The 144,179-nt window shown below is 38.0% G+C and overlaps 4 protein-coding genes across 4 annotated transcripts; 3 read left to right on the forward strand and 1 right to left on the reverse strand.

The window, feature by feature from the left end:
* The first annotated feature begins 7,622 nt into the window (after positions 1-7,622).
* RPL37 (ribosomal protein L37) lies at positions 7,623-10,255 on the forward strand. The gene is made up of 4 exons (XM_021551486.1): positions 7,623-7,717; positions 8,363-8,498; positions 8,805-8,889; positions 10,143-10,255. Exons 1-4 carry the CDS (start codon positions 7,715-7,717, stop codon positions 10,210-10,212), a joined length of 294 nt encoding a protein of 97 aa, XP_021407161.1. The 5' UTR covers positions 7,623-7,714; the 3' UTR covers positions 10,213-10,255.
* Positions 10,256-17,695: 7,440 nt separating this feature from the next.
* PRKAA1 (protein kinase AMP-activated catalytic subunit alpha 1) lies at positions 17,696-39,475 on the forward strand. Its single transcript, XM_021551496.3, has 9 exons — positions 17,696-17,870; positions 23,330-23,471; positions 25,268-25,361; positions 27,012-27,156; positions 28,771-28,858; positions 29,740-29,964; positions 33,260-33,746; positions 34,126-34,252; positions 36,281-39,475. Exons 1-9 carry the CDS (start codon positions 17,738-17,740, stop codon positions 36,523-36,525), a joined length of 1,686 nt encoding a protein of 561 aa, XP_021407171.3. The 5' UTR covers positions 17,696-17,737; the 3' UTR covers positions 36,526-39,475.
* Positions 39,476-40,491: 1,016 nt separating this feature from the next.
* On the forward strand, positions 40,492-84,342 carry TTC33 (tetratricopeptide repeat domain 33). The gene is made up of 5 exons (XM_021551507.3): positions 40,492-40,585; positions 40,763-40,991; positions 64,842-64,923; positions 72,373-72,504; positions 81,014-84,342. Exons 2-5 carry the CDS (start codon positions 40,771-40,773, stop codon positions 81,362-81,364), a joined length of 786 nt encoding a protein of 261 aa, XP_021407182.1. The 5' UTR covers positions 40,492-40,585; positions 40,763-40,770; the 3' UTR covers positions 81,365-84,342.
* Positions 84,343-89,340: 4,998 nt separating this feature from the next.
* PTGER4 (prostaglandin E receptor 4) lies at positions 89,341-98,155 on the reverse strand. Its single transcript, XM_021552105.3, has 2 exons — positions 97,198-98,155; positions 89,341-89,934 (listed from the first exon to the last, which is right to left on the reverse strand). Exons 1-2 carry the CDS (start codon positions 98,026-98,028, stop codon positions 89,341-89,343), a joined length of 1,425 nt encoding a protein of 474 aa, XP_021407780.1. The 5' UTR covers positions 98,029-98,155.
* Positions 98,156-144,179: the final 46,024 nt, after the last annotated feature.

Consider the following 144,179-nt stretch of genomic DNA (forward strand, 5'->3'; position numbering starts at 1 on the left):
TTCCTAACATATATTCAAGCTCTGCTAAAAACTGCACAATTAGTTAACAAGGTCTAATTAAAGGGATAAGCCAAATCTGAAACTGTACATATTGGCATATTCTCCACCATCTGCCAGAGAAGTTGAGCTTGCCTTGCATCATCTGAAAGGTGCCCATGCTAGGTGTGTTAGTCTAATCTAGGTCCTGTGGCCACAGGATTGTAAATTCCATTTTGTGATCAAAAGAAGTTCAAAAAGCTCCATTTCTTTTCTGTGTCCTCTTTACACACACTAATAAGGTTAGCCACTATCTTGTCCTCTATTTTTGGTAAAGTGAATTAGTGTAAAAGGGAAATTGTACATGGGTGTTAGGGGAATTCCCTGATGGAGTCAGTATGCCTCAGTTCCAGTAAATGCAAATCTGAAAATGCCTGGTACAGGGAAAACATTCCAGAATAAACAGAAGATAGCATTTGTAACTGCAAAGTTGAGCTGACCTTTGTTAGCAATTCATTTGTACTTAGGGAAGGTTCTCAGCCAGTGAAAATAATAAAATGCAACAGTGATTTTGAAAAAGGAAAGTGAACTTAGGAATAAGCCTTTATCTTCAGTAAACATAAAACTTAAATTTATCTGTTCCATTGCAAAGCTTTTTATTTTTTACAGCTTGTGTCTCACATCCAAAAATTAAAAGCAACCTTCACAAATTCATACAAGGTAAAGAGTGTTAAGCAAGTGACAGTTATTTTATACTTTTATACTTTTTTTTATACTTTATTTCTAGAGAAGGGACAGGATAACCAGGGAAAGCAATAATTTGTAGTAGTCCTAGAGCAAGAAAAATGTAAATTCTTTAGGACCCCTGAAGTGAGATGTAAGATAAATACATATACAAACAACTAATATGTTAGGCTCATTTTGCTGGTTTTCAAATCAAATATGAGTGCCCCAATTTTCTTCAATGCCCTATTCTTTGACTTTCCACTTAACTGTAGATACTTATCCTTCTTCCTGTGTATTAGATTGAAAGTAAATCTTGAAACTTATAAACAATAAATACCTGTGAGAAAAGGATTTTTCCAAAAGTAAATCATATATCTTACATTTTGTGCACAACTTTGCATTTACTTACATAGCTTGATACTTCTAATTGTAAAAAAATTGAAAATTTACCATATGCTGTACCAGTTCTTTTAACACTAACAGGTGCCAAACCTGAATGAATCCTGTAAAACTGAATTACCTGCTTACCCTGCGAGACAGAAAGCAGAGTAAAAAGGCATGTCTCTGTATTTCTCCATCATTTCCAGGAAGAGAATATCAAGCCATGTTCTAAGGAATGGGTGGTGAGAAGTAAAATCATTCACATTTAGTAAAATCAGATTATTATGAAATATACTCATATATGCATTTATAGCATAGCTGAGAAACACAAGGAGGGAATGTAATACTGGAGACATACCTAGTCAAGCATTTATGTAAGTACCCAAGCATTTAATTCCATTTAAAAAGTGAGAAAATTGAGAGGGTAAAATATTCAGACATTTACTCCCAACACTTCTGCAGGAAAGAGATGTTTTTTTCCCAGCCAGTCAATACTGTATTTTTCCAAAGATTATGCCCATGTATCATTCATACAGAAGATTTGGAAGTATAAAAGAACTGACATTATAAGTAATGTTTAGACATTCCGCTTTCAAGGTAGCAAATTTCAACCATAATGCCAGGTCTTAGGTATAGGCTGTGTCTAGCTATAAGTGAGACAAGTTTTGATAATTTTTAGTACAAAAGAAAGGAAAGAAAACATTTTTAGAAGAGCTAAGTATGTATCATCTGTATATGTGTCTGCACAGAAAGATACACACAAGTATCACAGAATATTCTGAGTTGGAAAGGACCCACAAGGATGATCAAACCCAGCTCTTATCCCATACAGGCCCATACAGGGAACAAAACCACAACCTTGGTATTATTAGCATCATGATCCGACCTACTGAGCTAATCTCAGGATCATGACTAGGTAACATGCGCTTTACAAAAATAAATCTTTTTTCAATAATAAATCTTTTGGGTTAATGTGCTTCAGAATAACTCCAAAAATGCAAGTCAGAGACTTACATAAGATGAGGAAAGGATGGATGTGTAAAATGAAGGCCTGTCAGTGGGCATGTAAGAAAGGGGTCATAATACTTATTTGGCCAGCCACCACAAGAAAAGAGCCACCACTATGAGAAAAGTAGACAAAATTTGAAAGTAGAATTAATGAAGATCTGACCTTTTTTTCCCAAGTATAAAATTGGTCTAATGCATTTTTCTGAGAAAATGACAGCCTTAGAGATTAGAGATACAGTTATGTCTCTACAGTTAGAGGTCTTTTATGAAATCACAGCATGACAAAAGTACAGCTGGAAGAAACCTCAGAAGGTCATCCAACTTATTTGCATTCCCACTATGAGATCCATCAAATCTATGCCATTTCAGACAACCATTTGACCAGCCTTTTCTCAAAAATTCCAGAACCATCAGAAGGAAAATTAAGTCTAGTACTTTGCAGTCTGTACTGATAGAAACATTTTCCTCACAATTTACTAAAATATATTCTGCTGCAATGTAAGACGCATGTGGTTAGAAGCTAGGCATTTCCACCTGGAATGTGATTCATACTGCAATACCAGATGGCGGTAGCTCAAACGCTTTTTGTACCTCTCCAATGAAAATTTTGCCCCAGGCTTACGTATGCATACATTTGTGCATTAATAATGCAACAAAGTTTTAAGACAACAGTGTCAAACAAGACAAGATCAAGAAAGGTTGTTTTTTATCAAAATAATAGTAACAAGAATATTTTGTTATTATAGAACTGAGAAGTAAATAGTTGTTACCTTGTAAAGGAACTTGTGGCTTTCTCTTATGCACCCTGTTTGGTGCTCAGCCTAAACTGCCATGCAACCACCTCTGCAAACAGTGAAACCCCCTCTAAGAATTTGGTGCAACAAAGCCCTACAACTGTACTGTATCTAGGCATAAGCATTAAACAGACAAAAAATTAATCAAAACTAAACAAAAGCAGAACTAAATTAAAAAATAAATAAAAAAGAAAATAGGGTCATTTAAAATTCTGAATTTTCTGAATTCTTTTGCACTGTGTAGCAAGTATGTCCCAGACTTGTCCCTGTCTCTGCTGAGAAGAGATATGGTCTCCCTGTTCCCTTAGGCAGATGGCACAGGAAAGTTTCTACTGTGGCTTCTAGTGGGGAAGAAACCAGGATCTCCCCTGCGACTACTCTAAGATAAAGGTTAAAGGCAGCTGAGGAAATGGGCAGGGAGCTCTTACTGTTTGTGATGATAGTCATGCTTCTGCTATGATCTACAAGTATTACTACTATTCCCAAGGTGATCTGAAGGCTATTATCTAATCTCTCTCTCTCTGTCTGATGCTGAGGAGTGGCAATAGAATAACAGAATCATTTGCGTTGGAAGGGACCTTAAAGATCATCTTGTTCCACCCATCCCTGCCACAGGCAGGGACACGTTCTACTAGATCAACTCCATCCAGCCTGGTATTGAACACTTACATGGATAGGACGCACACAGCTTCTCTGGGTAACCTCTCCCAGTGCATCTCTGCCCTGTTAGTAAATAATTTCTTACTAATACCTAAACTTAACCTGCCCTTCTTCAGCTTAAGGCTATTCCCCTGTGTCCTACCACTGCATGCCCTTGTAAAATGTCTCCCTTTTAATCCAACTTGTAAGCATCCTTTAGGTACTGGAAGGCTGCCATAGAAGTGTAATTAAAAAATATTGAGTTGTTAAAATTTTTTCATCACTTCCACTATATTTTAACAAGCAATTTCAGAAGTTAATGTCAGCTGTTTAATTTTCTTGTATTCATTTTCAACTTAAACAAATAGAAAGACTTTTCTATTATGCTTATTAGCTTCTTAGCAGGATACAACAGGCTGATTCATAAACACTGCTGTTTGCTAAAATTTTCTGTTATTGTCATAAAGATGTAAGAACTGTACCGATAGCATTCATTAATATTTCAATTTATTAACCTAATGTACTGTTACTGTTTGAGAGTTTTTACTGAATTGTTTAGTAGAAAGGTTTCAGTTGAACTCTACTGTCATCTTGTGGTGACCAATGCTTCTGGTTCAATCTCACATACAAAAGTTTTCAAACTGAAGAATCTGGATATTATACAGATGAAGTTATGCTGCTTCTGCTTGCTAGGTAACAAATAACCAGTGTCTCCCCCAATAATTCCAACTGAGATATTTACCTCTGCAAATCAGGAGGATAACAAGACACAAAGGCAACAAAACCAACCCTTATGAAAATGTTTCCCTTGAATTCCTCAGTTTTCCTGTAGCATTCCTGAGATGTTGTTACCGTTGTTAAAGTGTTTGTTATTCAGGAGGATACCGAAAGGCATGCCTTTGATCTATGAGAGCACACTAAGAAATAAAGACTTCAGTTTGTCTGCACCACTGAAGATAATTGAAGATAATATTTAGTACTGACTAGTTTCAAACATCTGTATATAAAGGTTGAATTTTCACTATTCCCATCCCTTTAACTCATCCCTGCTTGAGTAAAGGATGCTACACAAGCACCCAAGGGTGCACAAACAAGTGATGCCATATTATGACATTAGACAGATTTTGCTTGGATAGTAGTTGCTCATTTGTCACACACTAGTCCTTTCAGCAGTTCAAGTTAAGTAAAACCAGTTCCACTTCTCTGTTTCTTGTCACACACAGGGCGTGTCTGGCTGTACTGCACCCCAGTGATGGTGTGATGAGGTAGCATGACATCAAACTTGAGAAAACAAATGCCACTGGGGTTATTTGCTGCACACATACCCTTTCCTCTCTTATGCCTAGGTAGTCCTGATTCTGGTCTCCCTGTCTTTGAACTAGACTTAACTCTAACGCTTATTTCTAAAGGCATATAGATTTTTTTACTGCAGTGTTTTAACTCCAGCCAGATCAGCCAGGCTGTAGAACATGGTGCAGAACATGGTACTCAATAAACCCTAACCTAGAAGATTAATAGGATCACTGCATGCTGGCACAACAAAGGATTTTTTCCATCAGCAAACCTGTCTGGACCAAAATTCCTGTATGGAAGCTGTGATGGGATAACAGCTGCAGTGACAGACTCCTGTTTCCTACATCAAAAGGACAGTTCTGAAATTCATACATGTCACTTTCTAAATTTTGGATTACTTTCTATGCAACAAAGAAGCAGTGTGAATTAGTCAGTGCTGAATTTAGACTGGTGCCATTCAGCAGCAGCCTGGGGGTTCTGAGCAATGGGCAATGAACTCTGTTCTCTGTGTGCTTCACACAGGCTAAGACCTTCTGGAATGGTACTGGGTCAGCCACAGCTCTGCCCATTCTCTACCCTAAAACTATTCCTGAATACTAAATACAAATGCATGATGATAGCAACAACCTTTCTTTCTGAACAAGTCTGAAGACATGTAAATGAAGAAGATTATTTTTATCCCACAAAGGACAGGAATAATTCCTGCATATTCTTGCAGGCAGCCAAACCAACAGACTTCCTTTGGAGGCTGTTGCCATGGCACCTGTCCAATGTCCATGCCATCTTCCAGATTTCTGAGATTTAGTGAGAAAGAAAGAGCAAAGGAGGCACTAGATAAAAGGCACATAGCAAGGTTGCTGGAAGAAATATGACTCCAGTTCAGCCTGTAGGATGTATTCATACCATGTAAGTGGTTTGTTTTGGTGTATTTCATCCATAGAACACTGTGATTTCTCTTTTGATTTCTGTTAAGGAAGACAGAATTGCTATAAAATTGACTCTTCATTGAGTTAATTCAGGGTAAAATTAATTTTAGCTAAATTCAGCTACCTATGTGCCCAGCTTAAGAGGTCTTCCTAGTCTTCTCTAGGCAGAAGAAGGAATGAACCCTTCATGGAAGAAGGTTTCCTCCCAAGGATCACCCTACTTCAGACACCTAATTTAAGATGGGATGATTTACCATTTGGAACAAATCTCTCCTTTTTAACTACTGCAGGACCATGGATGGAGTAAATGTCTAGGTTTTGTGTGAGGTAAAATGAATACAGGAAAAGATTTCTGGTATTTCAGAAAGAGAAATTGCCACCCCAAAATGAGAGAACTGAGTGAATAGCCTAAGTCATATCTTTTTGGGTCAATATGGTTTTTTAACCCATCCCTCAATGTTAGCAAAGGTCAAAGGCTTCTGATTATATAAATTAGCACCAAAAGAATTCAACTAGAGGCTACACTCCAAAAGAAGTGAGGATAAATTAATATTTAGACAATCATAAGAACATGATTTGTCCAAGAGTGAAAATGCAGCAGGTCACACACAGATTCACTAATCTGAAGACTGTGCCATGGGACTACCCCTGATCAATGAGCTCCATGTCATGGGTTCAACTCATTCATAGTGGGAGGGTTGCTCACAGTTTGCTGGCTTCTGGTGGCCCAGAGAGCTGTACTTGGGAAAAGCTGCATTTTTAGTCAGTAAACAAGGATTAAGATCAAGCTTACCAGAAAAATACATGCTTTTTTCAAGTTACATAATTCTACAATCAAAGATAAAGAAACTGGCTATAGCATCAATTTCTGTCTCTGTTTGACAAGATAATGATCTGGTAATAAGGTATACATAAATTACTCCAATTTCCCCTGAAACTAACTCTCTCAAGATAAAATTGTGTAGAGATTGTAAGTCTACTGAAGATGCATAGTAGGCAGGGTTGTGAGAATTTAAATAGTAGATTTTCAGAGAACCACAGAATATCCTGAGTTGGAAGGGACCCCAGAGATCACCAACCAATTCTTGGCCCTGCACAAGACAGCCTCAAGAATCACTTATGTCTAGAGCATTATCCTGATGCCATATGTCTAAATGTTTCTTGTACTCAGGCTCAGTGCTGTGACCACTTTTCTTTTTTGTGCCCATGATGTCCATTGCAATCCTTTTGATCTCAGACAGACTCGTGGAGACTCCAGGCAGACTCCACTTTTGATCTCCTGGAGAGGTCTGGGGGAGGACATGGATAAAGTACAGAAGGGCCCACTGTTCAAGGCAGCTTACTTACTAAGTTGTGTATTACAGGCAGGAGTAAAACCCTGTGCCTGAATTTCACTCATTAAAACTCACCCATTAGACCTTATTGCTCTTTACAACCACCTGAAAGTGGAGTGAGGGCCGGTCTCTTCTACTGTGCTTACAGAGAGGACAACAAAAAAATGGTGTGAAACTAAGAGAGGGGAGATTCACGTTAAAAATTTTGTTGCTGCTCGGGTGGCCAACAATTGGTTACCCGGCAGGTGGTGGAATTGCTCTCCTTGGAAGTGTTCAAAGGGCGTCTGGGCCTGGCTTTGAGTGATGTGATTTAGGGGCTTACAGGGGTAGCGCTGGGCGGACCGGTGCATTGTATGTTCTTGTAGATCTCTTCAAGACCTGGTGATTGTGTGGTTCTGTAAGAGGAATTTCGACTGTCGGTGTGAGCAGGACTTGGCGCGGAGGCGCTCGCCCGGCACCGAGCGCGCTGCCGCAGTGCCCGCGCCCCCGGCGCTGGCGCTGCCCACCGGGCTCCGCGCTCGCCCCGTGGCGCTGAGCCCGGCCCGGGCCCGCCCAAGCGGCCGCCCCGGAAGCGCTCGCGGGGCCGTGGCGGAAGCGGGGCGGAGCGCGGCCTCTTTGGTGCTGGCGGCCGGCGAGGATGGTGAGTGCTGGGCTCGCTCGCGGGCCATCCGCTGCAATCCGCCGCCATCCGCCGCCATCCGCCGCCATCCGCCGCCGCGCCGTGCCGCGGCCGGGCTGGGCGGCGGGGCTGGGGCCGGGGGCTGGCGGCGGGCGCGGCTGCCGCGCCGGGCCGCGCCGGGCCGCGCCGGGCCGGGCCGGGCCGGGCCGGGCCGGGCAGGGCGGCCGTGGTGCGGCTGGAGCCGCGGGCGCTCCGTGGACTCCTGCTCCGTACCTGCTGCCGCCGTGGCCGAGCAGCCGGGCGGTAACGTAGCAGGAAGGATTTCGGTCGCTAGCGGTGAGTGTGCGGCTGCACTCGCTGTGTGAAGCGAGTCACTTTTCGTCGGAAGAGAGTGGTTTGCTGCTTTAGGGTAATGGGTGTGGGGAGAGGGCCGGTGTAAACGTGCCGTGGCTCCGTGTTTCTTCAGCACAGGGGCGGCGACACAACGAATGGCGGCAGCGGGTCCTGAAAATGGAGGGTGCTCATAGTTAAAACTGAGTTGTGGTTCAGAGTTGAATGTGCCTCTGACGTGTTTACACGGCTAGCTTTGCGCTGGGTGTTTTGAGGCTTGTTCTTTTGATTTTGTAACTTGGACGTGTTACTTTTATGTCTTGAAATGTTTTTCAGACGAAGGGTACGTCATCATTTGGTAAACGACGAAATAAGACACACACCCTGTGTCGTCGATGTGGGTCCAAGGCATACCATCTGCAAAAATCGACATGTGGGAAATGTGGTTACCCTGCTAAGCGTAAGAGAAAGTGTAAGTAAAAAACTTTCAGCTGGCTCTAGTTCATAAAAACGTGTTTCTTCAGTACTTTGATTTGTTTTCCAGTCAAGGAGAAAAACTGTCATTTTGCAGTTTTATCATTTTTCATTTTGGAGCTTTGTTCAAGTTAATGGTAGTTTAACTATATGCTAGGTAATATGTAGTATTAGTGCATAAAAACTGATTTCAATTATAGTCAGGTTTTTTTTCTTTTGTCATCTTGAATAATGGTACCATACAAATGTAACATGGAACCGAAATTACTTGTGCAAGTAAATAACAGTAACCTCCATATTTTAGATAACTGGAGTGCAAAGGCTAAAAGACGCAACACCACTGGTACTGGTCGCATGAGGCACCTGAAAAAGGTCTACCGTCGATTCAGGTATAACAATTTATTACAGACTAGCGTGCTTGAAATCTTGCATAGACTCCACTTAATGATAAAATTCACCATTCAAAGATAACATTTTAATTTTGTTTTAGTACCACTTAATGGAGTACAGTCTTCTTAAATATGTAATGAAATAATGTGCTTTGTATAGTTGTATGCATTTTATCCTTCGATAATGAAAACATCTTACTGGTAAGACAAAGGGTGTTTAAAGTTGCAATGTTTATACTAAATGAAGGTAGTACAGAACATAGATGTTACTGTAGTAAGAAGCTCACATCTGAAAATGATTAGTGTGGTATTTTGTTTATTTGTGATTCAATTAAATAGATGATTACACTAAAGGTTTCTAGAGATAAGTCTCAAAATGCACTCCTGTTCCCATTTGCTCACTCAGAAAATGTTCAGGACAGGGATAACTCATGGTCCCTCTCTTCATTTAGAGTTCAGTCAGCACTGATTAGATATTTCATCAGATCCTGAGTTGCAAGTTTCTAAGACTTGCTACAAAGCCTTTGAGTTGTACTTGGGAGGTAGTAGGCATGTTTTATGATTCCCATTTTGATTGAGTCCCATGGAATTCTGTAACTTCTGGTCTCACAAGAAGGCAATATGAAAAATATCATGTAATTCAGGAGTACTGTCATAAAAATGTAGCTTGGCTACATTAGCAAAAGGTAAGAGACTAAGTCTCAGTCGTGGGTTGAGGGATCTCAGTCCCTCAGTGGTTGAGGGTCAGTTAATTTGTTTTGGTTAGCTCGTTCTTTTCCAATGGCAGCGATAAAACACCATCCAGTCCAGTGTGCAGTTGTAGCTTGCTTTCCACTGAGTGTTGCTCAAGTAGAAATGTCATCCAAAATCAAGTTCAGGACTGAAAGTGTGGTTGGAGGCACAGAGGATTTTTGTAAGAAATAGACTTCAGAAACAGGACGTCTTTAATAAGATGTGCTTTCAGCAGGTGAGCTATATTTGCAGTGTTTGCTCAGATAATGAAATCTTCCTGTTTCAAGAACTCAAATTTACTTCAGCAGAAGAGAACAAAAACCATACTACTTACTCAAGACAATTATTAATAAAGTGTTTCTTTTTAAAAAGGTCTGAACGGGTGAACTCTAGTGATTTCAGTGCATTACTGAGATAAATTGAAAAAAGCTAGTGAGCTTCATCTAAAACACGAGTGACAGAAAATAACCTGGAGCAGGAATCGACTTCTCAAAAAGTGGTAATGATATTTCTACTTGCAGGAATGGATTCCGTGAGGGAACCACCCCGAAGCCCAAGAGAGCAGCTGTTGCAGCCTCCAGTTCATCTTAAAAGACTCATCTATTTGTTAAAATAAATGGTCTTAACCAGAAAATCTGTCACCTTTTTTTACTTACTTCATTGAAATGCAGTATTCATGAAAATACATAAATAATTAAAAATACAAATTCTGAACTGATTAATTTAAAACAATCTACTCTTCGTTTGGTAGGACCATAATCTTTGCACTGAACTGAAAAAGAGGCTTGTCTGTATTACTCAAAGGAGGTCTCCTGCTAGAGAAGTAGAATATTGGTACTGTGGATTTGCCCTGTGTGCCTTTGATCTCAGTATGCTGTAGCATGGAGAGCCAGAATTGTGTTTTGAAGGTAGTAGCTATTAAAATGGCTCTATGTGCTGTTTTGGGAGGTGTTAGTGAAAGAGGGATTTCCAATACTGTTCATTTTTTACTGCTCTGTGGTACTGGAAAGCCTGCAGAGATGCTGCTTAGTGTGTGGATCATTGCTTCTTGGGCAAAAAAAGCTCCCAAGTCTGGAGCATATGTACTGCAGATACAGGGGGGTTGGAGATCTGGTGTGGGTGGGACAGAATTGCCTGAATGGTCTGATGGGGTTGGTGTGGAAAGCTGCACACAGATCTGAGTTAACTCTGATGTGTTTAGATAATAAATTAATATCTGACAGCAGTCAGTTGAAGTTACATAAAAATTACAGATTAATGAATTTGTACCCTACATTGTGTATTACTGGCATTCAAACTCACACTAAGAAACTGATTATAAGGTGCTGCTATGAAAGTTTGAGGAATTGCAGTAGTTACTGCAAGGTTTTAGAGGACTTTCATACTGCCTTTCAGAGACTATTAGAAACGGAAAAACGTGATGCTTTAAGCTTCTGAGGCTGTTCTCACTGCAGTTGATTTTGTGATAAAAGCAGAATATTGCTTTGTCACTACTGTATGATCAGCAGTTAATGTATCAACTGTAAAATCACAGAAATTTTCAGCCAGGTGTGCACTTTCTTAGGTGTTTAAATGGAGTTAGAACTTTTGGATAATCCAGTTTATCAGCTTGGGCTGTTTCTAAATGAAAAATAATTTGCTTGCAAATAGGCTGCTTGCTCCAGATTCAACTGGTCCATTTAAGAAAATCGGAATGTAAGTGGTAGTGATGCTTTTAAAATACACTGTGCACAATACTGGCCATTCCCAGGGCTAAGGAGTGCCCCTGAAATGAGGTTTTTGGTGATGTTTGGCAAACACATCCATATAGGGAGGAAGAAATCATAAATGCGTCCTTGTTCTCTGAGAATAAACTCAAGACCATTATAAAATCAGGTCAGCAGGATTCTTAAGGAAGGGCTTTTTGAGCATGTTGGATGGTGTATGATGGGTATTCTGACTGGGTGGGAGTGAAAGCCTTTGCATGACAGGTCAGGTGACCTTTCCATAGCATGGGGTTTTGCTCTAAACAACCTGTTTGACCTGTGGACATGATAAAACACTGTAAGGGCAAGTGCTTAGCTACTTGCTGCGGTTACCTATTGGCTTCTCACGAATTCTCCTCCTGAAAAATGGACATTGGTATAATAAGCAATACTGTTACCATGGTAACAGTAATTGAAACGTCCAGTGACTTGGAGTAACTGAAACTCATTATTTCAGGGAGAATTTTACTTGCAGCAAGAATGAATTTTATGGACAAGAATTTTGACAGCCATTTTCAATTGTTTTAAAATTCTTGGTGAGGGGCAGGAAAAATCAGTTTTTGTGGATTTTATGTCGTATTCAGAAAGGATTGTGTACTTCATGTGTCAGCTATATTTGCACTGTACAGGAAATATATTTTGATGCCCTTCTGTTCTTTGTAGTGTGTTGTTAAATATTGAAAGGCTGCTTTGCTGGTTGCTCAGTATATAATCTTTTGCTAAAATATTTTTAAGCATTTTAACTTGAGGGTTATGAATTGAATCTATGCATAATGCTTACCATATACTTTATGTATACAGAAGTATTGTCATACACAATCTGTAATGTGTGATTTTTGCATCCTTCAGACTGATAGATGGTATAGTCCAAATTACATCAGAAATTACATTTCCTATTGTTCAGTGTACAAGCCTCACTTTTTAGAAGTGTATTGGATGCAGGTTTCTTAAAGGCAGAGAGGTGTTCAAGTGACCACAGTGGTGAAAGATGGATTGCCATTGGTAAAAGGTCCTTGTGTGGAGATGTGTTATGTCTTCAAACACCTCCTCCACCCCCTCACCCCCACCCCATCAAAACTGCCCTTGAATTTACCAGAAGCACTGTCCATAGCACGGCCTTTGTTGCCTAACGAAGGAGGGTGACAAGAGACAGTAAGTCATCCCCTGGTAGCCTGGGAATGTTACTTGCCTGAAACAGCCTGAGAGGAGCAATATCATGCTTACAGACTTCGGAAAATTTCCTGTAATTACTGCCTTGGTTGGCGGCCAATATGGAAACCGCCGGAAGACTAAAGTCAGTCATCTTGGAACCTATAAACAGTGGTCCTGAGGGAGGCCCTTAGATCTCCCTGGCACAACAGCAGGCTGCATGAGCATCTCCCTGAGGAGAGTTCAGCAGTTCTTAGGTTCTAGGAGATAGTGTATGAGACCCACTGCCCTCTGAGTGGGAGTGGAACAGAGCTGGCAGATCTTAAAGTGTGTGTTCCAAGGAGCAAGAGCTCTCAATTCCCATCTGTAAGAAACCACGAAAGGAAAGCCAAAAGCATGGCTGAGTCAAGACCTGCTTGCCAAACTGAAGGGCAAGAAGGAAACAAACAGGCAAGGAAGCAAGAGAAGGTATATTGGAGCAAGCATAGGTTCATTGCTCAATTGTGACAGGATAGAGCTAAGAAGGCAAGGTGTGGCTAAAGCAAGCCTGGGAAGGGATGTAAGAGGAAGAAGAAGGGCTTCTGTAGGCACGTGAGCCATAAGGGAAGGTTAAAGTGTAATTTGTCCCACAGTAAACATGGCATCAGTGACATAGGAGGATTGAGTGCACCCTCGGAGAATTTGCACTATCTGAGTGGCGTGGTTGTGACATGTCCAAGGAACAGGATGCCATGAAGAAGGACATGGACAAGATCAAACCAGCTCATGTGAATTTAAAGGTGCCCAGCAGGGCCAAGAGTAAGGTCCTGCACTCAAGGCAAATCCCAGCTGAGAGATAAAGGGATTAAGAGATACTCTATGAAGAAGGATTGAGGGTAATGGTGCTTGAAAAGCTGGACATGTGCCAGCAATGTGCACTTGCAGCCCAGAAACCAAAAAGACAACCACATCCAGGGCTGCATCCAGAGCAGTGTGGCCAGCAGGTCAAGTGAGGTCATTCTGCTGCTCTGTCTTCCTGTTTACAGAGAGACTTCATTCAGCTCTGGGATCCCCAGGACAGGAAAGACATGGTTGTGTTGGACCATGCCCCGAGAAGGGCCACAAAGAAGATTCAGGGGGCTGCAGCACCTCTCCTATGAATCCAGAGAGTTGGAATTATCCAGCCTGGAGAATAGAAGGCTCCAGGAAGCCATTCAATATTTGTAGAAGACCTGGAAGAAAGATGGGGACAGACCTATTAGAAGGGCCTGCAGTTACAGAACAAGGAGTAATTGTTTTAAACTAAAGGAGAGTTGATTCAGACTATGTAAAAGGAAGAAGTCTTTTTCTATGAGGCTGCTGAGACATTGGAACAGGCTGCCCAGAGAAGCAATATACTCAATATCCCAGAGAAGCTATAATACTCCCACTCCCTGGAAGTGTTTCAGAAGAGATTGGACTGGGCTCTGAGCAGCTTGGTCTAGTTGAAGAAACCCTGGCTGGTTGCAGGATAGGTTGGATTAGATAGAGGATCTTTACAGATGCCTTCCAACCCAAACCATTCTGTGATTTCTGCAGTGTCAACTTAGAAGCTAGAAACAGCAGAACAGATAAAAGCCTAGAGCTGGGCAAAACATACATTTTTATGGCGAGGAGAAGGAAAGTGAAAATAGTACCAGGCACTTGCAGAAGAAATGTGCTGTACATTCAGTGGCAATGTAGAGTCAGAAGTCAAAGAGAGAAGAGCAAGCAGCATGTGCCTGTTTGCAAAGCGCACCAATGATGCCAAGGAAGTCTTAATACCAGATAGTAGAAACAAGTCACATTAATGTTCCCCCTTTCATATTGTTAGTAAAGCTGAGAATGTTTTCTGTTTTGTCTTCAATCCTTTGTTTTCTTGTCTAATTATTACATCATCTCCCACTCCTGGTCTCCTTGCTGGCCCTGAACTGTACAGTGGCCATTGCAGTGTCTGGGCAGACATGCGTCAGGAAAGCCTTGCTGTATTCCTGAACCACAGCATTGGCTCCCTGTGTGTCACAAAGGGCACACATGCCAGGTCTCCATGCTGGTGGCACTTGTAACACTACACTGGGTAACACAGCTCTGGAGGATGTTTCCACAGAGTAGCAGTTCTATTTTTGCTAAAGTACTCTGATCTTCCTACTTACGGGAATAAATTATTGAAAATACAGAAACAATTTACATTTAAAAGAAAGAAATTGTACTAGGGGAATTAACAGCCATTTTCTGTCTCAAAATCAGGTTATGGAGATAATTGACAGAAATCAAGTCGGCTTTAAGTTCATTATTTATTTTAAATGCTGTCTTAGAAGTAGAGGCATGCCCAGTTGAATAAACAAACAGAAAAAGTGATTTTAAAATAGTGCATGGGTTTTTCAAGATAAATAGTGTAATGGAGAAGTTATCAGAAAGTAAGCTGGCCTCAAAGATTCATGGAATAATTCCTCTGGTATGTTTTGTTCTGCCAGCTATTCTAAGAGGACAACCTTCTCCCCACACCCTCACAATACATTATTCAAAGTTGCACTGTTGGCCAAAAAAGCTCAATCTTCCATTATGACTCTTACATGCAAAAGGTGAGAGAGTAAGTGCTGCTGATGATTAGTATTGTGAAGTGTTTATCACTACCTTTCACACTGAGTAAAGTTCAGGTAGCTGTGTTTGTATTGTACGTAAGCATCAAATACTAAAATATTAATCCATTGTGATGTTACTATAAGGCTTGGCCTAGATTATGCTTTATTTGACACAGGCTGGGGTACTTTACCTATTGTAGATTTTATGCTTTTATTCTTTTTTTAAAAGCAACTTGATGCTCAAGGTGTGACAAAGAACTTTGAGTAAAACTGAATGCAGTGATATAAGCATAAAAGTCGCAGTACAAATGGGCAAAATATTTTTGTGATACTAATTTTTGGCTGCAAATATAAAAGTCATGAATGGCTTCTACAGTCTAGTTCCTGTCTAACAGCTCATTCATTTTCATTTTCTAAAATGTTCTGGTATCTGAGTAATTAAGAGATTACTTAGTAATTAATTAAATGATATCACTTTCTAGTATAGACCTGTAGAGCTTTTTGAAGTCTCATTGTATTGTTCTTGATCAGGACAATAGCTTGAGTTAAAGCTAAAAATAGCTTGTAATCATTTGGTATCAAGACACTAACTCTGCAGACATCCCAAATAATTCTTCCCCCTTCAGCTAGCTATGGCTTAATCAACTCTTTCTTTTCCCAGTGTGATATTCAACACATAATTTTCTCCTCATACTACAATGAAAGTTTCCAAAATGTTAAAGTAATGCTTTTTGCATCACAAAAGAAAACTTGCCAGTTTTTCTTTTCCTGATGTTAGATTGCTATCCAATCCCACTGTGACAATAAATATTTTTCCCCAAAATCTCAGATCATGAACTATGCTGGTTTGTATATTCTGATTTTTGTGTGTGTTTGGTACTTGTGATGTACAAGATTTTTAGAGCCAAAGATCTAATATGAGGCCAAATAATTTTTATAATTATGCTTCAAATCTTGTACAGTTCTATTGTAGTGTAGTGTAATGTTACTATTGTAGTATAGCAGGATGCTCAAAGTTGGGTAAAACTGCTCAAACTTTGTCTTGTTAGCAAAAGTTATCAGAGGTGGATGGAGGAGGGGTGTCATGCTGCTTTTGGTGTTGAAGAATGCTGAGACCAGCCTGACTCAACTATTCAGTTAAACATCCTGAGGATGTGAGAAACAATATTTCTTGCCAGAAATTTGCCCTGATGAGGATGTGGCTAAGTTCCTGAGAAATGAACCCACAAATGACAATGCAGATAACTGAAGAGATAGCTCAGATAGCTGCTGAGCTAAAGGCTGATGAGCTGACACAGATGACCCAGAAACATCTGGCTGACAATCATTTTGTATATGTGGCTTATACACTACAAGAGCTCAGTCCCACTTTTTAATGCACCCATGTCTGACACTTCCCTTTCCAGAGTGAGGATATGAAGATTTCTCTCTTGAGTGGGAACACCCCTCAAGGGAGAAATCTTCATTACTTCCCTATGAAATTTTTTATGCCATTAGCATAGAGGAATTTTTAAAAATATACAATTTTTGCATATATGAGAATTTCTGGTCTCCAACTGTTAAATTAATGACTATAACATAAGTAATATTGAAGGCTCTCTGAATTGGATTTAGGATCATTAGAACATTAGGACACTAGGATAAAATTGTCCAAACTTTCTTGCTGTCTGATGTATTTATCTATTTGCAAACACATTCAGGGGCTATGCGTAGGGTAGGGAAAAGAAACCGTTTTAGATTTAATAATTCACTTACTCTGGAGCACTAGGGAAAGGCAGTGAAGGCATGGGAGTTGCCCATAACCTTCCTTGTCAATTGATGATCTCTTCATTTGAAAATACCCACCCAATAGTCACTCCTTCTCCAGGTTTATGTGTTTCTTTCAATGCGGGGTTGGAACGTGAATAAAAATTTAATCCAGTTATAGTCAACAAAAAAACAACTATGATCTTCAGTGTATAGAAAATACTCAATGTATGGAATGGAAGGCAAGTTACTGGCTTAAATGCAACGTGAATGAATAGTGAGAGTGGCTGGCAGGGCAAGCCAGACGGCAGAATACGTGGTCAAGGTAGTTAAGAGACCCCTGCTTTTCTTCGTATTCCTGTAACAGGGTCTGGATGAGTGAAGAGGAACTGAGGAGAACAAACAGATTTTATTTACAAGGCTATTGGAAACACAGAGCTGGGAGGCCCATTTTATGAGGGCGGGCTCGCTGCTGACGAGCAGCACCGCCCGCCCCGCCACCTCCCCGCTGGGCGGCCCAGCAGGGCCCGCTCCCCCCGGGGCACCCGTGGGCCGGCCCGGCCTCCCCCAGAGCCGCAATGGTTGGTCCTGGGCCAGGGCGGGAGGGAGGTCAGCGCGCCGGCCGCTTCCGGGTTGGGCGCGGGCGGGCGCTCTGTGGTTGCTCCTCCCGCCGGCGCTCTGGCGTGGCGCGGGCGGGCGCTCTGTGGTTGCTCCTCCCGCCGGCGCTCTGGCGTGGCGCGGGCGGGCGCTCTGTGGTTGCTCCTCCCGCCGGCGCTCTGGCGTGGCGCGGGCGGGCGCTCTGTGGTTGCTCCTCCCGCCGGCGCTCTGGCGTGGCGCGGGCGGGCGCTCTGTGGTTGCTCCTCCCGCCGGCGCTCTGGCGTGGCGCGGGCGGGCGCTATGCGCAGGCTCGGCCCTTGCCTCAAGATGGCGGCGGTGGCGGATAAACAGAAGCACGAGCACGGGCGGGTGAAGATCGGGCACTACATCCTGGGCGACACGCTGGGCGTCGGCACCTTCGGGAAAGTCAAGGGTGAGCGGGGCCGCGGGGCGATCGGAGCGCGGAGTGGGGCTTGTCCGGGCTGAGTTGCTGGGGTGGGACTGGCGGTCCCGCTGCGGGATGCAGCGGCTGGGCAGAAACAGCTTCCTCATCTGCGCTTGCGGAAATAACCGCTGAATGCTGTCTCTGTGTGGAACAACACCGGTCGTGTAACGAAAGCAGGAAGTCTTAAATCCTCGAGCTTCGTATATAGCATTTTGATGCTCAGGTATGAACTCTCGATGCCCTTGTACGGAAGGCAACATTGCTCTCTCAACAGAAAAATAAGCGTAAAAAGATGGGTCTGGGATTGTTGGATTATTTGGTAACACAGCTGATCTGCAGATACGGAAAACTTCATGTTCAATCCGCTTGACCAGTGGTTAACAACGTTTTTTGGTTTTTTTTCAGCTCAGATTTAAAAAAAAATTCCAGTGTAGGGCTATGGATGCTATACTGCTTATTTGGAGGCTAGTAGAAATAAGGTAGGATTTAAACTTCCCCATAGTGCCATTCACCGCAGGACTAAGCGTTAGTTTTCCTGTCGTGCTGCTTGTGAGAACTTAAAATATTGGGGCAAGCAAATCAAAAACATCCTTTCTCAAATGAGTAGAGCTAAGCCTGAGCTTAGCTCTTCATAAGGGTTGTGGTTCTTAATAGGTGCATAAAAACCGCAGCTTTCCCCCCCCTCCGTGTAGATAATCCATTGTATCTGCTCTGCACAACCTCTTTTAGCTATTGATGAGTTATGAAAAAAATCAATAAGGTATAGTAAATAGGATGATAATTTGCTCTAGGAAAGCAGTAAAAATATCTGGAAAGCACAGCCCTTCAAGTCTCTTTTTCAAGGGAAACTTATAAAAGAACAGCCCCAGCCATTTTGGAATAGTGACCTTTCCCCTCCCCCTCCCCGGTCTAGCAATTCCCATTCTTTTCTGTGGGAACTTAGTACTTCCTTGAGTAGAGAGAAAAGAGATGATGCAGCAGACAAGCATTAAGTTCTCTTTCCTCATGGAAGGACTGCCTGCTTGAGGGGAGGGGTCAAAGCTGTGTTTGTTTTGTGTTTTTTTTACCCAACATCCAACAGAAGACTAAGATTAACATACCATCAATGTTCTAGTATGATCCTAAATTTAGGAGAGTGCTGTTGTGCTACTACTTTTCTTGTCCCCATGTTATGTACTGTGTTACTTTTGTCTTGTTTCAGCTGTGCTTAATAAGGAACATTTTATCTATGATGCACTGGTTTTCCTCTTCAGCACACGTTTTCTTCATTTAATACCAGATCTACAATTGTTTTTCCTGTTTTCATAATTTCCTTCTCTGGTGATATGGTTTCATCAGTTGATATAAGGTGAAGAACATGTATTCACTTCTTAAAATTCAATTAGCATATACCTTGAGCTCAGGTAATGTAGGGGGTCAGACATTTGGCTAAGTGAATGTTTCACTCTAACAGTGATGGCAACCTGGAAAAATCAAACTGGAAAGTCAGTGCTTTATTTGATAATTGTGAAAGGTCTCCTGCCGTTGCTTTCTGATGAATTCATGCTGCTGATAGTTGTCACTGGTGTGATTCTGTCCAGTTTACAATTTTCACCTGTCTCTGCCACTCTGAATTAATTCTGAGTGACTTGGTTTACCAGACTGTGCCTCAGATGGGCAGTCTCAGAAATGGCTGTTCTGAGACATAATCTAGGCAAAGTTAAAATGCCACTGAAATGAAAAGCTGACATGGAATACTACTGAATGTAAACCAATTGTATGAGACACATTCATGTCCAGACTTTACTAGAATTCAGTGTAAAACTTTTTAAGCACTGCTGATGTTTCCTCCTGAAACTAGATGCTTCATTTCCTCCTGAAACTAGATGCACACTTATTTCCAGATACTTTTTTTCCAAGTTATCTTTCATAAAAGGAAGATAGGCTTCCAGTGGTCCCTACTGAGAATATGAGTGATATTACTTACAGCTCTAAATATACAATAATTGTTCCAGCTCTCTGTATCTAGAGTATCAATACTGTTCTGTATAGGTTGCAAACCAAGTAGTCTGGGTCAAGGCAACAATAAGAGACATTTGTGAACAAATGAACACTGTAGATCCCTATGGCATCTAACGTGCAGCAAGGTGGCTTTGCATAGCATGCACTATTCTTGTTTAGGATTTTTTACCTTGTTATTGAAAAAATTTATTTAGCTCATAATCCTAAAGACTGCTTCCCTCTGAGCTATGGATTGGCTTTTTGGCCTGCTGCAAATTTTTTCATTAAATACAACATAGCCTTCAGATTATTATTTTTTTCCTCTAAAAACTTAATGACTGATACCTGTATTTCATAAGTATGTTGTATTTGGTCTTCATGGCCTCAAAATCAGTTTTTTCTAATTGGAGAACTGTTGAACAAGATAGAGACTTGTCCTCCTGCACTTCTACAGTTAATAATAAGTTGCTGCTGCTTTGAGACTCTGTTGTTTTAATGAAAATATTGACACTATGCAAAGCCATATTATCAGAAAAAAAAAGAAATACAGGAATATAGTGTGTCTGTTAAATGAATTAGTTTTTTGGTTTTTTTTTTTCTGCAGAGATTATTTTGAAGGGCTGATAGCTAGTTGAACATTAGGGTGCGATCCCTTTTATAGGTAAAACTTCCATCAAGTGGTAATGAAAAGTAGATTTCAGGAAGGTAACACTGGCTGCTTACGTTTCTACATGATGTTATCATCTGGGGTGACGCTTTCACTTCTGTCCTAATGTTGAATTCAAAAGTGTCAGCAGTCTGTTACCAGCTGGTATCTGCTGTTTTACCGGTAACAGATACCTTGAACTGTATCCAGGAAAGGCTACTTGTATCTTAAAAGGCTAATTTGTTATAATTTCAAATTGAGTAAAAGTAATCCCAATATTTCTGAAGAAAATAGAGATTGAATTTGAAATGTCTTAAGCAAGAGAACAGACTTTTTGTGATATTTTTGCACTGGCATTGAACCACACTGTTTTCATTACAATAATTTATTCAGAGCTGATGGAGTTGAAGAAGCAGAAAATCTTATTTTCTCTCAGTGAATAAAACTAAGGCATGAGGCTCACAGCCTTGAAGGCTATGACAGCTAGAATTTCAGTCAACTGCAAATGTTAGTTTAATTACTTTTGAAAGGAAAAATTGTTTTGAAAAGCTCTTTTCTTATGTGGCTTGCATATTGAACTTAGATTGTAGCTAATGAATTTCTAATGCTTTTCTGAGTGCGAATGGAATTCCAGTCTAAGGTAGACTGACAAATCAGAAATGAAACAAAATGGCTTAAAAATGAGACTATAACCCAGTGCATATTAGAACTGTGTATTTATATTCTAAACTGTAGACTTGGTCAAATATGTATTTTTTTACTGTAATAAACACCTTCTTAAATGTACTTTGTACAGCATAAGAGACAGTCGTGTGTTTGACCAAAAGATTTTTGCTTGGTTTCTAAGAAATTGCTTCTTACTAACCAGAACAAATGTTGTATTTTAACTTGCTGATTAAAGTTGTGGGGGGGGCTTTTTTTTTGTTTGTTTGTTTAGATTTAATTTTTTTTTTCAAATACTCCTGGTTTATTTCAGTTCCCATTATGGATGAATAAAGACTTTGCAATTAGAATAGTTGCTTTTCTAATTTTTGTCATATTTTATGATGATTCTTTACTTCTGAGGGTTTGAACATAGGTGATATAATTTTTTTGGTTCCTTTAAACTTCAATCACATTTGAATAAGATAAAGGGAATGTGATTGCTTTGATTGAAGGTCTGGTTCAAAGCAAGTAGTTCTTATACATTTCTAGGCACTCACCTGCCACTGCTTTGCTGTGTCTCTAGAGCTTGCATTCCTCAGTAGTGCCAATAGGCCTGCCCAATACTTTGTTTATTGTGGCCATTGTTAGATAATGGCCCCACTGAATGAGGGGATGTCTTTTCATCCTAGTCAGAGCTCTTCTGTTTTTTCATGTACTAGGCATTTCTCAGTGCAGCATTGTCATGGTTCTGGGTCTTGGATAATCCATTGTTTAGTTCCCTACAGGAATTCAGACTGCTTAATTTTATAGGTGGCCATCATCTTGTAAGAATAAGCACACAGATGCTTATTATTATTTTCTGCCTCTCTGCTACAAATTTCTTACTTGCATTGGTTTTTAGCTTGATGTAGAGGCAGAAGGCAGCAGGAAGGTCTTTTGTGCTGGAATGAGATTTACAGATTAATGGATGTTTGTTTGTTCTATCCAGATTATATTTTGAACACAGAAAGATTTTTGTGGATCACTGCTGCTTAATCATAGCTTCCCATGTATATATTTAAATAAAACTTAAAGCCCAGGACTTATTTAAATTCTCAAGCAAGGGTAGGCACCCAAATGAGTGAGTATGGTGATCAGCACAGTTCTGTTACAAATGTCATGGACAAGGGTGAGCCATGTGTGTGTCTGGAGAATCTGGCTTATCTTTGTACAGTAGAAGTCAGGGTGGCATGGCAAATGAATGGTATTATTATAATCACTGCATGTGGCAGCCGTGCAGGTAGGGAAGCCTTCTAGTAAAAAAGATACTTAGCTTCTCGTTGTTCCATGTGTGATCGTGTTTTGGGTTTAAAAAAAATATGCTGATGGACTTTGCTGTGATTACTCCCAATAGCACTTGCGAAGTTAGGGACTTTCTTAAGAGAGGTAGCTTAGTGTGAAATTGTTTATACTTTTTAGTTCCTCTGTTTAAAGAACAGTGAAACCATCCTTAGTTTCTTTTCCACTTCTAGGAATGCATCAATTTGCATGTTTGCATGTTTGCATTGTTTTTTCTTGTTTCTGTTCTATTTTTTGTGCATTTCTCATCACATTTGCCACTTATTTAAATAGAATAAAGCTCTGGTGTTAACTGCACAGAATGTGGAACTGTCAGACTGCTCCAAAGACAGATACATTTTTATAAGTAAACTGATCAGGTACTTACGCTGGTAATTCAGAGCAATTGCTAAAGCAGGCTTCAATAGGAGTGATCCTTGCAGATGAAGTAGAAGAGGTACAGGAAAACATGTTAGAGTGGGTTGCCAAATAAGCCAAAAGCTTGGAGTGACTTACACAGGGAGAGAAAATGCTCTCTCGAATTAGCAAGGGTGGCAGGGTCTGGGGATATGCTTTTTTAAAAATTTTTTTTAAAACCAGTATTGCAAAAAATGTTATACTGCAAGACTTCTGCTGGTTAGGTTTAAAGAAGTACTTCCATGTATACATCTTCTAATGATAGAATTGTGGGAGAAATTGGAGTAGGGCTGAAGAAATTCCATACCATCTGTTTTTCAACCTCCCCAAAGATTATGGGGATATGTGGAATGCTAGTGTTATGGCTACATTCTAAAAGAAGAAGTAATGTTGTAACTGAGCAATTGAAAACCGTGACTAAATACTTCCTTGTTTCTTGCAGTTGGAAAACATGAGTTAACTGGGCATAAAGTTGCCGTGAAGATCCTGAATCGACAGAAGATTCGCAGCCTTGATGTTGTAGGCAAAATCCGCAGGGAGATTCAGAACCTCAAACTCTTCAGGCATCCTCATATAATTAAGCTGTAAGTTTTGCTTACTGTAATCAAACTTAGGCAGTAATCTCTTTTTGCTCTCACTGATCTGAAATGCACTTATAGGGCAATGTAGTTTGTTAAACTACAAACAGTATCTTGTTAGAAAAGTAACCAGCTTCGAAGTATGCAGCTGTGCCCTCTGTGATGTGTTTTCACAAAGCTGATCTTTACTGCAGGCTGGAGAGTTTCCATTAGATAATTGCTTAGGCATTCTTTGGATAGGTGTATGAAAGGTAATGTCATTACAGATATTTCTAATAACAGTCATGTCTCAGCTTAGTGGGTATTTCATTTTACTTTTTATGTTTGATCTTTTTTTTTTCCCTTGGAAAATAAGTTACTAAGAACAAGAGTGTAAAGGTCATTTTTATAGTAAGTTTATTGTATCTTCTCAAAGTGTTTTTAGTGATGCACTGGTCAGTGATATATGTTTTTTCAGTGTAGGTGGTGCTCTGCAAGATTTTCTGAATTAAGGATGTAAAGTTTGATAAATGTGATTGCTATTTCAGAAATCTTCAGTGTAGTGGCTACCCTTTGTCTAAATGTGGTATTTAAAATGTGCCTGATTACATCTCTTAGTTGACCAATAGTTCATCAGTGGATTTCAGAGTAAAACTATGTTCTGGAGTAGACCCCTCATGTCTCATCTGTGGTAATAAATGATAAGTAACATCAATTTTCTTTGACTTTAATTTCCTGTTAAAATAATCTGCACTTCCAGAGTGTGGGTGAATGCCACTGTCTTAGTCATGATGTGGGTATTTGTTTTATTGGTAGAATTTTGTCTAAAGACCCCACTGCCACTGGCAGATTGCCGTGTCTCTTTAATTCAGCAACAGCTGTTACACTGAAGCTGAATTACATTGTGTAAGGTCAACTCACCCACTTCTTCAGAGGGCTAGTTTTCAGAAGACTGCTGAGCTGATTTGTCAGCAAAATTGCTAGTGCTTTCAGTTAATCTGTGAATGGGTACAAAGGGCATACCTATAGCAGGAATAGAATAGGAAGTGTCAGTGCACCAAGTGACATACCAGGGTGAAAGAAGAATGTGTGCTTGTGGTGTTGCTAAACAGTTCAGCAGATTTGAGATAATAGTTTCTTTCTCAGGGAATCAAAGGTAAAATTTTTTCTTTTGCATGTGGAATGCTGTAAAGAGAACAAAATAAATAATTTTTAGTAAGGATATTAGAAAAAATCAAAATCTCTTAAATTTTGATTTTGTCCTTAAACTTGTTATTTCAAAGCTTCAAACGTATGTTTTTAAAATTTAATTGAAGTAGAATGATAAAAATATAACAACCAGAGATCCATACTCTTAAATATTACTGTTCATTATTATTATTAAGAGGAATTTTTTCCTAGTCTTGAAGTGTACTTTTTCATTTATGGCAAGTGAATTTTTTTGCATGTTAATGTTGAAGTGTGTTTTTGCAGTGCTAGCAAAGTCCTTTTGTAGTCCATTTCCACTGCATGAAGCTGTTGATGAGGCAGCACTGTCTTATACACTCTTATAGTCTTAAACAGTCTTAAAGAAATCACTTGTTCCTCTGAGAGAGCAAGGACTGATATTCCTGGTAGGGATTACAAATTTTCTGCTAGTCTTTGAAATCACACAGTGAGAGTAAAAAGCTCCTGAAAAATATTAGCATTCCAGTAGCTGTAGACTGATAGATAGCTATTTTAAAGTATATTTTTTATCTGATTATTTGTGTGACTTCAGTTTTAACTAAATGTAACTAGTGTTTTACTGCATGTGTAGACTAATAGATACTTTCTCTTATTAGGTACCAGGTCATCAGTACACCCACTGACATTTTCATGGTGATGGAATATGTTTCTGGAGGAGAACTGTTTGATTATATCTGTAAAAATGGAAGGGTAAGAAGTAGTCCAGCTCTGCAAATCAGTGACTTGCATTCTGTTACTGCATTTGCAACGTTCCTGTGTCACTCTACACTGAGGGGCCAGACTTTTGGTTATCTTTTTGGGCATCTTTGTCAGAATGATACAATAAAAAGTTTTCTTTTCTCAAAAGAATATTATGATTTGTGTAGCATAGCATTTATGATTAGAGTAGCATAGGATTTCTATGAGCAGAATGCATATTAGTATAATTTATAAGTAGCGTAGTAAAGAATTTTTACACAACATAACTTGGGATATCTATTCACCTAGACCCACTGTAGATCTGGTCAAATCTTAATACATATTTTGCTATGTCCATATAACAGTCACAGTCTAGCCTTGAAAGTCACTCAGTATTCAGAGGAAGCAGGGAATGTGTGTGGTCATTGAGAAGTCCTGAGTTTCATTCCCATTTAGGACTCATAACTAATGTAAAAGACATTGCTCTGGCTTCTGTTGCAGCTCCATATGCCATGGCAGAGTCATCCATTGCTCTGTGCCTGAGAAAGGCTGCTAAGGCAGCAGATAATCAGCCTGACACCCAGGAATCTTGAGGGTGGTAGGGAGAGGAAGAGGAAAACTGGTTTGTTTGTTTCACAGGACCTCCAGGGCCTGATAAAGAGGAAGAGGGCATGAACACATGACTTGCATGGTCACAGAATGGCTGCTTGCCTCACTAAGTGGTATTAATTAAGCTAACCACATTATCATGGGCTGGGAACAAGGGGTACTGGTTACACCTTGTTAAATGTGGGTGTGTTTTCTTGTATTCAGTTTTGATTTTGCTGCTATCAAGTAAAATATATTTTATGACTGTGGTTTTTTTTTTAAGTACAAATGGTTGTATGTTAACACATTCCAAATCTTTGTGTGACTTTGTCATAGCATTCTTCCTTTCTACTAATCTACAATTTACAGTGGCTGAAAATAAACCAGATAATTGTGTGCCCAGTTGGAATAGCTGAAAACTGTTTATTTATTTTAGTATATCCCAGTATTAGAAAGCTACCATTGTCTCCTTATTATTGTCTTCTACTATTAAAACAGCTTGTGTGCAAGATCTGAAGTCCCTTTTTACAGACTAGATATACAGGATACTTCAGTTGTTGGGACAAACTGACGTGAATTATGGGTCTTTGTAGGAAATGCCCACCTACATCTGCTGTTTGGGACTAGCTGCTGATAGCATAAATAGCATCTGAAAATTATAATTTCTGTGCTGCATTTCAGCTGCTTTTGCCAGCTTAAATCTTGTGCTGTGCTTAAACATCAAACTGATAATTCCAGTTATACAAAGCTAAGTGTTTGAGTGCTTATGGTTCTAATTAGTGAGTAGGTATCATGTGCCAAACCCAGTTTCAAAAGTGTCATTAAGAACTTCCAGTTACTTTCTGAGTAAGTGGATATGTTTTGTTTGAGTCACTTTAGAGCTGTGGTACAAACAAAATGATGTAAGATATGAAGCTGCTTGCTACAAGTTCTGATAATCTGCTATTTAAAGTATCAAATGGTAAGTATAATTGATAAGTTTAGGTCATGGGAAAGTTTTCTCTGACTGGTAAAAATGAAAAACAGGTTAACTTCCACTGTCTCTTAATTATTTAAAATCTTGGTCTGTTTTAGCTTGATGAGAAGGAAAGTAGACGTTTGTTTCAGCAAATCCTTTCTGGTGTGGATTACTGTCACAGGCACATGGTAGTACATAGAGATCTGAAGCCTGAAAATGTGCTTCTTGATGCACATATGAATGCCAAGATAGCTGACTTTGGTAAGTACTGCTTTATTTTTCTATCTGATTGATTTCTGGTGTTAGATCCTGTTAATAACAATAGGAAACATCAAGCAAAGTATGTATACTTTAATATCCTGGTGGGGATACAATAGAAGAACATGAAGAAAATAGATGTAAAGCAAAATAATATTCTTGATCACTTGTTGAACTTGTTTTCCTCTCAAGCTGTCTTGCTTTCTCCTGAGGTATTTTCTGTGATTGGCTGAAACTGGGAACTGATTAGTTTGGTTTCACTTAACCAATTTCTCTATTTTCTCTAAACTTAGTTTCTGATCTTTCTTCTTCAGAACTCATTCCTTTTCTGTTTCACCATATGTAAAATGTAGATGCTTAGCTCTCCTGGAAGAACAGTGCAGGGGCAATTAATCTTCTTTAAGAAGCTACAGTGCTATAGAAAAATACACTAGTCTTCCTGATTTGTTTATGCCAGCTGTTCATGTCACAGCTGCAGAGAAGCCTTGAAACTAGGTGTTGGAACCATCTGACACAGGAAACCTCACCACATAAGCATAGTAAGGTATCCATGCTGCTGTGTCATGACAGATCTCTTGTAGACATATTGGATAATGCTTATGTAAGTCTCCAGTGAAAGGTGTTAGGTAATGCTAAGAATCTGAAGTATGTTTTAAAAGTATGGTGTTCAATTGTGTGGGCCCTGGGAATCATATTGGTTTCTCATGTGAAGAAAATTATTTGGGTGAAACAGTTCATGTAGTAAAGAAATTAAGTACAGTGACTTACAAAAATAGCTTCCTGTAACAGCGTCAGCAAAACTATAGCACTCATTTATTCATGAGCTTAATAAAAGCTTTTGTATATTAGAATATGAAAGCTAGCCAAGCTGTACTCTTTCCTCTCCACATACCCTGCTGACCCATAAAAGGGCATAATTCCTTCTTGGAGACTGAGTTCTTTGGCTTATGGAGTCTTGATCATGCAGCCTCACTGAGGAAACTAGAAGAAAATTTCTACATTTGTTAGACTATACTGAGTGCTGGTGAATGCAGGTGGCCTGGTTTTAAAGCACACTTTGGGTGTCTGAAAAGCAAACTACTAAACTACAGTGATGCAGGAAACAGATGCATAGTGTAGGGCTGTAAATTGTAGTAAAGTCATGTTTACTCCTCAGTTCCCTTCTTCTGTGTAACCTCTAACAGATTTTTACGGAATTTATGTGGTAGCATTTCCCACTTTGGCATTTTAGAAGCAAATGAGAATTTTAGTACTTTCTTGTTAATGATCAAAATCGTATCTTCCTATCTTCATCTCCGTTAGAGCAACTTTTTTCTCTTGTCATGCCTGTGTCATCCAAATTTAACTGTTCTAGTCTAGAAATGAATATGTTCTCAAATATCTCTAGGCTGTGGGCAGTAATATATTGATGTTACTCAGATTTCTGGTAAAATATATGGAGAATTATGTGGCATGCTCATATAAAAATTCCCTAATTCCAAATAATACTATTTCTTAACTGGAATAAATTTGTTAATTTTCTAATTTGAATCACTAGTGGTTTGTTCTAGGTGGTATATGCAGTGTGAAATAATTTTGCTCCCTTAATTTTTAGTAGTTACTCTTATACACTTTCAGGTCTATCAAATATGATGTCAGATGGAGAATTTTTAAGAACAAGCTGTGGTTCCCCTAACTATGCTGCACCAGAAGTAATTTCTGGAAGGTAGTTTCTTTTATATTGGATACATGTATGCATGTACTTCAGTCATGTTGCTGCGTGATTTTAAAGGCTACAAAAGTAATTCAGTTGACAAGCTTGATGCTGAGAAACTGAGGACTGTTAGTGGTATTGATAATTTTTAAAATGTTTAAAGCTCCTGTGAGCTAGCTCTGAATAGTTCCTGTAAGGTAGAGGTGATGTCTAATGCCCTGAATGCATTGTGTACACTCTGCCTGAATTGCTTTAAAAATCTCATGTACAGCTCAGATCTTTGAAGCTGAAGTTCAGAGTTACAGGCAGAGTCTGCTGTGAAGTTGAGTAGTAGTGAAATACCTGCTGCAGAGTATATACTCATTTTGGAGGTAACTTCCCTTTTCGTAAGCCCTGATTGTCAAATCTGCTTTTAGCTACTTACCCTAATATTGCCTCCCGTTGATTGGAGGCCAAATGTCTGGTTTCCTCTGGCAGGGGCATAGAATATGCAACATGTTCTGCTATATTTACTTACCTTAAACTTTTCAGCCCCAATTTGGGGGATAACTGACTTTGTACAGATTCCTCTAAAACACTGATAACAATATATAATGTGGGCTTTTGTAGTAGTAGATGCATGTTTCTTTCAGTTTGACATTGTGTGAGATTGCACTGAGGATTATTGTTACTCATTAGAGAGGAAAACTGTACTTGTGCCCTGTTATATATTAGAAAGGGAAGAATACAGAAGTCCAAGGGAGGCATAGAATAGAACTGAAATGGTATAGTGCTTGCAAAATCAGTTGTCCCGAGTTCACATGCTTTTGATTACTGTGAGACAATGGAAAAATGACAGAAAACATATGCAAATGTATTAAACACAAATCACTAATAATTATTATTTTTCACAGGTTATATGCAGGTCCAGAAGTAGATATCTGGAGCAGTGGGGTTATTCTCTATGCTTTGTTATGTGGAACGCTTCCATTTGATGATGATCATGTGCCAACCCTTTTTAAGAAGATATGTGATGGTATCTTTTATACCCCTCAGTACCTGAATCCATCTGTAATTAGTCTTTTGAAGCACATGCTGCAAGTGGATCCAATGAAAAGAGCAACAATCAGAGACATTAGGTAAAACACTTGCTGATGTCCGATCACAAGATCCTGGAATTACAATAGTGCAAATATGAAGAACAAAGAAGTTAGTCATACAGCTTGTCTATATTTTCTAGACTGAGATGAAAAATTCAGCTTCTGATGTCTTGGTTTGACCTCCTGTAGTGCTGATCTGCAGTAGACAATAAAGTGTCTTTTGGAGATCATAGTAAAGCAAATTATTTATATTATATATGGAAATTCTGAAACTCTTGAGGTTTAAGATTGCCATAGCAAATCTGTTTACTTGCATAATAGTTTGCAAAGATTACACTATATAGACTTTTCTGGGGAAAGAAAATTCTCTTTGCTGCTAGGAACCAGTGTACTCTACTGTAAATGTCTCTTTAATCTGATAACTACTGCTTTTATTAATCTTTCTTCAGGCTCTGAGAAGTTATTTGTTAAGACTGTGAATATTCCACATGTAAGGCAACAATTTCTAGCTTCAAAGCACTGGCAAGGATTTGTGTATGAGTGGTAATTACTTCACCAAGTACTGATAAATTAAAGTTTGTAGGTAGAGAGAGTCATCATGGGCTCCAGATTCCAAGAGATGTTTCTGGAGAAGTTGATTGTGTTGACACATGTGCTCTGGATCAAATAAAAAAAAAAATATTGGTGAGACAAATGTACTTCATGCAGCAGCTTAATTTTCTTTGCAAGAAGCTCTAAGGAAAGAATGTTGCTATACTACCATAGTGAAAATGCTGTTCCTTTTAGGGTTGGAAGTTAGGAAATTAGCATTGTTTGTTTACTTAGTGGAACAAAAAATGTGGCATACTTATCCCTTACTACTTTATTACAATGGGAAGTAAAGTACTCCCATTCCCTCCACTGAGAGAACTAAGCATTGTACAACTTGAATGGTTGGGAACTTAGCTTACCTCAGTTGTGTTAAATAAATAGTGTGTGGAAAAGAAGTGGTGTGAAACAGATGTTGAAAAATGCTGGTTACAGAACATGGATGGATTTTGAATCCAAAACAGCTCTGTCCTATTATCAATATGACATGTCACCTCACAGTTTAAAGGACAAACTGACTTGAATACCTTAATTCTTCTAGGGGTTGTATGTATGTGCATGCAAGGGGAGAGGCTTGGTGCCATGAATAGTAACAGTAATATTCCTCTGGGTTTAGTCATCCCAGCTATGGCTGAGCCTTTGTTGTGGTATGGAAACACATTTTTCTGCTTCCAAATTAACTTTTTCTGATTAAGCTATATTTTGCTCAGCACATATGTCCTGAGGCGAAGTGTTCTCAGGATCACACTGAGTAGAGCTTAGTGCACTGTGCCTATTTGGGCTGGAATAGTGTTGAACTTTTTCACAGTAACTGTATTTTGAATTTGGTCTGAAAATAGTTTTGCTGACAGGTGGATGTTGTAGTTACTGCTGAGCAGGGCTTGCACAGAGCCAAAGTCTTTTCTGCTTATTACATTGTCCCAGCAGAGCAGGCTGGAGGTGCACAAGGAATTGAGAGGGGACACTGCTGGAGCAGCGGACCCCAACTGATCACAGGCATATTCCATACCATATGGAGTCATATTCTGCAGTAAAAATTAAGAGGAAGGCTGGTGGGGCTGGTCTGTTGGTCATCAAACATTTTGCGATGATCAATTGTTTTTATCTGCATTATTTGTCTTTCTTGGGTTTACTTGTCACCTCTCTTGTGTTTTTGGACTTCTTCTCTTTGCTTAGAATTAAAAAAAAAAAAATGCTAATTATTAAATTAGCAACCCTAATTTGTCTCAACCCTCAAGTTTTTTTGCACTTCTACTCTTCTGATTCTGCCCCTTATCTCCCTGGAGAGGACCAAACAGGTGACCATGTGGTGCTTGGTTGCTGGTTGGGGTTAAACCATAGCAGTCCTGTTTGATACCCAGTGTGGGGCTTGAAGGTGTTGAGATAAAAACAGATTTGAATAGAGCATATTAGGTAAAATGATTATAAATTCTGTCTGTTATAATGGTTGTTTGTCAGAATATTGATTTTTCTGTTCTCAATATTGATTTGTGTGATCTCTTCCATGTTCCATTTTTTGCTGTACATGTTGAAGATTTGGGTTTTTTTTTGCTATTTACTGTGCTAGGTACTGCTTAATGACTTTTTTTGGTTGGGTGGTGTTTTGTTTTTTGGGGGATTTTTGTTGTTTTTTATTTTGTTGCTGTTTTTAGTGGATTTTTTTGTGGGTTTTTAAGTTTTGTTTTATTTTTTTTTTAATTTTGAGGGTTTTTTTAATTAGAACGTTGGCCTTGAGCTTAATCTGGTATTTGGGCTCTGTACTGAAACTGTGACTGTGTTTTGAGTACCATCTCAGGAAGACAATTAACAATGATATATCTTTGTTTTATAGATGGGTTTTTTTTGTCTGTGGCACAAATACAGAATTGCACCTTCACTACATTCTTCTGTGATGTTTTCTCCATCACTGCCATAACTTCAGTATCTTGAATATCCTTGGGCAGTCAAAATATTTCTACTGGTATTTCTTAGGAGCATAGTTTAGGCTTTTTGGAAAATAACAAGCTATTTTGGAATATCTCCCAGGCCTCACAGCAGTGTGGTTATGGGTGGTAAAGCATGTGGGAGAAAATGTGCAGGTAGGACATGACAGAAATTGCATTTCATCATGAAGTGATAGAATGTTTGAAAGAAAGATGCTGTTGCAAGGAGGCCTGGCTTATAACACTGTGCTGGGACCTGGCCCATTCCCAATGAGCACTCCTCAATACTAATCATCACCCTCAAAGAGAAGAGGGGATTTCTGGGTCTAAAAACGTATCAGCAGACACTTTGGCTAAGACAGAAATCCAGCTTTCAACTATAACACTTGCTCCTATAACTAAAAATAGACAACCAAAGAAAAAGTAATCTTGTTTGGTCAGGAATGAAGAAGCTTCTAGGAAGGAACAGGAGAGGGAATCAAAAGGATCATCCCTTTCTGCAGCAAAACAGTCACAAGAATAGGAGAAGGAAGGTACTGAAATAATAAATGAGAAAGTAACCAGCTAATTCCTATTCCTAAGCAATTTATGAGATAGAAAAAATATTTTTTCAGTTTCCTGCAAAATATCTAGTAAAATCTTGTCCAGGCAGTGATTACTTTATGTAGTGTTTTATTGTCTGTGCTACAAGGGGTCTAGGACTGGCAACCATTATTCTTTCTTCCAGCGCAGACTAAAACTCATTTTATATTTTAAAGGAATTTCCTGTTAAAAATGTTTTCTTTACTTACATATACTCAGTATTTTTTTATTTTTAAATCTAGGGAACATGAATGGTTTAAACAGGATCTTCCAAAATACTTGTTTCCTGAAGATCCGTCTTACAGCTCTACCATGATTGATGATGAAGCCTTAAAAGAAGTGTGTGAGAAGTTCGAATGCACTGAAGAGGAAGTGCTAAGTTGTCTGTACAGCCGAAATCATCAGGACCCTCTAGCTGTTGCTTATCACCTTATTATAGATAACAGAAGAATAATGAACGAGGCCAAAGACTTCTACTTGGCCACAAGTCCACCAGATTCTTTTCTGGATGATCACCACCTGTCTCGCCCTCACCCTGAACGAGTGCCATTTTTAGTAGCAGAAGCGCCACGTCCTCGCCACACCCTTGATGAGCTGAATCCACAGAAATCAAAACACCAAGGTGTAAGACGGGCTAAATGGCACTTGGGAATACGGAGTCAGAGTCGACCAAATGATATCATGGCTGAAGTTTGCAGAGCAATTAAACAGCTGGATTATGAATGGAAGGTAACAAAATAGAGGAACTTTACAGTAAACAACAATGCATTTTGGTTTGAGTGGTGTAGTTACATAGCCCAGGCATCTGAAATTGTTTAAATATTCTGGCATTAATCTCATGTGCCTGTCCTGTCTGTGTTTGCTGTGCCAGAAGGGTTTTGAGGGGAGAATATACATGCTGAGAGGAAAAAAAAGTCATACTAAAGTTTTCTCTTGGGGCTGTAGGAATGTATTGCTCTTGGCTAAAAAAAACCCAACACCCCTCAAATCCAACAGGTAATGAAATCTGAAATCACTTTATATATACTAGTGAGTTGAAAGGACAAAAACAATATGTAGTGATTTTCAAGCAGTTCTGGTTAACTGACTCAAATCTCTTTCATACTAGGTTGTAAATCCATATTATCTGCGTGTTCGGAGGAAGAATCCAGTAACAAGTGCATATTCCAAAATGAGTCTCCAGTTGTATCAGGTGGACAGCAGAACATACTTACTGGACTTCCGTAGTATTGATGGTATGTGAAGAGTTATTTAAGTTAAATGAGTTGTAGGGGAAATCATTCTACTTGGAAACATGTCTTTATTTACTTATTTAGAAGTGAAGTTAGTGCTGCCCTTTTTTTATTTTAAACCAATCTATTTCCTTATTCCTTCCTGGACTAGTATTCCTGTGATACCTGCTTAGCTGCTTCATCCCATTTACTTTTTTGCTATATCAGCTCCTGAGGAGTAGTGCAAAAGGGGACAGGATTGTTGGAGGTGAGATTGGGACCAACTTAAGCTGCCTTTGGAACCTCACACCAAATTGAAACATTAATTTAGATCTGAAGTAAGCATGGGAACAGTGTTTTCTAGTGAAGATCAGCACGACATCTAGGCATTTAAATTTGACTTGGACTGTACCTCACTGTACTGGGTCTGACTGAGATGGAGTTAGTTTTCTTCCTTGCAGCCTACATGGCACTGTTTTGGATCTGTGACTAAAACAGTATTGATAACACACTGCTGCTGAGTGTTGCTCAGCAGCACTGGCATAGTATCCAGCCTTTCTTTTTCCACACTGTTGTGTTGGCAGGGGAGCAACAGCTCTGCAGAGCTGAGCCATATTGAACAAAGGGACGTTCAGTGCTGTATTATGTTATGCCTAGCAAAGAAAGGGCTTTTGGGGAAGGTAACCTGGAGACTGGCTGGGCATCAGACTGCTTTGGAGATAGTGAGTGGTTGTCTTTGCCACCCTTTGCCACTTTCCCACCCACTTCACTTAAAACTGTTTATTTCTGCCCATGAGTTTTCTCATTTTTGCCCTTCCAATTTTCTTCCCCTTTGCTCTGAGATATCAGCTGCAAGGCAAAGTTAACCTACCAGTTCTAATTTTAGTGGCTAAAATTTGAGGTAGGAATTTTATGCTTGCAGGAACTAAAATCTTGAAAGCATGTAGTTTAACCTGTAGAAAAATATATTTTATGGAGTTACATTAACACAGTGTACAAACCCTGGTTAGATGAAGCGAGCATAGGAGCTAATAGAGGCTGAACACTTGTTTGTGGGCATAGTAGACTAAAGGAAAGCTACCAACAGCCATTGGTGTAGATGGCATACCTAGGAAAACATTGTGTGGAAAAAAGGAAATTTTTTTGGACTGCTTAGAGCCATGCAGCTGTGGGAGGGCAGCCTTTTAAGGTTTCCCCTTTTAAGGAAATACAATCCAAGGGCACAGATTTGGAGTATCTCTTCCAGTAGTTAAACTGATTTGACATTCCTTCTCTCTGCCATGGTGAATGGTACTTTGTTCCTCTTAACAATTTGTAAATTTAAGTAGCTTAGTGTAAACAAGAGATACTGCCTTTTCGCCAATTTCTCCTGAAATAATTTTTCAAGAGCCAGCTTAGAGCCAAGTTAACGTTCAGTATTTAATATAAGGATAGAGATGCTTCAACAGAACACTACTGTTAAGATGAAACTATTTTTTCTTCATCCTGATGGTAAAGATAAGTTGGTGCAGCCTAAATATACAGTCTATGGTAAAAAACTTTCAAAAGAGAAGAATAAATGAATGCACATGCTAACAAGTATAATGTTGTAATGAATTATCATAAAATACAAATAATAACAATATATAAATACCCAAAAGAGAACAAAAATAGAATAAAAATAAAGTAGATTATAGAAAAAACATCTACAAACTGCTATTGAACTTAATCTTATGATGCTGACCTGTTTTTGTTTAAAGTAACTTAAATTGAACAAGTGGCTGCTGAAATCAGTTAATAAAAAATACAAGTAGTATTAGTCTGAACTAGATGTAAATAGTTCTGGAGTACAGCTCAGAGCACAGAAAGAATTAGCATAAGAACATTTGCTGTTGTGCTACTATGTATACAAGCTTTTATTTTGTATCAAATACTGTTTGCAAAAGCTGTTTATTTATTAATCAAGATTTTAAAAGACAAGATTTTGAAGTGTGAGAAGGGGAAGATATTTGCTCTTCCTAAAGTGGATTTCATACCAGTACCAAATTTTCCTCTTCTCTCCCTTATTCCCAGATGAAATTGCTGAAGTGAAGTCTGGGACTGCAACTCCACAGAGATCAGGTTCTGTGAGCAACTATAAATCTTGTCCAAAAGATTCAGATGCTGATGCTCAAGGAAAATCTACGGATACATCCCTTACCTCATCAGTGAACTCTTCACTTGATTCTTCCACAGCTGATGTAACTCCAAGACCAGGGAGTCATACAATTGAGTTTTTTGAGATGTGTGCAAATCTTATTAAAATACTTGCACAGTAATTTTGAAGATGGGCTTTTTTCTTTTAGAGCAATAAGCATGCCTAAATCATAGTCAGATGCTTCCAATTATAATCAAGTGAAATTAACTAAGGCGCTGAAAAAAGCCACAGAATGCAATTTGCATGGGGATAAAATAATTATGGGCAGTTAACCTGTATTATTTTGAAGCTGAAGTGAATTCTGATTGCCTGCTGTCCAATAGGATGATGCAGGTACAGGAAATAACATGCCCTTTGGGGATAGTGTTTGTAATATTTTACCTTGAATGCAAAATAGGCTGCCTATAACATTTAAGCTAGATGGACCTTCTTGTTTTTTTATCTAGTTATACATATATCTGATGCACTGTAAGTTAACATACATGTACTAGTTCAGTGATATCAGTATGACTGATCACCCTCTGCAGTTGTGACTCAGAACTATCAGCATCTCCTAACAGATGTTAATGTGTTAAAACTGCTATGTTTCTTTTCCCTTATTTGACAAAAAATAATAAAGAATGCTATGATGTGTTACAATGTACTACTTTCAACAAAAAGTTTTATTAAAGGTATGCAAATCTGGCCTGTTGGAAATGTTGTAGGTCCTCTATAATGAACTGAGGATGAAAAGGGTGAAAATTCTGTGGCCAGTGAGTAGAATTATTGAGTCCATAACAGTGGCAGGAGACTTAACGCTGAGACGACGTGGTATCCCATATTTTGGGCTAAACCAAAATATTGCTTTGTGGAAAAACTGTGAGGAAGCTCCTCTTTGTCTGTACATGTTATCTTAGTGTGCTAGCAGCACAGCAGCTCCCCACTGCTATTGCAGGCTGAGAATCCTTTTTCTTAGAAACATGTCCCTGTAGTTAAGAGTAGAGCTTAGGGCTGTTTCATGCTATTCTAGAATCTGAAATTTACCGGTTTTTAACATATATGTTCATACTTTGATACAGCTGGTTATCACATTAACTTATGCTATACTATATAGTATTCAGTATGAAGTGAAAACCACAAACACAGGTTTCTAATTTTTCCCAGGTGATCTTCATGGGAAACGTAGCTATTTAATGTAACTGGATTAAACAGTCTAACTTTTCAGTTGAGCATTGAAAACTGATCATGACAACTTGAGTGCTAGTTTTTAGTAGTAGATTGCAATTCCCCATAATCAAAGTCCTTCTGCATTTACGATTTTTGCAGCATTTCAGGAAAAAACCTGAACTTCATATGTTAAAATCACAGGTAGTACTTGGATGAAAATCTTTAGTCTCTTTAAATTGGATATAATTAGCCATGGTTCCATTTTCATCTGGCACGTATTAGACATAAACAGTCATAAAATACTTAGTTTTGCATTCAAGACTTAATGCTTGCTTCAAAAAAATAATATTCTTAACTTACATAGTTTCAAAAGTTGCGCCCCCAGGAAGAGGCTGGAACTCCTGGCCTTTACTATGAACAGTGAAACCTGGGCTCTTCACATGGATAGAAATTCTTATCAATGGCTGAGATTTTATCCATGGGTAACTTCTAGCTACAGATATAGGAACATTTTTAACTTCTAGCTACAGATATAGGAACATTTTAAATCCTGGCCAGCTGGCTGCAGTTCAGAAATTCACATGCACAAAATCAGAAGAAATGTAAGGCTGCTTTTAAGCCCCTGAACTGCTGTAACTGTGTTTTGAACTGGGTGATTGTGAGGTCTGTCTAATAGGTGGGTACAAGTTTACAGCTTCATTTTTTTATCCTCATGTGTCACAGATTGTGCCTGTAGGGACATTGGCTGTATCACTGTACCTTAAAGTGGAAGATTTTCCAAAGTGGAAGTTAGTATCGGAAGTTGAACCCCAAAATTTTAAGATGCCAATGTTAGGGACCAATTGCAAATCCTGCAAAGAACTCCTGTCTTTAGTCTTGTAAGAATTGGTACTGATATACTGAATAAATCAATGTGTTCATTTTTGTTACCCTTTATTTTGGAATTATTAAGTATTGCACTTGTATAAACACTACAAACGCACAGATTTTTAAATTGTAGCAATTCCTCATCTGGAATTGGTTTGGGATCACTTGCTATATTAAACTATTTGTAAATGCTGTCTGGTCCTTGTAATGCTGACAGCACATGCAAGGTGTAAAGATGCAAAATAGTTCTTAATTTGATATACCTTTTCATCCCTCTTGTGCTTTAAGACAACCCTGATTTGTCCTTAGTTTTGGTATCAGAAAGTTAAAGCAAGTTTCTGGCAGAAGTGTACAATATATGTAGTTGTAAATAAAAGTACATTTTTATAGTAGATCAATTTTGATGGCCAAAGGTTTTCTGATTTAATTGAGGTTTTTATAGGGAAGGGGAGGGGTAGAAAGGGACACTGACAACAAAGTTGAACCCAGTTGCCTGTTGTGTGGCTTTCCTAGGCTTTGTAGATCTTGCTGTTGAAATTGCTTTCTTCATCAGTTTCTTCCTACTGATCTTGCAGACCTTTAGGATTGCACTAGAAGCTCCCAATAGCCTGTGAAATTAAACTTCACTATTAGAGCTCCCAGAGTTGGAAGGTAGTTTACACAGATACACAAACTGGTAAAGTGTGTTACTCTGCATTCCCAAGCTTAATCTTGTTGGAGTGTCTTTGTAATTTTTTCAGTAACATGGATGAAGCTGGGCTGTCCATGTGCAATATAAATCACTAGGTAATGGATAAAAATTCATCTTGATGGTGCAATATGAAGAAAAAAAACCTTTCATGTTTGTCTTGCTATGAGTGTTTAATACAAACTTTGAGCTAAATTTTATTTTACCAGTTGCTTACCACTGTAAGATACAAAGTCTTGTTCTTTAACAAAGATGTGCCTACTTCCTGTTAATTTCTTTTGACAAAGCTGAATGGCAAAAGTGCTTGTTTCTAACTGTATAACTTTTTAAGCTTTCAAAACTAAAAACTAAGTAAACATTAAATACCGAACCATCTTGTTTGAAACTGTGTACTTGTTGTTTTCTAGTGTTATATGTAAGTAGACAGGAACTGTTACACTCGTTTTAAAAACAGCAGCTGTTACAATTATAGAAAAAGCAGCAAAATGACAAAAATTACAGCAGATTACCCAGCTGGACAGGCTGGTGCACCAGCTATACTTGCCTCATCCGACTGACCCTTTCCACCTCGGTCTTGTAAACTTTTGCTGCAGAAAAGGAATTGGAGACGGAGCTAACACTGACCACGTCTTTTGTGCCCCTATGCTGATGCACCTCTTCTTGCATTCTCACTCAGCGTTTCCCTCGCACCACAGATGGGGCTTTCCTGTCGGTATTGGTCCCTGCGAGTAGGGACCAGCTTTAAACACTGCTGCGCTGCAGTTTCAAACCCTGCCTTCTCTTTTTCTTGATTTTTTTGTTGTTACTTATTTATTATTATTATTATTATTATTATTATTATTATTATTATTATTATTTTGTATTTTTGGGAGGGGGAGGAGTTGAGGATTTTTTTTTGTTTGGGTTTTTGTTTTTTGTTGGGTTTTTTTATGGTTTTATGGTTTTTTTGTTCGGGGGGTGGTGGTTTTTCTTGGTTTTTTTTTTTGTTTTTTTTTTCTCTTTTTTTTGTGGGTGTGTTTTGTTTTTTTTTTTGTTTTTTTTTTTTTTTTTTTTCGTGTTCTAGTTGTGGTGGTGTTTTTTTCCCGTTTAGAGGAAAAACGCGTGTTTGAGAGCCGGGTCACTTCTCCTTACGGCACTTCCCGGCCGGAGCCGCCTGTCCGCGGCGGGTGCTGCTGTCCCCGGCGCAGCCCGTACGCGCGGGGGCCGCCCGCGCCGTCCCGCACCCATCCCGCGTGAACCCGAGCACCCCGGGCGGCGGCAGCCCAGGCCCGGCTGGTTTGTCGCCTTCGCCCCCGCTCTCCACCGCTCCTCGCACGCCCAGGAGCGGGGGGAGTTCTCCCGCGCCCGGCAGAACTACAGCTCCCGGCTGTCCCGGCTGTCCCGGCCGCCGCCCTTCCTTCCTTCCTGCTCCTGCCCGGTTCCTGCCGTGCCGCCCGCCTTTCCGCTTCCCGCCGGGAGAGGCGGCCGGCGGCAGCGCCAGGTAGCGCCGGGGCGTCAGGGCTGTGCGTGCTCAGCGGCAGCTCAGGGGCAGCCGAGCTTCGTGTGGGGCAGTGCCGCTCTGTACTGCTGTTTTAGCTTCGAGATGAGCGACGGGTGGTTTTCCTGCTGTGTACTTAAAAGCAGAATTACCTAACTGCTTAAAATGCATTCTTCCTAGTTGTACAGATGGCTTCTTTTGGGTGGAAGAGAAAGATTGGTGAGAAGGTCTCAAAAGCTACTTCTCAGCAGTTCGAAGCAGAAGCTGCGGATGACAAGGATGCGGGTGACGATGATGATACTAACTGGGTGCTCGCAGCAAAGAGAAGAAAGGAAGTTCTTTTAGAAGATTGTATAAGGAAAAGTAAGGAGCTCAAGGATGAAGGGGCAGATTTGGCTGAAAATAGGAGGTACTCATGTTGTCTTACTCTTTTTTTCATTGACTGAAAAGCTGCTGCATTATATTTTAATCTCTTCTCTAAACACTAGTAAATTGCTAGTATCTGCACTGATAATTTCCATAATATGAAAAGTGATAATTTTTTTCATTCTGCCTTTACTGTTAGGTACTAAATAAGTTTTTGTCTTTGGTCAGCTGGGAAACAAAGTAAATATTCTAACTTATCTTTGCATGTTCTCATAACAACAACAAAGGTTGCCACTTGGGGTGTAGTGATCATGAAATTAGAATTCTCAATATTTGGTGAAATCAGGAAGAATATCAATAAGACTTTTACACTGGACTTCCAGAGGGCAGACTTTGGGCTATTTAGGAGACTTACTCAGAAAGTTCCTTGGGAAGCAGCCCTTGGAAACAAAAGAGTTCAGGAAAGGTGGACGTGCTTCAAAACAGAGATTTAGAGGGCACAGGAACAGGCTGTCCCTGTGCCAGAATATGAGACAACGAGGCAAATGTCCAGCCTGGATGGGCAATGAGGTTTCGAAGGAATGTAGGAATAATAAGAGGATCCATCATATTTGGAAGGAGGGTCAGGTGTCTCAGGAAATATTTAAGGAGGTTGCTAGGGCACATAGAAAAAATTAGGGATGCTAAAGCTCAGTTCAAAGTCAATTTGTCAACTTTTGTAAAGAATAATAAAAAATGTTTTTACAAATATATTTATAGCAGAAAGGAAGGGTAAGATCATCCTTTGTTCTTTACTGGATGTGGGAGGGAACCTTGTAACTGCAGGTGAAAAGAAGGCAAAGGTGCTTAATGCCTTGTTTGCCTCAGTCTTTAGTGGGAAGCCTTGGGATAACTGTCCTCTGGTGTCAGGGAGCAGAATGGTCCCCTTGTTATTCAGAAAGAGGCAATCAGAAAACTTCTGAGCTGTTTGGATGTTCATAAATCTATGGGACCAGATGGGATCCATCCCAGGATCCCAGAGGAACATGCAAAGCCGCTCTCCATCATTTATCAGCAGTCCTGGCTCTCTGGTGAGGTTCCACATGACTGCAAACTGGCCAATGTGACACCCATTCACAAAAAGGAGACCAGTCAGCCTGACCTCAGTACCTGGTAAGGTAATAGAGCAGTTAATATTGAGTGTCATCACAGCATTTACAGGATGTCCAGGGTATCAGACACAGCCAGCATGGGTTTAGGAGGGGTAGGTCATATTTGACCAACCTGCTCTCCTTTTATGACCAGGTGACCCGCCTGGTGGATGTGGGAAAGGCTGTGGATGTTGTCTATCTGGATTTTGACAAGGCCTTTGACACCATCTCCCACAGCACATTCCTGGAACAGCTGGCAGCCCACGGCTTGGACAGGAGCACTCTCTGCTGAGTTCAGAACTGGCTGGATGGCCGGGCCCAGAGAGTGGTGGTGAACAGTGCTGCATCCAGCTGGGGCCAGTCACCAGTGGTGTCCCTCAGAGCTCTGTGCTGGGGCCAGTCCTGTTCAGTGTGTTTATTGACTACATGGATGAGGGTATTGAATCTTCCATCAGTAAATTTGGAAATGACACTAAGTGGGGAGTGTGTGTCAGTCTGTTGGGCAGGTAGGATTCCAAGTGCCGAGTTCTGCATTTTGGCCACAGTAACCCCCTGCAGCGTTACAGGCTGGGGACGGTGTGCCTGGACAGTGCCCAGGCAGAAAGGGACCTGGGGGTGCTGGTGACAGCAGCTGAACAGGAGCCAGCAGTGTGCCCTGGTGGCCAAGAAGGCCAAGGGCATCCTGGCCTGTATGAGGAGCAGTGTGGCCAGCAGGAGCAGGGAGGTCATTCTTCCCCTGTACTCAGCACTGGTGAGGCCACACCTTGAGTGCTGTGTCCAGTTCTCACTCCTCAGTTTGGGAAGGATGTTGAGGTGCTTGAGTGCATCCAGAGGAGGCAACGGGGCTGGTGAGGGGCTTGGAACACAAGCCCTGAGAGGAAGGGCTGAGGGAGCTGGGGTTGGTTAGCCTGGAGAAAAGGAGACTCGGAGGTGACCTTATCACTCTACAACTCCCTGAAGGGTAGCTGTAGTCAGGTGGGGGTTGGTCTCTTTCTCCAGGCACCCACTCAGAACCAGAGCACACGGTCTTAAGCTGCGCCAAGGGAAATGTAGATTGGATATTAGGAATAAGTTTTCTATTGAAAGAGTGATAAAGAACTGCAATGATCTGCCTGGAGAGGTGGTGAAGTCACCATCCCTGGATGTGTTTAAAAAGAGACTGGGTATGGCACTTGCTGCCATGGTTTAGTTGAAGTATTGGGGCATGGGTTGGACTTGATGATCTTGAAGGTCTCTTCCAGCCTAGTGTTTCTGTGATTACAGAAGTCAAAAGATAAAAAAGTGACTGGATCTGAAAGCTGAAAGGCTAAATAGGATGCAGGGTGATAAGCCATACCACAACTAACGCTTCAGCCACTCTTGGAAGTGTGTCTTTTTCCCTTACTGGGAGTAAGCCTATTTGCCTGTGCACAGGCAAATACTGCCAAGCAGTTAATGTGCTGTTAATCTGCCTAGTGCTTTAAGTGAGCTTCTGTGAGCACCCTCTGAGTATTGGGAGTTTGCCAGTTCTGGAGGGGTATTGCAAGAGTAGCTGCATTGTCTTGTTGTGCCTCAAGCAGCAAGTCCTTTTGGAGTCGAGGTGTGTTAGGAGAGGGAGAGGTGGTCTATGAATTATATATATTAACTACATAATTTGGCCAGATATTCACTGGAGGTGGAAGAAACAGTTCTGAGAGTAGTCCCTTTAAAATCTTCAGAATTCTTTGACATATGAATGTTTATCCTTTCTTTTCTTTTAAGAGCATCTTTATTGTCCCAGATCATAGATATGTTCCTGGTAGAAATATTACCGAGATGTCAGTAGGTGCTCCTGTGCTGCTAAGCTTTTTGTCTTAAGAAGTATCATGCCAAAAAAGGGTTTCCTGGGCAATGTGGAAAAGAGAACAACTTGGAAATTTAATGCAGGCAAGTTTATATATCATAATAAACATACCGTGAGTATGGTTTGGTCTGATTTAAAAAAAAGTAATTAATAAATACAAAATCTCTTTGAGAAAAGGCTTATTTTCAAATACTTAAATACAGTTTCCTCTTTTGTGGACACTGTTAGTGAATGACTTCAGTTGATTCTTTCGTATTCCTGAGGCCTGTAATTTCTGAATAAAATTTTAAAGCCTTTAAAAGTTGAGTTTAAATTAAAACCAAATTAAACTTAGTAAGTTTTAAGTATCCCGCCATTGTATTAACCAGTAGATTTAATGCAGTAGTTGCATAAGTGGGTTACATTAATAGTTGAAAACACAGAATGTACAAATTAATAGTTAATTAACATCTCTGTTTTTAACACCAGAAGTAAATCATAGATTGGTCTACAGAAAGGTGTATCGATTCTGTCCTTTCAGGAATCTAGAGATTGCTAAATATTTTTATTTAATCTTGCATCGCTAATACATCCTGTATTTACCTATATTAAACAGGCTTGCTTTTTTTATTTCTGTCTTGTCTTTTACATATGCCTTCGTTGTATTTTGCTTTGGATGTTGCATATCTTTCCTCTCTGTTCTTTTTTGATTTTTTGGTGCATTTTTTAAAGTGCACTAAGTCTCTTGACAGAGAGAGTGGCAGATACTCTGTTGTAGATGTGGTTTAGGGCAGGGACATACTGAACAGCAGGTTCTCACTTGAAGTTACTCCAGCATGCTTTACAGTTTAGGTAGTAATGGTGATATGGGGTACCTAACTTTCATACAGATATTCTCTTTAAAAATCAATATTTACATAGGCTTTACTCTTTCTGACAAAAGTGGTTGCTGTGATTGTATTCAGGCCTAGACCACATGGGTCTGTTTCTTGAAATACACATTTGTACACTTATGTAAATAATTGCATACTTAAGGTGGATTGTGTCATGAAATATTGAAGTGTGGTGACAGTTAAAAAAGATCTGAGTTGGATTGTGCACCATTCTAGAAGAAAAGCAAAGATCTAGCATTAGGAAGTAACAAAGGTTCGTTCTTGGTTGGTGTTACTTGTGAAGGGGATCCTAAAAGAAAAATTTGTGAAGAAGCAGGGGGTGAAAAAAAAGAATGGAAGTAAGAAATTAATTTCTTACAGTAGAGAGACTCTGAGGTAACATGCATGGCAGAAATTAATATGATTAATTTTATAAGCAGGCCCATTATTGCTTAGCTAAAATAGTCATTATCACATTTATGCTTTATTAGTCTGCTCAGCTTATATTTTGGGTAAGGGAAGGCAGTGATGGTGTTACAAGCACCACCATGGTTTTGTTAGTCTCTGTGTACACCATAAGCCTGTTTATATGGCTGAGATCTCACTCTTCAGTGTTTGTAAGGTTGGGTCTCAGTGCTTGTCTGGGGGAGGGAATAATGAATGAGCTTCTCAGGCATCAGAATTTATGCAGTCTGTGTTATTTACTTGCTGTCAAATTTGGGAAGTGGTATGGGGGGATTGTTTGGGAGGTGGTGAAAACCCTCTGTGGGTTTTCAACTTTCGTGGAGCTGTTTGAAGAGTATTTGTACCTGCTGTAATGTGTGTACATGAACCTGATAAACCAAGACAGACAAACAGAAGAAAAGCAGTGATGAAGACAACAGTTTCTGATCCATATTTTGCATTTTTTTGTGGGATTGGAAGAAAGATTAAGAGTCTACCAGAAAAACATGTTAAAATAAGTTGATCGTCACAGTGGGGGTGTTACTGTGAAAAACACTGTTAAGGAGACTTTAACCTAGAAATTTGATAAGTAGGCAGTGTTGAGGATGGCTTGTAAATGAGTGATCTTGTCAGAACAGCAAGAAAAGGCAGATGTGTGGAAAGAAGTATCACATTTGTATGCTCGTTTGATGTGTGAGAAGGAGCAGGGAAACAAATATGTACATACAGTCTTCTGGGAACAGGTGCATGGTGCTATTCTTTAGGCTGTCATGTGCAAAGCAGGGAGATGGCCTTTGATGATCCCTGTGGATTCCTTCCAACTCAGGGTATTCTGTGAATTCTGTGAACAGAATATTGTTGTAGGTGGAAAGCATGGAGAATATTTTAAAGCAGAATTTATTTTGCTTATAGGGAACTTAAAATACTGGTGAATTATCCATCTTGAGACACCGAGTATGGATGTGCCCACATACACTGGAGTTTAAAAAAAAAGACAACTGACAGCACTACCAAACTCAGCAACTCCAATCCAGTTTTTTTGTGTTGATAGTCCTACACTGTTTTAAATCCAACCTAAGTTCACATGTTCTGCTTTAGTATTTTGAACATAGCAATTTGCCATTACAGTGTTATTTAACTGGGAGGGAGGTAAGCCTTTGACTATGGCCACATGGTTAAAAATGGTTGAGATGCAGGTAAACAGTGAAGTATGATGCCCTTAAATACATGGTATGTGAGAGCTAAAAGCAGGAAGAAAAACTTCTGTCAGACTTGTGTCCTCAGTGGAAATGAGTTGCCTGTCTGTGCAGTGGCTCTGCAGCCATCCCTGTGCTGCTTTCAAATCAGACTTCTGTAGCTGCCCAGTAAGTGGCGGTAGAGCTCTTCTCAGTGTGCCCTGAAGAGGTGCAGGATTTCTGTTGGAAGTAGATGCTGTTGGGTTTAAATTCTCAATGATTTGCATTTTTTTTCTTCAATTTTGCCAAATACGAGTTAATATTGCTTTTGCTTCTGATGATATTTATACACTAAAAAAGAGTAAAGATTTCCATCTTGATTGGGAAGGTCAGGTTTTCAGCTGGAACACTCCTACATTAGAGGCTCCCCTATATATATATAAAATCACTTTGTGTGTCTAGATTAGACTGATTAATAATATTTTATTTCTCATTTCTCTTAGCTTTTGCAATAGCAAATTAAACAAGGACATGTCAAAGTGCAGTGATAGGACCAGACAGCAGGCCAATTTTCATGAAACTCTTTACTTTTCTGGAGGGATTAAGTTTTTAGAATTGCTTCATTTTCTAATCTATTGAAAAGAACTGAACTTTTCTGAAGGGTCATTTTTCCACATTTTAGCAGCTGAGATTTTTTTCTCTGATGTGAATGCCAGCATGACTCCCAGATGTGTAGTTAGTGATTCTTTAGCTATATACACTGTAATTGAGTTTGTTTTTCTCACTAGACGTTGTAGGTTGTCAGATGATGAGGCACACATCTTTCAAAAGTATGCTTAGTGTAGTGGTAAGTCAAGTGTTTACTGAAAAAATATGTCTATCAGGTGGAGCAGATTTTAACAGTTGCATTTATTCCATTTACCCATGTGTTTTAGGTTTAGATTATAGTAAATACTTGATTAAAAATTAGTTATGAAAGTAATAAAATTGTTTTCAGATTATATTACTAATTAATTTTGATGGAACTAAGATGGCAAAGGATAGACATCATTGTGTTGAAATTGCTTTTCAAATTTCAGTCAATAAAACTGATGTTACTTACATAATACAGTGTTAATGAAGAGGTTTCCCAGCTGTCTTTGGCAATAAGCTTTCATCAGTTTAATCAGCTGAGTTACATTGTGGAGTAGTCTAGAAAAAATATGTTGTGTTGGAGAGAAGAGGGATCCAGGGAGAGCAGGTAGGATTTGTTTCAAGTTTTCTCCCCTAAACTCAAGAGTAGTTCTGCCCAATGTAATAATGAAAAAGTGAATAAGAGTGCTATGTGGATATATAGGAAGCTCCTGACAAAATCCTGACAAAAATATTTACAAGAGATGAGAGCAGAATTGTGTAACCCAGTCAGACCACAGAGACTCTGAGTATGCAGGGGCAGGGATGAAGTTAGCAAAGCCAAAGCCCATGTGGAGTTGAATCTGGGGAGGATTGCGAAGGGCAGCAAGAAGAAAGGCTTGTACAGCAGCAAAAGGAAAAAACTGAGTCTTCTACTGAACAAGATGGAGAATTAGTGACAAAGGATACAGAACAGGCATTTGCTGTCTGCTTTGCCTTGGTCTTTACTGTAAGTGCTGCCTTCAGGAACCTCAGGTCCAACTGACCACAGGGAAAGTCTGGCTCAAGGAAGGCTTACCCTTTGTGAGTCGGAATAAAGTGTTTAGATAAACCTGATGTATAGAAGTTCTTGGTACCTAATGGGGTCCATCTCGGAGTGCTGCAGGAGCTGGTTGTTAACATCACAAAGAATCTGCAATTGCACTTGAAAGGTTTTGACAACAGGGCACGGTTTGTGGGAGCTGACAGACTGATGGGGAGTGGTGTGGATTGTCCAGCTGTGTTGATACTATGGACAGGAGCCTAAGCAACCTCCTTTAGCTGACCCTGCTTTGAGTAGCTGATTGGATTAGATGACCTCTAGATTTTCATTCCAGTCTTGGTCTTTTTGTAAGTATAACCCATTAAAACTTCAGAATTTAGAATACAGATAGTAGTTTCTGTGGTTTTTAAAATTTTGATTCACTAGTACAGGTAGCTTTGGTGGAATACTTCCGGTGAGGAGACAGATTTAAAAAACAGCACTGCCTTCTTAACATCTCTGCTAACTAATCTCATTTAAAGCAAAGATACTTTAAATTTAAAATAATTAAAAGGATTGATTCAGTAGATAATCTAAGAGTCTATGAACTTTAGTGTCTGGCTTCAATAATAAATTGTAAATTTCTGTTAGGCTGCTTTTATAGTATATTGGCAGTGTTGACACTTTTGTAAGAATAATCTGAATGCCCTACACAGTTTGGATTTTTATGATTAAGTGTAGGAGAAATTGCTGGAAAATGCTTATAATAAAATCTGAAGTATGTTGTAAGTACTCATGCCTACTGTTCCTTGTAGGCTGAAAATAAGTTAGAAAATAAGTATGAGTTTAGATGTAATTTGCATACCAGGTATAATTAGCTATTATATGTAATGCTTACATCCTTCAGAGTGAATTACCAATACCAGTGTTCTGCAAACAAAATGAAGTTTTAGTATCGGTAATGATTTGATTAGGTTGAGAGTTTTCTTGGGTCTGTCATGCAAAATGCAGAGAACATAAGTATATTTCACACTGTAAATAGAATTATACAATGCAAATAGGGGCTTGATTAGAACTGTCATGAGTTCTAGTCAAAGTACCTGATCACTTTTTAAAGTTTTTCAGTGCTTAGCATTACTGTCTATTTTGTGTCTGTATAAAACTTCCTAACTGTTACGCTTCCTTGGGAATGCTGTACTCATCATATGCTCGCTAAAGAGACAAAGGATGTGTAAGCTGGAAGTCCTGGATGCAGAACACATGAGCTGAAACAGAAAAGACTGAACAAGTACAGACTTTGTACCTTTGTTTTCTGGAGAAAGCATGTTACAGCTTCTCTGTTATTAGTCAGAATGTATGGGGTTTTTTTTCAGGCCTTATAACCTTTCTACAGAATTAAAAAAGTGTAGAGAGTGTTTTGCAGTGCCCTCCTGTTGTGTAAAGTAAAACATTAATTTTTTTTTTCTAAGTTAATTTTTATTGCTAGCTTTATTTTGTTCATCACTTACTGATACAGTTGCTGCTTCATGGTCATGCATCTAGCTGGCCCCTTTCATTGAGAAGTAAATTTTTTGCAACTGCTTAAGTAGTTATTCTTGTTTAAGTTGTTATTTATCTTTAAATGAGCTCTTTGCATTCTGGGAAACATTATTTTTCCAACAGCTGGTTATTATTTGTCAAAGCAGGAGTTCAGTTATGAAATTGTTACTAATTTAATGCAGATTTTTCTGAGAGTGAGTGCAAGAATTGTAGATTATTTAAGCTGTAACCAGAGTTTGAATAATTTTGAGAGTATTTTTTTGTTAGAATTGTTGTTCCTTGAGGATATTGAAATGTGATACCATACGAGCCATCTGTATTTGAATGTGTGCATATTTCTGTGTATATGTATGTATTTGTAAATAGAAGCAGAAGGAATATTCATCTGCCAGCTGTAGACTATGGAATCATTTATATATGTATTTATAGATATATTTTTCTTCAGAGAAATCATAATTTAATTGATGCCTATGTATAATCCTGTATAATTTAGGCAGTTGTCAGCCAAGATAAGAATCAGTATTCATTCAAGGTCTCTTGACAGTGACAAAGAGGTACAGCCTGTGGGGTGACTGCAGGGTGGCCACAGTCCTGTAAACACCTCAGGTGAGGTATCTAAACATAGGTGACGGTGTGAGAGGAATTTGGCCTATTCGCACTTTCTTGGAGGTGAAGGAAGTGCTATTTGTGTTACTTGCCTTTGTGTTTATGTCTAGAGAGTCTATTCCTTCTGTGCATGAAATATAATTTACAGAATTTTTTGAAGGAAAAGCTGTGTTTTTCATTGGATATGTTCTGTGTAGTTTTTTTTACATAAAGTCTTCAAAAATATTTATGTTTACTTAACATTTCCCCCCATATTTAAATATGTAGAGAGTGTTACGGGTACTGAAGAAGCATATAAAAAAGGGTTCTTAAGTGTTTCATCAGTATGTGTTAATTTTTAAAGTATATGTTAGTGTCTCTTTGTAGAGTGTTCATGCCTTACAGTTCCCTTTTTCTGTCCTTTATATATGAATGAATACTTGTCTCAGATTTTTAAAGGCTGTAAGCAATAGTTTCTAGATTTTTACATTACTTGCTGGTCCTATTGTTTTGTCCCATTTGTAGCATGCTTTCCAGACAACTTTTGTTTATGACTCAGTAGGACACTTAAATCTAATCCCAGAATGCCTCTTAACTATATAACATACTAGACTGTAAATAAATAACATAAAAATATAAATATTGATGTCTCATTACTTTTATTTTCATTACCCATTATGATAATATTTTGCATTTAATTTTTATCACTCATTATCATAGCTGTGCTTGAAAAAATTAAAATATGTGAAAGCACATGGGCTGGCATATTTCTAGCCTTGCAAAGTATACAAAGGTGGAGTAATTAACTCTGCCATATTTTACTGAATTTTTCTGGCAGTCTGATTTGCCTTGAATCTGATGTTTATATGCCACCTGCCAGTCTTTGAGATGTTTTTCCACATGAACATTCACAACCTGCTGCTGCATATGAGAGACAATGAGTGTACCTAGCAGAATGCTACTGGTGTGTTTTTTTTTGTCTTCCCAAGTGCTGTGTTGAGGTGAAGGGCTTCAGTGTATCTCTCATAGTTGGCTTGATTTCTGAAACTGTTTTTATTCCTGTTCTCTTCCTGCATGTAGCTGTGATAAACTATCTGAGACAAGGATTGTCTTTTTAAATAAGTGACATGGTGGCAGTATAGCCAGCACTATTGCCATCCAGCAACAATCAACTTCTGCTAGCAAGTCTGTATTGGTAGATGGCAACTAGAGGTTCATGTGAATTCTTGGATGCAATTCTACCTATCAGGTTAAAGAACATGCTTGAACTTAGAAATTTTGCCTACAACTTCAGGAATTCAAATTGAGGAATGCTAATGGTGCAGCTTTATAATGTAGGCAATTATTCTTTATACGGCTAGCATAATACAATTTAGCAAAGCCTAGTGATTTACATTAATAACCTAAGCAGTTTTTATAGAGGAATACAAACTGGGGGCTTTTCCACATCCTTCATAGAATCACTTGTATTAATGATACCATGTATTACAACATGGATACTGTTAAGTGACAGTTTTGTTGTTTTGCTTTTTGTCCAGATCTAGTGTTAAATACTAGTGTTAAATCTAGTGTTAAATCTAATTCCTTTTACTTGAATAATAAAACTTTTGAATTTAGAAATATTTTTTTTCATATTATTTCTCTTCATAGGGGAAGCGTAGGGAAAAATATTAAGTGGTTTCCTAATTTAATAACTTTAGCCAGTTGCTCTTTAAATCTAGTTGTTGTTGCTGACAAAGATAATATCCCCCTCCACTGCCATTAACTGTCTCTGTCATTCATGGAATTTAATTTTGAAATAGTAATTTAGTATCCCTTGCCCAATCCTTACTGAACATGATGTGTCCATATCTTCCAAAATTAAATGTGCTGATTTTAAGGGAAATTGCCCATTTGGTTCAGTTTTTTTCTGCAGAAGTAGGATATGGCAGTGTACATTGTTATGAGGTTTTGGTTCCTGTGTATGTATCAGCTTGTCTTCTAGTGCCCTAAATGGTGTCCTCCATATCCTGTGGCATATTGTGAAAGTATCCTTAAACTGAAAAGGATGCTTGGCAGTAAAGACATAAAATAAAAGCTCTCTATCGACATCTTGTTAGCCAAGTCTTTTGAGTGGTATACTCAAAGAGCAAATGTGGAAAATTGAGAGTGGTGCATTCTCAGTTTACATTGTAGAAATATTTGATATTGTAGGACTGATGGTTGTTAATGAGTTGACTTCATAGCATCAGCTACTACCACAAGAATGACTGCTTGGAAGGGTCCTGTAAAGTAACATGTGGTCATCAAATTTACAGGAATTTAATTTATTGTGTATCTTGACTTCCTCTATTGTTTTTTGTCCCATTGATTTATTTATGTGGCAGTTAACAATGCAGTAATTTTGTAGACAGTTGTTAAATTACGCCAGGGCAGAATTAACTGAAAGCTAGAGCTGGTGTTTGCATTCTCCCTAGCCTTGGTTGTTTGGAATTACCTGGTCAAAGATTGCAGTTCTATTACTGGGTGAACTGATTTGAGTTGGGGGTCAATGTGACCGAGTTCTGCTTCCCTTTCATTTCCACTATTTTTCCATGGTCCCATTTTTTTTTTGTTTTTGTTTTTACCCTGGGGGAAGCCAACTCAAAGTGCCAGTTAGTCACAGCACTGCAAAGGAAGCCTGTCTGGAAAATAGTCTCTTTCTGGTTGCTGCTTCTGATCTGGTTCATAAATGCTTTTGACAAAATAGCCAGTAAAAAGGGAGTGAGTGGCCAAACAACAGGGGAAGATAAGTTATTTCATTTATGCTGTGTTGTTCTCTAGTTGTTGCCTGTGTTATGTTACTGTATTGCACATAAAATTTGAAATTATTATCTGTGAATTTGTTTGCTCTTGCAGTTGTTAGACTTTTTAAATACTCATCTGTTTTCAAATGAGTCTTTTTGTCTCACTTCAGTTGTTAGACTGTGAACAAACTACTTCTTATTAGTTCTTTATTAGACTTATTAGCTCTTATTAGACTTTACTAGCAGTTATTTTCTCCAAATTTAGCAGTACAAACTAAAGTACATTTTTTGATGGGGGCTGGGGTGCAGAGAGAGTCCTAACATGACAAAAATGTAAAAATATATTGTCAGTTACTTTTGGTAAATCATCTGACCGTATGAAATTGGTGATAGATATTGTGTATTTTTCTTAGTAGGCATTTAGGTGACCAATACATTTATCCTGGTCTGAAAGAGAAGACTCAGTATTTACAGTATCATTCTCAGTTTTATACTATTGTGTTTAAATACTGAAATTCAGATGTTTTAGACAGGAACCATACCTTTCCACCTCTGAATGCTGTCCAGTACACTTGTAACATATAGTCAAAGAAGTAATGCAAGCCTCCTCTCTTTCTTTTCATGGCTTCTGAAAAACAGTCACAGAAAGTTTTCTCTTTTGCACTCAGTTCAAACTAGTAATTTTTACAGGCTGCCATTCTTAGCACAAATTGGATATATTTTCATGCCAGTCTCTGGAGTTCTACTGTGTCTAGCAGCTAAATGACAAGTATTAAAGGAATGTTTTTTCTTTGACCTGTCAGCTGGGAATAGAAATCTAGTGTAGTAGACCATGGATGGCTTAAGATTTTTGTCTTCTGCAAAAATTAGGAAATTACATTTAAACAAAATACAGTTCATAGTTGTGGGGTTTTTTTTTTCCAGCTACAGTCTTTGGATAAGAGATCTTGGCAGTGAATAATGGATTGTATTCAGCTGGCTCCACAGTCCTATTTTTACTGTTAAAAATAGGAGATGCCAGTTAAATACATTGAATAGCATAAACTTACTAGAAGGAATCTGCAGCCTTGCCTTCTCTGTAAGCTGTATTTGTCTGGAAGATTTAATACAAATTTTTATTTTCCTGGGAATTTGCTCTCATGACGATAAATTCACCTTCAGTGAAATTAGATGTTGATATATATGTTTTTATATTGGTTCCATTCTAGGCTATCGGTTAAAGTCATCTGTTTGTTAGAAGATTAACCTTTCCTGGTGTTGCTCGCTTAATTTATTTTCCTGGATATATTTGAAATATTGTATATTTTAAAATAAATTTGTCATTCAGTTAAGTGTTTCAACTTCTAGTCCTCAAAGAGCATTTCTTATTTAAATTTGATTAATATTTACTGAGACCTCAAGAAGGACTTAAATAAGGGCTTGCTAAAGAAAAGGTGTACATCAGGCATTGTAGGGGTAGGATCACATGCTGAGATTGAAATGAATATTTTTCAGTCCAGAAAATAAACTTTGTTTTAGTCAGCCTCTGCTAGACCATCTTTCTATCACTGTCAGATTAGAAAGTATTTTTGCAGAGCTCTGAGTATGAAGGTGATAGGATGCTGTTTGCTGAAATGGATTTTTTAATAATGCATTGAGTTTCATTAATATCACAGCATCTGTTTTGTTTGGAAAAGTAATTATCCTGTGTAATTCCAGTGTAAAACTCTCCAGTGTAGTTGTCCAAATGGAGAATTACACCGGGGAGTTGCCTGGTGTTTTAAAACAAACTGTTGGACAGGTCATAACCTTGATTAGACTGTTGATTTGCCTGAAGGAGCAAAAGCTTTTATACTGATGCAAAGCAGGGACAGGAAAGTAAACTGAGGTAGGTGAGGAGAGTGCAGAACAACTTTTTAAGGACTTACCAGAAGGTTGCAAAGTCATTGGAAGACATTTGCCTTTCAGAAATATAGCAGAATTCTGATACTTCTCAATATTATGAGTGGAATTTAATGAATGAGGTTTCAGAAATTACTTATTTTAGTAACTGATTTATTTTGTGAGAAAAGACACTATTTTTCTCACTTTTCAAAAGTGAGAAAGGAATTGCAAGCAATACTGTAAAAAATTTAGAAGTGCTGTTGGTATAAATAATGAAGGAAATTGATACTAAAATTGAACAATAATAATTGAACTGTCCTAATTAATTTACAGAATTTCTATAATAATAATTAAGGAAGTTTTATGCAAAACTACTGGTATTATTACATTAAGAATTGTGTAAGTATGAAAAATCTTTAACCTGGCCCTTTTTTTCTGCATAATTTATTGGTTTTTATTTAAGTGATTGTGAGAGTGTCTAGGTTACTTAGTTTTGTTCTTTATGTTCTGATAATAAGTTGAGATTGAGAGAGAAAAATTATAAATATTCAGGAAAACTGGGGAAAAACACCAAGGTGAGGTCGTATATGTCTAAGTCTAATGAACATTCATTGATGCTGTTAGAGTTTGTAGAGCCATAAATTCAGGAAAAGGAATTGTAGAGATAGCCTTTGTAAGTCAGACTTAAGTATGTTCATTTCATCAGTGTAATCAACCTTATGTGTAGAGGGAGAAGGTAGTAAAGAGTATATATTAAAGGGCATATTTTTATAATTGCGACACAGGTCTGTTCTCCAGAATGCAGAAAGCTATCAAGCATTGCTTCTTTTTTTTTTTTTTTTTTTTTTTTTTTTTTTTTTTTTTCTGGAAGGGATCTTCCAGTTTATAGATGCTTTACAGCCCTGTGCATTTTCACAACAATCTTGTCTCTGTGGTACTATCTTTCAGAACTCAAAATATTCTTTGTGGATGTTTCCTGCTAGGTGGAGCATAGGAGTTAAGTCATAAATTAAGACCAAGAGGGAGAAAGAGTCTTAAAAGTTAGAATTCAGAAGCATGGGATAATCGGAACAAGGCACTGAAGTATTCCTATCCAGTAGTCAGCAGAGATGAGAACATCTGATATGTTAATCTTCTGTTGAAACTTTAATGTTTTATTTTGCATTGCATACTGTACTATGGAAAAAACATTGAAAAAGATAGTTCCAACAGTTGTTGCTGTTCCTCTTTTGACAGAAATTGTTTTATTGTGCAAAATGACAGTGCCAGCCAAAACCATCCAGCTGAATGATTCCTGAAAGGTTGCATTTCAGTAGAAACAGCATTGTAAGTGATTAGACAGCTCTGTCACAGGACTTGAAGCACAAACATGACTAATCTGACTCTTTGCAGAATGTTTTTGTCTAGTGACACTGAAGGCCACCGCTGCTTGCTGATGTAGTGCTGGTGGAGAATAGTTGCTGCTCTTCTTGCAGCTTTCATGTGGATGAGTTATTGGGAAATTTAGGACTGTGATAGTTTCCTTAATTCTAGGTAGTGATACCCAGTCTCTGTACAGTCTGTATTTTATGCATTTTATGTCCTTGCAGAGAGATTGTTCTGTTTATTACACATCTGTATTTTACTTATTTCAGGAGATGTCATGGCTTTTGCTGACTAGCATTTGCATTAGTACTTTATAGTAATTTGAAATCAATACTTTCTAGTAGTATCAGCTGTGGGAGCTTTATAGAGTACCTGCCTACTTAACTTCATGGAACTTTAATGAAAAAATAAAGCTGCTCTTCAAGTATGAAAATACATTAAAGAAGTATACATTTCCCTTATCTTTGTCTTTCTGTCTGTTTTTGTTTATAAATTGTGTTGTCATTATTTATCAGCAAACATTGTAAAGAGGCTGTAAGTAATAAAAAGAAAGCAAATTAAGCTAAATTACATTATTTAACATAGAGAAAAAAAGCATGTCAACTAGATGAGATGGAACTGATCAGAATATAATGTGAGGAGACTGTTGTTTTCTTGAATCATCTCTCCCAAAATGTTTTATCATACTAATACCCCACTTTTGACCATCATAATTTGCCAGTAAATAATTTTGAGAAAGATAGAGGAATGCTGGTGTTTAAAGCCCAGCATTTAATGAATTTTTTTGGTCTATTGACTTAATTTTTGGTCTGTTGCCTTAATTTCTGTGTCAGATTTCTGAGAACAGTTAGGGTCATAATGTTAAGTAAGAGAGAGCTGTCTGCCATCTGTGGACAAATAATTAAAAGGTTGAAAGGAATAAATGTCTTCTCATCTAAGAGCCAAAGAAATGACACCTATAATTTTTTCCTCTACTACTGTGTGTCTAAAGGGTATCTGAACAAGTGATTCTCAATACCAGAGTATTGCTTCAAATGCAGCATAACAGTTTTTTCCTTCTTGCTGCATTCAGAGGAACTGCTGTTGAAAATAGTTTGAGGAACTAAAGCATTCTATTTAGAATTTCATTCTAGCAATAAAACATGTTACTTCTCTATGAGTACTTAAAATGCTACAGCTATTGCAATGTCTGATACTTGATTTATATTAATTGCAGCTTCTGTTTAGAATACTGAAATGGTGACCTGTTTTTACTGAAACAATACAGTTAATTTTTGTTTGAAGCTTAGGATAGTCAGTTCTTACGGCTTAAACAATGAAAATAACAGTCTGAGATGTAATAAAAAATTATTTCCTTCTTGTATTTTCATGCTGTTCCTGTTTTTCCCTGTTTATTTGGGCTTAGTACAGCGCTCTCACCTGTAAAATGATTATCGATACCCAATATTAATTATGTTAAATTACAAGTCTGGTGTCTAACAAAGCACCCTACATGTTCATAGATGGTTGGAAAGTGCCTTTTAGACCCTGTAGAGGGATTCTTAGGTGCTATCTTTTTTACCAGTTGTGGTCTAATCTGATACTAATGCTGAACATAAAAGCATTTGAAACTGAATTTTAACTACATTAATGTAATTAATATTTTATCCTTTTTAATGTTAATAAATGAACTCTTGTTAATGTTTTTCTGTGTGAGAATATTTTTCAGAGGTGTGGAATGTCATGACAACTGCTGTTCTTAAGCACTCTAATATGACTTCCAGTATGTGAATATAACTGTTGTTTCCTCTGTATCAACAAGTCCACTGTTAGTACTGCTTTTCTAAATAGAAGACAGATATGTTACCTAACTGGCAATGATAGATATCGGAGAAATACAGGGGAAAGGTTTGCCTGTCAGTAGAGAAGTTCTCAGATGTTGCATGTGATCTGGTGGATTAAGATATCTCATTGTGCATTTTTACACATCTTTGTGTTCTATTTTGTAATTGAAAGTTTAGTGTTAATAGAATACAGGTAGAAACAGATTATTTCTTTTGTCTCTTCTTGAAGGTCAAACATTTATCCATACTGCACCTTCAAATTTTTATGTGGTAAAAACCTAAATACTTCTCACTGAAGTCTGTCTGCTAGTATTTCTATAGTTAATCAGGTATGCAGTCAGTGACAGTAGTCACTTGTCATTGAAAACTTGTGGTTTTTATGACAAAACTAAACCAGCAAAACCACTACTTAATTGAAAGAAATGTAATTTCTTGGAGTTCCTTTCCTCCTCTCCGCATAACGCTCTTGAGTTAACAGCTTGTAGCAATAACTTGAAATCTTGGGTATTCTCACTTTAAAAATACAGTACCAAGTTCTCAGGACTATGGCAAATGATTAGCAGTGTATTTTTAGCCCTTCTGACAGCATGATGTAATCTATTGCAGGTGAGTAAATTCCTCTATATTATATAATTTTTCTACTAAATCCATACTTAGAGAGAAAATTATGAGAGGATTTGCAGCAGGGCCAGAAACAAAGCTGTAGAATATCCAGTATCTAGAATATTGCATGTGTTTGGTGTCATTTAACTAAAATTTTGTTCAGTAATGCACAACTTACTTGTTCTGTTTCCCTGAATAAAAAGAGTTTTTAAAAAGAAAAATATGTTCTTTGAACTTGTTTGTTAACCAGCTCTAGAATTCTCTTTGAGCTTAAATGATGATGTCATTTTTGAAGACTAAAGACAAATAAATGTAGGCACATGCTTATATGCTTCCCAAAGACTCCCTTGGGGACAAAGCCCTGAAATTGCATGCACTAATGGCCTGGGAATGAAAGTGGTTTTATTTTGTTTTGACCCAGGAAAAACAAATGTTGTGGAAGTTAGGTTCAAGAGATTTGATTATCACCTAGCTGTTTTGCATTTGTGTTGCAATTTTCTTGTCTTATTACAGATAACTGCAGTATCTGAGTGAGGTGGACCATGAAACAGTGCTTCACCAGGTTATAAAAAATGGGGTAAAGTAAGTCAAAGGCAGGAAAGCCCACAGTTCACAATTCAATATAAAATGTATTTATGAAAGACAGTTTTGCTTGCTCCTCATTTCCTCTCTCATTTGTTGCTTTAATTTTGTACTGCAATATATTCCATTCCTGTGTCTCAAAGGAGTGACTGTGAAAAAGTAGTGAGTAATTTTTTTGAGATTATGTTTCCATATCATATATAAGGGAATAAAATTTTATTCCTGTGTGAGGGAGTGTCTGTCAGAGACAATACCAGAATCCTGATTCTGTAGCTTTTGTTTCAGGGTACTTGCTTTTTACATGAACTTGTTCATCTTTCTTCAGTATTGTATTTCATAGTTTTTCTTTGACATAGGTAGTTTCAAAATTGCATTTGAAATGCATATAGAAATTAGCCATATCTACATTTGTGGCTGGAGTAAAAACTTGGAAACTGGGGAGTGCTGCTTACATGAAAAATTTGGTCTTGTAGTTCATTGTGATGATAGATGGTAATTACTTTTGGCACATGATGAAATGGTAATTCCCATCTGTTCTTCTGTGGAAGTTGTTGCAAGAGAGAGGTGTCTTTGAAATACTTGTGTAGCTATTTAATTTTCTGTTATGTTCAGCTGATTCAGTTGTAGCAGAGGTGTGTGTTCACTGTATAAACCAGACTTATTTTCACTTTGTACACTACAAGTGTTCAGGTGTCAATGTCCTGATTTTGAATAGTCTAGTATGTGCAAAAATAGTAACTCTGAATATGTAAGGGTTGGAAATGATGTACTTCAGGTATGTGCATGCTGTTTTGGCCCACTGTAAATTCGGAAGAGTTTATTTTCTCAAAGGGTAGCTGCAGTGAGTTTGTTTATGTCTCCTTTACTGTGGGGTAAGAGCCATATGTATGGTCAGGTGCCATTGAGGAATTGCCATGCACCTCCTGTGTAGCCCTGCCTCATTGAGAGTGTTAAATTAAAACCTTTTGTTGAAAGGTCTAGTGGACAGTAGAGCAGCTGGTTTTTTTTGTACAGAATCAGAAGTGACCTTTGACCCTTTACCACAAAATAACCAATTTTTTGTGCTGCAGTGATAATGTTTCACCAATAGTTGTCAGAATTGTCTGACAAAAATTGGGAAGTTGCTAAAACTTCAAAAGAACATTTTAAACACAGGAAGCAAGATAGTAAGGTGTACCAGTCCTACAACTGTTACCAGCCTATATGTGCTATGGGCATGAATTTTCTGAGTGTTTAAGCAAACAACTTCTTGTTGCTTATTTATGAACTCCCTCCTCACCCCTAGCTTTGAAAACCTCGCTGTGTTAGAGAAATCTGAAGTTGTTAAACACAAAAAAGTCTTGTTACATTCATTCTCCTTTTTCCTTCTTAGTTTCCTCATTCACCTGTTGTTTATATTTTTTCTCCCTGAGTCTAGGCCTGCATCATCTCGCAGCTTAAAAAGGGAAGTATATTCCTGTAATTAACTTCTGCTTTAATTTTCATTTCTCTTTTTATGTAGTCTGTATATTTACTGACTAGTGTTCTTTTCCTCCGGTTTCCAGCAAATTCGGAATTTGACCCTGCACTAGGTTAAAACTGCTCTAGATGGTGTTGCTGACTGCCATAGGCCATTCATGTTCCTCCTCTGTAATAGGAATCTTTGTCAATTAGGGATATACTTTTTAAAATTTGCTGTCCCTTTTTTAGCTTTGTCTGTGTTTTTCCTTATTATCTTGTAACAATTGGTTGTGGGAGTATCTGTCCAAGTCTAAAAGATATCCCAGGACTTCTGTTTTTCATGCCTTCTCCTGACACTGTACTCCTGTCTCTGCCTCTCTCCTGCACAGACGTCTAACTTTATCTGAATTTGATACCACCTCTTCTTTTTACTATATATGCAGATATTTTTAGTGTCATTCTAATTATGTCCAGTCTGACTCTGTTCCTGAAGCATCAGCCTGTAGCAAGCCTGAAAATAAAAATCTAGAACTCTAAATGTTGAATGAGCTGTGGTGCTGCTTTTTAGTGTTTTGTGTATGCCATTCAAAAATTGTGTAATCTGAATGTTAGGTTTTTTACCAAGAAGCCTCAAACATTTTTTAAAATTTGTTTTGGTAATCTTATTTAAGAGTTAAAGAGATCCTGTTTTCCTAGGAGTAGTGTTGAAAAAATGAAGTGTAAGCATGAGATGTTTGTTTCAGAAAGTTTGGCAAGCTTTAGAAAAATGTGCCAAGTTTCTGCAGCTCCCAGATTGTCAGGAGGAAATCTGAAGAGAGCAGTTTCAGTACTTTAGGGAAGCTGTGGGATTTCATGGGCTGTTAAAAGATGTCTAAATCTATCAGGTCTTTTGTCCTGAAGCATTCCGGATGTATCCAGTTGTCAATAATTTATTTATTTTTACAGCTTTGCATTAAAGAAGAGAAAATGCTAATTAAATTCTGAAATTCTGATTGTAACTGTAATTTTTTTGTAGTGAAGTATACTACTTGGCTGAAATCATTGTGGGTAGATGAGAATACTGTATCTGTGTACTCACATAGAATTCTATATTTCAAAATACTTACACTTTGTTACAAGTTATAACTTAGTACTTTGTATTAATGTTTAGATGCTTAGTTGCAATGAACATATGCACAAGGGTTTTATTTTTTCTGGAAATACTATTTTCATAACCTATTAAGAACACATTATGTCCATTATTAGTGTTCTGTGGTGTTACTACTACAATAGTTAAATTTGTAGCCATCCCAGAGATCTAAAAATTAATGGGTCTATTTTTGTCACTTTATATTTTGCCTAAAATTGGTTTTCATTTAGCCAAGAGATAATAATATCATAAATCATATATCACTGGTTTTGCTGATAATCCTAGTGAACTCGAGATTTTTGTACTCTGGCTCCTGCTTGAAACAGGGTCAACTACAGTAAGTTGCTCATGACGTTGTCAAGTTGAGTTTTGGATATCTCCAGTGATGGAGATATGCTTAAACATATTTTTCTGTGCTTCAGTTTGTGCCTATTGCTTCTTGTCCTGTCACTGTGTATGTCTGAGAAGAGTCTGATTCTATCTTCTGAACTTTCTGCTCCACTTCCAAATTGGGTAATTTTGCACCATGGGAAGATTCCTTTGAGCCTCCCCTTCTTCAGGCTGCATAGTCCTGTTTCTCTTAGCCTCTCCTTATATGACAGATGCTCCAAGCCCTAAGCAGATGTCATATTTATATCAAAGCTTTCCTTTTCAAAGCTACATCTCCTCACAGTGGTAAAGTACAGTGGTAAAGCTGTACAGTTCAGCTCAAAAAAAGATCCTGAGAAACAGTAAAATGACCTATTTTGAAATTGTTTTATTTTGCAACACTACCCCTGTATTAACTCTCTTCTTATTTGAGCCAAGGTCTATGGTTTTCATAAAGCATTTACTGGAACACTGAGTTTATAATACTATCTTTTATCCCTAGGAATCTTTTTCAGTATGGTGTTCAATATTTAATATAATCTTTTATATAATCTTTTCCTTCAGAAGAATGAGGTAGAACATCCTTTGATTAATGGACTACCCTTTTATAAATAATTTTTCCTAAATTTGCATTTCTAGAGCAAGCAACAATGGCTTATTTTAGCTTAGTAAGGATAATCTCCTTAGTTTCTCCTGGAGCAGCAATAGAAATGTCTTTTTTTTCTGAGTATATAAAATAATAGAACAGACATGTTTTATCAGACCTTCTTCTAAAGGAAATAAATGCATTGAAAAGAAGACAATTTCAAAGGCCTGTGGGTATCTGCAGACTGTAAACTGATAGTCAGCAGTCCTGTGTAGGTGGAACCTTTCCTTCACCAGCCCTCTGCTGTTGTGTTCTTAGTCTGAAAAGTGATTCTGGCATTCTGTTGTTCCTTCTCTTGTATCATACTTTCTGAGGCTCACAGGCAGAGTTACATAATTTACTGTTCACACACAGAACACAAATAACATAGTGTTTCTGTGAATGTACTAGTTTTTTTTCCTTGTCTCTTGGCAGACTGTTGGCCGATCAGCAGCAAAACCCAGCAGGATTTGGGAGATACTAGCTTATATTTGCTCCTTCTTTTCAGAGTTAGCAGGCTCTTGCTTTGAGTTTTATCACATTCAGATTGTTGCTTTGAGTAATTTTCTTCCCTTCATAGAAGTAAGAATGAAGGTTCCTGAAATGCAACTTCTTTTCTTACATCTTTTTGCTTACTGAATGCCAGTACTGGTCCCTCCTCTCTGGTTACTGATGTTATTACTGTAATTCCTCTATTCTCCAAAACTTTTTTTTAACAAAATTTTTTTTGCTATACTCACAATATTGCACCTTCTGCATGGCCAGGTCACCACCTAACTGAGCTGGGGACCCGTATTCATGCAGACTATTTGCAAATCTGTGTTAGGTCTTGAACTAAACTATGATCTTGTGCAAAACTAGTCCCCATTAAGTAAACAGCAGCATAAAGCTTCTACTGAGGCATATAGAAAATGTCATGATGTTTTCTTTAGGGTGAACACCTGCCCATGGGGCATGAACTGAGATGAAAAATGTGCAGCTGGTGCCTAAACTTTGAGGAAATGTGAAAATTTATTGAAGCATCCTTTGCTTAGCACTCAAACATCACACATTATTTGTGTAATTTGCAAACTAATAATACCTGAATCGTAGTGACAGTGTGACTTCAGTTGCGTTGCTTTTCCAGTCTGTTTTTCTATTCTGAATTGGTTCAGAAGTTTCTGAAGTCTTCATGGGACTGCTCTGGCAAACCTGCAGCTGTAATACAACCCAGAGGAGTGAAAACAGGGGAGAGGAAAAGGAAGGAACAGTGGGGAGTAGGGGAAGATAAAAACTGTTTAGTACGAAGGGCATGTGAAAATTGCTGTAGTTTTACCTATACCATATTAAAAATGAAGCAGGTGTATCTCCAAAGAGTAACTGTTTTCATACCTTTGCAGTGTAATTAATATAAATACAGGCACAGTTCCATAACAAATGTGGATTTTGAAGTTTCAGAGAACATGTGATAAACCCACAGACTTATTAATGTTGATGCTAAAAGACATTGCTGTAGTTGCATCTCATTGTTCTTCATCGTGGTTGAAGTTTTACCTCTTTGTTCAAGAAAAAAAAAGTTACATTTTATTGGTTTTCGTCAACTCTTCTGTTTTGTTCTTTTTCCTAGGAAAGGGCAACATGATGAATGCTTTCTCAAAGAGTGCTTTCAGTACAGCTGAAAATAGTTTACTTTCAACTTCCTTCTTATATTTGTATACCAAAGTTGTTTATATGTTTTTAGTCCTACATTATCTTACAGTTCAGACATGTAGGCTTTTCAGAATGAAAAGAGATTTTAAATTTCTGTGAGTGTATCATGGCATGTTGTTCAGAATATATTTTTTATGCCTGGCTAAGGATGATTTTGAAAGTTAAGGAAATTTGACTCAGTTTAAGATTTCTAGTTTTAAGTCATTAAGCTTTGCCTCAGTTTTCCAGTGTTGCCTTGTACATTCACTTGAGGTCAATTCTCTAGTAATGTTTACCATCCATTTGATCAGAACAAAAACAGTTCCTGAAAACAGTTCAAAATGTTTTATGGTGAAGTAATTAGAAAAATAATTAATACTAATCATATGCCATAGCACTTTCTTTAGGACAACGTCAGGGTATAAAAAGAAACATTCAGTCACTTTAAATATGTTGACATTTTAATACTGTTTTAACTACAGGTACAGAGAGGCTCTTGTCAAGTGGGATGAAGCACTTCAGTTAACTCCAGAGGATGCTACACTTTATGAAATGAAATCACAGGTAAAGCGTGGCAATTCATTGCCAGTTTAGAAATTAGAAAAGAAAACACTGTGTTTCTGAACGAATATTGGGCATTGTTCAGTTATGTGCAGGAACAACAACACAATTTAGGTATTTTGTTTTTACCAGCTAACAGGGCATCTTTTAACAGAAATTGGAATAATGGTGTTCTCTTACCCAGTCACAATGAACATCTTTGTCAGGTTATGAATTGGGGTGCTACATTGCGGGGGAAAAAATTATATTGGGGGGATCAAGGAGAGCCTTAGACAAGAGAGATAGATTAGCGAATCTGACCATTAAAAATCTGCCTGCTCTTTCTAAAAATTTTGCTTAATACTATCTGCTGTTAATACTAAACATGGGTGCTGTGTGCAAATGGTTTGCTTCAATCTGGTTTTGTATTAAGTGTTACACAGATAAATCAGTCATGTAAAAGACTTTGTAGTATCTAATCTAAACCTGCCCTCTTTCAGTTGGAAGCTGTTTCCCCTTATCCTATCACTACATCCTTGTAAAAAGTACCATTCCAGCTTTCTTGTGATTCCCATAGGAGCCCTCCGGATTCTAGGAAACATCTCAACAGGCCCCACAGATCCAGCAAGTGGTTTTAAAAAGCTACATTGTTTGAGGAAAAAAGGAGAAGAGAAAAAAAAAATTGGTGAATTTTTTATGTAACTTTTAGGAAGTTTGCTGTACTGTTTAGATTTGAAATCTTCGTTGTTACTCTAATTATTTTATTGTGTAAAAACTCCAATCAAGACTCTTAACACCCCTACTTCCCCAAAAAAGAAGCCAAAAAAAAACCCCAAACACCAACAAATCCCAGTAACTAACAAATCCCAATAACTTGGTTCTTTCCCAATGTATAGTGGCTGCTTTTTCTAATGAATATTACCACATTTGCTCCTCACAGACATCTTGTCTGGTGAAGTAAAGAAAGTCTGATTCTGCAAAAGAATTAATACAATAATCATTACTTCATTTCAAGACAATGAATAGTGAAGGATGCTTTTGATTTATGTAGCTGCAGAAGGTTTAGATCTTACTAGGTTATGCATTTGGTTTGAGAGATACTTTATGGCTTAAAGGTTTTTCTTTAAATTGTGTTGGGAGAAGCGTGTTGTTGTCTTTCCATAAGTGTTAGTGTAAGAGAAAAGATCTGTCTAGTCTAGTGGAATGGCTGGAAAAGAGTTGCACAAATGGCATGAGCGAGTAGCAATATTAATCTTCTAATCCTTTTCCCAGCCTCCAACAAGCTTTGGCAAGGGCCTTCTCTGTGTTTAGAAATGGTTGAAAGATTTTTCTTCAATAAATTTGTTTCAATGCTTTCTGTTCCTGTGTAGATTTCTAATATCTGCAGAGCTATGTATTAAGGAATTTCAAATCCTGATTATGCATTTTTGGAAGACAAAGGTTAATACAATTTTGCTATAAAGGGTGTTAACTTACATAGCAGTTCCTTTATAAGTTTAATTTTTAACTTTACTAGTAAAGAAGGTCTTCATGTCTGCTAAGATGTGAATATTATATTGGTAAATTTTATTATCACAATTTAAAGATTTAACTGTTTTGAATAAAACAGCTGTTAAAATTTCAGGACAGTTCTGCTCAGTGGGACAAATTAGTGAACAGCTCCCTTGTTAACTGTTTTTTATTATAGGCTTATATGAATGCAAGAATTTAAGATAGGTCCCCAAAAGCATTATGTTTAATTGAAATTACACCAAAAGTAAGTATTTTCACACAGAAAATAGCAGGAGAACTGTGAAGTGTGTAAGCTTACCTGGATCTGAGCTATGATGCACTGAGTTATCCAAAGAAGTGCTTACTTATTATCGAAAGAGGTGCTTACTACAATGTGCTTCCATCTGTGCTCCAGTAATAATACTGAGGTTGTTGTACGTGGCTCCCTAGTACCTGTATTTCAGCAAAATGACAAAGGTGAGTTAGAGGCACACAGCTTTTCTGCTGACCAAGAGGAACTGAGAAACAGCTGTGTTACTCTGAGTCATCTCGTGAATTATCTGTTCTACTGATACAAGTGGAGAATAATGAAAGCTGAAAAAACTGAAAAAAAAAAACGCTGAAGGAGCCCAGGCCTCTCTTCTACCATGCTTTTGCTTTCTTTCTGGAAAAAGAAGTTCTCATTAGTTGCACCATTTCTTTTTGATTTCACTTTCTTGCATTGCATAACACTTGTTACACTGTGAATAATAACACAAGGAAAGTTTTGTACAAAACATACATTTATAAAACTATTTATTGAATCTTTTTAATAAAACATGTCATGTTTCATTTGGTAACATCTCTTTCAATAATTACTGCAGATTTTTTTTGCAGTAGGACTTATGCTTACTGGAAACTCTTTAGTAGAATGTGTAATTTGATACCTTTGTATTTCTAAAAGCACTGATGTGAGCTGTCAAAATCCACTTTTGCCAAAATAGAAATATGTAATCCATTCAAAAAATATTGTGGCCAGTATTTAAAAGATACTGTCTTAGAGCTGTCTGTGTTATTCCTGTCCAGCATACCAGCACAGACACTGGAGCTGTTACAGTGTAGCTCAGTGAAAATGTTTTGTAAGAGCTTTACACCACCTTCAGAAAGGCCTTGATCAGTACTGGGTCTATAAAAATCCCCCTGTCTTGATATATGTGTCACACACTAGAGGAGGAGGTTCATGTTAGGAATGCCTTTGTGCAATATACTAAGATTCCTTATGGTCTGTATTAATTTTCTATCAGTGAGAAAATGGCTCTTCCTGAGGTAAATCTGTTGGACAATTAACACTGGAGGATGAAGTGGGTTTTTTTTGCATGGGCTTGAGTGTCTGTCTTACATCCTTACATTTATTAGGATAACCTTATGTTGGGTTACACAGCAGCTTTTCCATTCTTTAGGATTTCCTTTCTCAACAGCAAACAACATTTTCAAAACGGCATTGTTTAATAGGTGGCTCAGATAAGTATGACAATGGCACTGTAGGAATCTGTAAATGTTTATGGTAAGTTCCCAAAGATCTGTATTTTAACAGATGTAGAACGATTGTCTTTCAGTACTTCTGAAGAGCAGAAGTAGTGTTTAAAGTTCCTAGTTGTCAAAGATACTTGAAATAAGTGTATTTCCAGAAGATCACATGGGAACTGTGGAATTGCTCAATTGCTTCAAGAAACCATAGAATTTGATGAGATTTTTTTCCATTGCTCTCAGCTACTCTTTGATCCATTTAAAGATTTTTATGGTTTTTGAAAGGTTAGGGGTGCAGTTTTCTTTGCATGCAAGATCTGTCAGTATATGTACTTGATACTTCATCACCAGCCTAAGCTGCTTCCCCATTGCAAGAACAATGGCTGGAAAGTAAATGCTTAATGTTTATGCCCGTTTATTTCTGCATTTTTGTTGAAAAGCAAAAATCTTTGAAAAAGACTCAACAAGAGCAACCTAATATAAGTAGTATTGTAAATATATTCAAAGGAATATATAAAGACTGGCTATATTAATGCAGCCACTAAGACTCCTTGAAATTATTTGTAGGCTGAATTTCTTAAAAATTGGCTGGATTATTTTGTTGCTGATTTGAATTACAAAGATGGAGGAGCAGACTTTGACATACTCTTTGATTTTTTATCTTAATGCTCGGTGACTGGACCATGTAGGTCATTTTTGGATGAAGAGGGATATCAAAGGACTTGGTACATTGTGATGTTATATAACGAACCATCTTGGGAGCCAGACTTGGTGCTATTCAGTATAACTTCTGAGAATTCACCTGGTTCACGTTGCTTATCTCGTGACACTTGCATTTCAGATCTCAGATACCTATGCAACTATGAGAGATTTTTTTAAGTACTTGATACAGTTTTTTAATATATATTTTTAGAAACAAGTAAATTCAAATGTAAACCAGCAGGTTGAGTTCCTTTTAGTAATTTTTTGGATGTTTTGTCATCAGCTCTATAAGAATCTAGTTTCCTTCAATGCTGCATCCTCAATTTGCATTCATTGAACAGGACCAGGATTTCAGATTTATATCACTTCTTTGTTTTTATATATGAAACCCTTAATCTTGAAATATTCCACTGTCTCTCTCTTCTAAAGGCTTTCTTAATGTTGAACTTAAGAAATAATATCAACTTCTACCCATCAATCTTCCTACTTAAGAAATTACAAGGTTTCTAAGACATGACCAGACTTAGTTTAGATTATAACAAATCAGCTAGTAAGTGCTGATTATTTTAACTTTGTTTTTCTTAGATTGGGATGTGTACAGAGAATAGTGAACTGTCAAAACATTAGTGTGAACTTGAGAAATCTAAATTACAATAAAGCATTTCTGTGTGGTGCAATGGTAGTCGTTTTGGAGTGTGGATAAATGTAAACTACTTATGGGTGGAATCAATTTTATTAATCTGTGTTTTGAAATCTGTTACTGGATGGAAAAAGGAATTGGGTCAGTTTCACTGAATGTGGAAGGTATCTATATATAGTGATTCAGCTTCATTTAAAACCAGAACTTACTCAGATTCATAACACTTCCAAAATATTGTGGGCAGAACACTATGGGTCACTCTGCTGCCTGGATTTCTAATAGTTGGTCAGTCTCCTGATGAGAGTTGCTATGTTTCATTGGTTTTTTTTGCCACTGAGTTCTTCTAATTCTTCTAATCTCTCTTGTATTACTTTTTCTAAAGATATGTTAAACTAAGTTATTATAGGATATGGATGTTACTGTTTTAAAGCATGTAATAAGGATAAATTTATTCGGGTAAAGCAAGTCCTGAAAATCCAGTTACTGAACATCTTTATAAGACATTTCCCTCCAGTCACTTTTGACACATATATATGTGTGTGTGTGCAGTGAGAGTCTTGAGATGTTTCTTTTTGCTTCATAATTTTTTTCCTAATTTTAAGAATGTCTTCTAATAGAGTATTATCACTATTATCACTATATATATATATATATATATATATATATATATACACTATATATATATATTATGAGTGTGTGTTTGTGTATACACATACATGTGTACACACATACTTGAAGTGGCTGCGTGCTGAGCATGTGACCGGCATGCTGTGTGACAAGGCAGGGCTACAGCACGTGTGGCTCCTGTTTGTCTTTGTCTTGCCCATGTGTCTGTACCCCAGAGCACCACTTCTCAAATCTGTGCACAGGAAATCTTTGTGCTAGCAGTGGTTTTTATTCCTTGTTCACTGTGTTTTTTTGGGTGTAGAATAGTTTCCAAGTGGCATACAGGGGTGTTTATTAAAGTGATAATGATAGAGTCTTGGGTAGACTAACCCAAGACAAGGCTGCACACATTCATGTCTGCCATTGTAGGTTCATTTTGATGACCTCTTCACCTGAGAAAAAAAGTGTAGGAAAATAGTGTGCATGAATAAGTATATTCATGATACTGACTGACAAGTGTAGCTGAGTCATTTTATTAATAACTGAAAAAACTACCTGTGTTGGGTGAAAATGCATATAGGTTCAAATGTGTTTGTTTGAAGGTACTTTGAGAATCTAATGCCAAAGTTATTAGGAGCAAAGTAAGTACTACATGATCTGGAAGAGCATTTTTAAAGCAGCTGTTGATGCTGGTGCACACTTTAGTCATAAATAGAAGTGGAATAACTGCCTTTATTAATAAAGTAATAATGCAGTAAACAAACCAGCAAAATTCATTAAAAACTACAAAAGATTTTTTTAAGCACTTAAACAGATGTTTTGTAATTAGTTTGCAGTAGAAAGTACTGGTAGGAAATACAGAGTACTTGGGATGCATAAAAATGTTCCTGTGAATGTATACTTGGATTTGTTTCTCTTATAAGAGAGAATAAATACATTAAGATGCTGGTGTAGAAGATAGCCGATAGATTCAGAATCCCTTCATCTTGGTAGGATGTACACCTATCCACTAGTAACAGTTTGATTCACTTCCCACATCTGCTGCAGAAAAAGGAAAATGCCCATACAAATGTAATTCATCTGAAAGTTTCAGAAAAACACATGCCATTCATCATGGACTTTTATACAAAATGCAGTCATTGAGAACTGTTGAGCAGGAAAAAGGAGGAAGACGATAGACTGCTGTAGATTGTTTTCTAAAGATTTTTTAGAAACTTCTGAATTCTAAGATACAGTCCATTGAATGGAATTGAAATGAAGCCATAAGACTAGTCTTAAGAAAAATTTAGTCATACTAGATTGATACTAGCAGAAGTATCAATCCAAAGGGTTATTCAGAAGCTATGCTTATGATGTTTCTTGGTTTTTCAGTCCAGGGTTGCTTTCTGTAGTAAATCTTTGCCTTCCCCTTTCCCTCTTCTTCTTTTCTTAGTGTACTGCTCACCTCTATGCTGTGCATGTACTATTTGTTAGAGTAAATACTCAAGATCATCACATTTGAATCCTCTACTTCACACTCATATTTATCTATTTAATATATCATAGAACAGTAAGGTTAAATAAATCTGTTTTGAACTTCAGCAATAGTCCTAACATGTTCTATTATTCATCATAGTTGTGGTCAGTTGGGATGAAAGTGGTTGCCCACACATGAGTCTAACCCTTGTGGTTGACATTCTCATCATACTGCAGGAATGCAGTTGTCATTTGTTTCTTGCACTGGTATATATCACCATAGCATGTGGGTGTCTGAAATCATGATCTCAGAATGATGCAGGTCTTCAGGTGATGTGCCAGTCTCATGGTGATATTGGAAACATAAGGCAAGCTTTGAGCCACATTGTGTGTGGCTAACTGTGATTTATTGTCTTAGTTATGGAGATTCAATGCAAGGAGAATAATCCTGTGGTAACTGCTGAGTAACAGAGATCTTCACATTCAGAAACCACTTTTTTCCTTACTTAATGTAGATGACTTCATGTCTAAATTAGGCTATGCAGAATGCTTGTTCTCTTAATACAGCAGTCATTGTTAAAGGTCTGTTTCCATACTGAGTTACAGGGATTGTTTCTGTAGTTATGTCATGTGCACCGGACTGTTTCTGGTAGATTACAGCTCTCTATTAAAAAGAATAAATACCGTCCAGGAGTTTTTCAATAGTACTTGCACATTTATTATGTTTAGCTCTCCATGTGTTTCTCTTTCTGACTATTCTGTTATGCTTCTATAGGCTGTGGGGTTTGTTGACCAGGAGAGACACCTTCAGAAGCAGTTAATCTACTGCTAATAGCATTGCTTAAATAGTTTGGGTGACTTACCCTCTAGCATGCCTGTTTCTCTCTGCTGGGATTGAAATTAATCTGGGTGACTATCTGAGGTCAGACAAGCAACTTTTAACTAAAAAAAGCTGGGTAAGGTGAATCTTAGTTGTAGAAACAGTGGTTGTTGTATGGGTAATCCCAGAAGAGTTAAATTTCTTTTCAATTTTGCTTATTTTTTTTCCTCTTCTTTTTCTATTTCTGATATAGGTCCTGATGTCTTTACATGAAATGTTCCCAGCAGTGCATGCAGCAGAAATGGCTGTTCAGAGAAACCCACGTTCCTGGGATGCTTGGCAGACTTTGGGACGTGCCCAGCTTGGATTAGGAGAGATAGCACTGGTATCTACTATATATGTATATCCTTATGGTGTCTTGAACGCAGACAAAGAAAAAGTTCATTATTTCCAGTATTCCCTCTGCTTTATTGTGTTTCACACATGCTTCCTGTGTGGTTTTGTTGCTGGACTTGTGGAAGACCAGTCTAGCTTGAAGATTTTTGTATCATATACTGTATTTATGTGGTGGCTTTATGCAATAGAACAATTATTCTGACATAACTGCACATACTACATTCTGTGTACTGCTACAGTGCAGCTCACCATAGTTTAATGAGGATAATGTGAAGTCCAAGGATCATCTGATAATTCAGGCTCAGTTTTTACATCTGCCTGCTTACAAAATTCTGTTGTTGTTTTCCTTGTGTCCCGCTTATGCAGCAAATAACATGTGCTCATTCCTGCTTTCCTCTGGTTCCTTGACATCAAATGGTGGCTGAGGTTGCTTCTTTATTTAATAAGAGAGCAAAAAGCCAGGGATGCTCTGCAGTAGCTGAAGTGCATCTTTTTTTTCTGTGGTGTAATATTTTTTTGCTAGTTTTTATGAAAACTCAACAAGTGAACTTTCAAATTCAGACACATTCTCAGAGGTCCATTAGAAAAAACATTGCATCATGACCTCTTAGATGAAAAAAGATACTGGTTGTTTTTTGAATAGAAGTAGCTGTGTGATGTTTTGATACAATTTATTTTGTTGGTAATTTAGAGTGGTTTTGCAAAGTTACAATATTTGGTCTGAAAATTATCAAGAATTGAAAAAATGATAGGTTTTTTTTTTTTTGATGGAGGTTAAAAATTCATACAAAATTAATTTTTAAAACGTAGTAAGACGCAGTGTTAAAACCCCAAGCCAACTAGAACAAATGCAAACTATGTGAATAACCTAGAGTCACAGAATGGTTTGGCTTGGAGGGAACCTTAAACATCATCTAATTCCAACCCCATCTAGCCTGGCCTTGAACATTCCCAGAGATGGGGCATCCACAGCTTCTCTGGGCAACCTGTTCCAGGTTCTCATCACTTTCACAGTAAAGAATATCTTCCTAACACCTGCATTTCCCCCATTTCAGTTTATTCCTGTAACTCCTTGTTTCTACAGTCCCTGACGAAGAGTCCCTCTCCAGCTTCCCTGTATTTCCCCTTCAGATACTGGCAGGTTCCCATGAGGTCTCCACACAACCTTCTCTTCTCCAGGCTGAACAGACCCAACTTTCTCACTCCATCCTCACTGGAGAGGTGCTCCAGTCCTGTTAGACAAAAACGAAGATGAAGGCTGCGTGTTGCAGATGTGCAGTGTGCACCCTTTGTTGGTGCAGTACCATAATATGAAATATCTCATATAAATCCATGCATATCTGCATTTCAGCAGTGGTGACATTCCATGGCTTTTGTGGTGTAGAAGGTTAGGATTGATGGTCTGGTCTGTCTGGATCTTTTCCTTCTAAGAGTATGAGACTGTCTCTGTAAATTATGCCTGAAAATTTTAAATGCACTAGTCTCAGGAAAATTAGAATTTTATTTCCTACAAGCATCCTAAGTAATTGATATTGCCCATTCTGTAAAAAATGCTATAGTTGCTGTAATATGAGTTATAAATAGTAATATACCTGTACTAGTTATACCGAGCAGGTTGATTCATCAAATCCTGTGAGATTTTTCTACATAGACAAGTCATGAAGCACCAGTGGTACTGGATATCTTGAGTGCTGGGGACCTAGTGTTCATATTGTATTAATTTTGTCTTATTTTAGAGTAGCACTTCAGGTGCTTTCTTAGGATGCATTGTTGAGCTTAATCAGAAAAGGATCTAGTTTATGTATCTGAGACCATTCAGTGATGGAAAGCAAAGCATTTTAAGTGGGAACAATCAGAGATTTGCATCAAAGCACTTCATTCATCTGAAACATTGTTCTAGGTGCTCCTGTAATTGTTAAATTGACCTTACTGTGGTGAAGAGAGAGGGAGAGAGGAGGGGTTATCATAACTAGTTTGCCCTCTTAGTTTTTGATTGTCTCTGAGTAGGGAGCTTGAGGTGTGGAAGCTCCTGGTGGTGTTCCCTGTGCTGTGGTACTTTGTTGCCTTATTTCATTGAATTGCCTTCTGATAAGTATTTTTCACACGCAGAGAAGCTGGGGAGGTCTTCTAAAATGCAAATAATGTTCACTATTTGTTTTTTAACCAAGTGATCTTTAAGGAATCTTATGGGCCTAAAACTGAAGGAGTTTAAAAATAAGAAGTTAGTTCATAGTTACTGAACTTGTGGAGTCTTCTAGAACAAGTAGTTTAAGTCATAATTATCCTTTTTCCACTAGTCTTTCATTGCAACAATTTTCTATTTTTTCCCTCCATCATATTCTTTACAAAGAGAAGTTAATAAAGCACAAATATCAAGGCATTTTTAGGGTTTTTCTTTTTTGAGATTTAGGAATTACTGTCCTCAAGAACTGCTTTCTCTGCTTCTTTATTTCATTTCTTCCCCACCAACATCTGTCTTCATTACCCACATCCTGCCAAATGGTCTGTTGTGAATATTTTTATTACTTCACAACGAATGATGCATTTTTTCTTAGGGAAAAAACCAATTACTCTATTTTAATTTGAAGTTTCCCAGGTCTAAAATGTTGCTTCCAAACAACTCTAATATATATTATGAGCTGTGTAAAAATAAAAGAAAGAAAGGTTTGTTTGGATTTAGTTTTTGTCAAACTTGTGACAAAAAGAATGGCTCTTTTTATTTAGCTTTTATGAAAATTTTTTGCTCTTTTTTTTTCTGAATTTAATAAATAGGATATTTCAACAGTAATACTTAAATGTGAGCAAGGAAAACTTTATTTCTGTAAAGGCAGAAATTCCTTAAATTCTACAAATCAATGTGCAGAGCATACCAGTAAATCAGCAACGTGAATGTAGTAACTGTAGAAATATTGCCAGGCTTGCAGTATTTCTCTCATTTCATTGCAAATACTTGGTTTTACAAATTAAATTTCCTATATTGCTGATAACATCTTAACTAGTTAACAATTTCACACCAATAGCTTCATTACAAGAGTTCCTCCTGTGAGACAGGGTAAGCCCCATGCTTTGATTAATCAAGGGGGAAAAAAAAAGAAAACCAGACAAAAGCAATATTAAAAAGAAAAACCAAAACTAATCACAAAAAAAAAAAAATCAAGGACTGAATGAAAGGACTGAGTCTACCATCATGGAGAAATTCATCAGCCCTGCAACATGGTCATAGGCAGCCAGCTCAGGTGACCCTGCTTCAGCAGGTGACCTTAGAAGGTCCTGGCCACCCTCTTGTGGTTCTGTGGCTTTAGCTTTACCCCATTCTAGGTCCCTGGCAAATCTGGAGTACTGAGGATCACAAAGTTGAGAGGATAGATCTGTAAATACGCATGAGTTGTGCGTGGGTTTTGTTTGATGTTTTGAAGGATGCTGTTTCCTGTATTCCTGCTAAGCAGTTAGGGCTGCTTTAGCAATCTTTAAGTGTGACAAAACATTTTGTCAAAAGAGTCATGCCTTGACAATATGAATCCTCAGATCAGCCCTTTCCTTTCATCTCTCTTGAAAGAAATAGTTTTGGGTCTTTTAGATAATGACGGAAGTTTTGTACTCCCAGAGAGAGAAATGTCTGTGCTCTATTGGAATGCAGTTTATTAACATAACTAATCTGAATTTGAGATAATTTTTCAACATGTTACAAATGTTAGCATTTAGAAACATAGAGTGTTTTGGTACTAAAAAGGAAATTGGTGGTTGGCCTTCCACTGAAAAGTCAAAGTATTTAGAAAATGCTAAGTTAATAGAGAAAGTACTGTGCTTTTTCATTTAAAGTGGGGTTCTGTTAAATTATTTTCAACATCTTTAAACAGTCTTACTGAGTTATTGAAGTAATAGTCAGTAATTTAAGATCCCCAGGAAGGTTTTGTGTTAATCCTCTCCATCTACTATAGAGTAAATATTTTTTTCAACCACTGTTGGAAATCATAAATATATTTTGTTATAGTGATTGTTAATGCACAAACAGATCTAGTCAGAGGCGATTTTTATTTTCCATCAAGAAAGCTGAAGGGCAAACAAGTCTCCAAAAGTTGAAATGCCCTTTTCAGCTACATTTCTGCCAGGGGTACTCACTTTTTGTGAGTGATTGTGGCTGATTTAGCTGGTGCCTACCTTTGTCAGATGCTCAGGACATTCAAGGAGTGCATTTCTCAACATTGAGACCTTGTAATTGAAAGCTTTAGCTAAATCAGATGCACAGGATAAGACAAACAGGAATGTTGAACAAGGTTTATTTGACCATTGTTTTTAAATTCTTGTAATAATTTTGGCACTATAATTTAGTAATAAAGAAATAAATGTGTTCTTGGATTTTCCAGATTTGCAAGGTAAGTACTGATAATACTTAAGCTTTATTTTCATAGGCTAACTATGTCAGTTTTTAGAATGGGATTGATTTTTGTGGTTGTTGTTTCCTTTGTCTTCCTGGATTATATCCCTGTGTCTGATAGAGCACAGTGTAAGAGGTCTGTGTGGTAGAGGCAGCCTGAAGCAGTGATTCAGCAAAACATGCAGCAGCCTTGCAGGGGTGTGCACCTAGGTGGAAGGGCAGAAGGATGGTAGATGCGAGGAAAGAGGACTGTGAGGAAATGAATTGGTGCAAAATGACATCTGTGAAATCTGTCACTGAAGCAAAAGAAAGTACAGGAGGATACAAACTTCTTCAAAGATAGAAGAAGGAAGTTGTGGAAGTGGGGATATCTCACTCACATCTACCAGATGAAAACAAAGACTCTTATACAGTTGTAATTTAACCAAATCCCAATAAGCATAAGGCAAAAATAGTCTTTTACATCTGGAAAATTACTGTATTTCAAGTACTTTCTCCAGAACAGGAGATCTCCAGAACCTTTGAATAAAATGGTTTTGGAAATATAAGAAGTGCAAAATACTGTGTTCACTTCATTTTGTAAGACACTAGAGTTACTTTTGATGAAATTTCCAGAGAAAAATTTTTTATTGAAAAGCAGAAATAATCTGAACAGAAAATTACACAGAAAAGTTCAAGATGACAGTTTAAAGTAAAAAAAATAAATTTAAAAAAATCTGCCAGTCAGATTAACTATAGAAGCTATTAAACTAGAGTGAATATACCTTGTTTGAATATATTCTTGTTTGAAGGAGAGAAATATTATGAAGAGTCTTTAAGTATACGAAAATGTCTTATTTCTCTATTTTTTACATTACTGTGATAAATGCTTCTGTAAAAATTAGTTATGTTCGTGGTGAGTAGTACAAAAATAAGACTCAAATTCCAGTAATATATTGTCATAGAATCATAGAAAGCTTTGGTTTGGAAGGGACCTGTAAAAGTCCTCTAGTCCAACCCCCTGCAATCAGCGAGGGCATCTTCAGCTAGACCAGCACTTGCTCAGGGCCCTGTCCAGCCTGACCTTAAAGGCTTCCAGGGATGGGGCATTAACCATCTCTCTGGGCAACCTGTTACAACATCTCAGTAAATCACTGTAAATAGTATCTTCCTTATATCTAGCCTGAATCTACCCTTTTTTCAGTTTATAGGCATTATCCCTTGTTCTATCACTGCATGTCCTTGTAGAAGTCCTTCTCCAGCTCTTCTGTGGGTCCTTGCAGGTACTTGGAGGCTGTTGTGAGGTGTCAGTGAACCCTTCTCTCTCCAGGCTCAATAGCCCCAAGGCTCTCAAAGTGTCCTCACAGGAGTTGTGCTCCAGGCCCCTGATCCTATTTGCTGCTTCCTCTGGGCTGACTCCAGCAGGTCCCTGTCCCTCCCGTGCTGGGAGCCCAGGGCTGGATGCAGTTCTCCAGATGGGTCTCAGCAGAGCAGAGCAGAGGGGCAGAATCCCCTCCCTCCCCTGCTGCCCACGGGGCTCTGGATGCAGCCCAGGACACGTTTGGCTCTCTGGGCTGTGAGTGCCATGGCCAGGGCCCGTCCATCTTTTCATTCATCAGCATGCCCAAGGACTATGCTGAGTGCTGTAAAAGCACACAGAAATTGTCCATATTATAGATCATTTAACACAGAAAAAGATTACTTACTTTACCAGTAGACGTCCTTTGAAACAGGTCAGAAAGTGTCTGCCTAGTGTAATATAAAGGTCTACCACATACTTTGGTAGCAGATACAGCTCTTAAAATTCTGGCTTTTGTGGGGGGTTCTGAAGGCTATGCAGACCAGCAGAGGAGACCCTACTCATGGGACAAATGGAAGACTGTTTGCTGCAGAATACTATTTATAGTGAGACAAAATGTAAAGTACTTCAAAAATACAGATATTTCAAATACTGTAATTCCACAACAAAGAATGTCTTGCAGAAGGTTTTACATTGCATTTCCTTACAGAAGCAAAAGCAAATACATGACTATACTGATAAAAAGTCCTGTAGTCCTTATATGTAGGGTCTCTAAAATTACAGCTCCTCTTTATAATGAGGCTAGAAATACCTGTTTTATGTAGTGTCACTGTGTTTTCCTAAGTACAACAAGAAATTGGAGAAGAATATTTACATCTCCATTAGGGGAAGAGTTAAAAGTACCACTGTTCTTTTCTTTTGTCATAATATAAATGAATGGCTTTGGGCACTGTTCCAGTGGCAGCATAAAATTTTAAATGCATGACAAGTGTGTATTTTTCAGTTTTACATTACTGCTTTAAAATTAATCCCACTGATCTTTTGCAGCACTTAAAAATTTACTTTATAATTTTGTTATTTCTTTATAAAAATGTCAAGCACAAAAACTCTTTTCTAATAGATTTACTAAGATGATCTTTTTATGCTGTATTGTATGAATCATCAAAGCAACTTTGACGCTTATTGTGCATAAACATAACTATATAGACAGGTTTTAATTAGGGGACCTCTTTCTTGGAAAGCTTAAAAGCAAATGGTGTTTGTTTATATTTTGTTTTCAGCAGATATACGAAAATTAGCATTTAGTGTTTACTTGCTGTTCATGTGTCCCTGAAAATTAAAAGCTAGCAAAGTTGAATAAAGTAACACTGTTTTACAAGAACTAAACTTCAGTTCTTCTTTTGTTTAAAGTTCAGCATGCTCCTGCATGTCAGAGCTGTCTGTGGACCAGCAATCAAGCTTTTTTTTTCTATCTGGGATTAAAAGGCTGCTTTTTACAACAGCAGTAATACTGATAGCATAGGCAGCATTTCTTAAATCTGATTTTGTATCTCTGCCTTCTGAGTTCCCATCATACGGAGTCCATATATTCATCTGTGCCATCAGAAGGATGAACTATCAATTTCTGTCAATGCAGAAGAAAACTTGTGATTTTCCAAATTAATTGGCATAATCCAGTATAAATATATTATCTGATATATTATAAACTACTTATAATACATTATAAACTATTTATAATATATTATAAACTACAACAGAATATGTAAACTGTGGTTTACCATGTCTTTAAGATTTTAATATTCAAGTTGTGAGAACCCTTCCCAAATATCATACCAATCCATATCATCACAGTTTTCCCATCTTACAGGAAAGCTTCTGTAAATGTAATAAAAGAGTTTGGTTACTAAGGTGACCCATTTTCATAACTGACTGCACAGTCATAAATGTGAAATACACTCATGCTTTTGTGTACATGTACCTAAGTTTGAGGAGGTAGGTTCAGCCTTGACCACTGTTAAGATAACTACAAGACAAATACAGCTGTAATTCTTGGTGTAGCTGTTTTCTAGTTTTCTAGTATTGTAGCAACCTTATTTTAGATGGTCACACTTCTTTGTCTTCAATTTCACAGTTTCTCTGTTGAGGATTTGTATTTGTATTTTCCCAGCTGAACTCTTAAGAAAGGAGAAGCATCACTAACTACACTTACTTCTACTAATATTATGTTGTTTATGAGGTTATAGAAGCTCTTTCTTAGAGCAGCTCTTGAAGTTTGGAGTTCATTTGGCTCCTTCTGCGCATTTATTTATGTGTTTTTATAACCACATGCCTATTACAGAGACTCTTTACCATGTGGCTAGTTTCAGTGTAGTGTAGATCTGCATGTGAAATGACTACATTCTAATTTAAAGACAGCAATACCAGTGATACTTCAAATTCCAGTCATCCATTTTCTGTATTTCTTTAAACCATATCTGTCTGCTTTTATCTTTACTTATATCGGATGATGAGAGAAAAGTGGAATAGGAAACCATCCAAAAAATTGTTTTTCCTATTACTTTTTTAATAACAACATTGTTTTTTTATATTTGAACTCTTTATTTGTGCCCTTGTTGCCAAGTACCTAGTTTATTCATGCATTTTTGTCTTTTCAGACACAATTGTTTGGGGGTGAGGCTGCTATTGAACCAAGATGAGGGAAGATTGCTCCAATAAAGATGGGAATAAAAACATCTTTTGGCTTTGCTCAAATTAAATATATAATTTTTTTGTTGTTGTCAATTTTTATGAATAAGGTAGGCTTGAAAGAGTCCCATCTTTGTTTCTTCCTTGTTCTGCTTCTAGGCAATCCGTAGCTTCCAGGTATCCTTACACATCTTTCCAATGAACCCAGAAGTATGGAAAGAAGACCTTTCCTGGGCAAGAAAACTACAGGAACAGCAGAAGGCCACAAAGACTGAGTCAGTGCAAGGACTGGCAAAAGGAGAAGAGCTTGTACAAGAGTCAATCCCAGACTATGACTTTGAAAGTGATGAAATTGTGGCAGTCTGTGCTGCCATTGCAGAGAAGGAGAAAGCTCTTTCAGCAGCTAAAACTATGGTGATTGTGTCTGCTTCAGGCACAGTAGAGACTGTTACTGAGCAGGACAATTGTCCTGCAACTCCTGATGAAACCCTTTTCATCAGGGCCCGGTAGGACAGCCTCATGGGTTGGCATACCCATAGTTTTAAGAACTGCTGTTACTTATTGTATTTTGCTTGCTTTGTGCTTGTTCTTTTTTTTTTTTATTAAATGGTAGGATAGCCTAAAAAAGTTTAAAAATTGAAGTTATTTTTCTTAAGTAAAAAAGCAATGACTGAGTTGTTTTTCCATCTGTACTTGCAAAAAGAAAGCCAAGAGTTGATTCTAAAAATTCTAAATTCTTACAAACAAATGTAATGTTGAAATGCTTAACTGCATTCTAACAGCTGCTTTCATCTTTGTGTATTTCATAATTTTATGAGTTAATGTGTATATTTTCCCAATATTAGGAAAGTTTTATTTAAACTGTAAAAGTTCTATGGTTTATCCCCAGCTGGCAACTCAGCCCCAAACAGCTGACTGCCTCCTGGTGGAATGGGGGGGAGAATTGGAAGAGTAAAAGTGAAAAAGCTTGTGGGCTGAGATGGATACAGCCTAATAGGGAAAGCAAAAGCTGCACATGCAAGCAAGGGAAAACATGAGATTCACCCAGCAGTTCCCATGGGAAGGCAGGTGTTCAGCAATCCCCAGGGAAGCAAGGCTACATGATGTGTGACTTGGGAAGACATGCAGAATATCCTCCCTTCCCCTACCTCCTTTCCTCAGTTCTGTGTATTGTGCTGTGAGATTGAATATCCCTGTCGTCAGTTGGAATCAGCTGTTCTGGCTTGTCTCCTCCAGCTTCTTGTGTAGCCCATCTTCTCACTGGTGGGTTGGGGTGAGGAGCAGGAAAAGGTCTTGACCTGGTGCAAGCATTGCTCAGCAATAATGAAAACAACTTGTGTTATCAACACTTGCCAGCACAAAATCAAAATGTAGCCCCCTACTTGAAACTCTGAAGAAAATTAAATCTATCCCAGCCAAAACCAGCACAAAAGAAGGAATGTTTAAAAATTACTTCAGTCACTATTAATTAACATTATTTTTCTTCCAGTAAAAGTCTGAACTGTTTTCTGGTATTGACAGTCTTTGTTTTCATTAAGATTATTTGTTCTATGAGAAATTTTCCTGTGAAGCAGGGATGGATTATTATTTTGTATGTCTGTGTGTGACAGATCTGATTTGTAGCCAAATCAAGTAGAAACCTTCATGTTGCTTTCCTCAGTGAGTGGGTTAAACACTTTCTGATTAGATGAAAGGAAATTTTTACCAACCAAGGCCCTGAATGCTTAGTTACAACTAAATATTTCACCAGAAGAAAGAACACTGTTTTTGACTGAAACTGGCCTTTCCTTGTCTTGTGTGCTCTGCTAGAGACATCACCAAAAGTAGAATGGTGGGTGTAGAAGATATGGCTGAATTGTATCGTATTTGGGTTTTTTTTTTTTCCTATTGAGGCTAGTCTGATAAAGGGAATCAATTTGCTTTTCCTAATTTTTATGACCTCCCATTAAAAGTATGCTCTTAGGGAAAAAAAAACAGTTTTCCAGGACAGCACTGTTGGAGTCTTCCTTTTTGTCCTTTTTTGATTTTGGATGCAGAGGTGGGCAATGAGGCATACCTTAGGAAATTTTTTTTTAATGTTGCTTTTTTTTCAGGGGGAGGTGGCAATTGGTTCCTCACACAGGCATTTCAAAGAAATTAAATCAAGCTATTTCTTTCATGTGCTCTGTGCTGAGAGTGCTTTTATTTTATTGTCTTGGAGACATGGTAGAGATGATCATATCCGAAAATTATTGGAAAAAATGGTCCACCGAGGAATTCTGAAGAATTCAGTTTGGGAACATGTAATTTGTACATGATTTTGATAAAATTTTATATGATAATAGATAGTTTTGTATACAAATGAAACTTCTGCAATCAGTAATCTCTGCACTTTCCAAGTCTGATTTCTAATTTCAAAATAATGCATTTTAAAAGAAAATAATGTTGCTTGAGAAGTATAATGTTTTTGCAGTGGAAAATGCATTGCTGAAAAGCTATCTGAAGTAGTACTTTCTGTTTATCTGATATCAGAATGTATTTAAGAAGATAAACACAGTTTTTAAAAAATACTTAATTGCCCTGTTGTACTAAGTTTTAATTAATTTTTGCAAGATTCTCCCTGAATGTTTTTTGTATTTGTGAATTTTTAGATCTGTGCTTGCATGACCACGCATTCAGACAAAATCACACCTTTTGCTATCTTCTGAGTATTCCAAATAATAAAACTACAGTGGCATAAATACATTAAGAAATGTAAAACATCATCATGCTACATTTTTATTTCTTCATTAAGTTCAGAATGATTTAAAATGCTTACTGGATAGGCACCTCATTAAAATACGGTTTGATCGTTCAAATTTTTAGATTTGAAGGATTTCTGAATCTTTCTCCTATCAACTCAATCTGGTCAGCCATAGGAAGAGTTAGCATGAGAGGGATTTGGACAGATTTCTTCAAAGAAGAGATCTTCTCTGGCTGGAAAACAAGATGTGTGAAATGTTCTAGGGTACATTTTCATTTTGAAGGAGCTTGGCTGCATCCACCTCATCTTTTCTTTCTTTGGGCTTTGTAATTGCATCAGTGTTCTGTCTTTACTCATACAGGAAGGACTGCTGCCCTTCTCTCAGAGGCCTGTGTTATCACAGAATCTTTTTCCACTGAAATGATTCACAAAGTTCCTATTGACTTAACACTGCAGGGCCAGACTGCTGGAGGGGTGTACATCAGCACCATCAGGCTGTGCCGGGCTCGAGGGCTGGTGGTTTCCATCTCATGTACTAAATGTGTTTTCCTTCTAATTAGATTAGGTTATGAATTCTAGGTATTGTCAGAACTAGGTATTGCCAGTGTTTTGTAAAGCAGTTAAGTTCCTGGGACACTCTTTTCAAACTGGGGAGAAGTTCAGATATTGATGATTACAACATTGTTTTTGTACAGCATGCCATGTTTTGCATGTATGTAATTTTCTGGATCAGTTTGTGGTTTGAATAAAATACTGACTTCTGCTGCTTAGTGATGCTGTTTATTCTTTGGGTTATAACAAAAATAAGTATTATTTCCCATTCCGGAATGTTCCTCATTTAATAATTGGCTTTTGTCTCTGGTGAACATGTTAATTTATTTTAGTAAAAAAGAAAATATATCTTGGGGAAAAATATTTAACAAAAGGTGATGCTCAGAGCTTTTAAACCTTTCAGGGATGTCCACATGAGATGGAGCAAAAGGAGATATTATCCAAACAGGATATTAGTGAAATACACTCCCTCTTCGACATTAGAAAATGATTTTATTGTCTTCCATTAACATTAGTGGCAGTGATAGCAGCAGCTTTCATGTGTTTGCCTTCCATATGAATCACATATTAAAATGCTAAACTGTTGCATTCAAGAGGAAAGAACAAGAACAACACTGGGTTAGATGGATTCATTTTGCTTGATTAAAAAAATCTACAGTTAAACATTCAGATATATTTTTCCCTTTGAGTCCCTTTGTATCCAGTGGAAAGAAATACACAGCCTCACAGGGCCACTCATATGCCTTGTTAGATAAGTATCAGAATGAGTCGAATCAGCCTCCCAAGGTGCCTAATTATTTCCCTTGACTACAAAGGAAGCTCAAGGTGACTGACTGGCATTTAACCTCAAATGCTGAAACTGAGCATGTGACTTCCTCTCTGATAGATGGAGATAATTACCTTTTAAAACCTTAAATGTACTGAGAGAGAAATAAATCCTTTCTGACAGTACTGGAGGATAAAAAAGGAATCAAGATTGGATAACACAACAACAGTGACTCTTGGTAATACCATAAGACACTGTATTTTAAAAGTAGTCATGGAGAGGGATAGAAAGCAAATGGAGTTTACTCTGGGTTTAGAGATCAAGATCAGAGAGGTAGCACTGGAAACTTGCTTACCCACACAAGGTAAGTTCCCTCCCAATCCTAAAACCAAGGGAGAGGAGGTAAAATACTAGCATTGAGATGCTATCTTTATTTTGAGTTCACAGAATTGCTATAAAACTATAATGACTGTAGTTAGGACTGGGGCACAGGAAAGCAGAAACGTGGGCTTGGTTTGTTGACAGGTTGCAGGTGCTATGTGTTTACTGTAGGTCACTGTTATATTAATATGGTGTTCCAAGATGTGCTGGAGTCCCTGGGCTGGTATCTCCAGAGGGGCTGATGGGCATGGGTGACTGCTGAATCCTGCCAGGTGTGCTGCCCGGCAGGATTCAGGCTGTTAGGAAATCAGGGCTGATTTCCTAAGAGCCACAAGGCTAGGAGCTGTAAGGGTTGTAAAGGAAAAATGATCAAAGGGAAATATTAGGTGAAGGAATTGAGCTTTGGTTTCACAAAGCAGGAGATTCACTGAGTTTCTAGATCTGTAAAGCTGGCAGGCCAACAAGAGAGCCTGGGGTGCAAAGGCCTGGTGTTATTTGCTACCTTTAATAGTAAATCTGCCTTAAGTGGACCAGGTTTGCTGTTGTGTCTGACAGCAAAAATAAAACCTCAAAAGCTTCCTCACTTAGGATGTTGGCTGTGCCATTTGAAGACAGCAGATCCTGGGCATTGGCACTGGGCCTGTAATGCCAGTTCGGGTCAGGCAGCACTGGTGTTCCCGACAGCAGGAATGTGTGAGCCTGATTTAAAACAGCCCAAGCCCTCTGACAGTACACCCTACACCCTTAACCGTTCATAAGGCTAACTTACCATGGATCAGAGATTCAAACTAATCTACAGATCTTCACAGAAACCACTGTCTGGCACAGATACCGGCTCTCATCCTGCCTGCGGTGGGTGGAACCTCCAAGCCCTGCCACAGGACAGGGGCTTAAATTGAGTTAGGGCTGGGGTTTGGGGTGTGGTTGTGGGGCTGGAGGTCTAGCAGTGTCTGTAAAGGGTTCAGCAAAGCCGTGATCTGGGATGTGCGGGCAGGATGGACTGCTGGAAGGGAGGGAGGGAGACTGCTGGTCACAGGACTAGCAGGGTGGACAGAATTTGAGAGATACAAGTTTAGTATGAGAAATTTTTGAAGCAGTACATTTTCTGTAAACATGGAGGACTGGAGAATGTCGATGGTGATGTGAAAGGCCGTTCTGAGAGAACATGGAACTCTGGGGTAGAGATAGGGGAGATAGGTGAGATAGGGGAGATATTTTTGTGTGAGAAAGGAAACCCTTTTGTATACATTGAAACTACTCATAATACCTAGCAAGAAAATAACCTTTTAGCCTCCATATAGCAAATTAGACTCTTCAAACTTGTAGCCTCATTTTAGACTTGTTAAGCTCAGAGAGGCCAAGGAATGTTGTTCATTCCTTATAATGTGCCTCTGGTCAGCATTGTAAGAAGGAGCTAAACCTGAGTGGGACTCTAAGGCAGGTGAGAGAGATGTCTCTACTGTCACCCTAAAAAAGGCACACTTGCCCAGTCCTTCTGCCCAACTGCTCCTGAATACTCATCTGTGTTTGCAACAAGACAACTGAAGTGCTCCGATTTTGCCTTTGTGCACTGCCAGCAAATCCAGTATTTGCTCAGGAGATTTTGTGGGCTGTTTGAAAATCATGGAATTCATTTCTGAGGGAGTTCATGTTGATAATGAGTCTAGTCCACTACTGACACGTTGCGAATGCTGGGGGCAGGAGGAGGACCTCAGGCCTGTTGTGTTTGCTAAAGGAAGCTACTTAAGATGATCTATTCTTGCTTAAAGCTCTTTTAGACCATGTGCAGTTCTCATCAGTAATGATGACAAGGAGTAATAAAAGTATGTTAATGAAGTAATTTTAAAAACAGTGAATCCCTTTTAAATACTAAAACACTATAGATCCTTAATTCTGTCATTGCATAAAGTACCAAAAATATTGGTGTGCTGCTGTGGGACAGCTGCAAAGGTGTGGTTGCATCTTGGTACATACAGTGTTATCTGCCTATGGCAGTCCCACCTTCCTGCTCTGCCAGGTGCTATTTCCTGCCTTGGGAAGTATGGTGAGTCTGTTCTATTTGTTGGTCACTAGCAACAGACCATAGTGAGGTGGTTTAATTGCAAAGAATTCAAGCAGATCTTTATCTGTAGCCGCAGTAGGAGCTTGGGTAATACTATTCTCCAGCTTAACTGGTGAAAAGTGGCTGTTGCTGCTGCAAATATTTGTGTACAGATTTAAGTTCACTTTCTATATGTATGAAGGCAAACAAGCTCAACTACCCTGTTAAAGGAAAATGTCTTTGCTCAAATAAAGAATTTCTGCGGCTCTGTGCGGCTTTTTAGGATAGTTTTGAAGACTGCTGGTTCTTGCTGACGATGATCAATCAGGCTGTGGTGTTTTGGAAACTTGCAGGACAACGTATGTTTTGGCAGTAACTGAGTGCAAAGCATTCCAAGATGGGAGGCTTGTTAAGGCAAGGAGTTGGCACTGAATGGCAGACTCATGTAGACATCTGAGATCAAGCAGAACATTTCCATTTAATTGTGATCCCCAAAGTTGCTTTGGTCGGTACAACTGCTTAAACATATCAACATTAAGGCTCAAGATTTTCATTACAATGTAGCATTCACATGAAAACACTTTAAGCAGCATAACATACTTTGTATTTGACAAAAGGTCCCCCAAATATCTGTACAGAATTATTTTGATACACAGTATTTCTGGAACAAGATCTAACCCTTACAACATAAAACACAAAACTCCTTTTTGTCAGTGGTTAACAGCTGTTTTTGGTGATGTGTTTGTCATCAAAACTCTAGCAACAAATGCTTTTCAAGGTGTTTAAGACTGCAATATAGTTCTATATAATCTACAAATGAAGATTCTGCTTCCATTGTTTCATACATTTATTTGATGGAGTATCAGATTACACAGTCATAATATTCTATTTACTATTTAAAGTAAAATGATAAATGTTATGAAAAAATACCTTTATTACATCAGTGATGCTTTAACTAAAGTGAATATTAAGACTATTAACCAGGAGTTGAAAGTTTCAGGCCCTGATATTGAAAGCACTTCTATATGTCCTTAACTTTATATGTAAGGAGTCTCCCTGGCAGCAGAGGGACCACTCTGATGGGCAATGTGAAGTGTGTGCCTCAGGTGTGCAGACTGTGGGCCAAAGTACTCAGAGAGGTGCACGTGTGTTACACAGAAAAACGTTCTCAGAACATAAATAAAATCTGATTTTTTTTAGTATATACATATACTGAAAACTAATATTCTTAACTGGAAGGATGTGTTTTCTTTTCTCTTAGAAAGGCATATATTCCCATTTCACTCAGAAAGTGCTTATGTATTCTCAGCTCGAGAATTATCTCATCAGCTGTGAATCTAGCATGAACAACAAATCTAAGGTAAGAATGCCTTATCAGCAGGAAATACTGAGGGAAGAGAAGGCTGGCAATCATTTCTGTATACCTTGTATTCCTAACAAACCTTCTCATAGAGAAGAATACACTTTTAAATATTTTCTATCCTGATATATATATACAATAATAAAAATTCACATTTTCATGCTTTAGTGAGACACTTTAAAATCCTACTGTAGGCAGCTCTCAGAGTAGCTGTGTCCAGTTCCTAGCAGCTGCCTCATATTCAGCTCTAGTACCAGAAGCTTAAATTCTTGATAGCTGAGCAGCCATAGGGAAGGAGCAAGAACAATTTTACCAGACTTGGAAAGGGAAAGAAAAAAAATAAAAAAAGCAAGTGATGGGGTCTTTCTATTTCCAGAGGCACAGTAGCTGTCCTGTGTCCTACAACAAGACAAGGTAGTTCATGTTTCCAGTCCCATCAGACCTGCTTTATACCATTTCCGACGCAGGGCCCAAGTGCAATGTCTGTTCCACACAGTCCTCAGTAGTCTAAAGGAAATGTACCCATCGCACAGCAAGAGGAAAATTAGCCCTTTGAAGCACAGCTGAACCCCTCTTCCCACAAATAGGCAGAACACCTATCTATTGCACCAGTTTTTCCAATGTACCAGGAAGTATCCCCAGGGTTGATGCCTTTCATGGCTATCTATATGCACTTTTCTGACAAATTCAATGTCTCTGTGGGGAAGGTGACCTGGAGAGGGCCACTCTTGGGTGCAGAGCTGGCCCCGCCACCAGAGCTGATTTCGCTCACCAGGAAGACGCTCTCAGAGTCGTGTCCCTGTGAGGAGTCTGAGGTGTCGGAGCTCCGCAGCGTCCTTACGGAGGTGGTGTCGGACTGAGCCGAGCTGGCGCTGGGGCCCGGGAGAAGCACACGGCCCCCAACACTGCTCTCGCTCAGCTCTGGAGGGTACAGCAGCGTCTGGGAGGTGCTGCTGATCTCCCTCAGCTCGCGCGAGATGAAGGAGGGCGACTGGCTGGACACGGCAGAGGAGGTCCTGCGCCCATCCACACAGTTAAAGTTGCCCCCTGAGTGCTGCCTCCGAGCCCCCCCAATGCGGCAGAAGAGGCATTTGATCTTCTCGATGGCTTTGCTGAGCACCGTCTTGCGGAGGAGGATGTAGATCCACGGGTCCAAAATGGGGTTCACTGAGGCAATGCGGATGGCTTGCAGGTCAGGGTTTTGCCTGACATCTTCCACTGATGCAGGCCGGTACAGCTGGTTCACAAAGACACGGACCTACCCAAGGAGAAGGGGGAAAAGGAAGACACAATTATCTAATTGCATCAGGATAGAAAAGCTTACTTCAAAGCAGAGATTTAGATCTGCAGATGTAAGCTACAACAGAAGAGCAGGCTGGCAAAGTTAGGCATCTCAGATTGGCAGCCATGAATTAGTTTATGGAAACCGCAAAATAAAACCAGATGAAAATTGTACCACCTTTGTTTGTTACATGTAGAAAAAGACTGGGTTTTTCTCTCTCTTTCACCTCGTATTTAATCCCTGAACTTCCAAATTTTGGCTGGTGTCTTTAAAATTTTCCAGGAACAAAGATGTAGACCTGGATCCTGCTTCCTTGGTACACATCAAGTCTCATGCAACCTGCAAAGACATAACTGACCAGGGAGACCTGACCAGTTCCTCTAGCAATAATCACTTAGAAATGAACTGAAACACACATGATAATCCATGTACATGAGACTCCGTAAGCAAGTCCTGAGTTGTCAATTTCCATGTTTAGAAATGTATTTTCCTGGCACCTATCCTTACTGGAACTGTTTATATAACTGCAAGTGTTTGCTTGCTGCAGCATGGTTTAGAAAAACAGAAAAGTGAAAAAAAAAAAAAGAGGAAGAAAACCCCAAAAAGACAGGTTGCCCAGCTAGGAGATTTTTAACAGGCCAAGATATTGAGATAATTTCAGCACTAGACTACACTGTTCTCCTACACAAGCCAACATTTTGATTTTACTTAAAAAAATACTGATGAAGTGGTCAAGAGTTTAAGATGTTGAAGTTGATGTGTGAAGTGACTATTTAATTAGTGATTCTAATTTATCATGCACAAATTTTAAAACTGAAGGGCCCTGTCTTCTACACAGAAATGTATTCTTTAGCTTACTCTGCTACTTTCTTCTTCAGCTGGTATCTTTCCTTGTTTAGAAACCACTCTTGTAAATACTGCTGTAAGGCACAGTCCAAAATGGCATAAATTGTTGTGTTATTAGTCTCAAATAGCTCTTCTCCATTTTAGCAAGACCTAAGCAGTGTCCAGTTAGAGAAAGGCTTAGGAAAGCAACTTAAAAATGAATAATGGAAGATTTTATTTTCTTCAGGTTCCTTACGGTAAGTCAAAATAAATCCCTTAATTTTATTTTCATCTGATACAATAAAAATCTAGTAGCAAAATTACGAGGTTTTTAGAATCTCATCCTTGGGTCCTGAAATGAATCAAGGCCTTCCTAGCTATGAGGTTACAGTCATGGAGGCAAGCAAGCACTTAAATAAATGGGCCAAATTAGAATAGCCCTCATAAGTAACTTTTTTACATGTCCTCCATGTGAAGCCATCCAAGTCCGGTGGAAAATTTCACAATTCTTGAGAAATTTTCTTGCAGGGGGGCAATGTGGTGGCATTCAGCCCTGTCAATATTCAGAGATGGAATATTCTCGAAAGCTTCCAGTGGTATGTTTAGAATAACGCAGAGACCCTCTGTGGAAGCCCTCTGCCTGCAGTCTCTCTCAAATGGATTGTCAAACTGAAGATGGAGTATACTTCCTTTCTCAGTACTTTTCTCTTGGTTTATGGGTAACCTAGTGAACTCAAGATACGGGAAAATGTTGAATTTAAAAAGCAATATAGTGATGCCAGTTTTGCCCACAGTTACTTTTCTAATGATTTATAACACTGCAGATGTCTTTCTGACTACTAATTTCTTGGCCTCAGTGATCTGTTTCATTCTGGTGCTTCAAAGAGTATTCCTATGCATGATGAACTTATTTTTATGGCTTTTGAAAAAAAAATTTGTAAAAATCTTTCCTTCTTTTTTTAATATTCGGCTTTATTTTAAACTATTTTAGACATAATTTTATTTTTCATCATTAATTTTATTTATAAATAACTCAATTATAACTTTATTTATAAGATCGTAATTTTGTTATTTTATTTATTATTCTGACTGTTTGTTCTGTAAGCAGCTTTCCCTATTTGTGTACAGATTTAAGTTCGCGTTTAAGTTTCCCTATTTTTTATGCTGCAAATAGAGGATTTGTAAATAAATTATTGATAAATAAGTTGTTGCTCCCCGGCAAGGCCGCTAGATGGCACAGCTGCCCCGCGGCGGGTGCGGATCGCTGTGCAGTGTTTGTGTGCGCGCGGATAATGTGAATTGTATGTACGAGGTGTGTGTGTACATATGTACAATAGGTGTGTGTTTATGTGCGTGATGCGTGCACACGTACAACAGGTGTGTGTATTTGTGTAATATGTATGCGTGTATGTCTATAAAGTGTAGATATGTATAATGAGTATATGTCCATAGGAATAATACGCATATTATAGGTATAATATGCATATATATGTACATGTATAATGTGTAGATATATATAATGTCTATGTGTGTATATGTGTAGTGTGTATAACAAATCTACCCAGACCACATGAAAACCAGAAGGCATACTTTGAAGAAAGCTGAAGAAATACGCAGTTCTACTTGGAGACCTAGCCTACTTTTTTATTATTTTTTTTTAAACTCGGAGCTGTAGTTACACGTCAGTGATTTAATAGTCGGATTGTTCTTTTGATAAGCAGCACGTGAAATTGAGGTACCTATTCCACCTCTTTCTGCTACCTGGCAGACTTTATGGAAAGACAAAAACGTCTCCCAGTGTTCACTCTGTGGCTGAAAAGGATTATTGCTAATGGTACAGGACAGCTCGTTTTATGCTCTCTGCATGCTGTATTTCCTTTTGACAGCTACACAGCATGTGGAGGCTAGCGATTCACAGAGTGAACCTAGTCAGTGAAAACTCCAATTGTACAAAACTGTTTCTACTTCCCAGTAGAGTTCCATAGAAAATGAATTCCCCAGAAAGTCATATGTATTTATCAGTTCAGACCTATTGTTGTTTTACATTAATCACAATAGAGTAAAAATTTACCCGTGTAGGAACGTAAGTTCTATCCTTCTTTATTTATTGGTGAAACAACATTTAGTAAAGAATCACTTAAAATTACAGCAAGACATGTACCCTCTTTTGACTACAAGTCCCCTGCTGCAGAAAGTAACATGATAAAAGATATTGCCTGTCATCTTCTCAGCAAGTGCAAGCAAGTGGAATGTGCTACTAAATAAATTATCTAATCTGATGCTTGGATTTGGACAATTTGAAATCCTAATTAAAAAAGGAAGCAAACTAGAACAATTCAGGTCTCTAAAAAATAGGGTTTGTATATTAGGTTTGCAGCTGTAGAATTCAGACAACATATCTTAAGAGTACTAGCAGTTTATTTGCAATTAACTACACAGCTCTAAGGTACATCAAGTCTATGCTCCAGAAAAGCACTTTTAAGATCAGAGTTCCTTGTGCTGTTTGCGCTTTTCCTTTTTACTAACTACAGATGCAAGTCATGATTTCTAATCCTATGAGGCATTATAAAGTGACTTTTATAGTTACAGTCACACTTGTAATTGTTTCCACAGCTTCCACCTGCCCTCAAAATCTCCCCACATGCTGATATGATAAATTAAAAAAACATATGGTAGTAAGCAGGAACGAGTTTTGCAGCTCCACAAGCCAATAACCTTTGCCCTTCAAGGTCTTACTGTCTGCTTGGTGACTACTCTACTGCCAAAAAATCATGCCTGACACCTTGCAGTTGGTCATGGACAGTCCCTGATACTGAAAAGCTGAAACTAGCCAAGCCAAGCCAATTAGATCAATTAAATATCAAGTTAGACAATCCTAATAATTTCATGCAATCAACAAGATGTACACCCTGAAATATTACATTTTATTTTTCATATCACCATAATTTAACAATGTTCAGTGGTCAGAATGAGAAAAAGATCACAAACTTAAAATTTTTAGTAGTATCTGACAGACTGCTGGAGTGAATTCGAGACTTTGAGTAGTGTGTGCCTATTTATTCTTGAAACAGCTTGGTGTTTTTAGAAAGGCTAGATAAAATTTTCTGCTCTCTTCTTGATAAAATCTCTCCTAATATAATTTATTCCATACATTTTACACTATTCAATTCTCATTTCTAAACAGCTCAAAATATTTTAAGAGATGACATAAGCCCTGTGGAGCCAAGACACAAGTCAGCACATAAGTTACGTGCTTTTCTTACTTAATTTTTAAACTATTGTCAGATTCATGTCTTTCACACCCTCTTCTGCACATTGAGAACTCACCAGTTTATATAAAGTTTCCTTCATAAATCTATTTTTCATTCATCTTTTCTTCCTTTATATACTTGATCAGCCTTCTCTTAAGTTCATTTAGCATTTTGCATAACCCCCCATAATTTTGTTACAGCACTTGTTACCTTAAACTTTTGCAATTTTATGAATAATCACTAAAACCCTGAACTACCCTATGCGCAAACCATACGATGAAGCATTTCATTAATAAAACCTGCTGTTATCTGTGACTCAGTTATTTCAGGGTTGTTTAATATTTCAGATCTGGAATTTTTTTTCTATCAAACCATAATAAGTGGCTCCTGTTGGATTGACCCCATCTGCTATCTTACTATCTTATGAAAGTGTTTGTTCAAAAATGTTAGAAGTTTATATGTCTCTTTCAGAAGTTGCTTTTCTTTTACTTACTTGATGGTTCATTGAGCTGAAATCATCAGTGGGAAGTCAGCTCATCAAAAGAAAACTTAAGTCACAAAGCACCCTCTGAGCCTGCTTTGTGTTATCTGAATCATGCTGGCACCTCTTTATGACTGCCAGGCTGACCTGAGGACTCCTTAAAACTCCTCCGAGTCATGAAAATATAAGTCTATTAGCAGATATTAGTCTATATTAGTAATCCACCTACTTTGCCTAAATCCCTACTTTCTAGGGATTTATACTACAAAGGTGTCACTTCTCTGAGTTTCCCCATTCTTAACCTCAGTGTCCGTGCATCCAGAGGGCTTAACACAGCAGCATCATGTTCATCATGGCACAAAGCAGCACAAGTGGCTGTGGCTTATTCCCGCAGAAGGAGGCAAAAGACTTAAAAAAGCTACTCAACAATGAGGAAATTTAAACACACTGGACACTGTGATGATGTGTACATATGTGGTTATTTGGGTTTGTTTTTTAGAAAAAGCTTCCTTTTATTTTTAGTCATCTATCTAAATGAATTGAGAGTTTCTTACGTCATTTTAGATAGAGAAAATACATACTGCTTTAGCAGGTAAAAGCTAACTTATGTGAACATTACCAAGGTAACACTGCCTTTGTATGAAGTGAAATCGAGGTCTATGAGAGCTTTACAACTTTTATCACCTGCACCTTCACATACTTCTGCTATATGCAAGTTTTTCACTAGCTACTGTTTAAATAATAAACCTTTTGCCTCACCCAGGTTCATTAATTTTAACTCTCAACAATCCTGTTCACTTTCTGGTAAACCCTCCCTCTTGATTCCTGCCCCTCACCGCCCTTTTTTTTTTTCTGAAGTATTATTTAAAAGACTGCCTAGGTGCAAATGTATATTTCCTTTTGTGTTTCACATTCAGACTTCTCAGCACTCCTCTATCTGCTTTGCTACAGGATAAGACTTGGCTTGTTTTCTGAAGCTGCTTAAGTCCATCACATCATGACACTGTATTTAATTCAGAGAACTTGTTCTCTGCATTTATCAAGCACCTCTTTTGAAAATGTGGTATTTTTCTCTTGTGAAGTAGCTGATTTGATGATTAATCAAATTAAGTACTGTCACCCCCCAGTACTGTCAGGGTTTTAGCTATCTGCCATCATTTTGCCCGGTGCAGTGAGTCCGCTTACCCCTGTCGTTGCTGGAGCTGGACTGCAGGGCAGGCTGGCACAGTTCCTCTGTCTAAGGCATGTGCTCCTCCCGGGGACACCCTGTGTGCAGCTCAGGCAGCACCTCTCAGCCTCCTTTGGATGTCAGGCAATGAACACGGCACCATGCTCGGTCACGCCCTGCCACCACCCCAAGGGACAATGCCGAAGGAGAGGAGATGGCCTTTGGTAATGGCTTGGAGCCTGGTGCTGCAGCACAGCCACTCTTCACTAGCTCCTGTTTGTCAGTAATGGGGCAGCTCTGACCAACCCTGCCATTACAGCTTCTCTGAGCAGGGGGACAGACTCGCTGACACCCAAGTCCTGTTCACATGCACTTCTCCAAACTTCCTTACAGCGATATACATGCACTGTTTTGCATCTCCACATGGGCAGCTCAATTTGACATACATGGCACCCCCTCTCTATGACAGGGACCACCCTACTGACAAGAAACCTCCTTTAAAGAGTCCTTCTAAAAACACCTTCTGTCTGACAGCCACTGCTTTAGTCCCTACACTGTGTTTTGTAAGATGGCAAACAGGGCAAGCCAACTATTTGTTTAATGTCTCTGAGCCAGACTAGTACAGGATTTTTGACAAGCTTTATTTTGGCTGTTGGCAAGCAAGAACTCTGCCTCTAGCTGGTGGACTTTGGATTTTTTGTCTTTCCTGAAGATAAGTTGGAGGAATAGAAAAAGTAGATCCTGTGTGTTCAATTTAATTGTATCAACCTTTTCAGAAGAAGAGCAAACAGTTAGTTGTAATGTTTCAGCGTGATCTCAAGGTTTACGTGTGCCAGATTCCTCCAACATTCATTTCACTGAGCTATACACCGACAGGTGGTTCCACTGAGTTCACTCCTCCCACTGTGTGGGGAACTCCTGAAAGGATGCCTGTGTGGGATCTACCTTAGAGATGGTGCATGAATCCCTGAGGAGTGGAAGCATAACTCAGGTTTTGGTTGTGAAGAACTCTGTGTGTTGCTAGTGCCAAGTGAACACAACTCTGTCCTCCTTTTGCACATCAGGGACTCTTGCACCCAACAGCAACAGCATGCACATTTTAAAGACACACTAAACAGCCAGAAATGCAGGCCAGCCCCAAGCCTCACTTAACACAAATTAATTTTGTAGGTGGACTTTAAAGTGCCTTTATCACTCAGGATTTTACTATGTAGATTCCACTTGAAAAGTGAAACGATTGAGATTTTTGGCACTCTGTTTTAATCAAGTAAAGGACTCTAGAACTTAAGATAAGCAGCTTTCTTTTTGTGTAAATGTAAATTTACCCAACTTTCTCTTATCATGCATGCATGCTAACAGCCATTGAGTTATTGTAACAAATTGTGACATCAACTATAGGTGCCATAAACAAGCACTTATTCCAACAGGAACCTGTTTGACAAATAGACTAGGAGAAGAAAAGTTTCTGCAGTAAGGGTGATGGAACAGAAAAAGGGCTGCATGATGTTACTCACCACCAGAGGAATGGAGCAGATGACCACGACCAGGGAAGTGGCAATGAGCAGAATAACCATCTGGATTTCTGCTCCAGCCATCCGACGGAAGCTCCGGCGTCTGCGAAAGTCAGATAAACGGCTGGAGGTGGTGTCTGTCCCCAAAGACGTGCGTCTCATGAACTGGCGGTGCATGTGAATGAGGGCCACGCACACCAGGATGTTGCAGATCACAGTCACCAGGATCAGGAAGGAGCTGAAGCCCGCATACATGTAGGAATATGCTGCATGGGTGGACACCTTTGTTCGCCAGTCTATGAAACACCAAGTGTAAGGGTACTGCAAAGTAGATTTGCCAAGCCCCATGCTGGGGAGGGCACAGAACAGCACGTTGGAAGCGTAGATGGCAAAGAGTGTGAGTCCTGCCAGCTTCTTGTCTACATAATGGTTGTAGAAATAGGCATGGTTGATGGCCAGGTACCTCTCTATAGACATGGCACAGATAATGCTGAGGCCAGAGAGTCCAAAGAAGAGGAGGATGAAGGAGCTGTACTCACACAGTGCAGCTCCTCCTGGCCATTGGTTCTGCAGGTAAGTGGCAATTGTGACCGGACTCACCAGGCAGGTCCCCAAGAGATCTGTGACTGCCAGTCCACAGACCAGTGTGTAGAAAGTGGTCTCCTTCTGCTCCTTCCTGGACTTGCAGAGCACCACGATGGCTATGAGGTTGCCCACCACACCGAAGATGAACATGACAGTGGGGATAGTGGGGGGCTTCCCGCCTTCGGCCCCGCTGGCAGTCCCGTTGGCGGAGCCGTTCGCAGGTGGCATGGTGGTGGGGTCGAATGACATGATACCCACGCTGCAGCTGGCGAGCTGAGAGACGGCAAGATCGGGTCCGAAAAGAAAAAGCCGAGAAGGGGAAGAGAGAGGGTAGTATAATGCGAAAGAAAAAGTTCAAATGCGCAAGAAGTTTTTTTTTTTTAAAAAAAAAAAGAAAAAAAAAAAGAAAGAAAAATAAAGAAGCGGTGTGTTTCAGTTAAAGAAAGAAAAAAAAAAGTCCTAAAATGAGGCCGAACCGGGGTGCCGTCCGTCAACCACCGACCGCAGCCAAGAGAGCCGGGGCTGCCTCTTCCTGACGCAGAGCTCCGCGCCCGGCCCGGAGGGGGATCGGGGCGGCCCGAGCGGAGCCGCCTCACCGCCTCTCGCACCGACGCCGGGGAGCGCTCAGCGCGGCGCTGGGGCGGCGGCTCCAGGTGTCCCCGGGGCGGCGTGAGAAGGTGGCGGAGCGCGGTGGCCGCGGCTCATCCCCCGCCGCCGGCCGGCGGTGCGCTGCGCTGCGCGGAGCAGAGCGGCGCGGGGCGCGGGCACCGTCTCCGCTGCCGCGGCGCTCCCGCCGAGTTTCGCCGCGGAGGGCGGGGGCGGCCCGGGCCGCTCCGCCGCCGCTCCCCGCCCTCTCGCCCCATTGGCCGCGCCGGGCAGGGCAGGTTGCGCGGGGCGGGGGCGGCGGGGCCGGAGGCGGCGGGGGCACCTGTGCGTGCGGCCGGCCCCAGGGCGCGGCCCCTCGCCCCTCGGCCCCTCGGGTGCGGCCGGCGGCACCGCGGGCTGCCCGCTCCGAAGGGGCCGCGGCGCAGACGGCGTTGGCCGCGGAGCTGGGCTGCCGCTTGCCCGGCCCGCCGTGCTCCAGCGTAGGACCCGGGCAGGGGTCCCGCTGTCCGTGTGCCGGGCCGAGCCCGTGTCACCCCCACGGCCGCCGGGCCGCGCATCACAGAGTGGCGCGGTGCGACGGGGTGATGCCGCACAGGACGGGCGGCAGCCGGTGCTCCGGCATCAGGGCGGCATGTCCCGCTGCCAGAGGGAAGATCTGCTGTACTGCCTGTTTCTGGCCTCTGTTAGTGTGGGTACCGAGCACAGGAAGTGTGTGTGTGTGTGTACGTTCAAGGCATGTATATATGTGTCTGTACCGAGAATTTGTTCGGTCTTGTCTGTGAGACGATCGTGTCTTAATTGGAAATAGGGTTACACTTGCTGTCTAAGCCCTACGATTATAGTCAGTCTTATCCGGGCTGACAGAAGCACAGCACTCACTATGCAGTGCCTGTGTGCAGCTTTCACCCAAGTGGTGATGGTGGTGGTGTAGTCCCTATCCAGAAATGGCCATACAAGACCTATAACCACAGGTATGGCCATAGGAGTTTCTGTGCTAGTGATCTGTGCTATGGCGGTCAAGGATGAATCGTCACATTATGCTGGATTTCACACCTGCTGGTCTATTGCCCTTGTGCACTTAGTGACATTAGTTGCTACAAAGAACACAAAACCTCTGTCCCAAAACATGACATTTGTATCCTTAGAATAATCTCTTCTCTGGTGTAAAAGCAAAATGTATTATGAAACTCTATTATTTGTCAGTCTTATCATCTTCCATCTCTTTTATTTCCTTTAAGCCTATGAAAATGATGCCTGTGGACTTGCTATCAGTAAAGTCATGATAACATCATAATATGCTGATGACAAAAGTACTGACAGAACAAAATATATGAGGACAAGTTTGTACTGTGGGAAAGACAACTAAGAGTTTTACTTTTCAGTTCTATATGGGCAGACATGAAGAAAAAAAGCTGGTTTCTATTTGATCAGGTTTTATTTAGTGTTGTTATCTAACTGCTTTGAAAACTAAAATGCAGTTTTACAAAAAACTTGATTTTTACTTAACACGTACAGGGATAAAGAAACTATAGCAGTGGTGGTGGTCTGGTCTGCTCAGAAAAAACAAACAGCACTTTTCCTTACATTTTGCTGGTATTGGTGGCTCTTTGCTTTTTACAAAAATAGAAAGTCATCTTGTCACAAGCACAGGCGTACACGTGGAAGTAGAGGTTGACCAGTTTGCCTAACTATCAGAAGCAAATTAGAAGCACTTCAAAAGAATTTCCAAAGTAAATGCAGCACAAAGGTTGTTGTTGCTTTTAAACAATTTTCTAACTGTTGCAGGGAAGCTGAGCCAGGTGCAAAGCAAGCTCTGAATTCAGGAGGTGTCATTGCATGTTCTTTCTCAACAGTCCTTTTTTCATACACCAGGACTTTGGAGCTTTGGCATTAGAGACCATTATCTGGGATTAATTTAACACATGTGCAGCAGTATTTACCAGTATGGAAAAAGATCTTTCTTGCTTCCCTGAAGCACTGCAAAACTTTTTCATGACTAAAGACAGAGGAAATTATTTTTGTTTCTTCATTGCTGCTTTTTTAAACTTTTTTTCTCATCTTCACATCCCATCTTATGAGGTATTTTGCCCACCTCATAACAGATAGTGTGTCTTAACAAGGCTCAGTCTATAGCAGAGGGTGCCTAGGCCCTTCCTGTGTACATGAGAGTGGGTGTGAAAGACTGAATGCTATCTTTTGTTCTATAAGGTCTGTCTTATACGGCATACCTGAAGAACTAATTAAAAAGTGGAGGAAAGTCAGGAAAATCAATGAAGAAACAACATAAAAAAAAAAAACTAAACCAAAAGCAAAACCAACAAAAACCACAAATAAACAAAACCAACCAAACAAACAAAAACCCCACAGAACTGTACAAAAAAAGTATAGCTTTGATCAGTTTTGTGAAAGAGTGTTAGTTCTTTAATTAGAGAATAGGATAGAAATCAGTCACACAATTGTGGGATTGGGTTTCTGGGAATGTGAGCTTACTCTGTCTACCCATTGTCTAGCTTTCAGAGTTATTAGAAAATACAGTAACTTTTGGGAGTTTCCTGCTGAACTAATGGTTTTGATATATAGAGCTCCTAGTTAAGATGAAAAGATCACGTGAAATCTTTAGTCTTCAGAGCAAAGCAGACGCAGTGGAATTGAAGTGGAACTGAAAAAATGAAGAAATTCCACTTGTAACATGACTTGTCCTCCTCTCATAGCAGAAATGTCATACGTTGTAGCATTGAGTAACCACCAAAGAGCTTCTGTTTGTGAGGAAACCACTTACATGAGAAGTCAAAGTATCACAAATTAAAAATAAAAGCTTTGAAGAGTAATCATATTCAGAAAAAACCTTCAATGAATTTCAAAAATCATAGATTAGAAATTATTAGGACAGTCAAAATATTTAGGATTTATTCTTAATTGCATCAGAGTAAACTTTTTCTGATTGTAATGCTACAGTTTTTAGAAGATTAGTCGTGACACACATTAGTCAACTACTGTAGCTTGATCAGTTGAGATGAATAACTAACTGTGGTCATATTTCTTGATGAAAGATTTTAATTAAAATATTTGACTTAATTTCTTTTTTTTCTATTACATATTTATTCAGCATGTCTCCCTTGTATATCCCTTGTATCTCCTTTAGCTGGCTGAGAGTTCCAAACCTTACCTGCATTGCTAGGGACAGCTGGAACATAGCCAAAAAAACACTATGCCAAAGCATTTTTGCTGTTTGTAACTGTGATTTTAATACTGAAATCCCCATGTAGACAATTTAATTGATGGGTGTTTTCTGGCATTGCTTCTATGAGCTCCACTTCCAGAGGAGTGATGTCTTCAGCAGGCAGTGGAAGTCTGTATACAGCCAATTTTGGAAACTTTGGACTGCTCTTAGCATGCTACAGGTCTGAAAAACATTTTGCATGTTAAACCCCCATTACATATTTGGAGTTCAGTAACATTCTGGACTTACTCAAGAATTTGTCAGCCTTTCTTCTTTCGTGGAAAAGTTTGTTGTGGGAAATGTTATTTCTGCTTTTTTGCTTAATTTTTGTTGTCATGCTTTTGCCACATAAAGTTTTTTCAGGAAAAAACAACTGTTAGAGTAAACTCTGTATGCCAGAATAAAATCATTATTAATAGACAATGGAGATAGACTGAACCAAATGTTGCATAACAGTCTTTAATTAATAATTAGAACAGAAAAATTAAGCAAGGAGTAAGCTGAAAAACTATTTCAGAGGACTTGAGGAATTTCTGTAGTGTCACTTGAACATAAGTAGCATTGTAAATAGATAAAAATTTTATACTTTAAAACATAGAATATTTTCCTGTCCTCATACTTTTGTATAAAATCATCACAGATGGTAACAGTTGGGTTTGTCTTTTTTTTTTTTTTTTTTTTTTTTTGAGGCGTTCTAGTTATTACTAATATTACTAGAATTATAACTATCACTTCTGGCACTTTTCCTTTGTTCTTGATAAAATATTGTGATGAGTGGGGCCTTTTCCAGGGTGGGGTAGTTTTTTGTGGAGTGAAAGCAGTGCTGTCCCATTCCTGCTCCTCTTGCTCCACGCCTGTCTAGGAGAGAGCTGCAGAATGCCACTGCCAGGGGACCCAGTGGTGCATCCCCATGAGACACTGTAACACAGCTCTATCATTTACTCAACAGTCATATGTTCCATATTAGTCAATCATGCTACTGAAGTTTGGGGGTTTTTTGACTGTGTAAACAATGCTGTTAATCTGTGTAGTACACTGGGTTTTTCCTTTTTAATAACGCTGGTTGCTGTGCTAATTCATAATTCTATTTTAGCAGTTATGAAATCTGCATTAATTGTTAAAATACTTAAAATACTTAAATTCAGCGTTTCGATTCTGCTTCCTTGGAACGGTGTATATTAAAATAGATTATCCTTCAACTGTTGCTTATACTGCCTTATTTATTTATTTATTTATTTTTAATTTGGCAGTTTTTACTTGCCTTTCAGAGGCCAACAGCAAAAATGGGAAGTTCATAGAAGAACACTGATAAATAGCTGCCAACATATTTTCTTTTTTAAGAGCCTTTAAAGTACTTTTGACTATTTCAGGCATTACCTGATTTGTTACATGTAGCCAGCTAAGCCAGATCCTATGCAGAAAAATGTGTTTCAAGTTAAATTCCTCTTTGGCACAAACTGCTACGATTGCTGAAGTAAACTAGTATTTTAGGATATATGCTGGATGAGTTGTACAGGTGCCTTGGAATCTGCTTTGTTAATATTAGTAATTGGAATTGTTTTGTATTTTTTAAACTTTCCATGGCTGATGCTGCATGCTGTTTCATTTTGTTGTGAGGAGGTACTGTAACTGGCAGCTACTGTGCTGCAGTAGCAGAAACAGCCCAACCCTGCACAGGAAGCAGTTGTGTGGCAGGTCCTGTTCCAGTCTAGCTGTTCTGCAGATTTTCCATGAGAGATCATAGGACTGAAGACCCTTTCCAAAGATCCTGGCTGTAACTGTATGACAGTATCTGTGTGCCAGAAATTTAAACAAAGTGTCAGGCTTTCTCATGGTTAATTTGAGGGTTTTTTTGGGGTGGTGTGATAGCATTATGTCAGGGTGTGATACACACCCATATTCTGTGGATGTGAAAAAAGAATCAGAGCTTTGCATTTCTGTTTGAAAGTTTAAGCTTTTATTGGGTACTAAAAACTGTATACCAAAGGCACCTGTGATGAAATCAGTGGACCTGTGATTTTTTAACTGGTTTAACAGTCATGGAAGTGGCTTAATTCATGATAAGGTTTTGTAGCATTCCTTTCTCTGTTGTCATACTTGGCTTCATTTTTTGTTCAACAACTCCATGTAAAATAAACTGTTGTTTGTCTGGAAAATATATTGCCTGTGTACAAACTGTGTTCTGTGTCTATCCTGGTGAAATGGTCCAAGAAGATAGTCAGTGATTTCGAGGTGAAGTTTGTTTCCTTCCATGAAGGTACTGGGACCATTTTGGAAAGAGGGCAGAATCCTTCATAGTTTGTGGCTGAGTGCTGCCTCTGCCATGTAGGGGCTGGCTTGGGCATATGATGTGAGGATAGATGTGGGTTACAATCAGCTGAAAGTTTAATAGAAGTTTCTCCTTGTACCATCCTGCCCATTGTGGGGCTGGACTTGAAAGTGTTTCCAGCTGTCAGGATGGACTAGCATCTAGTAGTTGCAATGTATTTTCTGTTTCCTGGTGGAAGAATTATATGAATAAATGCTAAAGCTGGGCTCCTTGGGAAAGATTTTTTTCTTTTTCTTAATACCTGCTATTGCAATTATTCAGAAAGGTTTGTACACTGTGTAACTACTGTATGTGATCAACTCTTGCATGGGGTGAATGATGTCACATTAAATATTAAATTCTGAAAGATTACAGGACCAAGAAAAATAATAGAAACCAGCAAGTTATTGGATATTATCTATTACTCAGGAGCTTGGTTCTTAGAAAAATCTACTAAAGCTCCTTGAAAAAACGGCTAATTTTGTGGGAATGATTCATATATTAGGTGAGTCAGTTATCTTTCACTAAGAGGACGCTGGCTGCAAAATCACTGGAATAAGCTCCAGCTTTAGTAAGTCTGTAGCAATTGACGAACTGTATTTGCAGCAGAATGTTTTTAAGAAGATCCAAAAGAAGTTTTCAAGGAAATGTTTTCATGCCTGTAAATTCTCTGTTATTCCAGCAGAGGGTAGTTTATCCTCTAGGAAGCTAGGTGTGTTGAAAGAATGACTGGGAAAGGTAACTTAATAATTCCCATTTCCTCTTGTTTTAGATAGGGCAATAAAAATTAACTTCAATAGACTGACTTCGTCAGATTAACAAATACTAAAACATAGGCTATGGTATGTTCTTAGGCTGGTACTGGAAAAGGCAGCCAAATTCAATAGTAGTCCCATTTCTGTCCTGCTACCAAGGGCTTCATTTGCCCTTCAAGAATTACTGCAGTTTGCTTGTGCTGAGAGAAGTTGCATTATCAGCTTAAGAGCTATTTCACTTTCATTTGTCAGCTAGTGAAGTAGATACAACATCAAGCATTTTTTAATTTCAAATACATAAAATCATTCTAGTTGAAGAGGTTTTGGCTTGTTTACAGTTGCTTAAAAGCCTTTCTGCCACTGTACTCACTGCTGCAGCAGCTATTGTTGAGGAGAATTTATGTTTGCAGTTTGTCGTGGTAGTATCCACCTGCAGCTGCTCCCTGCTCTGCTCACTGGCAGTGGGTGTGGACTGGCTCTTTCTATGTTCTTCTCTTCTGTAATATTTTGTTTTAAATCAGTCATCAGGAAGCAGTCCTGAAGTAAGCTTTTGTGGCTTGCAGTCCTGAGATGCAGTAGAAACTCTTGTGACATGACAGCATGAGTGAGAGCTGAATATTTGAAAGGGAAGCAGAAGTTCAGTTGCCACGTTTTAATGAAGCCCTGTTACTCAGAATTTGTTTCCATTCAAAGCAGTGTTATATATCTTCGTGCATATTGGCCTTTTTTGCCTTATTTCTTAAAGAAATATACTAATATGTATATTTTCATTTATCTTAGTAAGAGTTGTAATATGATTAGTACTATGCTGCATATTTTAATCTTAAATTTCTATATAATTTGCTCTTAAAAAAAAAAAAATCATACAAGGAGCATTCCTGTAAGAAATCTGTGAATATGGTCAGTGCCAATCATGTCTATGCTTCCATGGCTAACTTGAGCTTGACGTTACTATCGCCTGGAACTTTCCCTGTGGTGCTCTAGGAACGCACAGGGAGCTTCAAAGGACTTCTATCTTTCTTTCGTTCTTTCTTGCTTTATGATAGCTCTGTAATTCACATCTAGCTGTATCCCTCTGTGTTACAGATTTTCCCCTCCTTTTCTAGTTTTGAATTTCAGAAATGACACATTTTTGGTTTCTACTTATAATTTTCTATTTCTTGGGTAAAAATGTTCTAACTATATCAGGGATGAATAATATGTCTGAATTCTTTATTTTGGAGCAGTACAGGTATAACCAGTTAACTTGCTTCTATACTTTACACTAATATTCTAGATGATCAAAGGAATACCTTTGCATGGATCTGGAGAAGACATATGTTGTGCTGTCTACCAATTATACAAGAAGCTTAGGCAATTAATCTCTTAGTGCATGCACTTTGGTAAGCTATTTTACTAACATGGAATGATTCCAGACCTGAATATCAATCCAAGATTATTTTTGTCTAAACATTAGCCATACAAAAGAAGCAGGAGGAACCCAGGACAGCTTTTCCAAAATCATACACAGTGTTAGTGCCAGATTTGCTACTTGCAAGTCCCTTGCAATCTTGTGGTCCTTGTTGCCTTTCAAAGCAGAAATAGCTTCTGAGGAGACAGACCCATTTATAGTTTACTTAAAGTATTCAGTTTGTACTTTTTTGTTTTTTCACTGGTAAGCAGTTTGCAAAGCACTAATGCCTGGTTAATTGGGGCTGTAAGCTTTTCACACAGATGAGGAATATCTGTGCTAGGAATTAATATATTTTAAATATAGGTATACTTTGAACCACTGCACTCCATAACAGTTCACCATTTATGAAAGATATGCATTAGCTTAGTAATATTTTTGAGATGCTTCTAAGTGAATATTCATATGTGCTTCTTAAATTTATATATCTTGTTCATTATTCTGACATTTGGCTATGGTAGAGTTGCAGACTGGAACAAAAATGATCTCCATTCTCTTTAGAAATGCAGATAGATAATAGTTTTAAATAATATACACATGGATTCCTGATGCTGTTTGCTTCACCAGCTGGAAAGCCTCTCACTGTCGGAAAGGCATTCAGTATGTTTGACATTAAGGGTGGGGGAATGTTTGTGTAATTATAAATGTTAGACTTGCAAATACGCCTTTTGATTGCAACAGCCTGAACTTCCACATGTCAACAGGAATTTTAACTTCACAAGATAATCCTTGGCTTAGGTACCTTGGCACCTTTCTCTTTTCTATATTAATTCAATACATATATCACCAAATTGTACCTGAATTTTACATGTGTGCACATGAGACATTTGGGTATTGTAAATACTCTTGACTAAACCTTGGGTTGCTCCAGCTGCTGTGTGCAGCTGTAACAGTTTTGGTATTGCGATGAAAGCTGAAATCGCACAGCATGTGAGTAATTACCTGTGATCTTACAGGCTTGTGATATCTTGTGCAGTGCTGCTGAGCCTGGTATTAATTCTAGAAAGGTTGCTGGTTGCTGAGGTCTGAACATTTTCAAGGAGCTCTATTTGATTCTTTCCTAGTTATGTAGCACAAAACTTCAGTGCTTTACAGGATCTCCACAGGGCCTCACAGGTGGGTTATTTTTAATATGGTGATATCATATTTAAATTTCAGCTGAAGAAATTATTTAAGAACCTATGGTTTCAAGAAGCAGAGTGGCTGCACCTTTCATCTGATCTGAGGAGAAAAGAAAGAAAGAAGATTAAGGCTGCAACCGTGTAGTGAAGGATTCCATTTTAGGACTATTAGCTTTAGGATGGCGAATCAAGTGTTTGTGTTCTTCCCATCCTTTCACAGATAAACTGAATTTCACATGCATGACATCTGTTGTCAAATCCTGGCAGTGATCTCAGGAAAATGATAATTCAGGATATCTTAAGTATTTCTGAGAGACCCCTTGAGACATGCTGACAAGAAAGAAAAAAAAAATGCAAAGGGCAATATTTCTTGTTGGATATAAAGGCCTCTGGAGATCTCAAAGGTTTATGCCATCTCGTTTGTAATTTCTTCCTGCATGTGTGATATGCTTATTGCAGTAGTGCTGCAGCCTCACCCACATGAACAGGTGCAAATATAGCAATGCTGTGGGACACCCTTTCTGACATGGCAGATCTCAAAGGAATGTGTGTGGTGTGTCACCCAGTTCATGGACATGTATGCCATGCAGAGAGCATTCCTGCATAATGTCCTCATGCATATTAATTAGACAAGCAAGATACTCATGTGATGTAAATCAGATCCTTTCTTGGACATGTACTGATTCGTATCTCAAGTCAGAATCTAACCCAGTATGCCCAGTATGTCAGAAATAACAATCTATCTTACAAATAATCTAAACTACTTTTTGGTACGTTAAGGGAGAGAGAATGTTTTATTTTAGTGATTAATTGTTCATCATGTTAATTTTATTAGTGTGATGAGAGAAGGACTATTATCTGTAAAGGCTGTGGAAAGATACTAGCTTTCAAGAGAACTGGTGTGGCACACAAATTGTAGGAAGCTTGGTGATAAGACTGTAAATGTTGGAAGAGAGGAACATAATAGGAGCACATGGAGGAGGGGATTTGGGGAAAATTTGTTTTGTAGGACCACTTCTTTTTCTTGGAATTCATTATTTGTGTATCCTAAAGGTTGTCTTCACTCTATTTCCTCATGACTTTCTGTTGGATTACAGTGAATACTCTCAGTCTGGGCTGTTCACTCTGTTGTCTTTTGTGCACCCAGAATTGTGCTGACCCCAAGTGATCAAGGTATTTTCCCACTCTGGCGGTGACACTGTGCTTCTTGATCTCTTTTCTAAGCTGCTGGGCATACACTCACAAATTAAAACATGAAAAGTTGCTGCAGCTTCATGCTTTGCTAGGTGAAGCACCTCTATACCTAGGTGCTTGGTATTTCTGAATTTGCATCATTAAGGTTAGATTAGGAAGCCTTTAGGAAAAGTTAGTCAAATGGCAAATCCCTGCAAGCTGAATGGAGAGCTGCTTGGGAGAGATCTTGAAAACAGGGAATACCTTAAGTAGTGTCATTGCCTGGGACCCTTGTCCTTCAAGACAGGCTCCCTTTCCTGAAATTACCATTTTTACTTTTCCTTTTTTGTACTCTTACTGTTCTGTTGCTGGCTTGCCACTCCCAACGTGTGCTATGCACTACCTCAGCAGTTAAAAGGCAGCAGGCTTGCATTCAGTTCCTTCCTCTGCCTGAGGGAGCTCTAATCAGCATCTCCTATCTTCCAGGAAAGTATCCTGGCTATAAAATACTGAGGTGGGATGGTTGCAGTGTCTCCTCTTGAAGGTGTTTTGCTGTGCGTGGAATAATTAAATATTAATTGGGAGTGTGAAATAAGATCAGTTTGCAGATTAGCTCACTCTGGGAGCAGAGAGGCAAGAGTTTTCAGCCCTAGCTCCAGACAGTGCTTGTTGTTAGTCCTGCCTGGTTTTAGTGCCATCCAGGCCCCTTCAGCCTGGTTTTCTGAGGATGTCTGTGATTATTATGCCACAGTTAAGAGAAGCAGGAGAATGTGGAACTATACATAGATATGGACAGAAGTGAAACTGATTAAAGTTAAAATAGTACTAAAGATGTCAGCTCTCTTGAGCAATACCAGCTGAGTGTGCTAATAGGAAGGTTTAATTAACAAGGATGATGCAGAGTATCTAATTTGGGACTTAAATACCAAATTAAGCATCTAAATCCTATGTCTAGTGTACTTACACTGATCTAACCATAAATGTCAATGCATGCTGAAAATATGTCTTTGCAATCCCATGCAGCCTCTTGTGCTGCTCTCACTGCTTTGCTCCTTTTTGTGTTGCATGTATCACTCAAATTTCCTCCTTGTGTCTCTTGCTTTCACATCTTTCCATATCCTTTTGTTTTATCAAGAATCCCTCAGTTCCTTTTTGCTAGATTCCACATCTAAAATTGCTTCTTTAAATACACTGTGCCATGTATGAAAGCTGATTTTCTTACCAGTGGTTCCTGCAGGTTGTTTTTGTATGGCAATGATGGTATCAATGCTCTTTCTGCTCACTTTTTTTCTTACAGGAACTAATCTATTTATTTTATCTGAATTACTATCCTAGGTGAATATTTTACTGGATTGTCATTGGTAATCACCTTTTGAGAGATTACTGGTTCATCCAGTAACATATAAAATATATAAAGATATAAATATTAGAAATTATCTGTACTAATAATATTTTTATAAATGATTTAATCTTTTCCAGTGTTTAGGTTATAGGACTTTGTTCTATTTCCTTAATAAGTACGACCATCAATAAAATAAGATGGTTTTTTTTCCCCAGTTTCATTACTGGTTCAGAAGGAACTGAGATGATAATTGTATTTTCAAGATGTAATCTGATATACTTTTAGTTACCAAGTGCCAAGTATAGAGTAGTGCCTTCTGTTTTCAAGGTTGTGATGGATGTTAAACTAATTTTTTTTAGCAGAACCTGGTCAAGAAAGCTAAATTGGTTATGGTCGCTTGCCTTCACTGTCACAAGGCTTTGCTAGTACACAGTATGCTTGTAAGACTTTTCCAGTAGCTAAGAGAGTGCCATATAATAAAATACTTCAGAAATTTCTGTAATAAAATATGTGACTTCTGTAAAATCTACTGTCTTGAAATTGTTAATACAAAAGATGATGTTACAGACAACAATTTTTGGAGCTGCTCCTATTCAGGAAGTTTAAATGCCAGAGGCAGCTATAGTGAATATTTTGAAAAAATTAAGTATTTTAAAAAAGTATGTCTGTTCCTGCAGGGCCTTACTGGAAGTTCTGAGCCTTGTGTTTTGTCTGAGAATGAGAAGAGAATGTGTTCGAGCAATACCTAATCTCTTACAAACTAGAAAACCTGATATCAAGTGCTTTTTAATAGTAAGCAGAAACCTGTTCAGCTGTCTGAAATGTCTAACGGCATGGCAGATTAATGAGTATTTTAGTGATGCAGAGAACTGCAGTATCCATTTTAGCAGACCAGTGTGAACTTATAAAAATACTATTTGTTTTATCTGAAGGACACACAGATATTAGTATAATTCAATGTTAAAATAAATGAATCATCATGACATTTTGAGAACACCAGTAGAGGTAATTTTGATTAAATGCTTGCCCACTGATAGAAAAGCATGATGCATTTTCATTCAGCCCCAACATAAGTTATCTATGTCTTTTATCTGTGCAGAGATAGCATGAGAAGCGCATTCTCTTTTAATACTTTTGTTAAAGGTTTGTACTGAATTTAATTTTTTTTATTTGTGCCCTGCCTGAAGCCAACTAATTGCAAATATGGTTTTCACTCAAGTGGATGAACTCAGTTTACTGTACTCAAGATGTTTAGCTTGCAATAATTTCTGGCATCGTAATTCAAATATAAATTAACTGCTTCTACACTTTTTTATTATCCACCTCCCAAATAATTTAGTATTAATGGCAAAACCTGTTTCTCCATGTGAACTTACCAATAAAGCAGTTATGATGCTGGTCTAAGGGGAAAAAGTGTCCAGATATGCTTGGAATTGCCCAATTAGTCATATCTTTCTAATTTCCCTGTAGTAGGGAAGTAGTGAAAAGAGCTTTTGATATCCAGCCAAGAAAGTTGCATCACAAAGGTTTTAAAATGACAAATTAAATTCCATTAATTGTGACCTGTTTCTATGAAACTGTAGTCGATGTTCCTAAGTCAAAGCAGATTGAAATCATACTGTGCTGTACCTGGCTTGTGCTTTCAGGATATTTATGTTATCAGAATATTTGCTGACTGGTTGAATTGAAGGTATGTTGAAAATGTTATTAACCATTGTCATGATGAGATGCACAAATGGCACCTTTCTTTTTGTCAGCTATTTTTCACTTTGATCTTGACACTATTTGTGTCTTTTTAACTTCATTCTTCACATTGTTTTTTTTTTGTTGTTTTTTTTTTTTTTTTTTTTTTTTTCCAAGGAGCCTCATTTGATTTCAACTTTCTAATTTCTTCATTTCCTCAGAGAGACATAAACAGTATGCAGACATAATAAAAAAGTGTTTGGTAACACTAGCATAAAGTAGCACTGTGTGACAGCTACAAGGCCTTGCATGGAGTTTTTTATTTCATTCTAAAATCTGTCTTTTAAAAACCCTTTTTCTTAAGTTGCATGCATGTTTATAACCCCTGACTCTCTCACTTGGGGTTATTATTGGAAACAGTGCAGAGAGGTTAAAACCAATCTGGAGCATGTCTCCTGTCTTCAGATCACCAAATTCAAAGCCATTTCTGAACTCCTGTGGGGCATATGGTTTTGGGGAAGATTGCAGAGGGGCATAAAAGAAGAACTATATCCTAAATTTAAATTTAATTTCCTCCATGCATTTTAAAGTGACCTCTAGAAGTTTGTTTAGCAGAATCCTTAGACTCAACAGAACTCTTGAGCACTAATGAGATACAGAAAGATAAATACACTTCATAATAAATTCATGTTACTATCCACTCAGAACAAATTTTAGCAAAGCAAATGAAAATTAAATATTTATAAATAAAATGAACTGAATTGCAAAACAAATTTCAGTCTTTAAGAGGAAGGGGAAGCCTCCTGAAAGCTAAAATTGCTGTTACAGTAACTGGAAGGCTCAAATATTGCACAAGAGATTTTGCCTGACAGCAGATGAACAGTTTAGGGAAATGAGCAACCGAGCAGCTCTGTTTCCAGTAGAAGTAATAGGCTCAGCACATTTCTTGTGGAGTTTACAACCTCAGGAACAGAGGGCTACCAAGGTGATTAATATTTTTGCTAGTTTTAAGCCTTAATGATTTATGTGTAAGAAGCACACTGAAAAATGCTGCTGATAGTTTTAAAAAAAACTGAGTTAGACCTCAGTAGAACTTGTCTTCTCAGTAGGGGTACATACTCTTACCATTCCTCTCTGCTTTTCAACTTGCTCTTGCTATTTAATCTTCAAATTTTTTCTGAGCCTTTGCCATGGTAGATGTATGTTGTACTTTTGCTAAAAATAAACTTGCTGTTTAAGAAGAATTAACAAAGAATTTGCTTGATGTCCTGCTGAAATCTGCATTCCACTGATAGGCCTTTCAGTTTTAGATGGCTGAAAGACAGATCTTTGTCTTCAAAGAGATTAGATTGAAAATAAAAGACCAATATGGAAATTTTCACCCAAATAAGGACCCTGTGCAGATCTATACTTGTTGATCTGTACTGTAGGGGACAATAAAAATACTTTTAATGATATTCAGCCCAGGATGAGACACTTAGGAATATCTGAGAGGAAATTCATTGCTTGGCTTCAGTACAGCCTTTCAATGATGCAGTGAGAGAAAGGAGCATTTTGAAATACCTCCTCTGTCAGATAGCCTCAATTTTGCTTTTCAAGAATGTTTCCCTGGCAAGTCCAGCATTTCCCTATTTGTCTCTTGAGTCAGAGGCCTACCCTTGTTACCATTTCCTTTGTAGTTAGGAGGTTCTCCCACGAGCTTCTCTGTACTTTTTCTTCCGAGTAATGATTTTTCTCCTGCTTTTTAAATTTTCTTCTTTTTTTTTCCTCTTTCTATCACCATACCTGCAGTTCTCAGTGACTTCTGTGAACACTGACACTTGGTGTTGCCTCATGTCTCTTGTATACCTGATGATGCATATCTGCATTCTCTGTACACTGTAAACCAGGAAAAATGCCCAGGTGTTTTGTTTTATCCCTTTCCAAATTTGCAAATACAGATGTACTCCTATTGCAATAGTGCTTCATAATGTAAATATTTTCTATGCATATATTGCATATAGTACCTTTTGTTTAAAGAAAAAAAAACTGCTGTTGTTTTTTTACACAGTTAATCCTTCCTGAATGAGATTTGAACATGTGAAAAGAAAAAAAAAGAATTAATAGATCTTTTTTTTTTTTGCTAAGAGTTATTTTCTGGTATTAAAATAAGGAGACAGCTTCTCCCAGCAGAATTGGAGAACAGATAGTTCTAAACCCTCAGCAATCATATTTCTTTGTTGAAGTATTTATTTTAAAATTCAGTATAGTTAGCAAATTAACTATGCCACCTGTCTGTGATCAGGACTGGACAACATCCTAAAACAGAAATGAAAGTGAACAAATTGACTGAGGTTGGGATTGTCTTTCTGATTGCATAATAGTGAATGTGTGTCAGCAGGAGGGACAGAGAGAAGAGCAGGGAGATCAGAAGTTCTTGGGAAGGTGTTACTGTGTGTGTTGGCAGTTTCAGGGGCTGCATTGCTTTGAGAGTGTGGCTAAGTGGGGCTAATTCCAGTGGTAAAAAGCACAGTTGTGTAAACCAGCTGAGACCCAGAGATAAAATTAGGTTTCAGATACATTTTTAAAGAGGTGTTACCAATACCTAATTTGCTGGCAGATAGAGATTTCTTGGACTGGAGAGCAGACAGTAAGGCTAGAGGGCCAGGGCTGAAGTGCTTTTATTCAGAGTGTCAAGAACCATGTGCCAGCATCAGACCTGGGGCACTTATGGTCTCATGAGCTCACTTTGTAAGCTCTAGGACAGAGAAGTAATTTAATCTTTGTGTTCCTAGACTGGCTGGTGGCAATCAGTTTCAAAAGGGGATTTGCACCAAGTGAAAGTGATGATTTATAAGAAATTTGAAAGATTTGATGCAGTCTTCTCAAGCCTTATAAACAGCCTGGAAATTCTTACCAAAATCATAATTTCAATGGAAATTGAAAACCCTAACATCAAGTTTTATTCTATGTACATTTATGAATCCTCATACTTAAAAAATCAACCTCTTCTTTAATCTGAAATATAAAATAGCCAATCTCAAAAGATTTGAAATAACTCTCGGAAGTTTTAACACAGGAATTGCAAAAATGTATATACCAGACTATTTTCTATACTTTTTGATATATAATATTTTTGTTTTTTCTAAAAATACAGAGTTATCTCTTAAAAATAATTTATTGAGACTGTCTTGTGCTTAGAAAGCCTGCAGCATCAGCTTTGAGGGTTCTTAACTTTTTGAACGAATATTAATGATATAAGTTGTAACAAAAACAAGTCATGGCACAGTGCAGCAGGGATTTAGAAATTCTGTGCACTGTTCATGAAGTGCTTTTTGTCTCTTAGATTCCGTGACTATCAATTCTGCAGAAGCAATCTAAAGTCTTCTTAAATTGTTACTCCAGGACTTTCTGAGATGGAACTCAGAGGCTCATGAAGCAGTTTAGGACTTCAGTGTTGTGAAAGTTTAAAGATGGACCTAGCAGGCTGCACTAATGCACTAAAGGCAAGGACAGAAGCATCTTACATTTAGAGGCTTGCTTTGATGATTGCATCTTCATTAGGAAGAAGTTTAGGTCAAACAATTGAATGTTGTGTAAAATTTTTTCCTCCACCAGCGCCATGGGAAAAACATCATGACCATGCCCCATGTAGAGTAGAGACATTTGAGATAAATATGCAGGTTTCAGACTTCAGTAGTCTTACAGTGTTATCTATATTTATTTTATAAGAGGAAGTCTGGAACTTCCTCCTATTTTAAGAATCAGTTTTGTCACCATTTTAGATTAAACTGGGTTGTAGGCTGCTGCTCTATACGTGAAGAAATTTTTTTCCTGTAGGTGTTTGTTGACTCATATTGATGTTTCAGAAAGATTGTTGCCTGGAGTGCTTTCACCTCAGTTTGGAGGCTAATTTTCACCTTAATCTGTATCTTGATCTCATTGAATGTGAGCATCCAAATGCCTGTAGGAATGTGCAGCTGAGAGAGGATGGGGCTCCTTTCAGCGGCTGCCTGAGTTCAGGAGTGTGTCAGGTGCCATAGAGATTTCCCCTGACAACATGTAGGATTGTCCTCTGGGAGTGGCAGAACATCTCCTCTGACCACAGAAAGAATCTTCTTATCTTGCTAAAACAATACTTTTTACCTTAAATGGTAAATACAAGGGTGATGAATCCTGCTCCCAGAGTCCATGTTTCAGAATGTGGTATTATGTAAGGGAGGACTTGTGCTGGGATATGGGCAGGTACCTTTAGGAAAACAGCATTAATTTAAAAATCAGTTTCCATGACATTTTCTAAATTTGCTCCATATTCATAGAAATCTATTAAATTAATTTTTTATATTATTTAATTTTATTTGTCTTTAAAAAGAGTCATGTTGCACAGAAAAAACATTTTATTGTGATCTAGATTTCCTTCTAGAAAAAAATATGGAAGATGAGTTTGATTCTGAAATACACCATGAAATGAACAACTAGAAAACTGGTATCAAAATTTGGAGTGACCCCATGGTCTTTAAATTATTAATGTTGAATCCAGGTGCCTTCAGCATTAATATCTTTGGTTTTAATTGGTAAGTAGTTCATAAATCTATGTCTTGCTTTTTCTTTTGTCTCTTTGTGTTTCATATTGTGGTTTGCCCACTGATTTTGGTTTAATTTCCCAGGTGAGTATTTTTGCTTTCAACTTTTCCCTAGTGTATTTCAGAAGTCTGCAAAATATGTGAAGAAAATAGAAGGAAAAGCTGTGGGTTTATTTACTGCAGTGTGTTTTTCCAAGAATGCTTTGTGAATACTTATCTTTTTTTCAATGGAAAATATATTTCTTAATCATTGTGGGAAGGTGACAATGCTTCAGTCACTGTAAATAAAACAGAATTCTCTTACAGTATTCTCTTTCAATAAACCCCAGGGCTTTTTTGTACTGTAAGCATTACAAAGATATTACTCATTAATCATAATCTGGAACTGAGCTTCAACTTTAGCTTTCAAACCTGTTCCAAGGAACAGAAAAGAAAAAGACTAGGGAATTTTTTGTATGGACATGTCCTCTGGCCGGATGTTTTTTCACCATGGAGGTAAACTTTCTTTGTGTGCTTTGGCTCTTGTTTTGAACTGCACATTCTGGAGAAGCAAAATAAAGAAAAAAAAGAGGCTTACAGAAGCGTGCTTTTGACCTGAACACAGCTACTACAGAGCTTCCAATTTTCATGGTATTAAAGAACAAAGAGACTTCACTGAAGGACTGGGTAATAAAATGAAATAATGGAAAATGTGTCTTTGAGGTTAAAATAATTGTAGTGATACAATACTATGAAGACTATGCCAAAGCACAAATGGATGATTTGTTCTTAAATTTTGTTGCCAGTGTCTTCTGTTGTTAAAAACAACTCAACAAAACATTATGTCAGAATCAAAAGAGAGCATTCTTCATGTCTGTCTTGACTATGATAATGCTGATTCAAACCTTTGTTATCCAAATAATTTATAAACTTACCTGTTTATCATTTACAACCTTGCCTGTGAGAATCACATGTTCAGCAACCTGCCTACAAGACCTGAATTCTGTTCATATTGTTCAAAATCAACTGGTACAAATTCTTTGGATCAACTTGCCATTGTCATTTAGGCTCAATTACCTCATGCATGTGAAATGGCACTGATTCAAATGGAATTAAATGTGTGGGACTGTTCTGTGGAAGAAAGATGGAATTTTCTTAGCTGTTTCTTAGATAGAAGATCTGTCTGCTTTTTTCTATGCTTTTTAAGAAGGCAAGTTAAATAAATTCCACAGCATATCACTGCTTGTGCCTTTCATTTTTATGTGTGGTCACTATAAAGTAAGAGAGTTGTTCCACAGCTAACATTTTCATCTCAAGATGCAAAGCCGTAGACACCTAAGGTGATGTTTTCTGGCTGCATGTCTTTGAAGCTAAGCTTAGTTTTCAAAGTTTTGGCTTTTGAAACTTTTATCTTGTTTATCTGTGATGTGTTAGCAGCCCCTGCCTGTATTACCTTTCTATGCCTCTTAAGCACTGAGAACAAAACCATCTTAAAGTTCTTCTTCAGGATGAATTTTACTAAGAATTGACACCAAAGCTTAAGTGCAACATAAAAATAACAGTTTAGTCAGGCTCTGGACCTGAACATTCCAGAGTTATTAATCCTATTTAATTTGTATGACCAGAGCATTGATATGTACTTCTCTTGTTTATAAACCATTCTAGCAAATGGTAAGTATGGAAAATACTGCATAGAAAATATTATTTTTTTGTTGCTTTGGCTTAAATTGTGTGGATAATCTTCTTGATTGCCTTTGATGGGCTCAGTTAGGATTAGGGTATTGGTCATTGACCTCCTATACTGGGAAAGTGCCATTTGTCATTACTGACTGTAGAGGTACAAAAGTGTACAAATTGTTGAACATATTTGCATCTAGGAGGCCTTATTTTATATTTTTAAGGTGGTATTTTGGAACAATGTGATGTTATTTGATAATCGTTTCACTTGACATCTGTATTTCTTTAATTTTGCTTCTTTTGATGGCTTGGACTGCAGATATGTGTTCCCTTACTAAAAAAGTGAGATGAATGCAATAAAGGAGAAGTTGGTTTAAGTCAAATAATATGAATGTGCTTTTTCCCACTTATTTAGAAAAATTATTTTTGTTAGCATTTCTTCATTGGTGTTTCATTCTGGACAATTCCAATGAAAAGAAGGTTGACAAATAAAGCCTGTACAATCATAAGGTATATAAACTTGGCACTTGACTCAAGCTTGATGTTTATTCAATTTTCCTTTTATAGAAAATGGCTCTTGTGAACAAAAACCAAATGATGTCTATGTTTGATTCAACAAACACAGCTGGTGTGTGCATCCTTGAAGTCACTTGAGTTGCTTATTATCTTGACATTAGTACTAATGGGTTCTACTAGATGAAGCACTAGAAATACATCTGACTTATTTCCATCCCTTTTCACCTTCATTTATACACTGAAGTGTTAGATCATACAATTCTATAATTCTACATTTTTAGAAGTGCATTATAGCCTTAGGTCTTCCCTCTGGACCCCTCACCCTCAGCACAAGGTCTTTGCATCTATGTTCCTGAATACATAGCTGAATTTCATCATTCGCTGAATGAATTGTGATCCTGGGAATAGAAAAAAAAGAGGCTAATTAATCTGTGGAATAGGATTTTTTTATCCTCATTAGTTGTAAAGAACAAAATAACATCAGAAGGTTTTTGGTTTTTAATTGATGACTGGCAGAAAGGAAGACTAAGTATTTTTAATGTCTGTACAAATCTATATTAAGATGTAAGAAGAAAATTCCCTGCTGCTTAGAGAATGTATCCAAGACCTGTAAAAGTTAAAGAGTGTGGGGTTTTCATACAGAAAGGGAATTGCTTTAAATATCAGCAACTAATTTACCCCAAATAGCAGAATCTCATACAGGAAATGAATTTTAAGTATCTCTCTTACAATATGAAGATGTGTAGTCATCCTGGAGTGAGTAGATTTCCTGTGGCCTTTTAGACACTAACTGCAATAAAACAAGAACTTAAAATTTTCTGTTTATGAAATTAAAGCTCATGCAGTTGTACTTCTATGAGTAAGATTTATGGTTAAATGTAATAAAAAGTGCAGGCCAGCCTGAGTCACAGCATTATTCCCTACAGGGAACCACTGCAGTCGGTGGGCAGTACTGTTGTCGTCAGTGGGACTGTTGAGTCTCTGGAAGGGTTGTACAGATGGGCTTTGCAGATAGGTTGGAGTTTATTCAGAGGGAGTATGTCAACATTAACTTCTGGCAAAATTAAACTGCCCGACATTAAGGATTGTGTAAAAGTGAAGTTAAAATGTATTCAGTGAGGCTTGGTGTTGTGCTTACCTGTCTGTGTCAGGAATGCTGTGTGCATGTATCATCAGTTTCATCACAGTCCGTTCAGTAGCTGTATATTTACATACAGAACCTTTACGTGCACAGCACAATTTAATTCCAACAGCCTCAAAACTGGAACAGGTTTCTGCATGACTCTTCCCTTTTTCTTAGATCAACTCAGACCTCCTCACTTGTGCAATGGATCAAAGTGATCTATTTTGCATTAGAATATTTTAAATAGTGTGAGTAGCTCCTGACTATCAATATTAATCATTCACCAACATGAATCCATTCCATGTGTGTACAAAAGGGCAAACTAAACAATCTGGTAGGTGATATAGTTTTCATATAGATATGAAATGGGTCTGTTCATTCACATGAGAATGAACAATATTTGCTATTTTCATTTCAAGAAGGCACTGGAACGTCACTTGTAATCCAGGGTTGAATCCCCTTAAAAGAGAAGTCCATGGTTTGTATTGAGGTTTGTGGATCAGGACTATGCTCTGAGCCATCAGAATGTGGTTGCCATTGCACTGGGCAAATGTAAAGTGGTGTGAATGTTGAACTCATGCCACACAGACCTCCAGGTCCGAGTCGGCTAACGTTGCTTATGCCTCATTGAATCCACTTTTACAGGGGACACACTCATACTAAGCTCAAAGGAGGACTGGAACTAGAAATGAGATAAGACAGACAGGAGCTCTGCCTCCTAAATAGCTACCCATTTTTTTTAATATGACGATAGTGTGGTCAGTTTAATGTTTTTCAGCCTTGCTATACCAAATAATACAAAAATGGCAGAAAGTAACATGGAGGTGTGAAGCAAATAATATACACTACAATAAGTATGTGTATTTGAATTAGAATATAAACACTTGCACAATCCCAAACAAGTAAGTATTGTTCCCACTAACCTTTATAGCAAATTTGCTGTTGATTCATTAGGGTCAGGAATTTACCTTGAAACAGAAATTGAGGTGGAGAGAGCAGTTAATTGGTAGTAGCTCTGCTTGTCATCAGTGAAAGTGCAAATGGATTTTCTAATGCATGCTATTATCTTGAATATATGCTATGCTGTGGTAGCACACTGTGTGCCATATGCCTCACCCTTTCATGTTACACCCCCTCATTTTTAATGACTTGTTCTGTATATTAAATATGGAAACTGTTCCAAGAGTGAGACTGGCACATTCTTTACACAGCTGAATTGACACGTCTGAAGCTGCCTCTGGCTACTGCTTATAGACTGCCTTGCCCTTCTTTCAAGGAGAATATGTTTTGCCTAATTTTAGTCATGCAAACCCTTCAGCATGATGTTGTCATAAACCCTTGCGTAGTAGAAGGCATCAGTCCTTGGCCATATATGGCTTTTACGTTGTTGCCATATGCCTGCTCTGCCATTACCTGAGTATCACATGCATTTCATTTTGTGTGAACTAAGCGCATTAGGGGGGAAGGAGAAAGTTTCCTACAAGAGGGAAAACTATCTATCTACTTGGGACTTACGTAATGAGAGGAATTAAAAATAAGGAAAAGTAACTATAATTAATTATATTTTATGTGATGTTCCCCCCACTGTAAAGAAGAAAATACCTCCATAATTTAAAAATAATATAGCTCAGACACTGGTAGTCAGGAGCAGGGTTCCATGAGCTGTTTTTTGCCAGAAAGCAGTACCAGGACATCTGAAGGCTTTAGAACTGGGTCTTCTATGCTGCTGTATCCCCAGAGCAGCCACCACTGTGCCCTTGCCTAGGCAGCTGCCTGGGAAACTCCCAGGCAGTTTCAGGGCAAGGGTGGGGAGTGGGCTCCGTCTAATATCTAATTCCATGTTGTGCCCTCTCTTCTTTGTGGACACAGGCACTTCAGTAGTAGAGACCTGATGAATTCATTGCCAGGTGGCCTCAGTGTCAGAAAATAAAATGGCCCTGGCCATTTTACTTTATTTATATATACTTATATATGAAAAAAATATATATATAAACAAACAAAAATTACACATATATAAAAACAAAAACATTACTTCTGTAAAGAGAAGATTTGCAAATCATATGCAATTAGCAATTTATTTGGAATATCAGTGGGCCCTGAAAGTGTAACTTCTGTTAGTGTCTCTAAAAGTTGTACTAAAGGTGTTTGGTCATTCAGGCACACACTTTGCAATACAAATTAGTTTACTAAGTGCCTTTGTGGAGCCTCAAACTACAGTCTCTCTTTGAGTCACTTTTTTGGACTGAGTTTTCATTTTCCCATTTGTTTTCAGAATGTCAACTCAGCTTTAAAACCTAAGTGTGCTTTTTCTGAGGCCTGTGCTAACACACCTTTGTTTTCATGCACAGATGTTCCATTTTAGAGAAAGCATAACTTATTGTGTTTTCACATTTAAATAGGTTAGTTGGCACTATACAGGCTTAAAATTTGTCTTTACCTAAGCTTGACCTCTGCCAGTTGTCTATTCACATCTCTGCCTTAGTAAACCCACTTTTTATTCTGTATGAATAGATTTTATAATTGTGCTCAGAGAATCCTTGTACCCTCATTTATTTTAACATTCATTCCTGTTGTTTTCAAATTCAGCTTTGATGGTGGATTTTGACAAACTCTCTTAAACTGTTTTTCACTGTTTATTTCCATTTCCTAACAGCTTTTGTCTAATCCATCTCCATTGCTGTATGTTGCCCATCACTCTTCTTCTCTGACAGATGTAGTGAAAGGACCAGAGTAAAATCAGTTTTGTTCTTGGTTTATTTCAGCAAGTTGCATTCAACTCTGTCCATTACCATTTAGTTGAGGAAGTAGGAGAAATTGCTTCTAAAACAAAGGGTAATCTCCTTCTAGGTTTGGCTTATTCCTTAATCTTAACTGGTTTACTTTTCCATATTTTTTTTTTTTAACATTGATAGTTCTTAAATATTTTTTGCTTAATTCCTTTGTACTGTATAGAAAAAAGGACATAATGTTTAGTTAGCATAATGTTTATGCTTCATACATATTAATTATGTGATTCAATTTCAAATGTTTTTTGTCAATTAATGACCTTTTTCTTGTGTCATGAATCAGGGATAAGGAGAAACTTTATTTGCTTTCTCTGTGCTTCATTAAAGTGCACATTTGTCATTGTTGGCCTGGTCCTTTCAGAAGAAAATATTTTTTTATCCTTTCTGATTGTTGTATGTGAGGTGTCTAGTCCTTTGATCATTTACACTGCTTTTCTCTGAACCTTGCCTAGTTCTGCAGTTCCTTTTTGAGACTGGGTAATCAGAAGCATGTACAGCATTCCAGGTGAGACTCCACCACTGATTTATATCATGGCATTACAATACTTATTGCATTATTCACCGTCCTATGTCTTATCCTTCAAAACATCATGTCTGCTTTTTTTACCACAGCTCAGCATTGAGCTGAGGTCCTTAATGAGTTTTCTACAATGATACCAGACTATTTTCAAAATTTCATACAGTTAATTTAGGATGATGAAAGTACACTCTTCCTTTTTTCTTCTGTCCAATGTGGGTTATTTTGTAAGTAACATCGAATTTCATTTGCCACTTTGGCGATTACTTTAGTTTCTCTTGTAAACTTCTCACACTCTTGTCTGGACTTGACCACCCTAAATAACTTTGAAGCACCTGCAGTTTTCCTTGCTTACTACTCACCCTTTGTCCTAGTTTTGTTTCGGTTATACTTGAAAAGAAATAAACACCTTGATTTTATACTGTTCAATGTATATTTTCAGTAAAGTAAATTTAATTCACCATAGCTGCTTTTTTTTTCTATGTATTAATCAATTTTGATAATGAAAATACTTCACAGCTCACATTTCGAACAGGCTCTACTTATATTTTGAAAGGGATTTATTTGAAGTCTGATATTTTAGAATGTTTTATTAAGGTACACACCAACTCATGTTCTGCGCATGGTGACTTGTAACATATGAACTTCTGGCTTCTCAGAGTGCTGCTGCATAAATCTACTTCTCTAATTTTCATCCCCCTGTCATATTTTTCCATGGTGAAAAGAACAGAGGTCTTGTGTTCTTACAGTGTAATTCATATTGTTTCAACCATTTCTTAAGGTCTCTGATGATGCCTCACAAGCCATTTGTCTCAGATCTTAACCTGACTTTACTATTTCAAAATTTTCCTGAACATTTCCAGACTTTCCTGTTACTTTCCTAATCACTGTTCCAGAAATGGCTTTTTTTAAAATAATGGCTTCTTTGCTTGTCCATCCAAGACACAGGGCACAGATTATTCCCTCTTTTTTTGTTATCACAGTATCTGTAGTCTGCTTTTAGATTTCACCTTGACTCTTTTCTTCTTTAGGGTGATCATTCTCAATAATTTTTTCAGAGTTCATGAGTTCTATGTTTCTAATTATTATTTTCCTATGCTGTATAGTTTTCAGATCATGCACATCTTCTGTGCAGTGCAGCTCTATAGACTGGACACAGCTGACACTTTTCCAAAGCTGAGCAGAACTAAAGAAGGTAGTCACATAACGATTATCTCAGGAAGGCAGTTTCAAGTACTGAAAAGCAAAGACATTGAGAGTGTCAAAGAGATGGAAAGTCCCAGATCTGCTGTTTGTTCCATTAATACTTCCAGGGGAAGGTTCCATTGATGTTCCCAGATACCTGTCATCAGCTGACATCTCTGAATTTCAGTTTGTCTCCTGAGAATTTGCTGTCAGGACTGGAAAGTGTATTTGCTGAGAGAAGTAGCGTGAATGCCTTCAGCAAGTTTGGCTTTGTTTACTTTTTTCTATTATTCTATATTATGATATTATTGAGCATCCCAGCTGATATTTTCACTGTAGAAGTACTACTGCAGTATCATTCCACACAATGTTTAAAAGTCTGTGAAATACCTGAGCTAAATATCTTGGGTTTTTTTAAAAGAGCTTTCAAGGATGAGATTACAAAAAATTAAAACACTGTTTTCATTTTATTAGTGGGATGATTCTTTGTCTTCCTTATTTGGGCAGGAATGAGAAGGCCCATGTCTTCTCTGGTAAAAATTATTTTATCTTCTTCAACTTTTTAATAAATAACTAGATGACAGTTTTGACATGTATTCTATTATTGGGTAGTAATGGAGGAAATATGTGGAAAATGTAACACTTGCTTTACAGATCCCACATAATGAAGTTTGCCTTTGAAGAGAGGTTGGCAAATTGTGGTGGAGAAAGCTGTTTTTATGTAGTATTTATCAGATAGAAGAGGATTAGGTTGTAATGTATTTTAGGCATTGTAACTTTAAATAAAAGTCATAATTTGATGAACCCTTGGAAAGTCGCTGTATTTATGTGAATTGAACAAGATAGAATAGTCCTAATATTGCTGCCATTTGGATATTGACAAAGATTTTAGGATTGTCAGGCATTAATGAGCCTGGGCTCTAAAACTCCACCAATTGTTTTTCAGGCTTTCTTGTGGGGAGGGTGGGGAGGAAGTATCTGTGCTGAAGTCTTAGGTATGAGAGCAATTCAAACCAACATGCCCAACCAGAATTAAGTAGCTCTGTTGCTGATAATCACATAACTGTGGGGTTGAGCTTGCAATGCAATGTATGTTTTGAAAGCTATGTAAAACTCAAATGGACACTTAGCACATTGAAATTTCCTACACCAGGTACTGTTCTATCTATTCTCAAGCCAGTCAGTGTTTGTACATAAGCTGCAATAAGTCTCTTAAATGCAGTCTAAATACTTCAAGATTTTTGTTAGTACTGTTGGAGGATTTCCATTTGGACAGTATGAGCACATTTTGTTCTAAACTATGTAGATATTTTTGGGAAGTCTGTACTGTAGTTCCGCCCTCTGTTCCATGGGCTTAGAATATGTAGAATATGCATAAACTTCACCTGATAACCTCTGATTTCCTGCACTTCAACTGCAATTGACATGCACATATCTCTGCTCATACAACTTGGATATGAAATGTCTATAATAGATCCAGATAACTCTTATTACAGGATGGACAATATAGGTTGAATGTCCTTCGCACATGCTGCACAGTACATATTTGTTCATTATGATAAGCTGCCTATAAACCCATCTGTATTAACATTTGCCATCTGTTTTGCTTCTTGCATAGTCACATAATGTGGCTGTCTGAGAATCAGTGAATTATTCTGACAGTTTCATCATCCTTGGTTTTTGTTTGCATAAATCTCCCCTCCTATTTCTAAACATATCCTGCTAGTCTTGTTAACTCTGTAATTGACTTCTATCGCCTATCAGCTCTTCCTAAATATGCTTAAATATAATCTCAAAGATAAAATTCTAACACTTTTCACCAGTCTGACCATATGTAAATTTTAGATGTCTACATTTCTCACCCTTAGGACAACATTATTTGAAAGGGAACATTAATGCTGAAGGAACATACTTATACAACTGGCAGGTACACAAGTGATTACTATAATTAGGAAAGGTGAGCCCAGTATATGCACAAGTAAACACATTCAGAAGTAACTGCTCAGCACTGGATTTAATTGTGTGACCATGTCCCAACTCCAGGAATTTTGCAAGAGCTCTGAGATTTTGATGGTTCTGTGCCAGCTGACAGTTGCTGAAGACATGTCCAAAAGTATTCAACTCGTAGCTTTTGGGAGGAAACTCTCGCTTGTGGAATCGGCTGCTCACCCTCTTCTTCCCTTTCCTACAACTAATTTTCAGTGACTAGTCATGTCAGGCTGCGAGCTCCAAGCCCACCTTGTGCAGTAAGACCGCTGTGCAATTATGGCACAGAACAAGCTGGGCTGAGGCAGTTTAAAGATCTTAGATCTGAGGACCTTACCTGGGATGTCATTAGTGTAGCAATGCCCATGATTACCAGCTCGGTATGAGTTAGGCTGAAGAGCTCTGTGCCAGCACCACACTGCTCCCAGCTCCGGAGGTGGCTCGTGTGGAAGCATTTCTGCTGTCCCTGCAAGGCACTGTTTTGCCTGTATTGGAACACTTTTTTACCTCTCTGCTAACTTCACTTTTAATCTCTGTCTCAATTTATGCTTTACAGCCTTAATTGTTATCTATTTCACTGTCTTTCCTGAGAAAGGCTGTTCTTCCAAGTCTGTTAATGTGTGGAAAAGGGTTTATCATGTCATATGTAACAACTATTTCATTCTGTTTGGGCTAAATCAATGCAGTTTGTTAGCATTTTTTAACCAATGTATTTCAAGATAGATCTTACTGCAAATACATAAGACAGGTATGTCATAAAGCTAAGATATAAGACACGAGCAAAATCAAATACAAAATCAATGTTGTTGTAAAAGTATTCAACAATAAAAAATGTCAATTCAAAAATGTTTGTTTGAGCAACTACTGTTTCAGTTGTATGTCTTTTGCCATGATAGGTTCAATTGTGACAACAAATGTAAATACCCTTGCTTTTTTAGGTTTATGATGAGTATAACTTACACAACACCAGTTCTACCCACGGACCTATTCATTTTCTATTGCACTATTATTCTCATGTGTGATCAGTTTGACTGAATGTTTTTTCTTTGTTTTATTCTCATTAAGCCAGATGTCCATATTTGTGGACTAGTTTGGAAATGTGAGACAGAATTTATTCCTTGTACAAATGATGACATCTGCTCCATTGTGGAATGACACAATCTGGGACTGCGAATGAGCCTGCAGTTCAGGAAAAAAGTGTTCTCAGGCAGGAAGATGAATCCTTCTTCCTTAGGGGGAAAAAAAATTCCAGTCTACTCATTAATATCTCTGCTGGCATCTGCTGCGATGCTAAACTGCTCATCATGACATGATGACCAATAAATCCAGGTGACTGAAACCACCAGGTTCATATCCCTTGTCCCTGATATGTAAGCTAGACTTGTAGCTAGTATAACTTGAATATTCAGAAATAATGCTTATGTAAAATTGATTTTAAAGGAATGAGACAAAAATGACAGAAGCTTGTTATAATGTGCTTCATGCAAATGGTGTTTCTCCAGAATGCTGATAGGCTTCTGATAAATCCATTAGATCTGTCTGAGCTCCACAGTGATTTCTTCTGCATGGCAAAGGACAACAAGGCTATTGAGGAATCTAACTTCTCAGCTTATTCATTAAGCACGTGTCACTCATATTTAAATACAAGTATAGTTAGTATCTCTCTGAATTCTGTAGGTAGGTTTTATCTTGCCAGTGTCATCCCTGTTTGGTTCTAGTTGTACTGAAAGAAGGAAAACCAGTGAGCTGGTGACATTAAAGTGGGTCATGTCTGGTGTACAGTTTACCTATATAAGTATGTCTGATTTTATTTTATTGAGAAAATATAAATATTTTTATCACATGCCAGAAATATGAGATTAATTCTTCTAATTAATAAAAAGATAAAAAAAACAAATGAGGCACAAAGTTCCTAAGTACATACACCCACACAACCCCAGCATCCACCTACACTGGAGTGTGTAGGAAGCCTCACAGATGTTTCTTTATCAGAATCAGATAGTTGTTTTCCACACTGAAAGCAAACTCAGATCCTAAGAAGGTGTAGATGTCTGAAGTCTGAAAAAAATATAGTGAATCTCCTCTTATATCTACATTAATTCAATTTTAATCATTTCAGTAACTATGCTTCTATACAGGCAAGATTCAAATGTTTAATTTTAAAATTTTTACACCAGTGTGAAAGTCTTGAGCAATGAGGGCAGCTGATTTAAACAGCGCTTGGCAGTATCAGCTTTCTGGATAAAGCAAACTAGAAATATTTATTTGGAATCATCAATATTTCAGGTTTTCAATCCCCAAGTGTTGTATGGCACAGTAGTGTGAACTTATTTGATTTTCATTCACCATAATTTCTCTGATTTTTAAATTCTTCTGTCATATTTAAAATTAGGCTGTATTTGTTTTTAGAAGGAAATGCAATTTTTCCACTTGTTGTGTCATAATTAAGGCTATCAGTATTCTTAAATTAATTGTCATAAATTGTCCATAGAGATAACCATATAATAAATTCTAATTCCTAATATTCTAATATTCTAATAACCATACCCATAACTGTAGAATAGTATTCTAATTTCTATTTAAAAATACAGTGAATTGGCTCTAATTTGCTGTGAGCAGCAATTAATTTTAATATTTTGTTCTCAACAGACTACTTGGAGAGAAAAACTGGTTTTTTCATAGTAAGGAGGAAAATTTTTCTGTCTCATTGTGACACTGATAATACAGCATATGGCAAAGATTCATTGTTCAGGCTCAGCCCACTCATTAAACAAGTGAAAAGTTTATTATATACATACATAAACTTTGGTCTGGTTCTGCAAACATTAATTGCTAGAGTACAGCTTACACCAAGTCTTGGTTACTAAAGTCAGTATTTTAGGGTGTGGATTCCAAAGCTAAGTAGGAGAGGTTTCCAGTGTTGCATTAAGAAGCTCACAGGCTATGTTTCATGCTCTTGTGAAATGCTGCTACCAAGGGATTTTGCAACCTACATGCATTGACTCCTGCAGATGATCAATACAGGAACCCTTTCTTTAGGCATCTGCTTTCCCAGATGTTTATAATACCACTCTTTCTATTTTGGGATAAAGTCTGGACAAACAGGATCATAAATTCAGATCACATCTCCTAAATGCAGGGCTGATGATGAATTAGGCAAGAAAGTAAATATTTGAAATTTTATTTATTTATTTATTTATTTAGGATAATACCTATCCTTATTTTTAAGAATAGTTTGGTGATGTTCCAGCGAAGTCAGCAGAAACCTCCCTCTAACTTTAACAGAGGAAATGCTTTGGTTTTATTAAGTGTATTTAATATAACATCCCTGAAAAGAGAGCCATCTGAGTTTTTCTTTGAAGTTTTAAGAAAAGGCTGGAGTTAAAATAGAACACTTAACTACTCCAGCAACTGAGAATCTTCCTGCAGCATAAATTCATGGCTATCCTGTATTCTGTCATCAGAGTATTAACCTGACAATAAAAAGTCCTGCAGTGGTGTTCATGAATGCTGCTTCTTGGGTGGGAAGGACATCAGGTAAAAATATTTTGTTAAGACTGCCAAACTATATTTAACTGTGTAAGAAAAGGTGTGGAGTTTTAAGAAATATTTTTTGTGTCTTTAAAAGCATTATTTTTTAAGTAATTTTGGCCAGATATTTTTTTGTTTGTTTGTTTTTTGGTTTTTTTTCTTTTTTTTTGTTGTGAGTCACAGCAGGCCAATGTAATTGTGGCTTTCTCTTATATTACTATGTTAGGTAATTTATCTCTTTACTACAAAGACCCAGCTGACCGAGGCAATACGTTGTCCACCTGCAAGTGTGATCAGCTGGTGGACCAACAATTCTGTCCTGGTAGCTCCAACAGCACTGATTAGAGCTCAGTCTGATTTGATCTACTTGGTTATTAATCCTTAGAAGGTAGCGAGGACTGCTGTGGAATACATAGTAAAACAAATCATGAATCTGGAGGAAATGGAATATATCAATTCCGCTATGCAAAAGACTACTGGAGAATTCATATTTTAGTGTTTTCAACCCTCTTTTTTTCTAAAGAGTTTTTTAGTTGGACAGGAAGGTTGTTGTTTTTTGTTAACAAATTTGTACTATATTTCTTAAAATTACCAGGAAAATAGTGATAAGAACAGTTGCAGTCATAGAATCACAGAACAATTTTGATTGAAAGGAACCTTAAAGACCATGTAGTTCCAACCCCCTGCCATTGACAAGGAACCTTTGACTAGACTAGGTTACTTAAAGCCCCATCCAGCTTGGCCTAATTACATAATCAGGGGTTATTGAGGTGTTTTGACTTGTTTTTTTTTCTGGTGAAAGTACCAACTGGTTCTGTTGGGTTTTTTTCCTGCTACTCCAAATACTTTGTTTCTTCTGTAATCAAAATATATTTCTCACATACAGTGACACTTCATAGCACATTTTACCACAAATTTCAGTATATGTATTTTGTTGCTTAGCAACTTATGTGTATAAAAATGTAAACCCATTAAGCCAAAATGAGAGTAACATTAGAGTTACTAACTTGGAGCTGCTGGGAATTGGTATTGTCTCAATCAACTGGTTTGTATGATTTATTTTTTAAAAGGTGATATAATCATTCTAAAGATAAAAACCAATATAAGAAGATAAAAAAAGCTGAAATAATATCAGCACCTGTAATGTGGCAGCTCTTTTTTCTCAACAGTGGATTTTGATAAGAAAGTCAGTGTTCTGAAATATTATTCAAGAATATTTTTATAGTGTTTGTGAAGATTTGTTCTAAATCTTTTTGACAGGACTTTATTTTTATAGTGTTTGTGAAGAGTTGTTCTAAATCTTTTTGACAGGACTTTGCAAAATGTGCTATGTAATCTTTCTGCTGACGTGACATCAACAAATTGTACAGTGGGTATAGCCCACTTGTTTATTACAATAGAACAAGTGCATTTGGAGGCTAAAAATTTTGAGGTGGATATCTTTTCAGAGTTGTGCTGCCACAAGGTATAAGTGAAGAGATATATAATTTAATATTTTTAATCAAATTCATAGTTAACTGCCTTATTTTAAACAAATGCAGTGTCAGTAATCTTGCTTGCCATACTGTGAAAAAATAGCATGTATTAAAAAATGCTTAGCATGAACTTTGTCAGATATTTATTCAACAAAGCCTTTTAAAGGTGTGGTGTAGTGATATTTTGAGAACTGTTAAGGAGTACGGTTAAGGGTCTTATTTCAATCCTTACTCAGAGTTTCGGTTGTTAGCTCTTGTGTGAGTCAGTCTAGGCAGGTGTCTCAGTGCTTGCTTGCATGGACCTCACTGGGTCTGCTCAGATGCTTTAAGTTATTCTTATTATTAAAAAGATCTAGATGAAAATCTAAGCCCGGATCTCTAAGCTGTTAGCTGAGCCCTAAGGCTCTAAGGCTGAGACTTAGAAGCTCATGTTTGTTAATGAACATCACTCCATTAGCCTTTTTGGGAATGCATTATAACCTTGCCACCTGGGCAAAGCTTGTGTATTGGCCAAGAAATCAATTGCTGGTGTTTCTAGATGCGAAGGACTCCATACAGCCTGGAAAACAGACTCCTTCAGGAAATCACCTGGACATTAAGAACTCTTCAATAACTCTCACTTTCCTATCTCATGACCATAATCTTCACTTTCATCTTAAATTAGAAATAATCTAATGCTTTCTTCATTACAGAGTGAAAAGATATCTGTTACAGTGGTATATTCAGTAAGTATCATATCTTACAGCAGGTCTGCCTTTATGCATGCTGTTCTATCAGTGACCCATTCTTTTTGTTGTCTTAAAGTATGCGTCCTGGGGGTCTCAGGCGTGGAGGCCCCGACGAGGACGCGGTGGTAATAATAAAGCTTGCACCACGGCAGGTTGACTCTCAGGCTCTGCTTTATTCACTGAGGGTGGGTGTCAGGGAGGATCCGTGACCCGACCACACAGCAAGGGAGCAGGCTCAGAGAGCCCCGAACAAGGGGCGGGGTAGAGCTTATATTAGGGAGCAAGTAGGAGGGACAGGGTACAAAGGGTCCAATAGGAATAGGGCTAGGAGGAGGAGTTGGGATGAGATAATAGGGGTACAACAAATGAGGATGAGGGAAGGGGGTGGTAACTGGGGAAGAACCAATAGCAGACAAAGAACTTAAGAACATTCCAGAACTAAGGGCAAGTACAAAAGTGATTGACATAAAGGTGGGCATAACTGAAGGTTACATAACATGAGGGGAGTGGTAGGTTTGATGGGCAGCTTGGAGGCGGGGATCTACACAACAGCCTCCTCCCAAGGCATGTTCGGGGGAGCTTTTCCCAAGTCCCCTACCACAAAAGTATCCCTCTTGCTTCTCAGCACATTCTGTGATCTGTATGGAATTAGACTGCCTCCTGCATGACCATGTGCCCAGTGCTCCTTATGCAGCTGGGGAGACATTTCCCCACTGCAGTTATATTCTGCAAGCCTCTTGCAATAATGTGTGGTATCCCTTTTCCTAAAGCCCACTTTTAGGGTGGACTTCTACAAGAAGGAGCCAATCTGGTAACCACGTATTTGGTACAGCTAAAATCAAGTTACTGAGAACATAAAGCCAAGTAGGATTGTAATTTTTCTGCCTACCAGCCCTTCAAGTGTGAAGAAAAGAAAATGAAATTTGAAGCAAACCTCAGTTTTGTATAACACTCATAAAGGACTTCTCCTTTTACTATCTATGAAATATTTTGAAAATTGCATTATAAGGATAAAGCAGATTTGAGAGGTAATGTCAGGACTGTCTGTCCAAACAGACAGTGAGAGACATTCAATTGAGTGCTTACCAGGTTTGTTTCAATATCTCAGGTCACAGGTCAGAGAAATGTGGTTGAAACTCTGTAAATTTCTAGTCACACTTTGTGCTCCAAGGAAGACGATCAACATTAGGTCACCAAAGGCTTTGTCTAGCTAAGTCTTAAAAACCTGCAAGGATGTAGATTCCACAACTTCTTTAGTTGCCTCTTCTAGTGCTCCTCTGCTGTCATACCTGTAGAGTCTTTTTAGAGCAAGTAAAATTCACAGCTGTAATAAGTCTGTACCAAGTCCAGAAATATTTATCACAAAAGCAAGCAGATACAATAAATTCACAAACATTTTAGTCTGCCATAATCCAGTGATAATACTTAAGGAAGTGGAGTATAAGTGAGAGTGGTACTACATGGCAGTGGGAAAGGCTGCTGGATAATTAGTAAGGCCTTCCCATTATCAATTTCAGTTCTGGTCTACATTTTGACAAAATAATTAGGAAACTATTTCTATGACATATTCTTTGCTTCACAACTGTTAATATCAAAGTGCCATTTCTTAAATAAATTGAGTGCTGGTGGAAAGGTGCATGTCAGAGATAAAAGATCTTCAGTACTGGAAGAAAAATGAATGTTTTTATACCCCTATGCCAACAGCAGCACTTCTTGCAAGTATGAGAAAGTTCAAACAGTAATACAAAATGCCAGATTTAGCCTGCTTTTTATAACCAGCAGTGCCACAGCAAAAATCATTGGTTCTGAAACTCTTTGTGAACCCAGTAAAATTTTCTGAAAAAACATGTATGTTTCACTATGTAGGTCCCTGAAAAATTTTTGTATCCTGTAGGAAACTGTACCTTTCTCTGGTCTTGACAAACTTGTTTATAAACAAGGAATACAATTTGTAACATTAAAAACATTGTTCTTTTACCATATTCATTTGCAATGGATAGCTGTCTTCTTATATTTTGTTCTTAAATGTGTTATAATTCACAGCTTATCTGAATTCAGGAAAAATCTTTGAACTGAAAAAATTGTCAAGCTCTTCTAGGTACCATTTGGTGCCTGAGAGAGAAAATGGAATAAAGTGCTTTAAAAAGCATTTGAGGGCCTACAAGCATTAGAAGCCAAAACCTAAAAGCTTTGATGAAGAGATAATCACTGTTTTCATATTTTCTTGTGGTGTAGCAGTCACTGTGCCCTCTGCATTTTGTTCCTGAGAGAAATGTTAGCAATGTCCCACAATTCATCAAGGAGATGTCCATGTGTTTTTCCTCCTTGTGAAGGAACAGGATCTTTCTGACTGGCTGAGTAGCTGCATCTGTAGGGCTATCCTTGCTGCACTCCTTCCCCTTATTATTATTCAAGATTATAGACTACAGTTTCTGTAACTGATTATCTTTAAGGATGTGATCCAGCCTTCATTGAAGCCAGGAGAGAAACATGTCTGGCTGAAAGAGATTTATTGCTGTAAATGAACTGTATGACTGCATGGACTTCCAAGGGTAAGGCCCACTTGAGAGTCCACTTTGAGGGTGGCATTCTAAAGGCCTTTATTTAAATTCCTTATTGTTCATCTGAGCAGACTGTGTGCTCCAGATAAATGTGGAGAACATCTGTGCTCTTAAAACAGGGCTATAATCCACCATAAAATGTGCAGCTTTTAATATTTAAAAGTAACAGACTCAGCATTTTAATCTGTCACCTTAACATAGTGTGCGTGTGTTGCCACACTGGACTGTGTTATTTGTTGAGGAAAGTAAAATTACACCAGGAAGCTAGAAAAACTCATGGAGTTCACAGTTGTATGCTGGCACTATTTAGGCTTTCAAGCTGTACAAAAGCAATTCTACTGTTAGTTATTTATCAGTAGATTGAAAACTCTTTTACATATGCTTTGTGTTACAGAAGTTAGTGTTTCCTTTTGCCTTCCATGGGCTTGATATTCACCTAATGCTGTTTCCACATAAACATTTTTAAACAGACTGAAAATCTGCCAAAACAACTGAGGCTGAATCAGTCCCATCAGTATCACCTCCAGGAACTGCGTGAACTTAGGTGTCTTGATGTTTCAGAAGCATCAAATTTAGTTTTCTATTAAAGGGGCTTCACTACATTTTAAAATTAAAATCTATTCCTTTGTTAAGTAAAAGGCATGTGTGAAATTTTTGCTGTGTTCATTATCTTTATGGAAGGTATTGTCTCATAAGGCATATTTATTCCAAATCTAGGATAGGTGGGTAATCATTATGCCTTACATGGTGATTGCCTCTGTCTTAGTAGTTGGTGAATGTCTTTAAATAGGCTCTTGCTAAAACGCTGAAAGGCAAAAATGTATTCCAAGTATAATAACAATGGTATGTAAAGATGAATACACTTAAGAAAAAACCTTCCTTCTTTAAATTTCCCTCCCTAGTATGTACTTTCATGGAGAATTTCCTATACAGATGATGTTGCTGACAAGAGTCTGAATTCAATGGGTAGAACAGATGTCACTAACTAAAACTTTATGCATTAGCAGCCTTAATGCAAAAGCTGGACCAAGGCAGAAAGGGCCATGTCCCTTCGATTTTTTTGAGTGTGCATACAGATAACAAAGGTAATTAGAATACAGTGGCATCTCCCTAATTGCCAGATGGTACTATGACACTTCACTTGTAATTGCTTTAATTGAGAACAGAAAGAAATAGAAAGAATTTTTTTTCCTTGGCTCTATGTCTTGAGAGAACGAACTACCTTAGAAGTTTGAACTGGTGGGAGAGCAGCATTGTAAGACGAGAGAAATAGAGAGTGAAAGCCAAGCCACAAATAGCTGCAACATTGTGATCCCTTAAGCCCCACAGTTAAGAAAGGAAAAAAAAAATCTCCTCGTTGAGAATTCAGAGCGGGCAGGGGAAATAAAATGGGTGAACCGCAAGATGGAAAACCGGTTCCAGACTATGATGTTCTAGTGACGCAAGCTGAGAAAGGTGCTGCGGCACAACGGCGCTCTCCTGAGACCCGGCAACAGTCATTCCTATAGGAGAGAAACCACATGAAGACAGTGAGTAAGGGAAATTTTAACAGTAAAGTAGACTGGAAGAGACTGAAAATCCAAGCTATTTTCGTAAAGTAATTCCATGACTGAGTGTAAAACAATGAGTCCTTATCCACGAGTGAAATGATGATTGAGCACGTACTGGGTGTTCTGCTCAACAGCTGACAAAGTAAAGGAAAAAAAGTGGAAGGGAAAAGGTAAGTAATCCTATAAAAAGTTCTGCTTGGGTGAAAGCAGAATTCTGGTAGGCAAAATTTAACAAATGTGTCCACAGTGGACACAGGTAAATGGAAGAGTTAGGAGTATTTCTCATAATGAAGAATGGATCAATTCCTAGATCAAGTTCTGTCTCAGGTAATTATGGATCTATCAAAAGTGGCCTGAAATCAGAGGTACCAGATCCTCTGTCACCCATTATGAAGGATTAATCTCTACTAAGTGATTTGTAGATAATCCAAAGAAGTAATTTTTTTATTTTCTTGATAAGAGACTTTCCTTGTTTAAGTTAAAGAGCCTTAATCATGGTGACTGATGAGATGTAGGAGCCATCTTTGTCTCATTTGTCTTCACAGAAGACCCTTCCCATAAATGTTGAATATGATTCTTGATCAGGATGATTGTAGAAGATTAGATGGTAAGTCATCTTGTCTACAGATGCCAGCATTAGCTTTGTTGACATTAGCATTGTGCTAATAGCACTCCAGATTGTGGGTTTGACCCCCATAGATTTGATGTTCCTTGTGGGTCCCTTCCAATTCAAAATACTCTGTGATTCTGTAATGAGGAATTTACCATGTGTCTTCTCTGAACGACATGGGGAATTGAAGAGTCTGTGGACTAGTCTCCCAAATTGCATGTTCTGAGATTATAACCTCAAATCCATATAAATGAAGCATTTGCTAAAACCTATATATTTCCCTTGTTCTACAAACATTACATTTTTACTTTTTTGGTTTTTTTTTTTGTTTGTTTTGTTTTGTTTTGTTTTGTTTTGTTTTGGTCTTTTCTTGATTACCTGAGACCTCCCTTTATGTTCTGAAGACCGTAAAGTTAAATTGTTGCATTCTTGGTGCAAATTTGCCTCCTTCCCTGAGATGGAAAATTTACACTGAATACGTATGGCTTAATTGAATATTTTCATACTTATATCCTATAATGTTTGATCACTTCTATGAGTGCTTAGTCATGGCACCACAGAACACTTTGTGTTTAAGTTCTTGGAACTAGGTTAGGGTGCATATGAGGAGCAAACTGAATCTGAAGGGAAAAGAAATGTTAAGACTGAGTCCTAAAATTTTCTATTTGCTAATGAAATGTGAATTATTACAAACTTCGTTGACATTGATTATATACTGTTCAAAACAAGGTAAAAAATGCCTGTTAAAAGCTTTTAGACAGTTTTTCATTGACCATTCTCTTTATAAATCCATGAAGAACATAGTACTTCCAGTTTCAGATTGGTCCTAATTCAGTGATATATTTCCAAACTTTTACCTGTACAATTATTTAATGTGAACAAGTGATTTCCTCTTACCCTTCCAAATGTTGGAGGATAAGAGGACTGTTGTAACCAATTAGGTCTTTATCTGATTCTGCAATTTGCTGTGCCTTTCATCCCTTTGCTGCACTGGAGGGTCTGTGTGCTCTCTCCCTGATCAGAAAACAATGAAGAGTGCATACACTGGAGACTGGGGGTTGATATCTGAAGATCACTGGCATCTTAATCTTCAAAAAAACCCCACCCTATAATTCCTTCTTGATTGGTGAACTAACCTCAAACAGGGTGAATAGAATTGTGGCCTCTTTCTATATCTGAGTATGGAAATAATGCAACTATTTCTGCTCTTTTCTTCACATTAAGAAGCACTTTTGGAAGCCTTATAAACACTTTGGAAGCCTTATGGCTGTATCAGCATTTATCTAAGTGTCAGATTTATCCCTCCTTGGCATCAGACAGACCAGGGTCCAAATCCTCTGTCAAAGTTGTGGCATTATAGGTACTGTTTGTGGACAAACACATCTCTGCAGAGAAACTCTTTTAAAACTTCCTTCTCCCTTTTTGACAATTTCATAGCCTTTATTATTCCTCCATGTAATTCCAGTCTCTGCTTGGAAGAGATTGGAGTCTTTGATGTTTCAAGAAGAGACAGTCTGATCATGCCAGGTGAAAAAGAGGACGTAGAAGGATTTCACATAGAAATACATGGTAAACAAATGGGAATGATCAAAACCCACAACCCAAGCTGGAGTTCATTCCCATATCATTAATGCACTTTTAAAGTAGATACGTTGCCTGCAGGTACAATCCTAAAGTTTGATCCACAGCTAAGTAGACACAATTCATAAGTGGGCTTAAGTGCATGCTCAGCTGCAAGAATGGTTTCATTGAAACTTACTTTGTGTGATATGTCACAATAGGTCATACTGGGCCTGATGAGAAGACCAAACCTATTTCTGTGTGTCAATGCTTTGCTGGATTGTAATCTAGACTTCCAAAAAATAAACTTTACAATATTTAACTAATGACACTGAAAGCCAAAGTTGAGGTTCCAAGTACAAATATGATCAAGTTAATCTATCTCAATAAACAGCAATAAAGATATTAATTCTTTATGGGGGTTGCTGGGAAATTTCTATCTATCTATCTATCTATCTATCTATCTATCTATCTATCTATCTATCTATCCATCCATCCATCCATCCATCCATCCATCCATCTATCCATCCATCCATCCATCCATATATTTCCAAGTAATTTCCAAGTAGTTTCCAAGTTATCCCCCCCAAGAAATTAATATATATAATTTTTTCTCAGCCCTAGTGAGATTGCCTCTGGAGTTCTGTGTCCAGTTCTGGGCTCCTCAGCACAAGAGAGACTTGAAGCTCCTGGAGCAGGGCCAGCAGATAGCTACAGAGTTGATCAGGGAAGTGAAGGCTCTCTCTTTTGAGGACAGGCTGAGGTAGCTGGGCCTTTTCAGTCTCAGGAAAAGAGAGCTGAGAAGGGAGCCCATCCCTGTCTGTCAGCGTCTGCAGGGAGGGCTCAGTGCTGAGCAATAGGACAAGAGACAAGGGGCAGTGAGTGATGCACAGGAAGGTCCACCTGAACATGAGGAGGAACTTCTTTACTGTGAAGTGCCTGAAAAATGGAACAGTTTGCCCACAGAGGCTGTGGAGTCTCCCTCTCTGGAGAAATCCCATTTTTTTGGATGCAGTCCTGTGCCATGTGCTCTGGGACGGCCCTGCTTGGGCAGGGGATTGGACCAGGTGACCACAGCGGCCCTTCCTACCTGACCTATCCTGTAGTCCTGTGACTTGTTCCATGCTTGGCTACCGCTTATATTTCATAGTTAGTTAGTTATTGCTAGCTTTATCAACAGTGGATTTTGTGTTAGGGACACATGTCCTTAGGAATGAAATAGAGAGATTCAGGGATGAGAGATTATTGATGTAATGCCAAGTAAAAGAAATTTATCCCTGTAAAATATATGAATTATTCATAATGTAATTAAAGTGCTTAAAGCTAAATGAAGTTCATCTAATGTTTGTTCAGTATGTGACATGAAAATACTTTTTTAACTGAGTAAATTAATTTATTTAAATCAATAATTAACACACTATACAAAGAAATAGAATCAATATTTTAATAATTTTAATAGTAAATAAGTTTTTTTAATGTCAGTGTTTTTACTTTGACTTATTTAATCTTGATAAAGATAATAAGAACCATTTTTTGAACCATTAATTTACAATTTTCTCAGCTGAAAGGAATGGAAAAGCAAATATATGGCAGAAATCAATATCAGGGGGAATTATTGAAAATATAAATCACTTTACATTATTATCTGTTTATTATTCTATACCTTGTCAGCCATAGACCACCCAAAGACACTTTGCTTATGAGAAACTCAAAAAGAGATATGTTCTAGAATAGAATCTTAACTGAGATTCATTGCCCTTGAAGCAGAGGCTGCACAGGGTGAGAACTAATAACTAGTAATTAATTTAAAAACCTAACAGATCAAACAGATCTACACAGTAATTTTAAGAAGTAGCTACTAAAACTGTTCTTGGGGGAAGGAAAGAAGGAAGGAAATTCTTTCATTCCTAGTGCACAAGGAATCCAAATTCTTTGGGGCTTACAATGAAGGGCAGCCAAACTTTTTCTGTAAAAAGGAAGAAAGAGCTGTATTAAATAAATGCTTGCCTCTGAGAATGAAATATGTAGAACTCTAAATAAAGAATAATGTATTATTTTCAGCTATATTAAGGTGCTGCAAAAGTAGGAAAGCATTTAAGAGTGCTTGTAATTTAATTTAATTTAATTTATGTGTGTTTCAGTTTTATGTATTCAATTTTAATTTAATTGAATGTAACAGAAAGACTTCTCATGACTTCTTTATGGTTTGGATCAAATATAATACTTAGAAGAGAAGTTTCCATTAAATGGTGTTCACTTACTTTTTCATAGCATTAAATAGCATGACTCATTATTGGCATAATATAAATAAAAATCTGGGATCAGAGATTTCTAATTTGTTAAATGATAAAATTAGTTTAATAAATATTATAGTTAACCAACAGAGTTACATTTTAGTAGTTAAGAACATAAAAAGTGTTCAATTATGACTAGTTATTTGCAGTTGTGTTAAATGTTTTAATGATGCATAAAACTTGTCAACACATGTCAAATAGTCAGGAGTTTATTTTAAATCTCCTTGCCTCATGGTTTTTAGGATGAAGTCACATATGCAGATATTGTTATCCAATTCTTTTGATTTCCAGAATTTTCAGTTTGAAAGGTCTCTTGCAACAGTTTGTTGCAGAAGCATCACACAACACCTGTTGTATGTGACAGCCTCTTGGTATTTAGCAGACACATCTCTTTATGTTGTAGAGTGCAAAGATTACATGAGAATTGGAGGCTTTTATATAGGATGGCCTTCAACAAGTTGGAGTAAATGCTGGTGCAACAATTTGTCTGAAAACACCTCTCTTGTCACATGGTACAGCTAAAACTTCCCCTGTGGATGTTATTTTATGTTACTTAAAATTCTGGACAGAAATTTCCTATCCATTCATCCACCCAGCTATTCAAAGATATACACATATACCTATTTAAATAACAAGTTTTCAAAACTTTTGTAAGTGTAGAAATGAAATACTATCAGAGATTATATCAATCAGACTACAAATAATATTGGCAAATACAGGCCTTAAAACTCCAGTGGGATCGAAAGGACAAGATGAGCAACCATATCTAGTTGAAGATACCATTGCAAGGGTGTTGAACTAGATGGTCCTTAGAGGTCCCATCCATCTCAATTAATCTACGATTCTACAGTTCCATGATTTTTATGATTCTTTGAGTCTAATGAAAACAATTTAAATTATTCAACAATTCCTGAAGTTGATTAAAAGAATATCTAGAATGTAGTATATTTTTCAGTCTCTCACAACTCAGATAAGCTTCAGGCACTGTAAATGAGTTTTATGTCAGTCTTTGTTTTCTTAGTCAATGAATTTTTGCACAATGTAAGGAAACCTTAATGAGAATAGCAAACCCTCATTCTGCCAGAACCCTATGGTTATCATTCATGCTACTCCTTCATTTTTCCTCTTTTTGTACACTTAGAGAAAAATTATCATGACCTTGGACTTTTCTTTCCATCAGTGAGAACTCCTCAGATATTAACCTCGCTTAATTTTGTTAATGTTACTTAGGTTTGAATTTTATTTAGCATCATCTCACTTTTTCTGCTATATGGTTTTCAAAAGTAAGTTCCCTGATGATTTCCTTGGTTGAGGTTTAATTTCATCGGTTCTGTTGGTAACTGCTAGGTTCTTAATATCAATTCACAAGAATTATTCTTTTAGAATTTTAAGTAATTCCTTCACAAATTTGGTTTCTATTAATGAGTTAATGTTTTAAATCACATTGTAAGTGTAGTTACATCAAAAATCATTAAATAGCTAGTCTTGAACTGGTGCCTGTTTCAAAGGAATGTGAGAATAAATGTTATACTTTATGTGTTATTTCTCAGACTCCTCTAGTAATTTTTTTTCAGTGTTTTTTTTCCAAGATCATACTTGTCAGAAACCAGTTTGGAAAATAAAGTACTTGTATTTCTATATCCTATATACTTGAGCACTGTCTGTCTTTATTTCGGCATGGCAGCCTTGTTGTGTCATAGCTCCACTTACGATGTTTCATTGGCTGAGAATGTAGAACTTGTGGTTTTGGCTGGAATAATTCCTGAACTAGCTGAGACACTGTTGCATAAAACGCCAGGGGTATTTTTCTGCTGTATCATCCACTGACCTCAGAGACAGGAGTAGTGAACCAGTTCTCCCGTACAAGTGGTAATGCTTGTGTTATGGTTTTGCTTGGCTGGAAAACTTCTTGGGCACATCACAATTTTGTCCCAGCAGAACAAACCATGAAATGTAACAAGAGGCTTGGATAACCTCTATCCTCTGTGTACGCATGATTTTTTCCCTAAAGAAACAAATGGAATGGTGCTTTACACATCATTACCACTCCTCCTCAACTGAGGCTGATTCACAATCCACTGTAGTCAGTTTTAGGACTCTGCTTTACTGATGGGTCCATCATGAGAGCATCCTCAGTATGAATTGGAAGAGCTAACAGTGTTCTGGTTCCTGATCTTCACTAGGGATGAGAGGGGAAGAATTTAAATCTGGTTGTCATATATTGTTGAACTGCTCATTTTATGTTTCCTCTGCTACCTATTTCATTTTCTTTATAATTTTCCTAATACAGGAAAAGAACTGACATAAATAATATTAAGTATTTTTTTCATATTATTTCTTACTGTGGGTTGTTTCCATCTACTTCTGCTTCCTTTATTTGTCATGTTATTGATTTATGAATTGAAAATTCAATCACAATATTTTTCAATGACCATTGAAATTCTTTCATAGTCTCCAGTGCACTCTGAAATATGTCTGAATGCTGCATAACTTCTTGTAATTTATATGTGGTAGAAGGGCATAAAGTAATTTTACTGTCTGCTCAAAAGATTTAAAAATAACCCTTAATCTCATTTACTACTTATTCAATCATGATAATGTAGATCTTGCACGGTAATAATAACATGAAATAATTAATTAATTAGTAACAATACTACAAGCAAATAAAATTGTAGATAATATGTCTGTACACTCTTTAATGTTTATGTGCCCAAGTTTACATACAGTTCACTTGCAAGTTTAATCCTTGCTTTTAGGCTAAAAAAGTGGAGTATAGTGTCAATATGTGGTTGAAATGAGTAAGTCAGTGGTTGCATAGAAGGGTGTGAGAACACTGAACTGTTAGGACTGCTCTCTAGCAATAACTTGCATGAAACAACCCAGACAGCAACAGCATAGGAAAGTGAATCCTTTCAGGGTTGTTCACTGGAGCGATTTAATTTATGGGCATACCTGTGGACCATATGACTATGCACTTATTTAACACCTGAATTCCATTCTGAGCTATTTAAAAATTGTTCCATTAGCAACAGATTCTGGCATTTGACCTAGTCCTATCAGCACTGGAGACTTACCAGAAAAGTAGTTATTAACTTATGTTAAACAAAATTTCAGGCAAGCTGAGTCTCCCTCAAGAGCAGCACAGAAGAGAAAGCAGTTTAACCTGCAGAAGATACCTTTGGGTAAACTCTGAAAAGGCAAGAAATAGGAAACTTATCCCTGTTGGGAAATCTTTTGAAGAACAAAACATTAAAGGAGTAATGATTTTCCCAGCCAAACTCTGGGTCATACAGTCAGCAAAAGAACAATAAATCAATACAATAAATTAAGTTCTGGAGAGCATAAGTGTAGAAACTCTCACAAATTGTGTCAGTCAGGATTTTGACACTGCAGTGATTGAAACCCCTATTTGGCACATGCTTAACTTTAAACTTGTGAGTCAGTCCAATGAATGATATTAAAATTAGACAGATTCTGCAGAAAACTGGTCAAAACCATTTATTTTCCTATTAATTAAGCCTGTTTTACACCTCTCCCCCCCCCGCCCCCCCCTTATTTAAAGTGCAAAAACTTTCCGATTCATTGTGGCTAAGAGACATGCATTTTTTTCGTTATACAGTCAATGTTTTCCTGCAGGCCCATATAGTATGTCATTCTTATGCTTATTTAACATATCTAGAAGATAAATAACATACATACATCAACATTGTATGTGCATGTTAATTTTTCTTCCCCTGAAAATGCAATATAAAATATTTTCAAGCTGTGTTAAACAAAACCTTCTCTGTCACGCCAGCTCTGTTCTCTGTAAGGGCTGCTTGTGTCTCAGAATCCTTTGTGGACTCCTACTGCCTGCAGAGACTCTACTCGTGTATGAGCCTTAACTTCTGTGTCACTCTAGCAGGTCTAGTGTAGGGAAGAGTGACCTTATTAAATTAATTTCTAACTGGAATGTATCAGTGAGCTGCTCTTGTAGCTCTCATAATCCATTAGGAATTACTTTTATTTTTTATTGATTATTTTTATTTTGTTATTGTTCCTATTGAATCTGCTGTATCAGATGTAGATATTCTCCTGTATACAGAAGTTACTGCTATTGAGT

Source organism: Lonchura striata, chromosome Z (genome assembly GCF_046129695.1).
Source record: "Lonchura striata isolate bLonStr1 chromosome Z, bLonStr1.mat, whole genome shotgun sequence".
NCBI lineage: Eukaryota > Metazoa > Chordata > Aves > Passeriformes > Estrildidae > Lonchura > Lonchura striata.

Bases quoted from the DNA above. Each gene is read 5' to 3' on its own strand.
- PRKAA1 (XM_021551496.3), top strand. From the start codon at position 17,738: ATGCGCAGGCTCGGCCCTTGCCTCAAGATGGCGGCGGTGGCGGATAAA. The intron at 29,965-33,259 runs GTAAAACACTTG...TTTTAAATCTAG, and splicing joins GCAACAATCAGAGACATTAG to GGAACATGAATGGTTTAAAC. The intron at 34,253-36,280 runs GTATGTGAAGAG...CCTTATTCCCAG, and splicing joins GGACTTCCGTAGTATTGATG to ATGAAATTGCTGAAGTGAAG.
- PTGER4 (XM_021552105.3), bottom strand. From the start codon at position 98,028: ATGTCATTCGACCCCACCACCATGCCACCTGCGAACGGCTCCGCCAAC. The intron at 89,935-97,197 runs GTGAGTAACATC...CTCCTTGGGTAG, and splicing joins TCTGCTCCATTCCTCTGGTG to GTCCGTGTCTTTGTGAACCA.
- RPL37 (XM_021551486.1), top strand. The intron at 8,499-8,804 runs GTAAGTAAAAAA...TCCATATTTTAG, and splicing joins TGCTAAGCGTAAGAGAAAGT to ATAACTGGAGTGCAAAGGCT. The intron at 8,890-10,142 runs GTATAACAATTT...TTCTACTTGCAG, and splicing joins AAGGTCTACCGTCGATTCAG to GAATGGATTCCGTGAGGGAA.
- TTC33 (XM_021551507.3), top strand. From the start codon at position 40,771: ATGGCTTCTTTTGGGTGGAAGAGAAAGATTGGTGAGAAGGTCTCAAAA. The intron at 64,924-72,372 runs GTAAAGCGTGGC...TTTCTGATATAG, and splicing joins TTTATGAAATGAAATCACAG to GTCCTGATGTCTTTACATGA. The intron at 72,505-81,013 runs GTATCTACTATA...TTCTGCTTCTAG, and splicing joins GATTAGGAGAGATAGCACTG to GCAATCCGTAGCTTCCAGGT.